Raw genomic sequence first — 138,766 nt, 5'->3', positions numbered from 1 at the left:
TGCCACAAGGCGGAGGATTAGCCTAGTGAGCCGCGGCGCCGGCGCTCCATTTTTGTTTTTTTAAAGATTTATTCTCAGATTTATTTCAAAGAGTTACAGAGAGAGGTAGAGACAGAGAGAGGGGTCATCCATCCACTGGTTCACTCCCCAGATAGCCGCAATGGCCAGAGCTGCACTGATCAGGAGCCAGAAGCGTCTTCCAGGTCTCCCACATGGGTGCAGGGGCCCAAGAACTATCCCAGGCCATAACAGAGAGCTGGATTGGAAGGGGAGCAGATGGGACTTGAACCAGCCCCCATATGGGATTCCAGAGCTTCAGGCCAGGGCTTTACCTGCTGCACCACAGCGTCGGCCCCAATTTTGTATTTTCTCATAGCTGAATTAAAAAACACAAAACTAGGCAGATACAGTTAGCTTTAATAATATATAACACTTTATTTTAACCTAAAATACAATAACAAATATGTAATCAATGTGAAAATTAACTTGGTCATTTTTATCAAAAAACATTTAAAAATTTGAATGTATATAAAAAGTACTGCATAGTTCAACTCAAACTAGCCCCGTTTCCAGTGCCCCATGGTCACATGATTCTTTTCCTCGTAAGATCTTTGTAGAGACCTCTCTGTTGAAGATGTCAGATCAGCCACTTAAAGTTCTCTGAGGAAAGGTCATTCTCATATTTGGAAGGAAGGAGAGTAATTTGGGAATCATTTTGTTATTTTTCATCAGAAAAAAGGGACAGAGTGTCGGGTAGCATGTTGATAAAAATCCACTAATGCTCTCCAACCTTATATTTTTCTCAGTTCTATAAAGCACAAAAAGGGTCAAAAGGTTATGTAAAAAATAGAAGAACACAAAGCAAAATACCAGCAAAAGGATAGTCTGGGTGGCTCTGTTTTCTGGAGACATCTGCCTGGATAGGCTGGAGCTGTGGATGTGCCGGGCTCTCCTGTGGTGTCTGTAGAGGAGCCCCACCATGTAGAGGCTGGACATGATCATCAGTGCCACAAATAGTAGATCACGAACCACCATGGAACTTACAAATGGTCCCGGATAGCGCATGTTCATCTTCTTGCTTTGACAGTATGCATTGACATATCCCTGACCAACCATAGTGAAATTCAATTTGGCTCCCATGACTCTAATGACCTGGATGTAGATCAGCATGTTGATGACCCAGAAGAAAAGGAAAGAGGGGAAAATCCAGGTGGACAGTTTAGACTTCAGCCGTGCCCATTTAGAATGACTGGGACTGATAGTGATGGCCTGAAATACACTCAGGAGAGAGGTGGTACAGATGGAAAGACCCCGGGTAACTCTGTATATGTACAAAAAAATTTGACAACCAATATTGTCCAAGAAACGTTTGACTCCAAATGATGACATGATTTCTGGCATTGAATGGAAAATAATGTTTAAAATATTGGCCATTGTCAGGTGCATGAAAATCCAGTCTATGGGCTTCTTCAGTTGAGGCTGCATGAGGAAGGTGTAAATATAGATCATGAAGAGCAGTGAGTTGGCCGTGACACTGGTGGACATCTGAGCTATGAGAAAAAAGCTATAAATTATGTCACTTGGAAACATTATCTCGATGATGTTTTCAAAGTTTTAATTAGGTAAGTTTGGTCTCTTTGGAAAAATAGATTGCACTGTGAAATTATTAAAAAATGGTGCCCTGTTGAAGGATATGATGCCTAGCAGCTCAGTTTGGGAGATGGGTGCTAAAATGTTCAAATCTTCTATGTTTCAGATACAAGGGTGGGACTTCCAGGGACTGGATTCCAGGCATCCTTTAAGTTTGGATTGTAGAGGTAGGTGATATGAAGAAGGTAAAATTCAAGTATTCACATCCTTCACTCTCTTATATTGCCACAAGGACCTGTTGGCCTCTGTGAATGAAAAATTTGCATGTGATATTTTCCTCAGAGTCCTAGAGTGCTATTAGCTCTAAAAATATGTGTATATTCACCTTTCTGAAAAATAATCCACATCTAATGCTTGAAATGCAGTGTGTGTGTATGAATTGTTTTTTTTGAATTTACACTGCAGACACAATTATTTCAAATAAGAAACATTTTTAGCATGTTATTTATACAACTTTAAAATTTCAATAATCACATGTCATGCCAATCAAAAAATAGAATCGGGGTTGGCAAAGGGATGTAGCAGGTAAAGCTGCTGTCTGTGCTTCCTGAATCCCATGTGGGTGTTAGTTCATGTCCCAGGTGCTCTACTTCCAATCTAGCTCCCTGCTAATGCACCTGAAAAGCAGCAGAAGAGGTCCAAGTTCTTGGGCCCCTGCACCTATAAGGGAGACTCAGAAGCTCCTGGCACCTGGCTTTGCACTGCCCCAGCCCTGACTATTGTGGCCATTTGTGGAATGAACCAGCAGATGGAAGATCTCTCTCTCTCTCTCTCTCTCTCTCTCTCTCTCTCTCTCTCTCTCTCAAGTGCTGGCTTCCCATATGGGTGCCACTTTGAGTCCCAGCTGCTCCACTTCTGATCCAGCTCTCTGCTGTGGCCTGGGAGAGCAGTAGAAGATGGCCCCTGCACTCACATGGGAGACCCAGAAGAAGCTCCTGGCTCCTGGCTTTATCAGCTCAGCTCTGGCCATTGAGGCCTTTGGGGAGTGAAGCAGCAGATGGAAGACCTCTCTCTCTCTCTCTCTGCCTTTACCTCTCCTTCTCTCTCTGTGTAACTCCGACTTTCAAATAAATAAATATAAATCATTTTTCAAAAGTAAAACCATCATGGTCCATCAAGAGAAAACATACATGTTGGTGCACATGCTATACTTAGAGCTTTTTTATTTCATTTTTTTCTGTATATACAAATATCTGAATGCAGATAAGGACAGGCACACATAGCAAGCAAGAAAAAAGAGAGTGACACAGAGATGAAAGTAGAACTAAAATTAAAAAATCATCCAAAATCTTCTGTATACAAAGAGAATTGAAAATGAATCCTTACATGAATGGAAGGGGAGAGGGAGCGGGAGAGGGGAGGGTTGCGGGCGGGAGGGAATTTACGGGAGGGGGGAAGCCATTGTAACCCATAAGCTGTACTTTGGAAATTTATATTCATTAAATAAAAGTTAAAAAAAAAAAAAAAAAAAAAAATCATCCAAAAATTATAAATGCAGCAGAGGATAATCATAGCCAACCTACTCAAATAATTAAAAAGTAGCTTAAAAAATAAAAAAGTAGCTTTTATCAGAAATAAAAGATGAGACATGGAAACTGATACCACAGAAATACAAAGCATTATGAAAATGTACTACAGACAAGGATATACAAGAGAAGACCATGAGCTAGAAGTAATGAATCAGTTCCTAAAACATACAACTACCTAGGCTGAATCACAAAGGAATATGAGTAGAAGTAATGAATAAATTCCTAGAAACATGCAAACTACCAACATTGAATCACGAAGAAATATTAAATCTGGAAGGGAATTTCTTTATATTCTTAGAATTGTATCTATGAACTATGTTGAAAATACTAAAAATTTATTAAAACCTTTTAAATAAAAAATATTAAATCTGAACAGAAGAAAATGCATAAGAAGATTGGCAGTCTATCACACGGGGAAAGGTACCCTTAATTAACTTCTGTTGGTGGTATGTAAGTTAGGTAAAGCCACTATGGAAGACAGTATATATACCTCAGAAACATGAATATAGGTGTACCATATGACCCAGCCATCCCACTCCTGTTAATTTACCCAAGGGCAATGAAATCAGCATATGAAAGAGCTATCAGTACCCCCATGTTTATTGCAGCTCAATTCACAATAGCAAAGACATGGAATCAACTTAGTTGCCTGTAAACTACAGACTAGATAAAGAAATTATGAGATATGTACACCATGGAAAACTACACAGCAGTTAAAATATTGAAATCCAGTCATTTGCGACAACAGGGATGAAGCTGGAAAACATCATATTTAGTGAAATGAGCCAGTCCCAAAGGGATAAAAAGTGTAAGTTCTCCCTGACCTGTGATAACTAATAGGGCACCTAAAAGGCAACCTGTAGAAGTGAAATGGACACCTTAAAAAGCAATGACTTGAGCAGCCCATACCTTCACTGTTGAGGAACAGTTTTGTTTTTGGTATTTTCGTTTTTCTCCTTTTCATTCATTTTATCTTATTTTACTTACCCTTTTTTTCTTCATACTAATTGGTGAACTCTTAACATAGAGTTAACCATATATGTATAAAGTTAATTGAATATAGATCTTAGTTGGAAATAAGAGGATAAGAGAGGGAAGTGGAAGAGGTTTCGGGAGTGTGGGTGAAAGGGTGGGCACAGAGGGAAGAATCATTGTGACCCTAAAGTTGTAATTGTGAAAAGTATGAAGTTTGTAACTGTAAAGCTGTATAGTGCTGCATACATTCCCATGGACCTACTTCTAAGGGTACAGCTTAAAAACTTGCCATGAGACCTTAAATCCCCTTAAGACCAGTGCTAAAAATACATTCTAAGTGTTATAGTGAGCATATGCATAGGATTAAGTGTTAAAGTGATCATATAAGTAGGAAAAGTGTTTGGTAATAATAATAGGCAGAATTAAAAAGGAGTACATGCTCCAACATGGGGAGCAGTCCATATAGCAGACTCATAGAATGACAATTGCCTTAAGTAGCACTCTGACCTCAGAATCAACCCTTAAGGTATTCTGGTCTAGCTGAAAAGCCCAGGGGAGCATTTCAGACATGAAAAGCTAAGACACTGTGGCAAAAACTGATCTACATGAAGGATCTCTGTGGGTGAGGCCCCAGCAGAAAAAAGCTGCCACCAAAGAAGGATGCATTTTGCTCTGAAGGGATAAGAGAGTGTCCCATTTGCCTATGGCCTTCTCAAAATATGAAGGAGTTTGTGGATCCAAAAGGCTTCCTTAGCCTAGGCAGCTCATGTCAAGAGCCTTGGGTGATCACTGACATTATAAATAATGTTGATTTTTAAATAAACAACAGGAGTCACTGTGCATTAACTTCCCATGCAGGACCTCTGTCCTCAAAGAGTTGTATTAAAGAATTATTATAAAACTTGTTCTCAAAGAATTACATCATTTTAGTGAATTAAGTAGAAGATATTCTTATGTCACACAAATTATAGTTATATCTATGTGGTCACAAAAGCTGTACCATTCTTGTGTTCCAGTTTAAAGACAATTAAGTTTTGAAAAAAAAATGAAAATTACCATCCAGATGCAGCAACTTTGAAGAGCCCTTGTCTGGACTTTTGAGGAACAGCTTTTGTTCTTGTTTTTTTATGTTTTTTGTTGTTTAGGTTTTTTTGTTTTTGTTTGGGTTATTTTTTAACTTTTTTTCCTTAATTCCTTTTTCTTTTTCTCCATTATGCAAAGTGTTGAACCCATTACCCAGAATAGTTAATCTTCTGTATATAATGTTCAATTAAAATAGATCATAATAATAAACTGGGAACTAGAGAGGAACGAGGAAAATGGGTGGGATGGTGGGTAGGGTAGAAAGAATTACTATATTACTAAAGTTTTATTTATGAAATGTATGTAAATTCAAAAAATAAAATAAATCTATAAAAATATAATATCTCCCATAAAGAAAATCCCAGAAACAGATGGCTTTACTATTGAATTCTACAAAACATTAAAAGACAAGTTAATAAATATAATTCTCAATATCTCCAAAACATGAAGACAGGGAATACTTCCTAACTCAGGTTAGAAGGACTATATTCCCTGACTTTTAAAATACAAAGGGCAGAGAAGGACACCATGAGAAAAGGAAATTACAGGCCAATATTTCTGATGAACATTGCTATCAACAAGTTTGACAAAATATGTTGACACTTAAATGCAGAATAAATGGATTTCACCATACGTAATCAGGACATCTCTGGGATGTAAGGACAGTTCTACACACACAAGCAAATGAAATGCACTACATGAGTGAATGAAAAATTAATACAATACATCATAGGTATAGAAAAAGCACTTGAAGCACTGAATATCCACTCATGACAAAAAAAGGCCTCAAAAACTAACTAGATGAATGGAACTGAATATAATTAATGCCACATATTACAAGTTCACAGTTAAAACACTCAATGATGAAAAGATGACAGCTTCCCCTGTAAGATCTGGCTCAAGCTGTGCACCATTGCCACTCCTAGCCTTAGCAATTAGACAGAAAAATGAATCATTCTAATAGCATTAAAATAGCATAATATTTACAGTGACCTGTGAGTTCAGGGCATCCCTACCCAAAACACAGAAACTGAAAAAGCTGTCCTGAATTCATGTGCAAGACAAGAGGCACTAAAAAGAAAACCTGTATTCAGTAAAAGAAACCAAGCTGGATTGTCAGATGTTCTGACAGCAATCAATCAATACACTCATTGATAGATGGAATAAAGATTCCAGAAGTAAATCCACATGTATATGGCCAACCAATCTTAGAGCAGGACTCAAAGAATACACTTGTATGTGAAATATAAATACCAAACATAGAGAAGTAGAAGACGTGGTGACTGTGAGGGGAGAGAGATGGAGAGCTGTTAGTGAAAGGGTACAAGCTTTGTTGTAAGAAGATAAATTCTGGATATGTAATTTAATATGAGATGATTATTAATAATGTATTATATAACTAATAATGTGTTGTATAACTAAAATATGCTAAAATCATATAGCTTACATCCTGTCACCAGGCACCCAAAGGTTCTGATGTAAGGTGAATACTATGCTACTTAGCCTGCCTATAGCACTCATTTCGAATGTGAATCAAAGGGCCAGCACTTACTATGGCGTAGTAGGCTAGACCTCCTCCTGGCATCAGCATCCCATTTGGACCCTGGTTTGTGTCCCAGCTGCTCCTTTTCTGATTAAGTTCTCTGCTTATGGTCTGAGAAGCAGTTGAATATAGTGCAACTGCCTGGTCTCACATACAGGAGATCCAGAAAAAGCTCCTGGGTCCTCACTTTATATTGGCCCAATTCCAACTATTTGGGGAGTGAACTGCAAATAGAAGACCTCTCTCTGTCTCTCCAACTATCTGTATTTAAAATCTTTAAATAAATACCACTTTCCAAGCATGTGCTGTCTGATACTTTCACAATGTAAATACAGAAGTACATCAGTCCACAAGTCAGTGAATGGGACCTGATATATGGAGCCAGTGTTAATCTGCAGACCTAGCGACTGTCCACATTTATATGAGAGGAACTAAATTCAAGAGGATTACAACATTTCTGCAAGACACATGTCCAATAAAGAAGAATGGCCAGGATTCAAAATAAAGAAAGATGACAAGCTACAAACTAAGCAACAGAAAGCAGGTGCATGCAAAATAATATTGGAAAAATTAACAATTAGGGGACAGATAAGCTGGATATGATGACTTCTACTTCAGTAAGAACCAAAGTTGTTAGGCTAATCCTCTGCCTTGCAGCGCCAGCACACCGGGTTCTAGTCCCAGTCGGGGCGCCAGATTCTATCCCAGTTGCCCCTCTTCCAGGCCAGCTCTCTGCTATGGCCTGGGAAGGCAGTGGAGGATGGCCCAGGTCCTTGGGCACTGCACCCGCATGGGAGACCAGGAGAAGCACCTGGCTCCTGGCTTCGGATCAGCACAATGTGCTGGCCGCAGCGGCCATTGGAGGGTGAACCAACGGCAAAAAGGAAGACCTTTCTCTCTGTCTCTCTCTCTCACTATCCACTCTGCCTGTCAAAAAAAAAAAAAGAACAAAAGCTGTTAGGTTTGTGAACACAAAACAACAGCAACATTTAGTGTGAAGACATGAAAGGATAAGAAGACCGAGGAGAAGCCACCATTGTAGTAAGAGGTGGAACCAAAGTCTTTCAGAGACTCCAGAACCACCAGAAACCGTGAGTCAGACAATGAGGAAGTTGAGCACATCAGTTCATTCTCTGCACCCACTGCCTTGCCCAACACAGGAGTCACTGACAAATGCCCGACCTCCATTCTCAGCTGTAACGTCACCATGTGATCAATGCAGCCACAGTGCTACACTGAACCCAGTGAGAACAAAGTGCAAGAATCGAATGTAACAGAACATGTATCTTAACACAATTATAATCAGTTACAACAAGGAAAGGCTATTTTACGTTAACACTCATTTCTCACTATGTTCAAAAGATAAACATATCTTAGTAAGAACAAGTGAAAAAAATCCATATGTATTGTGAAACGCATTATGGAAACATAAACTCAAAATTCAGGTTATTTCTGAAGAATAACAAAATTAATGAACTTCTAGAAGGAGGGTACCACTTCCTAAAGGGAAGACACCAATCATGCCAGACTTAAGAAAAACCATTTTCACAAAGATTTCCAACAAATGCTTCCATGGTTAGGTACAAAAAAAAAAATCAATAAACACTTCCTGAAGAGAGAAAAAGAGCATTCTGTTAATACATTATGATTAATAAATAAGGCTGAAGTAATTAATAAACAAGGTTGAAAAGCATAATAATGAGACTTCCTACTCCAAGTGTCAAATGGAAAATAACCTACACAAATTGATTGTAAATGAATTCAGTGTTCTCCAAAATGGGTGTAGCAACTGACCAGATCACCCACATATGAAGGGTAAAGTGAACAATACAATGGTTACATGTAAAATTCACCACAGTTGTAGATTAAAGGAGAAGAATGGGTTAGCACTTCAGGTGATACATAAAATACTGTGATAAATTCCATTACTATAAATGGCTAAAAATTATATGGCAAAAGAAAGCCTTAGTATTCTCTGATAAAATATCTACAGTGTTAACACTATCATATAATGGCTAAATATCACAATGTTTTTGCTTTGAGACAAATAAATAAAAATAGCTGCTATTTCTACTTCTATTCATCATGCTTTTTCAGGGGTCTATTTTGAGAAACAGAATATGGCCGGCGCCATGGCTCAACAGGCTAATCCTCCGCCTTGCGGCGCCGGCACACCGGGTTCTAGTCCCGGTCGGGGCACTGGATTCTGTCCCGGTTGCCCCTCTTCCAGGCCAGCTCTCTGCTGTGGCCAGGGACTGCAGTGGAGGATGGCCCAAGTCCTTGGGCCCTGCACCCCATGGGAGACCAGGAGAAGCACCTGGCTCCTGCCATTGGATCAGCGCGGTGCGCCGGCCACAGCGCGCCGGCCGCGGCAGCCATTGGAGAGTGAACCAACGGCAAAGGAAGACCTTTCTCTCTGTCTCTCTCTCTCTCACTGTCCACTCTGCCTGTCCAAAATAAATAAATAAATAAATAAAAATTTAAAAAAAAAAGAAACAGAATAATATCAATGTCATTACAAAGAAACAAACAGTCTTATCACTGATGGATTATATATTTTAGGAGACATTTACAGAGACATTGGCTAAATTATTTAAAGATTTGATGAATTTTCAAGGTTACCAAGAGCAAAGTCAGAATAAAACCATCTGAAGTTCTAACATAAATTGCACTGTTTAGTATATCAAAAACAAAGGGTAAATGTCATAATATGTAATAAAATCTCTAATCAGAAATGATGACATATATTGATCTAAATATGACTGCACCCTTTTTAAAGACAATGGGTATACATTAATTTGAAATAAGAAGTAATAACTAGAAATGGAATATGGAAGAAAAACAAATGAAAATAACAAAAAGTAGGAAAGGAGTTTTTAAAATGAAATTAGAGGCACATTTATTCCAGTGTCCTAAACATCCAGGTAGGCACTGAAAAGAGCAGAGCATAGGGCAAAAGCAAAGAACACTCATGGGCGAGGGCAATGAGAGATGTGGAGAGGTTCAGACAATGGGAAAAGAAAAGAATGAAGCACGAGAGAACAAATAGTGAGATGAAAGAAAAAATTGTCACCAAGAACAAGAACACGTAAGTAAAGGTCACAGAAACGTGGAGGATGAATCTGAAGACAACAAAAAGGAGTTGGTGTGAGCAGGCATAGTGGGAGTGGGCAGGTGGGAGAGGCCTCACCGCCCTCCCGCCCCAGGCTCAGGGAGCAGGGTCCTTACTAAGTGCGTCCTGGACAGGCTGTGGCTGCCCAGCACTGACTGCGGATCAGGCCTGGGCTGGCGGGACGTCTCCTCCCGGTGGACACCGGTCACCTTGTCACCTGCTATATCCACGGCCTTGTTTATCATCTTCCCTTTGATGACCACAGGAGAGCCCCAAATCAACCTCCCAGATGCACAATGAGTCTCCTGGGGGAATGTACGGGGTTTCCTCCCAGACAGCGCAATGTCAGCACTTGGGGCTGCGATTTCCCCAGGGGAGCAGTGTCAGAAAGTAAACTTCAGGAAAACACAACTCATCAGAAGTTCGTCTCCAACAGCTGGTGGTAATTATGACCTCACTATTGGCTTCTTAATTTTCTTATTCAAGACCTGGAGTTTGACTTTATTTTCCTTTAAATTTGTGATTATTTTCTATGAGTTTCTGTTTTTACCTCTCAATCTTACTAATGTCTTTTTGGGGAGTCACTTTATTATTATTATATATTTAAACATTGTTTGTTTGAAAGGCAGAATGAGAGAGAGAGAGAAAAAAAAAAGAAAGAGAATATCTTCTATCTACTGGTTCTTTCCCCAAATTGTCAAAATGACTGAGGCTGGTCCAGACTGAAGCCAGGAGCCAGGAATCCCATTTGTGAAACTGCTTGGGCCCAGGTACTGCTTTCTTAGGCACCCCATAAGGAAGCTGCTTTGACCAAGGGGCAGCTGACACTCCACAGGCAGGCTGGCTTACAAGCAGGAGGTTAACCTGCTGCCTATTGGCGGCCCCTGCTGTACTTGTCCTAGTATCATTGTTTTCTTATAAAGTGCTCATTCGATCTTCACACTTATTTACATAATGGACTTTATAGGAAGGAATTTTAATTTACTTTTTCTGTTACCTAGAAATACTATTCTTAAGGTTGAATGTATATGGATAAGGGCTATGAGTACTGTTTCCTATTCAATTATTTATTTGGGGGCTGGCATGTTGTGTAGCAGATAAAGTTGATGCCTGTGGTGTCAGCATCCTCTATGGGTGCCTGTTTGTTCCAAATGCTCCACTTCCAATCCAGCTCCCTGCCGATGTGACTGGGAAAGCAGAAGAAAATGGCTCAAGTGCTTGAGTCCCTGCACCCACTTGGGAGACATGGAAAAAGCTCCTGTCTCCTAGCTTCAGAAAGACCCATCTCTAGCAATTGGACCCATTTGGGGAGTGAACCAGCAGGTGGAAGACCTCTCTCTCTGTTCTCTCACTATCTCTGTGTAACTCTGCATTTCAAATAAATAAATATTTTTAATGATTTACTTCTAGTCTGTAGCTCATTATGACTGCACACAGACCACACGTGTCTAAATAAATTAAACTCTTGAATCCTATGGATACTCACTGTGAGTTCACTGCACAGTTGCTTCTTCCAAGTGCCTTGACTTCCGGGGAAAAAAAATAAGGATTTTTCGTAACAGTGAAAATTACTGTTCTATGTGGTGGGTCAAGGGTGTTCAATGTCTTATTCATATTTAGGTCACCCTGCTGTTGTTCTGGGTTCTGTTTATGTTAATGACTAAAGTACACTGATAAGATTCCCACTGTGGTTTGTAATATTTCCACTTTTAATCATTCCATTGATTTACCCCACTTATGAAAAATTTTAATTTGCATATAGAAATACAAAATTTATAGTAAGACAACCTCTGATGTGTGGCAGCTAATATAAATGCAAAAAAAAAATTGTGTGGGAATGAAGTGGCCACACTGGGATATGACTGTTGGTTTCAGCCCATGTTTACACTCCAGTGGAACTGTGGTCTTCTTACATTTCTTTTAAAAGATTTTATGTATTTGAAAGTTACAGCTACAGAGAGGAAGACACAGAGAGAGAGGCAGAGCTTTCAGCAGCTGGTTCCCTTCCCAAATGGCCCAGGCAGGGCTCAGGCAGCCCAAAGCAAGGAGCCTGGAGGAAATGTTGGGGATAGTTTCTCTCACCAAGGGAATTCTTGTGACTATTAGATTTCCAGTGTAAATACCTGTGTAGGATGTTTATTGTTTCCACCAAGCTGCAGAGACGACCTCACCAAACCTGGTAACAGAGAGGACTTCCTGGGCCACCTCAGCACAGGCCCAGAAGCCTCTGTACCCGGGCTCCGTCTGTGACGTCACTTCCCCGCGACCTCAGAGCGGTGCCTCCTGAGCGGCTCCGTGGCCTGAGCACCAGCCAGCAGACCTGGAATTGTGATGTCACCTCTGCGTGGCCAAGAGCCTGAGCAGGAGACCCCTCAACTCTTACAGCCCACACAGACCCAGGAGAGAGGCGCTCTTACACAGACCACCTCCGAGAGGACGCAGGCCACGGAGGAGCGCCTCATGGGGTGAACGGGCATCAGCACAAGACCAACAAGGACAGGCCATGGTGGAGACTGGGGGTGTGAGGGGCTGGGGGCAACGGCACTGTTCTGCTTCTGGATCTGGGTGCTGGTGCATGGGGGTCAACTGCGAAAATCCGTGGAGCAGGAGAAATTGCTGAGAATGTGCTGAACTTCAACATTCAACACTACTTCTGAAGGAGAGGAGAGGCGGTCACAAAACCAGAATTGGATTTGGTCATCCAAGGAAAAGACTATTTCAAACTGACTGATCAAGGAAATGAAACCATGACTAGGGCAGAGTAGAACGTGGAGAGCCGTCCAGGAGGCAGCAACATCTACTCAGGACCAGAGAAATTCCGGAGCAGAAAGAGGCAATGGTGGAGGACAGACCACAACTAAGCAATGGACCAGTTTTTATTTGAAGGTCTCTAAGGGGTATTTCTTTTTTTTTAACTTTTATTTAATGAATATAATTTCCAAAGTACACCTTATGGATTACAATGGCTCCCCCCCCCATAACTTCCCTCCCACCCCCTGCTCTCTCTCCCCTTCCATTCACATCAAGCTTCATTTTCAATTCTCTTTATATACAGAAGATCAGCCTAGTATATATTAAGATTTTAACAGTTTGCACCCACACAGAAACACAAAGTGAAAAATACTGTTTGAGTACTAGTTATAGCATTAAATCACAATGTACAGCACATTAAGGACAGAGATCCTGCATGAGGAGTAAGTGCAGAGTGACTCCTGTTGTTGACTTAATAAATTGACACTCTTGTTTATGGCATCAGTAATCACCCTAGGCTCTTGTCATGAGTTGCCAAGGCTATGGAAGCCTTTTGAGTTTGAGCACTCTGATCATATTTGGACAAGAAAATAGTTAAAGTGGAAGTTCTCTCCTCCCTTCAGAGAAAGGTACCTCCTTCTTTGATGACCTGTTCTTTCCACTGGGATCTCACTTGCGGAGATCTTTCATTTAGGTCATTTTTTTCCCAGAGTGTCTTGGCTTTCCATGCCTGAAATAATCTCATGAGCTTTTCAGCCAGATCCAAATGCCTTAAGGGCTGATTCTGAGGCCAGAGTGCTGTTTAGGACATCTGCCATTCTATGAGTCTGCTGTGTATCCCGCTTCCCATGTTGGATCCTTCTCTCTTTTTTATTCTATCAGTTAGTATTTGCAGACACTAGTCTTGTTTATGTGATCCCTTTGACGCTTAGTACTATCATTACGATCAATTGTGAACAGAAATTGATCACTTGGACTAGTGAGATGGCATTGGTATAGGCCACCTTGATGGGATTGAATTGGAATCCCCTGGTATGTTTCTAACGCTACCATTTGGGGCAAGTCTGATTGAGCATGTCCCAAATTGTACATCTCTTCCCTCTCTTATTCCCACTCTTATATTTAACAGGGATCACTTTTCAGTTAAGTTTCAACACTTAAGAATAATTGTGTATTAATTAGAGAGTTCAACCAATAGTATTAAGTAGATCAAAGAAAAAATACTAAAAGGGATGAAGTATTAAGTTGTTCATTAACAGTCAGGGCAAGGGCTGATCAAGTCACCATTTCTCACAGTGTTCATTTCACTTCAACAGGTTTTCTTTTACGTGCTCAGTTAGTTGTCACCGATCAGGGAGAACATATGATATTTGTCTCTTTGGGACTGGCTTAATTCACTCAGCATGATGTTTTCCAGATTCCTCCATTTTGTTGCAAATTACCATATTTCACTATTTTTTACTGCTGTATAGTATAGAGTACATATGCCATAATTTCTTTATCCAGTCTACTGTTGATGGGAATTTAGGTTGATTCCAGGTCTTAGCTATTGTGAATTGAGCTGCAATAAACATTAAGGTGCAGACAGCTTTTTTGTTTGCCAATTTAATTTCCTTTGGGTAAATTCCAAGGAGTGGAATAGCTGGGTTGTGTGGTAGGGTTATATTCAGGTTTCTTAGGAATCTCCAGACCGACTTCCATAGTGGCTTAACCAGTTTGCATTCCCACCAACAGTGGGTTAGTGTCCCTTTTTCCCCACATCCTCTCCAGCATCTGTTGTTGGTAGATTTCTGTGTGTCAGCCATTCTAACTGGGGTGAGGTGAAACCTCATTGTGGTTTTGATTTGCATTTCCCTGATGGCTAGTGATCTTGAACATTTTTTCATGTGCCTGTTGGCCATTTGGATCTCCTCTTTTGAAAAATGTCTATTGAGGTTCTTGACCCATTTCTCAAGTGGATTGTTTGTTTTGTTGTTGTGGAGTTTCTTGATGTCTTTGTAGATTCTGGTTATCAACCCTTTGTCTGTAGTATAGTTTGCAAATATTTTTCCCATTCTGTCGGTTGCCTCTTCACTTTCCTGACTGTTTCTTTTGCAGTACAGAAACTTCTCAATTTGATGCAATCCCAATAGTTAATTTTGGCTTTGACTGCCTGTGCCTCCCAGATCTTTTCCAAGAAGTCTTTGCCAGTGCCAATATCTTGCAGGGTTTCTCCAATGTTCTCTAATAATTTGATGGTGTCGGATCATAGATTTAGGTCTTTAATCCATATTGAGTGGATTTTTGTGTAAAGTGTAAGGTAGGGGTCTTGCTTCATGCTTCTGCACGTGGAAATCCAGTTTTCCCAGCACCATTTATTGAATAGACTGTCCTTGCTCCAGGAATTGGTTTTTTATCCTTGATCAAATATAAGTTGGCTGTAGATGTTTGGATTGATTTCTGGTGTTTCTATTCTGTTCCATTGGTCTATCCATCTGTTTCTGTACCAGTACCATGCTGTTTTGATGACAACTGCCCTGTAGTATGTCCTGAAATCTGGTATTGTGATGCCTCCGGCTTTGTTTTTGTTGTACAAGATTGCTTTAGCTATTCGAGGTCTCTTGCATCTCCATATGAATTTCAGCATCATTTTTTCTAGATCTGTAAAGAATGTCTTTGGTATTTTGATTGGTATTGCATTGAATCTATAAATTGCTTTTGGGAGAATGGACATTTTGATGATATTGATTCCTCCAATCCATGAGCATGGGAGATTTTTCCATTTTTTTGGTATCCTCTTCTATTTCTTTCTTTAAGATTTTGTAATTCTCATCGTAGAGATCTTTAACATCCTTAGTTAAGTTTATTCCAAGGTATTTGATTGTTTTGTAGCTATTGTGAATGGGATTGATCTTAGCAGTTCTTTCTCTGAAGGGTATTTCCAAATGTCACCCTGACACAGCTGGGTAAAGCACAGATTTTATGAGCTCCTGTAATGAACTGAGTTTCTTCATAGGAAGAGCCTCTTTCTGGCGTTAGATATGAGTTGGAACCACAAAAAAACGAAGAAAATGGAACTGTGAACTCCTGAAAACAGGGATCCAACCCTCGGAATCCAATGGAAATGTGAGGTGAAATCCATCAGCCTTGGGGACAACGATATGTGCTAGGATTCAAACTGCAGAACACATGTTGATGTCCCTGAGGAACAGAACGGAAAAAGTTAAGTGGGTTAGAGACTTCAAGATAGAGAATATTAAGTTTGGAAAAAATTATATTGATTAAAAATATTTTCTGAAGTAAATACACTGAAAGTCTCTACACTCCAACCACTGGGAAAGCCTCAGGCCATTGCTGGTGGGTAGTTAACTGCAGCACACAACTCCTGGACAGCACAAGGGACTGGATCCTAATAACACAGATATGAGCATGAGAAGGAGAGGGGATCTTTATGGAAGGACTTATGCACATGCTGGGAGACACCCCTACATTTCATTGTCTGTTAAACAATGAGCCTCCTAGATTTCCCATCTTCATCACCTCTGTTTTCTGAGCTCTTTACACAGGGACATCCATATTTCCTGCATCCCATTCTTCAGGAATTCCTGTATTCTGTCTCCTGAGGTCACTTGATGCACATCTCACCTCTAGCCAAGTCCCTGAAAAATGAGACCTGGGTGTCAGAATTTCATAAATGAACATGGAAGTTCTTACGAGCAGCACAGCTGATCAGATATGTGGCAAGTGCCATATATAATTTTGCATTTTCTAGTAGGTACATTAAAAGCAGAAGTAACTAGCTTTAATAATAGACAATATGTTAATTACACCAAAAGCATAACTTAAACATGTACACAGTTTGAAAGTTTATATATTGATTCAATTTAACATTTTGAAATGTGTTTTTTAAATGAGCCGAATACTTCAAGTGAGATTAGTCCCATGGTCACCTCCCTTTGTTTCCTCATAAAATCTTTATGGACTCCTCTGGGATAAATGATGTCAGATCAACCAAGGAAACACTTGGAGAAAAAGGCATTCTCAACATTAAAGGGAAGAAGTCAATTTGGGAATATTTTTGTTATTTTTCATCAGAAAAAATGGGCCGAATGTTGGGTAGCGTGATGATAAAATTCCAGTAATGCCCACCAATCTTGAGTCTTTCTCAGGTCTATAAAATGCATAAATGTCCACAAAGTTATTGCAAAAGTAAAAGAACACAAAACAAAATGCCAGCAAAAGGATAGTGTGGGTGGCTCTGTTTTCTGGAGACATCTGCCTGGAAAGGCTGGAGCTGTGGAGGTGCCGGGCTCCCCTGTGGTGTCTGTACAGGAGCCCCACCATGTAGAGGCTGGACATGATCATCAGTGCCATAAACAGGAAATCACGAGTCAGCATGACACTTACAAATGACCCTGAATGGTGATCCCCAGACTGCCTGGTTTGACAGTATGCATGAACAAATCCACGACCAATGACAGTGAAATTCCATTTGGCTCTTACAGTTTCAATGATGTGAATGTAGATCAGCATGTTGATGACCCAGAAGAAAAGGAAAGAGGGGAAAATCCAGGTGGACACTTTAAACTTCAGCCGTGCCCATTTAGAATGACTGGGACTGATAGTGATGGCTTTAAAAGCACTCAGGAGAGCAGTGGTGCAGATGGAAAGACCTCGGGCAACTCTGTAGATATAAAAAAACAGTTTGACAGGGGGCGGAGCCAAGATGGCAGAAGAGTGTGGGCGCGCACCAACAGTTTGGGAAAAGAAAGTTGAACAAAAGTGGAGTTACCATACCCTCAGGAAGAGACTCAGAAAAAAAAAAAAAAAACTGCAGAGGATACTCTTCCGGATCTAGTGGATGTGACACGGAGGACCTACGGGGAGAGCAAGGTGGCCCACTGCCGCACCGAGCTGTGCCGAGCCGTGCGAGCCACGCCTGGCAGTACCAACCCGACCCGCTCCGAGCTGCGCCGCGGACACGGGAGCCGCGAGCGTGGGGAAAACGTGAGCCCAGCCACATAAGCCCCGCAGAATTTGAGCCCCGGTGCTGGAAGGAAAGGTAACCCAAACATTGGCTGGGAAGCTTAGACCGTGGTCTGAGCTCACGCGGGAGGTGGGGGGGGGGACTACACCAGGCTGACTGGAGGAGAGGAAAAAAAAAGGGGAACCAGCAGGGACACTAGCCTCTCTCTGCAATCTCCTTACAAAGCCCAGCAAGACAAAGAGCAGCGACCGCTTTACTTATGTAAAACAAACTCCTTAGCCTAGGCAACCCTGAAGAACCAAACAAAGCTCTTTGGCCACACCTCTAAGATGCCAAACGTAGAAAGCAAGGTAACAAGATCAAGGAAGACACTATAACGCCCCCAAATGAAAAAGACACCCCAATTCAAGATTATGAAGATGATGAGATAGAAGAAATGCAAGAAGCAGATCTCAAAAAATTGGTAAGATCATTAAGAAGCTCTCAAAAACAAATTCTTGAGCTACAGAAATCCTTAATGGACAAGATAGAAAATCTCTCTCGGGAAAATGAAATATTAAGGAGGAATCAAAATGAAATGAAACAACTAGTAGAACAAGAAACTGTGATAGTGACAAGAAATCATAATGAAATGAAGAACTCAATAGATCAAATGACAAACACATTAGAGAGCCTTAAAAACAGAACAGGTGAAGCAGGAGAGAATATCGGAATTAGAAGACAGAGAACAGGAAAGGAAACAGGCAAACCAAAGAAAAGAAGAGGAAATTAGAAATCTAAAAAATATTGTCGGGAATCTACAGGATACTATTAAAAACCCGAACATTCGGGTCCTAGGAGTCCCTGAAGGCATGAAGAGGCAGAAAGGATTAGAAGGCCTTTTTAGTGAGATACTAGCAGAAAATTTCCCAGGTTTGGAGAAGGACAGAGACATCTTAGTACAGGAAGCCCATAGAACCCCTAATAAATATGACCAAAAGAGATCCTCACCACGACACATTGTAATTAAACTCACCACAGTGAAAGATAAAGATCTTAAAATGTGCAAGAGAGAAACATCAGACCACTCTCAGAGGATCCCCAATTAGACTCACAGCTGACTTCTCTTCAGAAACCCTACAAGCTAGAAGGAAATGGTGAGACATAGCCCAGGTAATAAGAGAGAAAACTGCCAGTCCAGAATATTGTATCCTGCAAAGCTCTCATTTGTGAATGAAGGTGAAATAAAGACCTTTCACAGCAAACAGAAATTGAAAGAATTTGTCGCCATGCGTCCAGCCCTGCAAAAGATGCTTAAAGATGTGATACACACAGAAACACAGAAACACGGTCACCAATATGAAAGAAGGTAAAGGAAGGAAACCTCACAGTAAAGATCACAGGAAAACCAAAAATGATAGGGCAAAGTTACTACTTATCGATAGTCACATTAAACGTTAAAGGCCTGAACAATCCAGTTAAAAGACACCGATTCGCTGATTGGGTTAAGGAACAAAACCCATCTATCTGCTGCTTACAAGAAACTCATCTTTCCAACAAAGATGCACACAGACTGAAAGTGAAAGGCTGGAAAAAGATATACCATGCCAACAGAAATGAAAAAAGAGCGGGCGTAGCCAGCTTAATATCAGATAACATAAATTTTACCACAAAAACTATTAGGAGAGACAAAGAGGGGCACAATATAATGATTAAGGGATCCATTCAACAGGAAGATATAACGATTATCAATGTATATGCACCTAATTACAGGGCACCAGCTTATTTAAAAGACTTGTTGAGGGACTTAAAGGGAGACTTAGACCCCAATACAATAGTTCTGGGGGACTTCAATACTCCACTCTCAGAGATAGACAGATCAACAGGACAGATAAACAAGGAGCCAGCAGATTTAAACGACACTATAGCTCAAATAGATCTAACAGATATCTACAGAACTTTTTATCCTATACAGAAAGAATTTACATTCTTCTCAGCAGTACATGGAACATTCTCTAGGATTGACCACATACTAGGCCATAAAGCAAGTCTCAGCAAATTCAAGAAAATTAGAACCATACCATGCAGCTTCTCAGACCACAAAGGAATGAAATTGGAAATTAGCAACTCGGGAATCCCTAGAGAATGTACAAACACATGGAGACTGAATAACATGCTCCTGAATGAACAATGGGTCATAAAAGAAATTAAAAGAGAAATCAAAAATTTTCTGGAAGTAAATGAGGATAACAGCACATCATACCAAAACCTATGGGATACAGCAAAAGCAATGTTAAGAGGAAAGTTTATAATAATAGGTGCCTACATCAAGAAATTGGAAAGGCACCAAATAGATGAGCTTTCAAGTCATCTCAAGGATCTAGAAAATCAGCAGCAAACCAGACCCAAAGTTAGTAGGAGAAGAGAAATGATTAAAATCAGAGAAGAAATCAACAGAATTGAATCCAAAAAAAATTACAAAAAATCAGCCGAACGAGGAGCTGGTTTTTTGAAAAAATAAACAAAATTGACACCCCATTAGCCCAATTAACTAAAAAAGAAAAGACTCAAATCAATACAATCAGAGATGAAAAAGGAAACATAACAACAGACACCACAGAAATAAAAAGAATCATCAGAAATTACTACAAGGACTTGTATGCCAGCAAACAGGGAAATCTATCAGAAATGGATAGATTCCTGGACACATACAACCTACCTAAATTAAACCAGGAAGACATAGAAAACCTAAACAGACCCATAACTGAGACAGAAATTGAAACAGTAATAAAGGCCCTCCCAACAAAGAAAAGCCCAGGACCAGATGGATTCACAGCTGAATTCTACCAGACATTTAAAGAAGAATTAACCCCAATTCTCCTCAAACTATTCAGGGCAATCGAAAAAGAGGGAATCCTCCCAAATTCTTTCTATGAAGCCAGCATCACCTTAATTCCTAAGCCAGAAAAAGATGCAGCATTGAAAGAGAATTACAGACCAATATCCCTGATGAACATAGATGCAAAAATCCTCAATAAAATTCTAGCCAATAGAATGCAACATCACATTAGAAAGATTATCCACTCAGACCAAGTGGGATTTATCCCTGGTATGCAGGGATGGTTCAATGTTCACAAAAAAATCAACGTGATACACCACATTAACAGACTGCAGAAGAAAAACCATATGATTCTCTCAATAGATGCAGAGAAAGCATTTGATAAAATACAACACCCTTTCATGATGAAAACCCTAAGCCAACTGGGTATGGAAGGAACATTCCTCAATACAATCAAAGCAATATATAAAAACATACGGCCAGCATCCTACTGAATGGGGAAAAGTTGGAAGCATTTCCACTGAGATCTGTACCAGACAGGGATGCCTACTCTCACCACTGCTCTTCAATATAGTTCTGGAAGTCTTAGCCAGAGCTATTAGGCAAGAAAATGAAATTAAAGGGATACAAATTGGGAAGGAAGAACTCAAACTATCCCTCTTTGCAGACGATATGATTCTTTATTTAGGGGATCCAAAGAACTCTACTAAGAGATTATTGGAACTCATAGAAGAGTTTGGCAAAGTAGCAGGGTGTAAAATCAATGCACAAAATTCATCAATAGCCTTTGTATACACAGACAATGCCGCGGCTGAGGAAGAACTTCTAAGTTCAATCCCATTCTCAATAGCTACAAAAACAATCAAATACCTTGGAATAAACTTAACCAAGGACGTTAAAGATCTCTACGATGAAAACTACAAAACCTTAAAGAAAGAAATAGAAGAGGATACCAAAAAATGGAGAAATCTTCCATGCTCCTGGATTGGAAGAATCAACATCATCAAAATGTCCATTCTCCCAAAAGCAATTTACAGATTCAATGCAATACCAATCAAGATACCAAAGACATTCTTCTCAGATCTGGAAAAAATGATGCTGAAATTCATATGGAGACACAGAAGACCTCAAATAGCCAAAGCAATCCTATACAACAAAAACAAAGCCGGAGGCATCACAATACCAGATTTCAGGACATACTACAGGGCAGTTGTCATCAAAACAGCATGGTACTGGTACAGAAACAGATGGATAGACCAATGGAACAGAATAGAAATACCAGAAATCAACCCAAACATCTACAGCCAACTTATATTTGATCGAGGATAAAAAACCAATCCCTGGAGTAAGGACAGTCTATTCAATAAATGGTGCTGGGAAAACTGGATTTCCACATGCAGAATCATGAAGCAAGACCTCTACCTTACACTTTACACAAAAATTCACTCAACATGGATCAAAAACTTAAATCTACGACCAGACACCATCAAATTATTAGAGAGCATTGGAGAAACCCTGAAAGATATATGCACAGGTAAAGACTTCTTGGAAAACACCCCAGGAGCACAGGCAGTCAAAGCCAAAATTAACTATTGGGATTGCATCAAACTGAGAAGTTTCTGTACTGCAAAAGAAACAGTCAGGAAAGTGAAGAGGCAACCGACAGAATGGGAAAAATATTTGCAAACTATGCAACAGATAAAGGGTTGATAACCAGAATCTACAAAGAAATCAAGAAACTCCACAACAACCAAACAAACAATCCACTTAAGAGATGGGCCAAAGACCTCAACAGACATCTTTCCAAAGAGGAAATCCAAATGGCCAACAGGCACATGAAAAAATGTTCAAGATCACTAGCCATCAGGGAAATGCAAATCAAAACCACAATGAGGTTTCACCTCACCCCGGTGAGAATGGCCAAATTCAGAAATCAACCAACAATAGATGCTGGAGAGGATGTGGGGAAAAAGGGACACTAACCCACTGTTGGTGGGAATGCAAACTGGTTAAGCCACTATGGAAGTCAGTCTGGAGATTCCTCAGAAACCTGAATATAACCCTACCATTCAACCCAGCCATCCCACTCCTTGGAATTTACCCAAAGGAAATTAAATTGGCAAACAAAAAAGCCATCTGCACATTAATGTTTATTGCAGCTCAATTCACAATAGCTAAGACCTGGAACCAACCCAAATGCCCATCAACAGTAGACTGGATAAAGAAACTATGGTTCATGTACTCTATGGAATCCTATACAGCCGTCAAAAACAATGAAACCCAGTCATTTGCAACAAGATGGAGCAATCTGGAAAGCATCATGCTGAGTGAATTAAGCCAGTCCCAAAGAGACAAATATCATTCGTTTTCCCTGATCGGTGACAACTAACTGAGCACCAAAGGGAAACCTGTGGAAGTGTAATGGAAACTATGAGAAATAGTGACTTGATCAGCTATGGTGTTGACTGTTGATTTACAATGTAATACTTTATCCATTTTAGTATTTTTTTGTGAACTCTGTAATTAACACACAATTATTCTTAGGTGTCTAAATCTTAACTGAAAAGTGATCCCGGTTAAATATAAGAATGAGAAAAAGAGAGGGAGGAGATGTACAATTGGGGACATGCTCAATAGGACTTGCCCCAAATGATGGAGTTAGAAAAGTGCCAGGGGATTCCAATACAATCCCATCAAGGTGGCATGTACCAATGCCATCTCACCAGTCCAGGTGATCAATTTCAGTTCAGAATTGATCACACTGATAGATCTAAGAGTCAAAGGGATCACACAAACAAGATTAATGTCTGCTAATACTGATAGAACCAAAAAAAGGGAGAGAAGGATCCAACATGGGAAGGGGCAGACACAGCAGACTCATAGAATGGCAGATGTCCTAAATAGCACTCTGGCCTCAAAATCAACCCTTAAGGCATTTGGATCTGGCTGAAGAACCTATGAGAGTATTTTGGGCATGGAAAGCCAAGACACTCTGCGAAAAAAAAGAAAAGATGAAGAAGAAGAAGACCTAAATGAAGGATCTCAGCGAGTGTGATCCCAGTGGAAAGAATGGGGCCATCAAGGTAGGAGGTACCTTTCTCTGAAGGGAGGAGAGAACTTCCACTTTGACTATGGCCCTGTCGGAATAGGATCGAAGTTGGCGAACCCTAAAGGCTTCCATAGACTTGGCAACTCATGGCTAGAGCCTAGGGAGATTACTGACGCCATAAACAAGAGTGTTAAATTGTTAAATCAACATCAGGAGTCACTGTGTATTTACGTCCCATGTGGGATCTGTCCTTAATGGTTGTCCAATGTGAAGTAATGATATAGCTAGTACTGAAACAGTATTTTTACACTTTGTGGTTATGTGAGGGTGCAAACTGATGAAATCTTTACTTAGTATATACTGAAGCAATCTTCTGTATATAAAGATAATTGAAAATGAAAAAAACAACAACAAAAAAAAACCCTTGGTGTTAAATTGGAAATTACATAGAAAAGTAATCAATATTTTTTTTAAAATATCATGCAGGATCTCTGTCATTAATGTGCTGTACACTGTGATTTAATGCTATAACTAGTACTCCAACAGTATTTTTTCACTTTGTGTTGCTATGTGAGGGCAAACTGTTGAAATCCTTATATATACTAAACTGATTTTCTGTACATAAAGAGAATTGAAAATGAATCTTGATGGGAATGGAAGGGGAGAGCGAGTGGGAAAGGGGAGGGTTGCGGGTGGGGGGGGGGAGTTGTAGGGGGGTAAGCCTTTGTAATCCATAAGCTATACTTTGGAAATTTATATTCATTAAATAAAAAAAATAAAATAAAAAAATAAAAAATAACGTCTGGGGCCGGTGCTGTTGCTCAACAGGTTAATCGTCGGCCTAGTGGCTCTGGCACACCGGGTTCTAGTCCCGGTCGGGGCGCCGGATTCTGTCCCGGTTGCCCCTCTTCCAGGCCAGCTCTCTGCTGTGGCCCAGGAGTGCAGTGGAGGATGGCGCAAGTGCTTGGGCCCTGCACCCCAAGAACTATAACAATAACGTCTGGAAAATTCGTTGGGGTAGCACTGCGGGCAGAGCAGGTACGGCCGCTGCCGGCAACACTGGCATCCCACATGGGCACTGGCTCAAGTCCCGGTAGTCTACTTCTCATCCAGCTCCCTGCAGATGCACCTGGGAAAGCAGCAGAAGATGGCCCATGTTCTTGGGCCCCTGCACCCACATGGGAGTCTTGGAGCCATGTGGGGATCAAACCAGCAGATGGAAGATCAATCTCTCTCTGCCTCTGCTTTTACTTCTCTGTAACTGACTTTCAAATAAATAATATTTTTAAAAAAAACATTTTTGAGGGAGATGATACCCAATCATGACTTCAATTTGAAAATTAAAGGAAAAGGCCGGCGCCGCGGCTCACTAGGCTAATCCTCCACCTTGCGGCGCTGGCACACCGGGTTCTAGTCCCGGTTGGGGCACCAATCCTGTCCCGGTTGCCCCTCTTCCAGGCCAGCTCTCTGCTGTGGCCAGGGAGTGCAGTGGAGGATGGCCCAAGTGCTTGGGCCCTGCACCCCATGGGAGACCAGGAGAAGCACCTGGCTCCTGCCATTGGATCAGCGCGGTGCGCCGGCCGCAGCGTGCCAACCGCGGCGGCCATTGGAGGGTGAACCAACGGCAAAAGGAAGACCTTTCTCTCTGTCTCTCTCTCACTGTCCACTCTGCCTGTCAAAAAAAAAGAAAATTAAAAGAAAAGAAAATGTCAAATTGTATTAATCACAAAATGAAATCACGATGGGGAGGAGGGCAGAGCAGGGGGTGGAGAGCTGTCCACGGGGGCATGAGGAGCAACACTTCGTGAAGGGAAACCCAACTGGGGAGGAAAGAGCCACTCAGTAATGAAGCAGTGTCTACATTGAAGGTCTCTGAGGTGTACTTCCCAAAGTCACCCTGAATGAACCATTAGGATAAAGAGGAAATTTTAAAACCTCATGGAGAAAACTGAGTTTCTGCAGGGGGAGAGCCTCCTTCTGGCATTAGATAACGTGTTTGATCCACAGAAAGCTGAAGAGAGGGGAAATGGGAGCTCTTGAAATTTTGGGTTCCAAATCTTGGAACCTTTGGACAGGCAAGGTGGAATTTCTTAGCCTTGGGAACTAAGATATGTGCAAAGATTCAAGCTACAGTCACCAGAGTGCTCTCCCTGGGGACTGGAACTGAACAATGAGGTAAGTAGGACATAGAAATTATGATGTGGAAAATGAAACTAAGAAAAAAATGTCAATGGTTTAAAAAGTTTAGCAAAATAAATATACTTTGAGCCAATGCACCATGGAGCAATGAAAAGAATCAGGCCCTTGCTGATGAGTATGTAAATGCAGAGACAATTCTCACTGACATCCCAGTGACTTGGATCCAAAAAATAAATGTCATCGTAAAAAGGGGAGGGGAGGGGCCAGTGCTGTGTCCCATTGGGTTACACCCTGGCCTGAGGCACCGGCATCCCATATGGGTGCTGGTTCGAGACCCGGCTGCTCCACTTCCAATCCAGCTCTCTGCTGGATTGGCCTGGGAAAGCAGTAGAAGATGGCCCAAGTGCTTGGACCCCTACACCTGCGTGGGAGACCCAGAAGAAGCTCCTGACTCCTGGCTTCAGATCGCACAGCTCCGGCTGTTGTGGTCAATTGGGGAGTGAACCATCAGATGGAAGACTTCTCTCTCTCTCTCTGCCTCTCCTCTCTCTGTGTAACTCTTTCAAATAAATAAATCTTTAAAAAAAAAGAGTGGGGATCAATATGGATGGATTTATGCAAATGCTGCATTTTACTAAATATTAATGATTGAATCTTCCACAATTTCCCATCCTCTTAATCAGCTCTTTTTTTTTCCTAGATTTTTTCACAAATACAACTATTTTTTCCAGCGTCACAGATAATTCTAGGGCTTTTTACTTCCTTTGTTTTATCTTTAGGTCACTGGGGCACATCTAATCTAGGTGAGTCTCCAAAATATGTGACATAGGTGGTATTTATTTAATGGATAAGAGAAGTCTTTTAACAGCACAGTTTAACAGAAATACAAGGCAAGCCCAAATGTGACTCAGTATTTTCTAGTAGCTCCATTCAAAAGGACAAAAGCAAGCAGATAAAATTACCTTAATGATATACACCACATTCATTTAACCCAAAATGTTGCTTCACTGTGTATTCTATGTGAGGATTAATACATTTTGATTCATGTTAACATTACGAAATCTGGATGTTTTTAAATGGACTACATAGTTCCACTCAAACTAGCCCCACTTCCAGTGCCCCACTGCCCGGTGGCTTCTTCTCCTCATATAAATCTTGATGGAGACTCCTCTGTTGAAGATGATGTCAGATCAGCCACTGAAAGCTCATGGACAACAGGTCATTCTCATATTTGAAAGGAAGGAAGTCAGTTTGACAATAATTTTGTTATGTTTCATCAGAAAAAAAGGGCAAAATGTCGGGTAGCATGATGCTAAAATTCCACCAATACCCTCCAATCTTGCGTTTTTCTCAGATGCATAAAATCCATAAAGTGTCAAACAGTTGTTTGACAAATAAAAGAACACAAAGCAAAACACCATCCAAAGGATTGTGTGGGTGGCTTTGTTTTCTGGAGATGTCTTGGAAGAGAGGCTGAAGTTGTGAATGCGCTGGGCCCTCCTGCGGTGTCTGTAGAGGATCCACACCATGTAGAGGCTGGACCAGATCATCAGTGCCAGGAACACTACATCATGAATCACTATCATACTTATAAATGACCTTGATTCATGGGCTACAGGCTTCCGGGTTTGACAATATACATTAACATATCCCAGACCAACCACAGTGAAATTCAATCTGGCTTTTACAGTTCTAATGATGAGGGTGTAGATCAGCATGTTGATGACCCAAAAAAAGAGTAAAGAGGGGAAAATCCACTTGGAGAGTTTAGGTTTCAGCCATGCCCATTTAGAATGACTGGGACTGACAGTGATGGCCTGAAATACACTCAGGAGAAAGGTAGTACATATGGAAAGACCTCGAATCACTCTGGATACATACAGAAATGTTTGACAACCAATATCATCAAAGAAATCTTTGATTCCAAAAGATGACATGAGTTCTGGAATTGACCGGATCATAATGGTTGACATATTGACCACTGTCAGGTGCATGAAAATCCAGTCTATGGGTTTCTTCAGATGAGGCTCAATTAGGAAGGTATATGTGTATATCATGAAGAGCAGTGAGTTTGCTATGACACCAATACAAATCTGACATATTAGGATAAAGGTATAAATCACATCACTTGTTAACATTATCTCAAGGATTTTATATATTTTTAGATGTTTTAATTAGTCTAACTTGGCATCCTCTTAAACAGATCGTATTCTGAAATTATAAAAAAATTGAGTCTGTTGAAAACTAGGATGACTAACAGCTCTCTTTGAGAGAAGTGGTGAAATGTTCAAATCTTCTATATTTCAGACCCAACTGTGATACTTCAGGGACTGGACTTTGGGCATCCTTTGAATTTCAGACTATAGTTATACACGATATGAAGCAGTGGACATCAAATGTCATATGCTACATTCCCATCTATTACCACGAGGACATGTTGGCCCCTATGAATGAAAAATATGCAGGTGATATTTTCTTCAGAGTATAGAGTACTTGTAATCTCTAAACCAATGTGTAAGTCTTCAGCTCTCTGAAGAATATTCTACTTCTAATGCATCAAGTGGGGTATGTGCACTTGAACTGCTTTATTAGAATTTACACTGCAGACAGTTCTTTCAAACAAGGAACATTTTTAACACTTCAGAGCAGTTTAAAACACTCAGGTATTATAACAATCAAAAATATAATTAAATTTTTAAATGTGAAAAGGAATAACTGGTTTTCCAAGTGAGCATTTTGCCTCTCCTCATCTAACCGCAGTGTTTGCAGCCATTTTTGTTCTCAGACGCTGCAGAGCTCCTGAAACACAGTGGGTGGAGGCTGGGAATGCAGCTCAATTTCCCACAATGCACGGGACGGCCTTCAAACATTCTGGCCTCAAAGGGCAGACACACACATGGTTGATGAACGCAGTCTAACAAAGCATCCCTGTGTATTTCTCTCTACACCACATCTAAAACTTTGGCTCAACACTTTTTGTACATTGTTATGCAGACAGAAACCGTTGGTTCACAAACAGAACAGGAACAGTATGACAGTCATTGGGACTGACTTAGTGCTTCATCTCCGTTTATTGGACTAAGGAGTTTTGCTTATGTCATTCCCTCAGAGAATGTGTCTTTGTCACCTAAGGCATCACCTTCCTTCCTACACAGATTGTTAGGGAATTACATACGTGTCTCCTCCTATCTGACCACAGTCATAGAGTATCTGAACTTCCTATATTCCATCCTCAGATTCACAAAAACTCTGTCATCTGGCATCAACTCTACTACAGTGCTGGCTTCTAATCATCTAACAAAGAAAGAAATCCTCCATGTAACAAACACCATCAATACAGAGTACTCATCTTCTGTTCTCGCATTTGTGCCTTCAAATGTCTTTGTAATTTAGGACCATGTTAGTTGGAATTACTTGAAACTGTGTCACCTAATATGGTCAACAATGTTAACTACTCTTAATTTTTAAAAAAGCATCCTGGGGGGCCAATGCTATGGGGTAGCGCGTAAAAGCCGCCATCTGCAGTGCCACATCCCATATGGGTACCAGTTCGAGACTCAGCTGCTCCACTTCCAATCCAGCTCTCTGCTATGGCCTAGGATAGCAGTGGAGGACAGCCCAAGTCTTGGGCCTCTGCACGTTCATGGGAAGACCTGGAGGAAGCTCCTGGCTCCTGGCTTTGTATTTGCACAGCTCCAGCCATTGTGGCCAACTGGATAGTGAACCAGCAGATGGAAGACCTCTGGCTCTACCTCTCCTCTCTCTGTGTAACTCTGACTTTAAAAATAAATAAATAAATAAATAAATAAATCTATCTTTTAAAAAATCCTAGGTTGTGCATTAAGAGAAATGGAAAGACTCTGGGATTCCTAAAATCTGTATCAGAGTGCCCAGGTTAGAATCCTGACTCTGCTTCTGAATCAATATTCCTGGTAATGCATATTCTAGGAGGCAGCAGAGGATGGTTTGAGGGAATTAGCCCAGGGCAGTCATATGGAAGAGATATATGAAGTCCTGATCCCTGAACATGGCCAGCTCTGACTGTTTCAGGTACATAGGAAAGGAACCACTGGGTTAGTCTGTACTTACTTGCTCACTTGATCTTTCTCTCTCCTTCTCTCCCTCCCAATCTCTGTCTCCCTTTCATAAAATAAATATATGAATTTAGTTTTTTAATGCAACCTGTCTTTAATATACAGGATGACAGTTTCTGGTTCACCTTCAGGCTCTCTGACCATCATTCCTTGTCCACTATCATACGCATGGACGTTGCCAGAGCTCCTTCTTCAGCCAAATTCTCTGCTCACTCCACTTACCCTATTTCACAATTTAAAGTCTCTCAGCATTCTATCATCAAGCTGAACTTCCAAAATTCCCTTCAGTACTTATATACTTCAGATCTCTTTCTACCAAGCATGCAAGGTCATTGCTACTTAGCTGACTCCCAACTGAACACACCCAGCATCAACTCTGCACAGCTTATGATGGGTGGTGCCATCAGACCCTTACTGTGACTCAAAAAGGGAAAAGGAAACAAACTAGGATGTCGCAGGCACTCTGTAACCTTCACAGCTCAATGTGTGGTTGCTGTTGACCTTCAATAAAACAAATACACAAAGAAATTCTGAAACACGAGTACTTGCAAAACATGACAGAGACACACCTCCCACATGCCAAAAGAAGGAACCAGGTTGTCCAGGTAGAGTCAGCATGGAGGGAATTCAAAATAGCCATGTTAATATTACATCAGTTACACTAATCAAAAACATAAGAAATGGACTCTTTATGGAAGAGGGAGTCAGAATGGACAGCAGAGCTTATGAAAAGGTGGGAGGAGCTTCAAAGTCTAGAAAGGACACCCAGGAGGACAGAGCAAGTCACCAAACACAGCTCTGTGGGGCACTCACTGGGAGGGCAGCGGGGAGCAGCTGGGAACATCCACAGGCCCTGGGTGGTTGATCAAGATTGGTCTGTACAGGGAACCTGCAGAAGTGTCAGAGTAGCTGCCAACACTGAGGAAACTGCAGCCCTGGGCACATGCATGGCCCTGGGAGCCCTGGGGGGAAGACAAGTGGAAAGCTGTAGCCCACGGGGAGCTTCTGGCCCATCACTGAGTCCGATGACTTAATATTAAAGAAGGCCTATGTTCCACTGCTACCATTCCAAACTCTATTAGGATCTCTTTTGGCTAAGTCTGCTGAATGGCTTTACAAGGAAGGGAAGAAAGAGGTTTCTGGGAAAATGTGGCTCTCAGTCTTAGGAACAAGGAAGTGTCCAACTGAGTGACTGAAGCCAAGGTCAGTCTGCTCACCTGTCAGCTCACACCTTTTTATGCTCTCTTACTTGGCATTGCTGGCAAGAGCAAAATCATACTCACAAACATTATACACAGTCATCCCTCGGAGCATGGGAAATCTGCAAAAATAACTCCACAACAGGGGGTAATACAAAATCACATGATTGCATTCCTGTGCTATCCATTCTTTTTACAATTTCTGATATCTGTAAACTAAATTCTGTTATATCTGTTTTTTAATTTAACAGATATCATGTTAGATATTAGGAGAAATGAACTATGAACTAAGTAAAATTTTATGGTATTTCATTAGTTAACACAAGGAAAGATACACTGGCAGCTCTACACATAGACCTGAGCTGGGAGACGGGGGTGAGAGATGGAGAGGTGTTAGTGACAGTGTAGAGTTACCAGATGAATAAATTCTAGATAGCTAAAGTAACATAGGTTGAATATAGTTGATAATATATGTATTACAATAATAATGCATTGTATAATTGAATTTTGCTAACATCATAGGTCTTACAAACTGTCACCATGCACACAAAGGTTTCTGTGTAGGTGAGTGTTATGTTAATTAACTTAGAGGTAGTATTCATATCAAATCATCCCAATATACTAGCTAAAAATACAAGATTACATTTGTCAATTATATCTCCATAAAGCTGAAAAAGTTAATGAAAAATGGACTAAAACCACTAAACAAATGCAGAGAATGCAAGAGTCAAAAATGTCAAATCCCAGCAATGCGCTGTCATGGCATTCACATTGTAAATACAAAAGCACATACAGTCCAAAAGTGACTGAACAGGACATGATATATGGGGTCAATATTAATCTGTAGACACACAGAGTATCCATATAAAAATGAGATGAACTGAACTTCAAGAAAAAGACAATGTCTTCTGATTTAACTGGAATTAGGAAGAAAGCGACAGTTTCAAAATAAAGAAAAGGAAGGTATAAAACTACCAACCAAGTACTAGAAAGCAGGTGCGTACAGAATAGCACTGGACAAATCCAACATTTAGGGAACAGAATAGCTGGATATCATGAAATCCACTATGGTAAAAATAAAAGATGCAAATTTGTAAACACTAAACAACAGCATCAATATTTAATGTAAAAACACAAGAAATGATTTTTTAAAAACAGGAAAATCCACCATGGTAGTAGGAGATTTAACCAAAGTCTATTAGTAACCACGAACCAGCAGACAAAAGGCCAGACTACAAAAAACTCGAGCTTGTTAATTCATCGCTGCACCTAATGCCTTGACCAACACACAAGTCACTGTCAAATGCCCGACTCCCCTTCACCACTATCACGTGCACCATGTAATCAACACAGCCACACAGCAAACACTGACGTGAATGAGAGCAAAGCTGGAGAGTTGAACTGAATAGAACAAGTTCTCTCACATAATTATGATGAATTACAAAAAGAACATTTTAACTTTTAACATTGATTTCTATGTTCAGAAGAAAAGTATTCCATAGTAAGAACAAAGTGAGAAAATCTATTGTGAAATGCACTGTGGAAAAATAATCTCAAAATGCCATTTTTCTAGAGACTAACAAAATTAACCACCCTCTAGAGAGATGGCTGAGCTTCCTAAAGAGAAGACACTAATAATGTCAGACTTCAAATGTTAAAAACACAACTAAGAACTTGCATTTTCTAAAAATGATATCGCGACTATGCTAATAAACGTGGAAGGCTGAGACACACTGGCAAATTCTCAGAAAACTTAACTCACCATAGAAACACAAGAACTGTAGAAAGTCACAAACATGCAAAGCTTCCCAGGATGAAATTGAGCATCAGGAAAAAAAAATCATTCCACAAGGAATTCCAGAGAATGCTTCAATGGTGTGGGACAAAAAACATCTATAAACACTTCCTAGGGAGAGAGAGGGAGCATTCTGTCAATAACAGTGCGGGAAAACCAAATAAACCTGGTGTGAAAAGTATGATGCTGAGGCCATCTCGTTCAGGAAGCAAGTGAGAAGCAATCCCACAATTTGTAAAAATGAATCCAGGGCTCTCCAAGCAGAGTCTAGCAGTGACCAAGAGAGTCACCCCAGGAAATGGTTAAGATTGATGTCACTCGACAGAAAGAAAGATATCTACACATCAACATTACCACATAATGGCTAAATATTGAAAGTTTTTGTGTTGAGATTGAATACAAATAAAACATCTACCATCTCCTCTTCCTCATCGTTTCGGAGGGGTCTTTTTTAAGTAAGAATAAAATTAATATAATTATAAAGGTATGAGCAGATTTTATCCTGAACTGTTGTATGTTTTAAGAAAGAAATTCATAAACAATTTGGCAAAAATTGGCAAAATTACCTAAACAGTTTGAAAAATTCTTTTTTTAAAAAAAAGATTTATTTCTCTTATTTGAAAGGTAGAGTTCCAGAAAGAGAGTGACAGAGAGAGACATAGAGAGAGGTCTTCCATCAGCTGGCTCCCTCCCCAAATGACTGCAACAGCTGGGGTTGGGCCAAGCTGAAGCCACCAGGATCTCCTACCTCGGCACAGGGTCCGGCACAGGGACCCAAGCACTTGGGCCACCTTCTGCACCAACAGGGAGCTGGACAGGGAGGGGAGCAGCTGAGACTCAAACCAGTGCCCATATGAGATGCATCACAACTCCTGCTCTGATTTGAGGAATTTTCAAGGTTGCTGAGAGCAAAGTCAGGATATAAACTGTTGGAGTTTCTAAAATAAAATTAAAGATCGATACTGTTTAACACAATCATATGATCAACATAAAAATTAATAGATGGTAAAATATCTGATTGAAATGATGACATAAGTTTATCTAAATATGACTGAATCCCTTAAAATGAAAATGTGGATCCATTCACTTGATAGGGTAGTAGCAAAATGGAATGATGCTGTAAACAACAGGCCGGAACAGAATGGGAAGTAACAAGATGGAATTCCAGGTACAGAACTTACAGTGTAATAAGGACCACTGAGGTGTTCAGAGGAAAGAGGAGCGCACAGCGGAAGAGCAAACAACACTCGGTGCACACAGGACGGCGAGCGATCCGGAGAGCTTCAGAGACCCTCGGTGTAAAGCAGGAAGAGGTGAAAACAAATACAGCGATGGACAGAGAAACAACACGGTACAGGAAGACAGTGTTAGCAGGACACATCTGGAAAAACAAAACCCAGGGAGACCCTGGAACAGACACAGAGCGGGGAGCGGGCAGGGGGAGAGGCCTCGCCGCCCTCCCGCCCCAGGCTGGGGTGCAGGGGCCTTACTGGGGGCGTCCTGCACAGGCTGGGGCCCGGCACTGACTGTGGATCAGGCCCGGGCCGGCGGACGTCTCCTCCCCCTGGACACCGGTCACCTCGTCACCGCTGCCTCCACCGCCGTGTTTATCGTCGTCACTCTGACGCCCCCGGGAGAGCCCCCAATCGCCCTCCAGACGCACAAGGAGTCTCCTGGGGGCGCACGGGGTTTCCTCAGGGGCAGCGCGGAGTCGGCGCCTGGGGCTGCGTTTTCCCCAGCTGAGCAGCGTCAGAAAGTAAACTTCAGGACGACACAGCCATCAGGAGTTCGTCCCCAACAGCTGGTGGCCATCTCCTCACCTCCACATGGCCCGGCCCTGAGCGGGGCCCAGAGCTCACACTCACTTCCCACTGCGGCCTGGGCGCCCCTGCACGAGCTGGGAGTTGTACCTCCCTCCTCGTCCCACAGTGCACTGCGCGTGCTGGGCGGGAAGCTGTAACCTCCTTATGTCCCACAGTGCACTGCGCGTGCTGGGCGGGAAGCTGTAACCTCCTTATGTCCCACAATGCACAGCGCGTGCTGGGCGGGAAGTTGTAACCTCCTTTACGTCCCACAATGCACAGCGCGCACAGTACAGGGAGCTGTAACCTCCTCGCGTCCCACAGTGCACAGCGCGTGCTGAGTGGGAAGTTGTAACCTCCTTTACGTCCCACAATGAACAGCGCGCACAGTACAGGGAGCTGTAACCTCCTCGCGTCCCACAGTGCACAGCGCGTGCTGGGTGGGAAGCTGTAACCTCCTCTACATCCCACAATGCACAGCGCGCACAGTACATGAGCTGTAACCTCCTCGCGTCCCACAGTGCACAGCGCGTGCTGGGTGGGAAGCTGTAACCTCCTCTACATCCCACAATGCACAGCGCGCACAGTACCGGGAGCTGTAACCTCCTCGCGTCCCACAATGCACAGCGTGTGCGGGGCAGGAGCTGTTTCTGTAGTCACTGCAGCAAGACTCTCTCCAGGTGCAGCAGGCGTGGTTTGCTGGGTAGCAGTGTTCTCATTAATACTTGTCATCGCAATGTACTGGTTATAATCATCAAAATGATGCAATCAAATTATCCCTGTGTCTAGATAACATGATGATGCAAAACCTAGGCTACACCAAAAGACTATTCAACCTGATAAAGAAATTCAGTAAATTTGTAGGATACCATATCAACACACAAAAATTGGAGCTGATAAGTGAAATCAGGAAAGCTTCAGGATGCAAAGTTAATTTATAGAAATCAATAGCCAATCCCATTCCTGAGGGCTACAAAAAAAATTGCAAATTTAACCAAGGAGGTGAAAGATCTCCACAATAAAACTATAAATCTGGGCCAGCCCATATGGGCGCCAGTTCAAGTCCCAGCTGCTCCACTTCCAATCCGGCTCCCTGCTAATGCATCTGGGAGAGCAGCAGAGGGTGGCCCAAGTGCTTGGGCCCTTGCACCCACGTGGGAGGCCCAGATGAATCTCCTGGTTCCTGGCTTTGTACTGGCCAGCTCTGGTCCTGGCGGCCATGTGGGGAGTGAACCAGCAGATGGAAGACCTATCTTCTTCTGTCTTTCTCTCCCTCTCTCTATGTAAATCTGCCTTTCAAATAAATATATAAATATTTTTTTAAAACTATAAATCATTGGTGAATGAAATTAAAGAAGACTCAAGTAAATGGAAAGACATCCTGTGTTCATACACTGGGAGAATAAATATCTTAAAATGTCCATCCTACCCAAAGTAGCATACAGATTCAACAAAATCCCTATCAAAATTCTAATGATACTTTTCATTAAACTGAAAAAATATGAAAGTTTGTATGAAACCACAAACAACCCTGAATAGCCCAAGAAATCTTCAACAAAAGAACAAACCTGGGGCTGGCATTGCAGTGCAGTGGGCTAAGCCTCTGCCTACAGTGCCAGCATCCCATATGCATGCCAGTTTGTGTCCTGGCTGCTCCTCTCAATCCAGCTCTCTGCTACGGCCTGGGAAAGCAATAAAAGATGGCCCAGTCCTTGGGCCCCTACACCCACATGGCAGACCCGGAAGAACCTCTTGGTTCCTGGCTACAGATCAGCTCAGCTCCAGCCATTGAAGCCATATGGGGAGTGAACCAGTGGATGGAAGACCTCTCTATCTCTCCCTCTCTCTGTCTCTAACTCTACCTCTAAAATAAATAAATAAAATCTTTTTTATTTATTTTTTTGACAGGCAGAGTGGACAGTGAGAGAGAGACAGAGAGAAAGGTCTTCCTTTACCATTGGTTCACCCTCCAATGGCCGCCACGGCCGGCGCGCTGCGGCCAGCGCACCGCGCTGATCTGAAGCCAGGAGCCAGGTGCTTCTCCTGGTCTCCCATGGGGTGCAGGGCCCAAGCACTTGGGCCATCCTCCACTGCACTCCCGGGCCACAGTAGAGAGCTGGCCTGGAAGAGGGGCAACCGGGACAGAATCCAGCACCCCGACTGGGACTAGAACCTGGTGTGCCAGCGCCGCTAGGTGGAGGATTAGCCTGTTGAGCCACGGCACTGGCCAATAAATAAAATCTTAAAAAAAAACCTGGAGGTATTATGCTACCTGACTTTAAAACATATCACAAGGCTACAGTAATTAAAATAACATGGGTGGGGGGGCAGCACTATGGCATAGCGGGTGAGGCCACCAACTGCAGTGCCGGCATCCCATGTGTGCACCGGTTCAAGTCCCAGCTGCTCCACTTCCAATCCAGTTCTGCTATGGCCCAGGAGAGCAGCAGAGGATGACCCAGGTCCTTGGGCCCCTGCACCTGCATAGGGGACCCAGAGGAGGTTCCTGACTCCTGGCTTCAGATCGGCTCCAGCCATTGCAGCCATCTGGAGAGTGAACCAGCAGATGGAGCACCTCTCTCTCTCTCTCTCTCTCTCTCTCTCTCTCTCTCTCACTGTCTGCCTCTGCCTCTCTGTAACTCTGCCTTTCAAATAAATAATCATCTTTTAAAAAACAGCATGGTATTGGCATAAAAACAGAACCACAGACCAGTGGAACAAAACAAACACCCTAGAAGTAAACCAACACATCTATATCCAACTGGTCTTTGACAAAGGTGCTAAAAGCCTGCAGTGGAAAAAGGACACACTTTTCAACAAATGGTGTTGGGACCAACCCTGTGGTGCAGCGGATTAATGCCCTGGCCTGAAGCACTGGCACCCCTTACGGGCTCCAGTTCTAGTTCCAGTTGCTCCTCTTCTGATCCAGCTCTCTTCTGTGGCCTGGGAAAGCAGTAGAGGATGGCCCAAGTCCTTGGGCCCTACACCCACATGGGAGACCCAGAAGAAGCTCCTGGCTCCTGGCTTCAGATCAGCACAGCTCCGGCCATTACGGCCATTTGGGGAGTGAACCAGCAGATGGAAGACCTCTCTCTGTCTCTGCCTCTCTCTCTAACTTTGTCTTTCAAATAAATAAACTAATTCTTTAAAAAATATTGAAAAAACGGTGCTGAGAATATCAGAGAGGCACACACAGAAGAACAAGACCACACTCCTCTGTCTCTCACCATGTACAAAAACAAACCCAAAACAGAGGCAGTAGTGATAAAATACTCAAATGCATAAATCCTCAAAAAAAAATACTAACCAAATCCTCAACTCAATACTTGGGTCTCTGGCACCCTCATGGGAGACCAGCTTTTGCTCTAAGTCACCTTGAACTTCCATTTTCTGGTTAAGCATATGAGTATACTGCTGAAACCATCTTTCCCAGCTGCACAACAAGGAAAATCTACCATTTTTCTTAGATCCATCTAAGAACTGAGGTCATAGGGCAAATCATCGCCCCTCCCCCTCTACAAGTTGGAGAGACAAACAGGCAGACACATGAATGACAACCTTGACAGACCAGAAACCACCTTGGTCAGCAGTCCCGGGAGGGAGAAATCGAATCTAGCTGATGAATTGCTGGAGCCTCAGTCTGGACACGTTTGAGAAGTTAAAAACTCCAGGTGAGGGGGCCGGCACCATGGCTCACTTCGTTAATCCTCCGCCTGTGGTGCCGGCATCCCATATGGGCACTGGGTTCTAGTCCTGGTTGCTCCTCTTCCAGTCCAGCTCTCTGCTGTGGCCCAGGAAGGCAGTGGAGGATGGCCCAAGTGCTTGGGCGCCTCCACCTGCATGGGAGATTAGGATAAGCACCTGGCTTCTGGCTTCGGATTGGCACAGTGTGGCCGTAGTGGCCATTTGGGGGGTGAACCAACGGAAGGAAGACCTTTCTCTCTGTCTCTCTCTCTCTCTCACTGTCTAACTTTGTCAAATAAAAAAAAAAAAAAAAAAAAACCTCCGGGTAAGGAGAGGCCAGTCTGAGGGGGCATTCCAAACTTTCACCTCCAGCAACTCTACACATGAATGTTCTCACAGTGGAGAGCAAGGTCCCCGCCCACCTCCATGGGGCAGGGCAGGTCACAATTTTGATGTATACTAGAGCCTTCTGTGTTTCTTAACAATCATCAGAGCCTTCAGTGGAGTGAAAATGATTTGGAGATAGCAAGGCCCTTGCCGCAGTCCACACTCCGTGGGTCCACACGGAGCGTAACTGAAAATCCTCCAGCACACACAGGCTTTTTCTTCCTGAGGAAGGAACAGAAAATAGCTTCAAGGTGTTCGCTTCATTGATGACTGGTCAGGAAATTAGATAAATGGCAGAAAAGGAAATTGAGCCCAAAGATAATATTTTTTTTTCAGCACAGCTGAGATGAACAAAGAAAAATGTTTGTCAGTTAATCTGCTGAAATACTGTTGGGACTACCACCAACTACTGAGACTCCATTGGGACTGCCACCAATACTGAGACATCAATGAACTGTCACCAACTACTGAAATACTGTTGGGATGGCCATTGACTACTGAGATCCTGTGGAATAGGATCCAGTAGATAGAAAGTTATAATAACTATTTAAGGCTAAATTGTGGCACCTGGGAGGTTTAGTTGCCTTCTTAAAAGATGTGGTCTGGGGCCAGTGCTGTGGTGCATTAGGTTAAAGCCCCAGCCTGTAGTGTCAGCACCCCCTGTGGACGCCGGTTCAAGTCCCAGCTACTCCTCTTCCTAACCAGCTCTCAGCTGTGGCCTGGGAAAGCAGTAGAAGATGACCCAAGTGCTTGGGCCCCTGCACCCATGTGAAAGACCAGAAGAAACTCCTGGCTCCTGGCTTCGGATTTGGCACAACTCCAGCCATTGTGGTCATATGGGGAGTGAACCAGCAGAATGGAAGACCTCTCTTTCTCTCTGGATCTACCTCTCTGTGTAACTCTGTCTTTCAAATAAATAAAATAATTCTTTTTTAAAAAAAAATGTGGGGCCAGCACCACAGTTCAATAGGCTAATCCTCTGCCTGCAGCACCGGCACACTGGGTTCTAGTCCTGGTCGGGGCGCCGGATTCTGTCCTGGTTGCTCCTCTTCCAGTCCAGCTCTCTGCTGTGGCCCGGGAGTGCAGTGGAGGATGGCCCAAGTGCTTGGGCCCTGCACCCCATGGGAGACCAGGAGAAGCACCTGGCTCCTGGCTTCAGATCAGCATGGTGCGCTGGCCGCAGCACGCCAGCCGCAACGGCCATTGAGGGGTGAACCAATGGAAAAGGAAGACCTTTCTCTCGGTCTCTCTCTCTCACTGTCCACTCTGCCTGTCAAAAAAAAAAAAATGTGGTCTAAGTTTTTATGAGCATCTAGGATATTGTGTTATTTTACCCAAAGCCAAAATGCATGGGCCCAAAATATAGCATAGATTTTGGAGTAACCTTTTCCAGTAACACCTCTACAATCCAGTTTCAGGAATTATGGCTTCCTCTTCCTACCACCTTGGACTTACTAAGGTTGGAGGTCTTGCTTGTTGAGGGAATCGCTTGTACCACGGAACACACGTATGTTCCATCCCTTAGCCATTTTATGCTTCTTATTCCAAGATGATAGGGCGATTGCTCTATTGGTTAAGGGAACTGATCCTATTCACCAAATGGAAATTGGCTTGCTGTTACCAATGGTAACAAGTAGTATGTTGTCTTGGAGCCAGAAGGTTCAGCGAGGAACCCTTGTCACTGCCATACCCAACATAATCAGTGCCTACCTTATTGTTGGAGCTTTAATTAAAGTTCCTACACCTCCACTAGCAGGAAAGAAGAGCCAAGAAAACAAACCGCATGCCAGCTAAGTCAGAACACAGTAGTGTTTGTGCGTATGGTATTCGTTATGTGCCATAATCTAATCGCACAGCTACCCTGCTATAATGAAGACTGAGAGAAGTCCACTGTCCCAAGCTGGCGTATTGCTAAAGAAAAATCACTGACCTCTGAAATTTCAGGTTGCAAATAGTAAGGCAGAAGGAGGAACTGGGTGATGAGCAAAGAGACGACAGGCAAAACTTTTGCTTTTCCCGGGCTGATCAATGATCCAGAATTACTCAGATCCTATCACTGCTTTGCGGCAATAGCTAAAGTACCACAGACAACAAGATGGCGCCAGTGTAATTCGCCTCTGTCACATCATTAGATTCAACTGCAGTGACATTGATAGGTGGCATAGCTGGCCATCAAGCTGGGTATTAGAAACATGACTCAAAAACATTGTTGATGAATGAATGACATATCTGTGACAGTGTAAGTTGATGGCCCAGAGGGAAAGAGGTGGAGGGAGGGAGGAAGGGAATAGCATTATTTTCTTGGAATTATATCTACAAACTGTATCAAACATGTTAAAAACTAATTTTAAAATGTTTAAATTAAAAAATGGATGGCTCAGAGCAGAAAAGCCAGTTGTTTCACGTGAGAGTGTCAACATTTCAAATCCATGTCCTTGCACCATTTCTCGTTGCTTTGTCAAGCTTAAAACTGGTCACACGCAGGTTCTGTTAATCCACCCGCTGAGTGGAGCATTCTGAGATGCAGCTTGTTCCTGATGCAAATACCCGATATCCGTCATCATCCACCATACCAGAGCTCTCCAGGACAATCTCGCTGAACTTCTTCAGTCACAGGAACTATTTTTGGTTGAATCTAACTTTCTGTCAGATGCTAGGCTTTGATTCCAAACCACAGTTTTAAATGATGCCAGGAGATAGTTTCTAAAACACAAATTCAGATACATTTCCCCACGGTTTAAGACCCATAGTTGAACTACTTGCAATAAATGGAAAAAACATAATTTTAAGATTTATTTATTTATTTGAAAGGCAGAGCAACAGAGAGAAGGAGAGAGAGAGAGAGAGAGAGAGAGAGAGAGAGAGAGTCTCCCTTCCACTGTTTCACTCCCCAAATGGCCACAACAGCCAGGTGTGGAACAGGTTGAAGGCAGGAGCCGGAAGCCCCATCCTGATCTCACATATAGGTGACAGGAGTCCAAGTACTTGAGCCAGCATCCACTGCTCTCCCAGGAGCATTAGCAGGAAGCTGGATGGGAAGCTGAACAGCCGGGACTTGAACCAGCGTTCAAGTGTGAAATGGAGCTTCACAAGTGGTGGCTTAACCTGCTACACTACAGAACTGGACCCCAGGAGAAATATCCTAATCTGGGTAGCTCTCTAGTTTGATGTGGCCTTACCCCGGGAATGGTGCCCCCTCTTCATATACACAACCATTAATAGTTCATTTATTCTTTAATAAATGGCCAAACATTTATTTAAACTTCAACATACAACAAAAGGAGTACACGTACAACTGACTCCAGAGAATGGATAAAGTTATAGATAATACAATACATCATATGTGTAGGCATACATGTTTACATACATACATACATGAAGGGGCTTCAGAAAGTTTATGAAAAAACAGAATTATAAGTTTTTTGGAAGCAAAAAATTGAAATCCATGCATATGAGAGTTCTTCAAAAAGTTCAAGGAAAATTCACATTATGGAGAAACTAAGCATAGCTTTCCAAAAATTTTTAGGCTGAAATTTTCTGGATTTGGGGGAAGTATTTATTACTTATACCCAATTAGAAAAAAACAGAGTTAAATTTTCTTTTGCTGAAGACCAAGAGTTCCCAAGTACCTCACACCCTGTAATATATTAGAATATTTGTATACTATATATATATATATATATAGTATTTGTGTTAGTATATTTGTCACAATTACTGAACAACGCCCAGATATTTTCATTTCTTCGTTTTAGATTCTGTCCATTTAAAGCCTATTTAAATATCCACTGCTTTGTGAAACATATCTTTCCTTTTGAGAAACAACTGATCGAGGCTCCTTTTGTATCGGGCCTTTTGTATCATTGCAGAAGTTGGAACAGTGGTACAGGGGTTGCCAGAGGCTGGGGAGATTGGGAAGAAAGGAGGAGTGGAGAAAGGGTGGTCCCTGGGTCCCAACGGGCAACTAGGGAAGAGAAGGAAGTCCTATTGTCCTGGTGCGTAAGAGAGTCTAGAAGAAATTATTGTCAATGCACCATAAAGACATGAGAAATGCTTGAGCATAGAGATATATCTATCCCCACTTGAAATGGCACAAAATATACAAAGCATCACATAATATCTCATAATCATATGTAATTTTATGCATAAATTACTAAATAAATGAGTTTGTATACCTCTAAGAGTCCTGGTCATATTTTCACTGCTATAATCATTTACTCAGATATGTACTTCTGCCAGTCCACTGTCTGCTTTTAAGTAGCTAAGAGGCAGTGTAGGCTCTGGGAAATATGGGGAGAAAGGAGGCTCGGCATCATCAGAAAATGTCACCTGTCTGTCAGATGACAACAGATGATGTCGATTTTTTCTTCAACAGCAAAACAGAAATGGACTTAATCTTCCATCACACAGATTTACAACATGGGCTAAAACCCACGCAACCCACCTCATTTTCAGTATTTCAATATTGTACCTGTTAATTAACTAGAACTTGGATAGAGATCTAACTTACATAAATATCAGCAGCGCCGTGTGTGCTTAATATCTTTGACCCAAATGAACTAACGAGAACTCAGCCTGTGAAACAAAACATCTGATCGGTGAATTGATGACCCAGAAGTTGATTTATGAGTATGCTGGTAAAGCTAAGATGTTTGATTTTGTTTTCCTGAATCCTCAAGCACTACTCACCCGAATACCCTGTCCCGAGCGATCCCACTGAATAACTACAATTGCACACCAGGAAGTTTGACAGGCAGAGTGCTGGAATCGCAACGATTCCCTTGAGCATGAATTACAGAATCCTGTTCTGCACGTGGCTTTTGTTAGACACTCACAAACATTAAGACTAATGACATTTCCTTGGGGAGGAAGGATGACGCAATGTTTGGTCCTGGAAATCACAAATCGTGCCGAATAAAAAACAAGGTCTGTAGAAGAGTTCAGAGAACCATAATGAGCCTTTGTCTTCAAAGCTTTTATTCTCTTTTATAATTATATATTGAGTTGACTAAGGTGTTTATAAGGCTTAACACGTAAGCTTGGCCAAGGTTATGTTAAGATGACTTTCTTTGTATTAGATGCGTTCCAAAGGCGTACTTAAGTGAAGGCTTAGAGCAATTCAGGCAGACGTACAAAAGATGTACAAAAGTTGGAAGGAAAAGAAAATACAGCACTTGACCAAAGTAAAGAAAGAACACAAGCATGATTAGCTAGACCCTTTGTAGTGGTTTGCCAAATACTACATGTTGAGGAAAGAAACAGAAAGCTCACACCACCATCCTTCAATTTCATTTCTCAACTAGCAAGCATTGTCTATTCACAGATCAAATGCCAAAACGTGACCCGTTTCTAAAATGCCACTTGGAAGTTCATGCCTGCAACTGGATGCCGTTTGGGTTATGGACGATTCCTTACAAGCAAGGAAGAACAGGCAAGTCATAAAGGCCACGTCAACACACAGCTCTTATAAAAGCAAGCCGTGCAGCTGGACCCTCTTGCCAAGCAGGAGCTAAAGAAAAGTGAGGAGCGGCTGACGTCAGGATGAAGGTTCTGCTTCTCACTCTAGCACTCCTCATCCTGAGCTGCATTGAAAGGGTTCACCTGAATAATGAGGTACAACGTGGAGACATGATTCAGCCCTGTCTGTGGTACTATCAGACTGTGTGTGTGTGTGTGTGTGTTCTGTATAGAATTCAGAGTTGTTGTCTCTGGCAAAAACCAAAGCATCAGAATTGAGAGTGAGCCCATCGCAGTAAACGGTAACCCAGTTTAAACTCTAAGTCAATAACCCATCATTCCTGGACCACGCCACAGCGTCAGAGGCCTTTGTCACCAAGTCTTGGGTTTGCTTTCTTTCATTCTGTTTTGCTTTTCATCTATAAGCATGCACAGAGCAAAGGGTTTCCTAACACTTCCCGTGTGAACATTCTTTTTAGAGGAAAACAAACCATAATACTATTTACTTGGCTGCCAACAATGAAAAAATGATAAGTGAGAATGGACCACTGAGAATTTACCTCCGTAACATTGAAGGCATGTACAATGGAGATCTCAAAATCACCTTCTACACCAGGTGGGTACTAAGTGGCAAAGGGCAAAACACTGGGTGCCTTGTTTGTTGTGGTGGTTGTTGTTGTTGTTTTGAGTTCTGCTTCACTCCTCAAATGTCCACACAGCTGAGATGGGCCAGGTTGAAGCCAGGAGCTAGGAATACAACCTGGATCTCCCATGTGGGTGAGAGGGGTCCAACTCCCTAAGCCATCACCAGCTGTCTCGCAAGATGTATATATGTTAGCAGGAAGCAGGAGTCCATAGCAGAGCCAGGCACTCCTGTGTGGGACATGGACATCCTGGGGGGCAAGGTCACCATTGTGGCCAATGCCAGCAGAAACATCTTAAAAAGCCATGAGGAGGGGCCAGTGCTGTGGCGCAGCGGGTTAATGCCCTGGCCTGAAGCACTGGCATCCCATATGGGCACGGGTTCAAGACCCGGCTGCTCCACTTCCTGTCCAGCTCTCTGCTATGGCCCGGAAAAGCAGTAGTAGATGGCCCAAGTCCCTGAGCCCCTGCATCCACATGGGAGACCGGGAAGAAGCTCCTGGCTCCTTGCTTTGGGTCGGCACAGCTCCAGCCGTTGCAGCCATCTGGGAAGTGAACCATCAGATGGAAGACCTCTCTCTCTCTCTCTCTCTCTCTCTCTCTCTCTGTCTTTCTCTCTCCCTTTCTGCCTCTCCTCTCTGTGTAATGCTGACTTTCAAATAAATAAACATTTTTTTAAAAAAAACAGGAGGAAACAAAGCCATGGAGCTATGCAGTCTGGAAATGTTCACATGGAAGATTGCTTTTGAAGTAGATTTATATTTTTCAAAGAATGAGTGCTGTGTGAGGAGCCTGTGTTAAGATGGTCAAATGGGAAATAAGGTGGCCCATCTGTGTTACGGCTCTGTCGTTCCTGATGACTGACTAGCCTTGGGAACAGGAGTTGAAAAACAGCAATTGTGATTGGAAAGCAACAAGGGAGAGTCTGAGGATAGCCCTCTAGATAGATCTCCAAGGAAGACTGGATAAGGAAAACATGGCATAGAAATACAACGGAACATTATTCAGCTGCAGAGAAGAATGAGATCTTGTCATTTCCAGCTCCAGATGAAACTGGAGGATATTATGTGATGCAAAATGAGCCTTACACTGAAAGACACATACTGCCTGCTCTCTTTCATATGTGGAAGCAGGAACATCTGGATGTGATTTCTAGAGGCTGGAAGGGTAGGTGAAGGGAATAGAGGGAGGTTGGAGAACAGGTACTAGAAGAGTTAGATGGGGGGGGGGGCTGGCGCTGTGGCTCACTTGGTTAATCCTCTTCCTGCGGTGCCGGCATCCCATGTGGGTGCCGGTTCTAGTCCCGGTTGCTCCTCTTCCAGTCCAGCTCTCTGCTGTAGCCCAGGAGGGCAGTGGAGGATGGTCCAAGTGCTTGGGCCCCTGCACCCATATGAGAGACCAGGAGGAAGCACCTGGCTCCTGGCTTCAGATCGGTGCAGTGCCGGCCATGGCGACCATTTGGGGAGTGAACCAACGGAAAGAAGACCTCTCTCTCTCTCTCTCTCTCTCTCTACTGTCTAACTCTATATGTCAAATTAAAAAAAAAAGAAGAGTTAGATAGAAGAGACCATGTTTACTGTCCCACAGCACAGTGGGGTGACTATAGTTTATAGTAACATATGCCTAAAATTTGCAATTTTTATTTCTTTGAAAGAAAGAGATCTTCCACTCACTGCTTCATTCTCCCAAACACCCACATGACAAGGGCTGTGTCAGCCCAAAGTCAGAAGACTGGAACTCAGTTCAGGTCTCCAAAATGAGTGACAGGGACCCAACGACTTGAGCCATCACAACTCCCTCCCAGGGTGCATGTTGGCAGGGAGCTTCAATCGGACACAGAGCTAAGACTCAAACCCAAGAACTCCCACATGGAATGCAGGCACCCAAAGCAGCATTTTAACCTCTGCCAAACACCTATCCCTCCAATAACACATTATATATTTTACAAAGACCTAGAAGATAGGAACAGAGGGCCTCAAAGATTAAAAAAAATGATAAGGAGATGGAAATGCTAAGTTTAATGACTTCATCAGTACATGCTGTACAAATATCTTAAAATATTAGATTGTACCCTATATATATGCACAATTATTATTTGTCCATCAAAAGTAGTAATTTACATATCAGAAACCCCTGGGAGTTACCAGACACAGGAGTGACACAGTGGGGAGATAAACAGAGACTCACTCAAATGAGAACAAGCAGAGAGTTTCCAGAGCTGAGAGTCGGCCTCCCTCGCTTGCACAGAGCAGGCAGAGGAATGAGAATGTTTTATAGCAGAAAACGGGAAGGTTTCAGACACATCCAAATAGGAGGCTGTTGGAGAGGGCAAGCCAAGTGTGGGCCAACCAGAACAGGGCATGTGGCGGTATTGACAGCTTAGCTTTCTCCATTTGATCCAAGTTGGAGGTGGAAGCAAAAATGAGGCTGGAGAAGCCAGTTGTTATCCAGTCCCAGAGACCTGAGCACCAGCTGTTACAGGGCTTGCTGCTGGCGTGTAAGACTGCTGCTAGAGACAACAGTCCGCCTCATTCTAAGCCTGACTTACAGCAGGTCCCACGCGTCTCAAGTCAGACGTGGAGGTGGCAAGGTGCCTAGTACGGTTGGTTACTGTGGATGCAAGTTTGGCTTGCTGGGTTGTTGGCTGTAGACTGTGGCTCTGAGTCACACTTGACATATCATAGTCAGGCACTGTCTATTGCTGTCCTCAGTCTCTCGACAGCAGGACCTACGATTATTCCAAACCTCCTCTAACTTTAACTTGCTGGAAGGCGAGAATTTGGAAGCTTGGCTGCCTCGCAATGTGTGATGCCAGGTTCACGGGCGTACAGGCAGCAACCGTAGGACAGACAGAAACAGTGGCAGAAAGAATTTAGAAGGAAGAATAGGCATGAAAGACCACAGGGAATGGAAATCACACCGTTATCCTTTCATTGTATTCGAGATATTTTCATCTGTGACAGCAATGAAAAACAATCTTATCCAAAAACATGTAAATCCTGTCCTGTCCCCTAGAGAGAAATTTACCAGCTTTGCTCCTCCACAATGGAAGGAAATAATTTGCCTCTATTTGTCCATTTGTTACAACATTCCTTCACTCCTTATCAATGTGTGCTTTTTTTTTTACTTCTCTTTTGAACCAGTTGTAACATTTGCCCCTTTCTCTTATTGACTGAGAATTAAATAGTCCTTAACCCGTATGTAAATGTTATCTGCAGGAATAGTTACAGCATTCTTCATAGTACCCCAAACTAGAAATAGCCCCCAAAGTATAAGAAGTTAAAATGCATGCATAAATGGTGGGGTTTTCATAGACTGGTGTATTATACAGCAATGTAAAACAGGGAGCAGAGTGTTTCACTAACCAACATGAATGAAGCTCATTTTTCAACTTTTATTTAATAAATATAAATTTCCAAATACAACTTTTGAATTATAGTGGCTTATCCCCCCATAACTCCCTCCCACCTGCAACCATCCCATCTTCCATTCCCTCTCCCATCCCATTCTTCATCATGATACATTTTCAATTTTCTTTATATACAGAAGATCAACCTAGTATATACTAAGTAAAGATTTCAACAAACTGCACCCAAAGACACACAAAGTATAGAGTACAGTTTGAATACTAGTTTTACCATTAATTTGCATAGTACAACATACTAAGAACAGAGGTCCTACATAGGGAGCAGGTGCACAGTGACTCCCGTTGTTGATTTAACAATTTACACTCTTATTTATGACATTAGTAATCACCCGAAGCTCTTGTCATGAAATACCAAAACTATGGAAGCCTCTTGAGTTCGCCAACTCCGATCTTATATAGACAAGGCCATATTCAACGTGGAAGTTCTCTCCTTCCTTCAGAAAAAGGTACTGCCTTCTTTGATGGCCCATTCTTTCCACTGGGATCTCACTCACAGAGATCTTCCATTTAGGTTATTATTTTTTTTTTGCCAGAATGTCTTGGCTTTCCATGCCTGCAAAACTCTCATGTGCTTTTTAGCCAGATCCAAATGCCTTAAGGACTGATTCTGAGGCCAGAGTGCTGTTTAGGGCATTTGCCATTCTATGAGTCTCTGTGTATCCTGCTTCCCGTGTAGGATCATTCTCTCCTTTTTAATTCTATCAATTATCCCTTTGGCACTTAATCCTATCATTTTGATCAATTATGAACTTAAACTGATCACTTTAACAAGTAAGTGGCATTGGTATATGCCTCTTTGATGGGACTGAATTGGAATTCCCTGGCATGTTTCTAGCTCTACAATTAGGAATAAGTCCGAGTGAGCATGGGCCAAACTGTACATCTACTCCCTCTCTTATTCCCACTCTTATATTTAACATGGATCATTTTTCAGTTAAATTCAAATGCCTAAGAATAATTGTGCATTAATTAAAGAGTTCAACTAATGGTATTAAGTAGAACAAAAAAATACTAAAAGGAATAAAATAGTAAGTTGTTCCTCAACAGTCAGGACAAGTGCTGATCAAGTCATAGCTTCTAATAGTGACCATTTCACTTCAACAGGTTTTCTTTTACGTGCTCAGTTAGTTGTCACCGATCAGAGAGAACATATGATATTTGTCCCTTTGGGACTGGCTTATTTCACTCAGCATGATGTTTTCCAGATTCCTCCATTTTGTTGCAAATGACCGGATTTCATTTTTTTACTGCTGTATAGTATTCTATAGAGTAGATACCCCATAATTTCTTTATGCAGTCTTCTGTTGATTTAGGTTGATTCCAGGTCTTAGCTATTGTGAATTGAATTGCAATAAACATTGAGATGCAGACAGCTCTTTTATTTGCCAATTTAATTTCCTTTGGGTAAATTCCAAGGAGTGGGATGGCTGGGTTGTATGGTAGGGTTATATTCAGGTTTTTGAGGAATATCCAAACTGACTTCCATAGCGGCTTTATCAGTTTGCATTACCACCAACAGTGGGTTAGTGTCCCTTTTTCCCCACATCCTCACCAGCATCTGTTGTTAGTTGATTTCTGTATGTGAGCCATTCTAACAGAGGTGAAGTAAAACCTCATTGTGGTTTTGATTTGCAATTCTCTGATGGCTAGTGATTTTGAACATTTTTTCATGTGTCTGTTGGCCATTTGGAATTCCTCTTTTGAAAAATGTCTATTGAGGTCCTTGGCCCATCTCTTTTTTTTCATTTATTAAACTTTTATTTAATGAATATAAATTTCCAAAGTACAGCTTATGGGTTACAATGGCTTCCCCCCTCCCATAACTTCCCTCCAACCTGCAACCCTCCCCTTTCCTGCTCCCTCTCCCCTTCCATTCATATCAAGATTCATTTTCAATTCTCTTTACATACAGAATATCAGTTTAGTATATATTAAGTAAAGATTTCAACAGTTTGCCCCCATATAGCAACACAAAGTGAAAAAATACTGTTGGAGTACTAGTTATAGCATTAAATAACAGTGTGCAGCACATTAAAGACAGAGGTCCTACATAATATTTTTTTAAAAAATTAATTAATTTTCTATGCCATTTCCAATTTAACACCAGGTTTTTTTTTCATTTCCAATTATCTTTATATACAGAAGATCGATTCTGTATATAATTAGTAAAGATTTCATCAGTTTGTACCCACGCAGAAACACAAAGTGTAAAAATACTGTTTCGGTACTAGTTATAGCATCACTGCACATTAGACAACACATTAAGGACAGATCCCACATGGGATGTAAGTACACAGTGACTCCTGTTGCTGACTTAACAATTTGACACTCTTGTTTATGGCGTCAGTAATCTTCCTAGGCTCTAGTCATGAGTTGCCAAGGCTATGGAAGCCTTTAGAGTTCGCCGACTTTGATCTTATTCCGATAGGGTCATAGTCAAAGTGGAAGTTCTCTCCTCCCTTCAGAGAAAGGCACCTCCTTCTTTGATGGCCCTGTTCTTTCCACTGGGATCTCACTTGCAGAGATCTTTCATTTAGGTCTTCTTTTTTTTCTTTTCCTTGGTGTCTTGGTTTTCCATGCTTGGCCCATCTCTTAAGTGGGTTGTTTCGTTGTTGTGGAGATTCTTGATCTCTTTGTAGATTCTGGTTATTAATCCTTTATCAGTTGCATAATTTGCAAATATTTTTTCCCATTCTGTCGGTTGCCTCTTCACTTTCCTGACTGTTTCTTTTGCAGTACAGAAACTTCTTAACTTGATGTAACCCCAGTTGTTAATTTTGGCTTTGACTGCCTGTGCCTCTGGGGTCTTTTCCAAGAAGTCTTTGCCTGTGCCTATATCTTGCAGGGTTTCTCCGAAGTTCTCTAATAATTTGATTATGTCGGGTCATAGATTTAGATCTTTAATCCATGTGGAGTGGATTTTTATGTAAGGTGTAAGGTAAGGGTCTTGCTTTATGCTTCTGCACGTGGAAATCCAGTTTTCCCAGCTGAATAGACTGGGAAATAGCTGAATAGTCTGTCCTTACTCCAGGAATTGGTTTTAGATCCCTAATCAAATATAAGTTGGCTGTAGATGTTTAGATTGATTTCTGGTGTTTCTATTCTGTTCCATTGGTCTAGCTATCTGTTTCTGTACCAGTACCATGCTTTTTTTATTATAACTGCCCTGAGGTATGTCCTGAAATCTGGTATTGTATGCCTCTGGCTTTGTTTTTGTTGTACAAGATTGCTTTAGCTATTCGACATCTCCTGTGCTTTCATATGAATTTCAGCATCATTTTTTCCAGATCTGAGAAGAATGTCTTTGGTATTTTTATTGGTATTACATTGAATCTATAAATTGCTTTTGGGAGAATGGATATTTTGATGATATTGATTCTTCCAATCCATGAGTATGCAAGATTTTTCCATTTTTTGGTATCCTCTTCTAGTTCTTTCTTTAAGATTTTGTAATTTTCATCGTAGAGATCTTTGACATCCTTGGTTAAGTTTATCCCAAGGTATTTGTTTTTGTAGCTATTGAGAATGGGATTGATCTTAGCAGTTCTTCCTCAGCTGTGGCATTGCCTTTGTATACAAAGGCTGTTGATTTTTGTGCATTGATTTTATACCCTGCTACTTTGCCAAACTCTTCGATGAGTTCCAATAGTCTCTTAGTAGAGTTCTTTGGATTTCCTAAATAAAGAATCATATCATCTGCAAAGAGGGATAGTTTTACTTCTTCCTTCCCAATTTGTATCCCTTCAATTTCTTTTTCTTGCCTGATGACCTGGCTAAAACTTCCAGAACTATATTGAATGGCAATGGTGAGAGTGGGCATCCCTGTCTGGTACCAGATCTCAGTGGAAATGCTTCCAACTTTTCCCCATTCATAGGAGGTTTTTCATAAATTGCTTTGATTATATTGAGGAATGTATTGTTCCTTCTATACCCAATTTGCTTAGAGTTTTCATCATGAAAGAGTGTTGTATTTTATCAAATGCTTTCTCTGCATCTATTGAGAGAATCATATGGATTTTCTTCTGCAGTCTGTTAAATTATGGTGTATCACATTGACTGATTTGTGAACATTGAACCATCCCTGCATACCAGGGATAAATCCCACTTGGTCTGGGTGGATGATCTTTCTGATGTGTTGTTGCATTCTATTGGCCAGAATTTTATTGAGGATTTTTGCATCTATGTTCATCAGGGAAATTGGTCTGTAATTCTCTTTCTCTGCTGTATCTTTTTTGGGTTTATGAAATATGGTAATGCTGGCTTCATAGAAAGAATTTGGGAGGATTCCCTCTTTTGATTGTTCTGAATAGTTTGAGAAGAATTGGAGTTAATTCTTCTTTAAATGTCTGGTAGAATTCATCCAGTCCTGGGCTTTTCTTTGTTGGAAGGGCCTTTATTACCGACTCAATTTCTGACTCAGTTATGGGTCTGTTTAGGTTTTCTATGTCTTCATGGTTCAATTTAGGTAGATTGCATGTGTCCAGGAATCTATCCATTTCTGATAGATTTCCCTGTTTGCTGGCATACAGCTCTTTGTAGTAATTTCTAATGACTCTTTATTTCTGTGGTGTCTGTTGTTACATTCCCTTTTTCATCTCTGATTTTATTGATTTGGGTCTTTTCTTTTTTTAGTTAGTTGGGCCAATGGCGTGTCAATTTTGTTTATTTTTTTAAAAAACAAGTTCTTCATTTTGCTGATCTTTTGTAACGTCTTTTGGATTCAATTCTGTTGATTTCTTCTCTAATTTTAATTACTTCTCTTCTCTTACTAGTTTGGGTCTGGTTAGCTGCAGTTTTCCTAAATCCTTGAGATGCATTGATAGTTCATTTGTTTGGTGCCTTTCCAATTTCTTGATGTAGGCACCTATTGCTGTAAACTTTCCTCTTAACACTGCTTTTACTGTATCCTATAAGGTTTTTTTTTGACAGGCAGAGTTAGACAGTGAAAGATCAGATACTTAGAGAAAGGTCCTCCTTCCATTGGTTCACCCCCCCAAACAGCTGCCACGGCCAGTGGGCAGCGCCGATCCGAAGCCAGGAGCCAGGTGCTTCCTCCTGGTCTCCCATGTGGGTGCAGGGACAAAGCACTTGGGCCATCCTCCACTGCACTCCTGGGCCACAGCAGAGAGCTGGACTGGGAGAGGAGCAACCAGGACAGAACTGGCACCCCGACCGGGACTAGAACTTGGAGTGCCGGTGCCACAGCGGAGGATTAGGCTAGTGAGCTGTGAAGCCAGTCCCATAAGTTTTGATATGTTGTGTTGTTATCCTCATTTACCACCAGAAATTTTTTTTCTTTTTTTTTTTTTTTTTTGACGCCCGCAGGTGTGCTCCTGAGGCCGGCCGCTGCCGCTAGCTAGCACCTGGGGTCAGTTGGCAGCACCGCCTGGGCAGCCTCCTAGAGCCAGGAGTCTAGCAGGCTCCGCGGGCAAATGGCATACCCAGAAATTTTTTTTATTTCTCTTTTGATTTATTCTATGACCCAGTGTTCATTCAGGAACATGTTGTTCAGTCTCCATGTGTTTGTACATGCTCTAGGGATTCCTGAGTTGCTCATTTCCAGCTTCATTCCATTGTGATCTGAGAAGGTGTATGATATGATTTTGATTCTTTTGAATTTGCTGAGACTTGCTTTATGGCCTAGAATGTGGTCAATCCTAGAGTAGGTTCCATGTACTGCTGAGAAGAATGTGTATTCTTTAAGTGTAGGATGAAAAGTTCTGTAGATATCTGCCAGATCCATTTGGTCCATAATATTGACCAAATCTGCTGTTTCCTTGTTGATCTTCTGTCTGGTTGATCTGTCTATTGCTGAAAGTGGAATATTGAAGTCCCCCCACACTATTGTACTGAAGACTAAGTCTCCCTTTAAGTTCCTTAACAAGTCTTTTAAATAACCTGGTGCCCTGTAATTAGGTGCATATACATTGATAATAGTTACTTCTTCCTGTTGAATGGATCCCTTAATCATTAAATAGTGCCCCTCTTTGTCTCTCTTAACAGTTTTTGTGTTAAAGTTTATTTTGTATGATATTAAGATGGCTATGCCAGCTCTTTTTTGGTTTCTGTTGGCATGGTATATCTTTCTCCAACCTTTCACTTTCAGTCTGCATGCATCTTTGTTGGAAAGATGTGTTTCTTGTAAGCAGAAAATAGATGGGTTTTGTCCCTTAACCCAATCAGTCAGTCTGTGTCTTTTAACTGGAGAGTTGAGGCCATTAACGTTCAATGTGACTATTGATAAGTAGTAACTTTGCCCTGCCATTTTTCTGAAAATATTTCTAATATATGGTTTGAGACTCCTGTGATCTTTTACTGAGAGAGTTTCTTCCTTTACCTTCTTTCATATTGGTGACCGTGTTTCTGTGTTTCTGCGTGTAACACATCTTTAAGCATCTTTTGCAGGGCTGGATGCATGGTGACAAATTCTTTCAATTTCTGTTTGCTATGAAAGGTCTTTATTTCTCCTTCATTCACAAATGAGAGCTTTGCAGGATATAATATTCTGGGCTGGCAGTTTTTCTCTCTTAGTACCTGGGCTATGTCTCGCCATTCCCTCTGAGCCTGTGGGGTTTCGGATGAGAAGTCTGCTGTGAGTCTAATTGGAGATCCCCTAAGAGTAATCTGATGTTTCTTTTTTGCACATTTTAGAATCTTTATGTTTCACTGGTGAGTTTGATTACAATGTGTCATGGTGAGGATCTCTTTTGGTCATGTTTATTAGGGGTTCTATGGGCTTCCTGTACTAAGATGTCTCTGTCCTTCTCCAAACCTGGGAAATTTTCTGCTAGTATCTCACTAAAAAGGCCTTCTAATCCTTTCTCCCTCTCCACGCCTTCAGAAACTCCTGGAATCCGAATGTTGGGTTTTTTAATAGTGTCCTGTAGATTCCCAACAATATTTTTTAGATTTCTAATTTCCTCTTCTTTTCTTTGGTTTGACTGTATACTTTCCTATGCTCTAAGTCCAATATTCTCTCTTCTGCCTCACTGATTCTGTTTTTAAGGCTCTCAAATGTGTTTTGTTGTTGTTGCTATATTGAATTCTTCATTTCATTTTGATTTCTCTTCAATATCTCAATTTCATTTTCTACTAAATTCCTCATTTCATTTTTATTCCTGCTTAAGATTTCATTTTCATGACAGAGATTTTCTGTCCTGTCCTGCATGGATTTCTGTAGTTCATGCATTTGTCTTTGATAACTTCTAAATGTTCTCATCATAAATTTTTTGAACTCTGTATCTGGTATTTCTTCTATCTCATCATTTTCATAATCTTGTATTGGAGTATCATGTTCATTTGGAAATACCATGATGTCTTCCTTGTTCTTGTTTCCTTGGTTTTTGCATTTGTTGTTTGGCATTGTGGAGATATTCTTTGGTCCCCTCCTCCTCCTCCCCCTCCTCCTCCTCCTCCTTCTCCTCTTCTTTTCGCTGTGGTGGCTTTTCTCATTGTACTATGACTCTGGATTAAGTGGACTGTCTGCTTTTGGTGAATCTCTGGAGGCTGTGGTGGGTGTGGCCTGAGAGCTCTGTTCAGTTCTTCAGGGTTACGGGTGTGCCAAAGGTGACACACCCAGGTTAGGTGTGGTAAATCTCTCCCTTTTTTTCCTTTTTTATTCAGAAGGGAAGCTGAGCTCTTCTCCTCGATGGCAATCAGTGCCTGAGCACTAGCCCCAGTGGTTATAATATTCATCTGCTCTGTCCCAAGGACCACAGGAAGGATCTTGCAGTCCTCAGTGTAAGCTCAGATTCCCCTGCAATGTCTCACCAGGTAGCCAAGGCCGCCCGAGTTTGTGGCATCTCCCATCGAGACTCCTCACGTCTCAGCCACACCCTGAGTTCTCCCGCACACCCTCAGTTTTGTTTTGTTTTGTTTTCACAGTCCCGGCTCATAAGCTCCACACACTCACTAGGTCTTAGTCTCCTGTTATTACTCCCAACCAGAGTCAGGTTTTTCTGCTTGGCTGAGGGTGGGTACAGCCCCGAGCTGACACAGCTGTTACGTATGTCCAAAATGGCACCTGCTCTACTGTCTCGCATGCCTTTGTAAGGTGTGTGGAGAGAGAATAGTGTCCATACCGTTCTTTTTATTTTTTTCTCCCTTCTAGTTAGGCTGGTGTACTTTCCCCCACGGGGCTTCAAGCCTCATTCCCTCTAGTCTCTTCCAGCTGCTTTTTCGCCAGTGTCTCGGGCTACTGCAGTTTCGCCTCACCTCTCTTTCCAGAGTTGGTGTGGAGGTGAAGACTCCCGGCAGCTGGGCTCCCGAGCCGTGGGTGCCCGTGTCCTCCACGTAGGTCCATCGTGTCCCTCTAATTCCGGAAGAGATTCCTCTGCAGTTTTTTCCCTAACTCTTCCCTGAGACTTCACTATCTCCACTTTGATTAAACTATCTTTTCCTGGACTATCAGTGAGCTCCCTCCCTATTCCACCACCTTGACACACAGACATAATACCGAATGGAGAAAGCCAGACACAAAGGCTCCTGTTCATTCTTCCATTTCCGTAAATGCCAAAAGTGGGAAAATCAAGCTTTGAGACAGAGGTTAGAATAGTGGCTACTTTGGGTGGTATTTTTTTAAGATTTATTTATTTATTTATTTGAAAGAGTTACACAGAGAGCAGAGGCAGAGAGAGAGAGAGAGAGGCCTTCCATCTGCTGGTTCACTCCCCAATTGGCCGCAATGGCTGGAGCTGCACCAATCTAAAGCCAGGAGCCAAGAGCCTCTTCTGGGTCTCCCACATGAGTACAAGGCCCCAAGCACTTGGGCCATCATCTACCGCTTTCCCAGGCCATAGCGGAGAGCTGGATGGGAAGTGGAGCTGCCAGGTCTCAAACCAGCACCCAAATGGGATGCCGGCACTTCAGGCCAGGGCGTTAACCCGCTGCGCCACAGCGCTGGCTTTTGGGTGAGTTTTTAATCAGGAGGATTCACAGGAGAGTCTCCTGAATTTCTGGCAATGTTCTCATTTTGATCTGATTGGCAGTCACGTGGGTGCCCACAAATACAAAACTTGAGCTTTCAGTATTGGTGCACTTTGATACACTTTTGCAAGCAAGAATAGCAATGGGAAAGGAGGGAGGGAGACAGACTGACGGACAGCCAGCCAGCCGTGAGTGATGGAGGGGTGGTTCCTCCCCAGAGAGCCGCTGAGGTCCCCAGCCGTCCCCCAGGTTGGCCGTGAGTGGGCAGAGGGGAGCGAGGGGTCTTCACTGAGGGTGGGCAGGAGGGGTGAGTGAAGGGCCTCTTGGGCCCAGACTGCATGGACCCCTCGTGTGGTCAGCTGACTGCTCCACCCCACCCTCCATCTGCACTTTGACTTGTTTCCTAACAGCTCTGTGCTCCTGCTTTGGTTTTAATAAATATTTTGATGATGTTAAAAAAAAAATGCTAGCCTGCTGCAAGGGCTCACGGCATAACCTAAGCCGGTCACTTCTGTGTTGTGAATGGCGTTTTCTCCATAAGCACATTTTTTTCATAGATCAAAGTTTCTTAGGAAGTATAGCAAAATAAATAGATGACTTGTTCTGGAAGATTTCCATGTGCAAATGTTCATGAAGTACTTCTTTTGATTAACGAAGTCGGTGATGGATTCTTCATTAATTCAAAATGGTCTCATTTTCAAGGACTAATTGTACTTGCCAAAAATTCACCTGCAAGGCAGTTAAAACTGAAGATATCTGGTTCAGCATGTCATGTAAGTACGTCCTGTGGGCGACAGCACTTTTATTTTTAAATGCACTCACACCTTGCATAGCAGAGTTTGTCAACAGACCATAGAGGCAATCATAAGTAAGACACAAGTGACGTCACAACCATCTTAGTTTGCATAAATGTGATTTATGAAGTCGTACCAGGACAACAGCACATTTTTCAAGGTGTATCTTCATTGTTATACAACGTGTGACTGGATGTTATTATAATTAATAATACTATGGTGATTAATACTACCATGGTGATGGCGACTGTTAAAAATAGCAGGTGTTACCGGCCGGCGCCGTGGCTCAACAGGCTAATCCTCCACCTAGCGGCGCCGGCACACCGGGTTCTAGTCCTGGTCGGGGCGCTGGATTCTGTCCTGGTTGCCCCTCTTCAGGCCAGCTCTCTGCTGTGGCCCGGGAAGGCAGTGGAGGATGGCCCAAGTCCTTGGGCCCTGTACCCCATGGGAGACCAGGATAAGTACCTGGCTCCTGGCTTCAGATCAGCGAGATGCGCCGGCCACAGCGGCCATTGGAGAGTGAACCAACGGCAAAAGGGAAGACCTTTCTCTCTCTCTCTCTCTCTCTCTCACTATCCACTCTGCCTGTCAAAAAAAAAAATAGCAGGTGTTCAGAGAAGAGTACAGTGCACCAGGGACTGTCGTGGGGTTTTGCATGTCTGACTATATTTGCTTCTCTCATAACCCAAAGAGGTGAGTTTTATTATCATCACTGTTAGAGAATAGGAAACAAGTACAAATAGGTTAAGAAAGTTTTCCCGGAAGACTACAAGGTGACAGAACAAGACTTCCACCCAGCTCACGTGGTTCCTAAGTCTTTCTCCTCCATGGCCAAGATATCCACCTTTTTTTTAAAAAAAAAGATTGTATTTATTTATTTGAGAGGCAGAGTTACAGACAGAGAGCAGGAGAGGCAGAGAGAAAGGCTTTCCATCCTCTGGTTCACTCCCCAAACGGCCACAACGGCTGGAGCTTCCCGGCTTGCCAGGCTGGAGTGACGGAGCTGAAATGGGACTCGTGGGGGTTTGTGTTTCTCTGTTGACTTGAGCAGCAGAGAGACAGAGGTCCAGGCTGGTTTTTGGTTTTTTGTTTTGTTTTGTTTTTGTTTTTACAGATAGAGTTAGACAGTGAGAGAGAGAGACAGAGAAAGGTCTTCCTTCCCTTGGTTCACCCCCCAAATGGCTGCCACGGCCAGAGCTCCACCGATCCGAAGCCCGGAGCCAGATCCTTCTGGTCTCCCATGCGGGTGCAGGGGCCCAAGCACTTGGGCCATCCTCCACTGTACTCCCGGGCCACAGCAGAGAGCTGTACTGGAAGAGGAGCAACCAGGACTAGAACCTGGGACCCATATGGGATGCCAGCGCTGCAGGCGGAGGATTAACCAAGTGAGCCAAGGCGCCGGCCCCCAGGCTGGTTTTTAACACCAGCAGCAGCCCGAGCTTGAGGGAGCCAACCCTGCTGGTCTGTGATCAATAATTCCATTTGGAAACTTTGTTGAATTAATTCATCTTCTGCATGAATACAATACAAAGATACACAGCTCACTTCGAAATCACTAATGGACCTGAGCTCATAATTTGAATTGTAAGCTATAAAATAGCATTTGTATACCAATCCATGTATGAATCTATGCATTAAGTACAAACTCACAAAACATAAATTATAAAATATCTTTCCCCAAACACTCAAGATACAGCGTTCTATAGAATGCTAGTTTGAAAAATTATGTGGTATTTGGAAATCAGACATTACTCTACTTTTCCTTAGAATTATACCATGTTCACTGTTGGTGTTTCAGAGATAAGCTGATAAGCTATCCTCTTCTCCCTGAAGTTAACATGGGAAAATCACAACAATTTGCGCCAGGCGTACCTGAGCCTGTATTCTTGTTGTTCCTTTTGCTTTATTTATTTATTTTTTTGACAGGCAGAGTTAGACAGTGAGAGTGACAGAGAGAAAGGTTTTCCTTCCATTGGTTCACCCCTCAAAATGGCTGCTATGGCCGGCGCACTGCGCTGATCCGAAGCCAGGAGCCAGGTGCTTCCTCCTGGTCTCCTATTCGGGTGCAGGGTCCAAGCACCTGGGCCATCCTCCACTGCCTTCCCGGGCCACAGCTGAGAGCTGGCCTGGAAGAGGGGCAACTGGGACAGAACTGGTGCCCCAGCCAGGACTAGAACCTGGAGTACCAGCGCCGCAGGCGGAGGATTAGCCTAGTGAGCCATGGCGCCAGCCGCTTTATTGTTTTTTAAAATATTTTTATTCATGTAAAGAGAACAGGTGCCATGCATTTCAGATACAATCATGGGAATATAAAGATGCTGTCCTCCCTCCTCTCCCTTCTCTTTCCTCTGTCTTTTTTCTTTTAATTTTTGCAATAACATAATTTCCGTTTACTTGATAGTCACAGGCTCAATATTCCACTAAATATAGTGTTCAACCAGTAAGTAGAAAGGCCACTGTTCCCCAGGAATATAGCCAAGGGCTACAAATAATCCAATCATAAGATGTCCATTTCACTCTTAGACATTCAAGATTTTTTTTTTTGGTACTGTATATATTGGCTACCACAAATCAGGGAGAATATATGCTATTTGTCTTTGGTGGTCTGGCTTATTTCACTAAGCATTAAAGTTTTACTTATTTAAAAGGCAGAACAATAGAGAGATCTTCCATCTGCTGGTTCACTCCCCAGGTGGCTGCAAATGGCACAGCCCTGGCTGAAGCCAGCAGCCAGGAACTCCAGCCTGGATGGAGGGCAGGGGATGGCAGGAGCCCGGGTACTTGGGCCACTGTTCGCTGCCCTCCCAGGGGCATTAACAGGGCGCTTCATCGGAAGTGGAGCAGCCGGGACTCGAACCAGAGCTCATATGAAGACGCAAGGCGTCACAGGCGGCATCTTAACCCCCTGCACCACCGCGATGGCCTCTCCCTTTATTTTCTGAGCCGCTGTGTCGTCCATCCGTCCCCAGCAAGCCCTGCCACACCGCAGCCAAATCTCACAACTGCGCCGCGACGGAGCTCTCCACCGGCTCACTCTGCTTTTCAATAAAAGACAGAACCGACAGATGGACCACTGCGCAGATCCTCGTCTTACTTATTTTGCTCTGTTTTCTTCCCCCGACAAAATAGGGACCCTCTGAGAGCAGGCATCTTCTCTGTCCTGTTCCCTGCAGTATTTGCTTCCGCTCACACGTGTCTGTCTGGCGTTGTCACTGCTGATGAGTGGAACGTGCAGAAGGAAGGAACCGGAACTCACTCGATGCTTGTTCGTAGCTGAAGGGAAATTCTCAACTATGAGATCGCTTTAAAGCATGGTGACACCTCTCCTCTGATAGCGCAGGAGAAACACAAGGCGATCTCTGGTCTAATTTACAATAAAAAAAAAACTCAAAGAGTTAAGATGTTTAAAGAAGCCACAGCAAGAACATTGGTCCTGGACTATCCAGCCCACACCGGCCCTCAAAAGATCCATCCACATAAAGACACTGGGAGTAGAGTAAACTCACTCCCTTCTCTCTTGGAAGTGGATTCCCCAGGGCCCCTGGAGTGCAGGGGCCGGTGGATGTTCCGGGTGTGGCCGTGGGGCCACCATGATGTCATTGCCTCTGGCTCTTTCTCTCCCTTGCAGACTGGGGGAGAAACTACCTCCATGTGACCAGAAACAAGGCAGCAATGGGCCTACTTTTCCTCATCAACGTCAGTGAAGATGGTGACGTGACGTCCGTGCTCGTGGGCACCGGTAAGTGCGTGCGCCAGGCTTCTTGTCCCCAGAGCTGCTACTGCCCAAGCTGGAGGGGGCAGGGAGCCGGGGGCTGTGCTCATCCTGTCCCAAGATCTTGGATGAGCCATCTGGAAACCATCTGCAGGGAGCCTGTGGTACAGCCCACCAGTTTTCTTGAGAGTCTAGTCTTTGGGGAGATAAACTATCCTTCCACACCTGTTGGGAATGAAACATTTGTTAATATTTTTAAAGTTTTATTTATTTGTTTTCAATGTATTTGAAAGGCAGAGAGAGTAGAGAGAATGAGAGCGCTGGTTCACTCCATAACGGCTGGGGCTGGGCCAGGCCAAAGCCGGGAGCTCCCAGATATTATCACCTAACTGGTCGGAGGTGCGACCCCACCCAAGGATGTTTTGCAAAGACCTTCAAGTGCTCCCAGTTCGGAAGCCACAGCTGCAGGAAGCAGCCACTCAGGTTGGAAGACGAAGCCGCCGCATGCTACCAGCGTGGGAGACGCTGGATCTCCAAACCATCTGAGAGCTATCCGTAGAGTGTCAGCCAGTGGGAATCATAACTGGAGAGGGCAGATAGGAATCAAGGTGGGGACAATCATATCCAAGACTGTGGGTGATTTTCCATTGGTTTCCGATGTAATTTGTTTGATAGACATGGAGTAATTGTACATACTGATGGGTACAGTGCGACATTTCTAATACACGTGTGCCGATGAGACCTGGGTGGTGGGCATATCCATCACTTCTGTTACCATTTCTTTGTGCTCAAGAGCCTCTCTGCTTGCTATTTTTTTTTAAAGATTTATTTATTTGAAAGTCAGATTTACACAGAGAGAGGAGAGGCAGAGAGAGAGAGAGAGAGAGAGAGAGAGAGAGAGAGAGAGAGAGAGGTCTTCTATCCGCTGGTTCACTCCCCAATTGCTGCAACGGCCAGAGCTGCACCGATCAGAAGTCAGGAGCCAGGAGCTTCCTCCAGGTCTCCCACGCAGGTGCAGGGGCACAAGGACTTGGGCCATCTTTTACTGCTTTCCTAGGCCATGGTAGAGAGCTGGATCGGAAGTGGAGCAGCCAGGACTCGAACCGGCACCCATATGGGATGCTGGCACTGCAGGTGGTGGCTTTACCTGCTACACCACAGCGCCAGCCCCTGCTTGCTATTTTAAAGCAAATAATGCATTCTTCCTAACCATATCCACCCACCGGAGCGTGCTCCTTCTACGGTGCTGCACCCTGTGCTGGTTAGCCATCTCCTCCCCTCGCCTCTCTCCCCTCCCCACCCTTCCCAGCCACCAGGAACCAGTATCCAACCTCTTCCTCTATAAGATCATCGTGCTTAGCATCCACATATACGTGGGAATGGGCAGGGTTTGTCTTTCCGCGCCCAAGTTCTCCCACTTAACGTAAGGTCCTCCAGGCTCTTGGTATGAATAATAGAATCTCACTCTTTTTCTGGCTGGAGGATATTCCATTGCATTCACCTCCCACATCCTCTTTACTCATCCATCCACCGTCAGGGCCACTTCTGGATCTTGGCTGTTGAGAACAGTGCAGAAATACACGTAGGAGTGCAGCTGGCTCGTGGACACAGAGACATAGCCTGGGGCTGTGCACCTGCTGGTGGGATTGCTGGATCTGCGATAGGTTTTCAAGTCTCCCAAGCACCCACAGGATGCATTAGAGTCTTTAGTGCTCCTAGGAGTAAGATACAGATTTTGGAAAAATGCAGAAGAATTGCCATGTCTGGAACTCCACCCCTTAACTGCAAAATTCCCTCGTGCAACTGCCACCGACCCCTTAAATGTGCAACTCAGCCTTTCAAGCTGAGAGCAATGACCCAAGGATCGGCCGGAAGAGGCAGGGAGGGGACGTGAGGCCCATTTTGGTGCCCGGACCCCATGCACACCCATCGGGGCATCTTTGCCCTTCCTCTGAACCTGTCGCTGAACCCCAAACCCCTAAGCAAGGGGCCCTGGCAGGTTTCCAGAAAGAGAAGGACAAAGCTGCCTTCACTGACAAGGGAAGAGAAGCCACCGGCCGGTGTGAGTCCCTCCAGCACCTGTGGCTCTCTCCACTAGGCCTGGTCTAAGCATTGCTTTTCCCTTGGGATAGCCTTTCCACGCCGACTCTCGTGAATAACCGTATGGAATTCTGTTCTGATTGCAGGCCCAGGCTCTGATCTGACTCCCGAGAACTTGGAGATTTTCAAATCAAAGTTAAGATCACTGCGCATGCCACTCAAAAATATTATTAAAGTCACCGAGACGGGTAAGCACCCTCTTTACACTGCATTGTTCACCTGGTAAGAAAATAGCTATCCAAATGGAAACTAATGCCAAGAAATGTAGCTAATACAATGCTACTTCAAATGATGCACTGCACGAAGTGTTCAGATGGGGGGAGAGTCATTATGTGGTCTCTTTTTTACAGACACCTGTCCCCGTGACTAAAGGCAGGTGATGGGTATGCCGTCGACGCAGATTCTCCCAGAATGCTACCAGTAGGTAAAGGTTGCCAGCAGCCACTTACGGACTCTCGGTCACGCGGTGCTATTGCAGTACTTCCTGCCACACAAGGAGGCTCACTCCTTAGTCAAGCCACTGAATTTGTACCATCAAGAAAAATTCTTTTGGTTCTGGAGTTTATGTGGGCCCCCAAGTTCCCATGACCGAAGCAACGTTCTTTAGTCTGTGCTGATAATACAGCAAGATTGTTGAATCATAAATCTCTAAGGATTGATGCTTCAGATAAGAAGGCTGTAATTGTTCCAATTTATTAAAGTTCACTGGAGGAGATAGAATAAAATCAAGTGAGAAAAGCAGATAAGATCATCTCTATATTTTTCCATGGCTGGGACAGGAGTTCATAAAGGAAATAGCAGTAATATTCTCTCTCTCTCTCTCTCTCTCTCTCTCTGAATATCTAGTGTCATAATTTATTACAGAAGGTATACAGATAGACAGACAGAGACAATCTATGAATCAGAGGTCATTTTTTCTAATTGATGAAGTTAAAAAGTCAGCAGATTGATGTATAGTTAGCACCTAATATTAAAATCAGAGTTAATATTAAAATCTAGACTACTACTGTCCCATAAAATTGTCTAAAATGATGAAAATATTCTCTGTACTGTCCAATATGGAAGCCATAAGCCACATGTGGCTATTGAACCCTTGATATGTGGCTAGTACAATTGAGGAATTTGAGTTTACTTTTCTTTCTAAGTGTATTTCTTTCACCTTCATTAATTTATTTTTTCTTTTTTTTTTTTTCTTGACAGGCAGAGTGGATAGTGAGAGAGAGACAGAAAGAAAGGTCTTCCTTTTTGCCTTTGGTTCACCCTCCAATGGCCGCTGCGGCCGGCGCACCACGCTGATCCGGAGGCAGGAGCCAGGTGCTTCTCCTGGTCTCCCATGGGGTGCAGGGCCCAAGCACTTGGGCCATCCTCCACTGCACTCCCTGGCCACAGCAGAGAGCTGGCCTGGAAGAGGGGCAACCGAGACAGGATCGGTGCCCTGACTGGGACTAGAACCCGGTGTGCCGGCGCCGCAAGGCGGAGGATTAGCCTATTGAGCCACGGCGCCAGCCACCTTCACTAATTTAAACTTGAATAGCCACATATGCCTAGTGGCTACCCCACTGGTCAGCACCAGTCTAGATTTATCAAATCCCCAAGTCAATGGTCTTTCTAATCTATTTCGCACATTGTTCAGGCTTTTTATATCCTACAATAACATTATTTCTTTGAGATGCTCAGTACATTGTGGGGGAAAATTAAAAGCTTTTTTTTTTTTAAGATAAAATTGGAAATAATACCTTTAACTCAGGAATAATTACGCCAGGGATTGCTAATTGTAGGGAATGTCTTGTAAACACATGGATCAATAATTTCCAGACACAAATTGGGAGGAGAGCGGACAGCAGAAATACAAGAAACAGGCCACTGCTCATTACAGCTGAAGTTAATGCTAACACGAGGCCCCGTAAGGCCCCCCAGACGCGGAGAGGAGAGCGCTGCCCCCGGGAGGCGCTGCAGCTCGCAGCCCAGCCCTCCGCTTTTGCCGGTTAGCTGCTCCGCCCAGTTCCCCTGATGATGTCAGTTTTTCTCCGTGTCTGGTCCACTGAGTGCTTTCTGTACTTGGAAAATACCAACATGTCGGCCCATCGCCTGCTTGAGACAGCATAGGGCTCATCCACATCAAGAGAAATTCGCCTTTGCTTTCAAACAGCCTCCCTATGAGTTTTTTCTCTTCCCTGTGACGCTGTCATCAAGGCCGTCTCTTTCCTCCCAGTCATGCTCTTGAATCGCCCTTGCTCTTGAACCTCGCCTTACATTTAAATTAAGTTACTTAGCTGGCATTCGAACCCAGGCTCTCTGGTGTAGGTTACGCCGGTCTCCCAAGCGGCACCTCACCTGCTCTGCCAAATGCCTGCCCCGGGAATGAAGTATTGATCCGTGCTCCGACCTAGATAAACTTTGACAACATTCCAGGTGGAAGAAGCCCGGTCCGAGGACGCTGGGTTGTCCCAGCCCCTGCACGAGTGTTCCGTGGACCACCCTGGGGGCGCCTACTCTAGGGAGCAGGTAGATATCACCGACCCCGGCTCAGCTCACCCGAGGAAGGCAGCCCTTGTCTTTTCCTTGTATCACTTCACAAAGTCCCTGCGCCCACGGCTCTGGTCCCATGAAGATCACCAGACCCCCTGGTGATTAATGTATGTATCTAAAAGGCAGAGAGAGACAGAGAAAGGTCTTCCATCTACTGATTCACTCCCCAAATGGCCACAACTGCCAGAGCTGTGCCAATCTGAAGCCAGGAGCTTCTTCCAGGTCCCCAACCTGGGTGACAGGAACCCAAGGACTTGGGCCATCTTCTGCTGCTTTCCCAGGCCACAGCAGAGAGCTGGGTCAGAAGAAGAGAGCAGCCAGGACTCGAACTGGAGACCATATGGGAAGCCAATGTCACAGGCAGCGGCGTTGCCGGCTATGCCACGGTGCCAACCCCTGCCAGTCTTTAATTATTCTAAGCTGGTACCACTGATCTCATTTGTTTTAATAAAGCAGGAGGCGCTCCCATATAATGCCCACAGGTGCCTCACTAATTCATTCTCTCAAAATGCACCAAATGATTGGGAAATGGACCACACCTGCTTGAATCTTCCTTCGTGGAGTTACTCCAACTTGACACAAGACAGACGTAATAAAACCCACACATCCTGAAAGGCAGAGGACAGAGGGTGGTTCTCTCACCCTGGGAGGGAGGCAGCAGAGGCTGGCCCAAGGACTTGAGCCTCTGCCACCCATATGGGAAACTGGCTCCCTGGCTTCGTCCTGGCCACGGTGGCCATCTGGGGAGTGAACCAGCAGATGGAAGATCTGTCTCTCGCTCGCTCTTCCTTTCAAATAAATGAATCTTTAAGAAGAAAATGTTGACAATGTGTGTGACGAAGCTCGGTGGCCATGCCCCATGGGGAAGGGACGTTGCTCCCCTACACCATCTGGGTCACCGTAAACAACCATTCTCCCTCCTCTGCCGCGGCTTCCGCCCCCTTCGGCACCGGCGACAGCAGTGCCGCCTCTGTACACACTTTAAGGCCCCACTCGTTCCATCTTCCAGCATGGTTTGTCTCTTCCATAACACAGAAGTTCCGGCTGCAGGTGCCGCCCCTCCACGGGCTGCTCCGGATTCCAGCAAGGGAGAAAGTCACCGACACCCACCGGCAGAGCCACAGCTTCCCCAGAGCCTCCCTGGGGGTCTCTAGGCCCCCCAAAGACCCCTGACCTTGGCCAGTGTGGGGGGGGGGGGTGGCACATAACCTGCTTACAAGGTTTAAGGAACAGCCAGACTTTTTTTTTCTTTTACAGACATATTTATTTAAAAGGGAGAGAGAGAGAGAGAGAGAATGAATCTTCCCTCCCCAAGTGGCCGCAACAGCCAGGGCTGGGCCAGGGGCTTGAAACTCCATCCTGGTCTCCCCGATGGGTGCAGGGCCCCGAGCACTTGGGCCACCACCTGCTGCTTTCCCAGACACCTTAACGGGAGCTGGATCGGAAGTGGGGCAGCCGGGACTCCAACCGTTGTTCCAGGGGGGATGCCCGGAGTCTCAGGAGGGCCCATCGTTGGAGGCGAGGGAAAATGTCGAAATAGATAGTTTCTGTTGCCTGGGGAGAAGAGAGAGAGACAGAGAGAGACAGAGACAGAGACAGAGACAGACAGAGAGAGGAAGGAAGGCAGGAAGGAAGACAAGAGCCATGAGAAAGTTGGAACAGAACTCAGGGTGTGCAGCCCTGACTACCTAGCAGGTGCCATCAGCACAGCTTGCCCAGGGCGTGGGACAGGAAGCACGCGTGGGGCAGGGCCATTCCGGCCATCTGGGAAGTGAACCAGAGGATGGAAGACCTCTCTCTCTCTCTCTCTTTCTCTCTCTCTCTCTCTCTGCCTCTGCCTCTCTGTAACTCGGCCTTTCACATAAATCATCTTGAAAATAATCTTGGAAAAAAAATAAAAACCTGGGTGCAACTTTGTACAGCGGACATGCCCACTGTCCACAGCTAAACCACATCCAAGTGCTGACAGCATGAACCCCACACAGCAGTTGTGTGGCATCAGACTGTCTATATATTATAACATATGTTATAATTTATTAATCTATATTAATATATAATCAATTGTATTTTATATTATATTTATATATTAATTATATTTTAATTAATTGATATATTATAACATTATATAATTATAATATAAATTAAATATATTTTTTCCAGCCATTTAAAACTGTAAAAGCATCCTCAGCTCCCAGGCAACTTTGGCATCTGGGCCATAGTTCATGAGCTCTGGCCTTAAGGAAAGAGCAAAATAATAATTATTATTATTTAAAAATAAGGGAAAAAGCAAAACAAACCCCTCACACCACAGCATCTGCTCCCCCAGGGGCGGGACAGGGCCAGGCACGGCTCTTTTTTTATCCTGATTTTGTACTTTTGTTGTTTTAAATTGAAGTTATTACTTTATCAATTTTTTTTTAAAAATTTATTCATTTATTTGAAAGGCAGAGTGACAGAGAGAGATTCCATCCGTAGGTTCAATCCCCAGATGGCCACAACGGCCAGGGCTGGACCAGGCCAAAACCAGGAGCCAGGAGCTCCACCCCGGTCTCCCACGTGGGTGCAGGGGCTCGGCCGAGGGCGGACTTTGCCCACGGCCACCGCTCTGGCACCGAGGCCACGTCCGGAGCTGCGGGCCGGCGCCTGCGCCGTGCGGACGGGGCTGCGACGTCGGGTTCTCTCTGTCCTTCGGCCGGGGGTGGAGCTCGGGAGGGGGCCTCTGCGGGACACGGGGTGGACATTCAATGACCGCTGTGGACGGAAGGAAGGATGCACGGGGGTCTTGGCGGAGCCAGCGCCTTCTCGACCCCCGAGTCCCCCGCAGGGCTCGGCCCCAAGAACCCTGCTCGAGATCCGGGCGTCCCGTCCCGAGGCGGGAGCAGGACATCGCGGGCTGGCCGCGTCCGAGGGCCAGGGCTGAGCCGTTCCCGGCGCGGCGCGGGCGCCCCCTGGCGACGGAGCCGAGTAAGGCCGCGCCGCGCCGACGCCGGTTCAGTGAAAGGGGTTGCAGGGGTGTCCCCAAACTGCAGCACTGGGGGCCGCGTCCAGTGATTCTTCCCTGCACGAGAAAGCCCTGGGCCCGGGGAGGGCGGGCGGGGCAGTGGTTAAGTCAGCTTGGGAGGTCCACGTCCCACATCAGAGCTGCGCGCATCCCAGCCCAGCTACTCCACGGTCAATCAATCCAGCGTCCTGCTAGCTCCGATGGTCGAGCCGGCACCTGCCGCCTCCCAGGGCGCGGAGGCAGAGCGGGGACTGAGACCCAGGACGCGGGATGCCTGCGTCCCGGGCGGCATCCTCTGTGCCAAACACCCGCCCGGGGACTTCCACTGAGCAGAGGTGTTGGGTTACCGTCTGCTGCAGTTTGCTGTGGGGTGAGAGCTGGGAGGGCACGGGCCGGGGGCGGGCCGGGGGCGGGCCGGGGCAGCTCATCCATCGCTCGGGGGCGCAGGCCGCAGTGGGGACGGTTTTCACCCCACAGCCCTGGCGGCACCGCGGGTCGGGATGCTCTCTCCCGAAGACCCAGTCCTTACACAATTGCCAGCTGGCCCCAGAGTGACCGCGCCGAGTTCCGGGGTCCCAGGGGACGGGTGAGGAAGGTGACATCGTATTCGTCCTCACGGGCGGCCAGCCCCCTGCATTCACACGTCCAACTTTCAGAAAAACAGCTGCAGGGCACCGCGCATGCGCAGACTGGCTTTCTTGTCCCCCCCCCCCCCCCAAACACCCCAGAACAATTATTCCCACGGCGTTGCTACTGTGCCCCGTCTATGGCACAGGCCCAGGTCCTGGCACAGCTGGTTAGGCCAGCACGCAGCGCCAGCATCTCTCATCTGAGTTCTGGTTCGAGTCCCGGCTGCTCCACTTCCCATCCAGCCCCCTGCTGATGGCTTGGGGAAGCAGCAGCAGATGACCCAAGTGCTTGGGGCCCTGCACCCACGTGGGAGACCCGGATGGAGCTCCTGGCTTTGGCCTGGCCCAGCCCTGACCGTGGTGGACATTTGGGGAGCAAGCCAGTGGATGGAAGAGCTCTGCCTCTCCGCCTTTCAAACAAAACTTTGTAAAAACTAAGAGCATGTGGGAGGGTGGTGGAGGTGTGGCGTGAACACCCCGTGCTTTACAGAAGAGACGCCCGCGGCTGCTGAGGGCCAAGGTACCCGGCGCTGTCCCAGGCCGGGGCCACCTCCCGCCAGGCTGTGACGCACTTGCTGTTCCATCCGGGGGAGGACGCTCAGCGCCATCTCCTCGGGGCGGGGTCTGCTTGGGTTTGATGCACTGAGTGTGGGCAGGGCACGGGCGAGGCGGGCAGGGCGGCCCTCCTCTGGGATCCCGGGGCTCCTCCCTCTCCCCCGCCCAGACACAGGGAGCCAGGCTTCCCACCCGCTCACATCAGGTCAGGTGACCCACTCTGACCAATGCCTGTGAAGGGGGCAGTGCACGTCCGGTGCAGGCGGAGGCTTTAGGAATCATGGAAGGAGAATGGGGGAGGTGTGTTAGTCCTCCGCCTGCGGTGGTGGCATCCCATATGGGCACCTGTTCGAGTCCCGGCTGCTCCACTTCCGGTCCAGCTCCCTGCTGTGGCCTGGGAAAGCAGCAGCAGATGGCCCAAGTGCTTGGGCCCCTGCACCCGCGTGGGAGACATGCTTGCCGCCAGGCTGTGACCTTTATTTAGGGCACAGCTCATCTGGTAGGTCCTGGGGGGCTCCTGGGGAGGGTGGGGAAGGAGGGACTTCAGCGACAGGGACCCAAGACTCCAGGAGAGGCTGGGAGACAAAGAAGAAAGCGCTGGAAACCGGGGAGCAGAGCAGGAGGCAGGGGATCAACGGGGACAGAGATGGGGACAAGATACACAAGGGACCGGAGAGCGAGCCCGGGGGACTGGGAGGCGGAAAGCAATGAAACCGGAGAGGATCAGAGACGCGCAGGAGACAGCTGGGGACGGATGGAGAGGCAGGGCCACAGGCGAGTAGACAGGCAGAGGCAGAGAAGACAGTGCGAAGAGCCGGGGGCAGGCCGGGGTCCGGGCGCCCTAGTAGTAGCACCGGGGGTCTCTGCTGGCAGAGGAGCTGGGGCCGGTGCTGGAGGCACGGCCGGTGCTGGACGCTTGGCCCTTGCCGGAGCTGAGGCCTCTGCTCCCCGAGCTCTCCTGGCCTCTGCTGGACTGCACGTAGCCAGTGGAGCCCAGGTAGCTGCTGGAGCTGGCGGGTCTAAAGGTTACGCGGCCCCGGCTTGAGGCCCGGCTGGAGCCCGGGGCCCCGCTGGCGCTGGTGCTGACCAGGGTCCCCTGCGCTGTGCTGGAGCTGCGCTCCCTAAAGGAGGCACTGCTGGACAGCTGGCCGAGGCTGGGGTCGGGGACACCGAACGTGACGCGGCTCATGGAGCTCGTGCCACGGCCTTTGCTCGTCCTCTGGCTCAGGATGGAGCCCGGCACCCCGTCCGGCTTCTTGGGGGTCCCCAGGGAGAGGCCGGAGCTGGCGCCCCGGGGGCCGGTGAAGCCCAGGCTGGGGGTGCTGTCCTCCTTCTTCACGGCCTCCGCCAGCTCCTTCTGCTGCTGCTCCTGGGCCAGCTCCCGCTGCTCCACCTGTCAAGGCAGTGAGCTGGGCCGGGGGGCGGGGCCGGGGCGGGGGCGGGGCCGGCTCCCGCTGCTCCACCTGTCAAGGCAGTGAGCTGGGCCGGGGGGCGGGGCCGGGGCGGGGCCGGCTCCCGCTGCTCCACCTGTCAAGGCAGTGAGCTGGGCCGGGGGGCGGGGCGGGGGCGGGGCCGGCTCCCGCTGCTCCACCTGTCAAGGCAGTGAGCTTGGGCCGGGGGGCGGGGCGGAGGCGGGGCCGGCTCCCGCTGCTCCACCTGTCAAGGCAGAGAGCTGGGCTGGGGCGGGGCTCTGCCGTGCCTCCCGGGGCTCCCAGGGCTCCGGCTCTCACCGACTTCACCACTTGGCTCAGCAGCTCCTCCTTACTCATCGGGTGGTCATCTTTGACCACCAGCCCTGGAGGGTCCTCCCTAGAGTGGAGAGGAGACGGAAGGGACCAGGCTCTTTACCGCAAAAAGCCGGAGACCCCAGCCCCCTTCTGAAACACCTAAGGCGCCAGCTTCCTGTGAGCCTCTTAGAGCCCCCACTTCTCTGGGTCCCTGGAGGCCCCCGCTTCCCTTCCTAACCCAGGGCCACCCCCTCCCGCCGCCGTCTGGCCCAAAGCCCCCAGACCTCGTCTCTGTCTCCAGGAAGCCCCGCCCCCACGCCCTGAGCCTCACAGGTTGTCCGGGGGCTGCAGTGGGATGACCTTCTTGGGGGGTTCCTCCAGGCTCTGGCCCAGCACCATCAGGGCTGCATCCGCCAGGGACGTGTAGCCCTGGGGAGCAGGAGCCTGGGTGAGCGGGGCCCGTGCCCGGGTCTGGCCCATCTCCACCCCACCCCGCCCCGGCCCTGCTCCGCCCCGCCCCGCCCGGCCCTGCCCCGCCTCCGCGAAGACTTGGCCCCGCCCCGCCCCAGCATCGCCCCGCCCCAGCCCCCCCCCCCCGCGCGCAGCCCTGGCCCCACCCAGGCCCCAGGCAACCCTGGCCCCGCCCCGCCCCGCCCCGCCCGGCCTTGCCCCCGCCACCCCCGCCCCGGCCCTGCCCCGCCTCCGCGCAGACTTGGCCCAGCACCGCCCCACCCCGCCCCGCCCCACCGCTCCGCCGCACCTGCGTGTCCAGGAAGGCCTGCACCGTGAGGAACTGCATCAGCCGCTTCTCGATGATGCCCAGGTAGAGGCCCAGGTCCCGGTCCCGCAGGTGCGTCTTGACGCCCAGCAGGTCGTCGATGGCGCTGCGGTCGCAGTTGGCCTTGGTGAAGAGCACCTGGATGTCTGGGATTAGCGGCGGCGGCTGTCACTGTTCCGCAGAGACCCGGCGGGACAGGCCCGAGATTGCCGGGGCAGCAGGAAGGCACCACAGGGAGGGCGACCCCCGGGGAGTGCCCACCCACGGGCCAGGCAGGGAGGGCGCTGCACGGCTCCAGGGCTGTCGTCTCCGCGTTTCCTAACACGTGACCCCAGGTGCACACGACCTGGGTTGACCTATGGGTCACTTCTCATGACCCACACGCGGCCTGCTCAGACAAGGGCACTTCAGAAAGTTCATGGGATGCACCCAGCACTGTAGAGTAGTAGGTAAAGTTGCCCCCTGCGGCGCCAGCATCCCATATGGGCGCCGGTTCGAGTCCCAGCTGCTCCACTTCCGATCCAGCTCCCTACTAATGGCCTGGAAAAAGCACCAGCAGATGGCCCAAGTCCTTGGGCCCCTGCACTCATGTGGGACCTGGATGGAGCTCCTGGCTCCTGGCTTCGGTCTGGCTTAGCCCTGGGGTTTATGCCATTTGAGGAGTAAACTGCCATTTGTAATGCTGGCATTCCACATCAGAGCACGGGTTTGAGTCCCGGCTGCTCCACTTTGAATGCTCCCTGCTGATGGGCCTGGGAAAGCAGCAGCAGATGATGGCCAAGTGCATGGGCTTCCGCCACTCACATGGGAAACCCAGCTGGAGCCCCTGGCTCCTGGCTTCAGCCTGGCTCAGCCCGAGCCACTGCTACCATTTGGGGACTGAATCAGCAGATGGAAGACACTCTCTCTCTCTCTCTCTCTCTCTCTCTCTCTCTCTCTCTCTCATTCTGTTTTTCAAATACATAAATAAATCTTTAAAAAAAAAAAAAAAAAAACAAGCTGGGGCCAGCACTGTAGGTAAAGCTGCCACCTGCAGTGCCGGCATCCCATATGGGTTCAAGACCTGGCTGCTCCACTTCTGATCCAGCTCCCAGCTAGTTCACATGAGAAAGCAGCAGAAGATGGGCCCAAGGACTGGGGCTATGTGGGAGACCCAGAAGAAGCTTCTGGCTCCTGGCTTCAGCATGGCCCAGCCCCCGTTGTTGAAGCCAATTTGGGAATGAACCAGCAGATGGAAGACTGTCTCTCCTTTCTCTTTGTGTAACTCTGCCTTTCAAATAAAATAAATAAATCCTTTAAAAAAAATGAAAGAAAGACAAAGTTGCAAACCAGCACAGCATTTCGCATTGGCAATAAAAAGAGAAAATCCAGGGCCGTCCCTGTGGCATAATGGTTAAGCTGCCACCTGCGATGCCAGCATCCTATATGGGTGCTGGTTCAAGTCCTGGCTGCTCCACTTCCTACCCAGCTCCCTGCTAATGGCCTAGGAGAAGCAGCAGAGGATGGCCCAAGTGCTTGGGTCCCTGCCACCCATGTGGGAGACCAGATGGAGTCCCAGGCTGCTGGCTTCCGCCTGGCCCAGCTATGGCCATTGCTGCCATCTGGGGAGCGAACCAGTGGATGGAAGATGTGTCTGTCTGTCTGTCTTTCTCTCTCTGTCTTTCCCTCCCTCTCTGTAACTCTGGCTTGCAAATAAATAAACAACCCTTTTAAAGAAGAAAAAGACAAAAGGTAGGCCTGGCCCCTGACTTCCTGTCTCATCATCTCTCCCTTCCACAAGTGCCCCTGCCACGATGCCGCTGCCACGCCCTTGAAGCCCCACAACTGCCAGCCAAGTAGACCTCTCTCCTTTATCAAGTACCCACCCTCAGGATCTCACTGTGGTAGCAGAAAAAGAACACACACACTGAGCTTTTCACAGAAAGGTGAAAAGGGCAAGCTTTAGTATGGGAGAAAATATCCGCCAAACGACGCCAACCCAGGACCTACAAAGAACTCCTGCAATTCAGCTGTAACAGGACAAAGAGCCCAATAGTTTCAAAAGCCCAGTGCACAAGATTGAATGGGAATGTCCCCAAGACAGCCTGTTGGCCTAGAAGGTGCGGATACCGTCAGTCCTCAGGGGCACACACGTTCACAGAGGTACCGTGCACACGTCCAGCCGCCAACATGAAGCGTCAGGGAGGGGGGGAAGCGTCTGGGGTGCCCAGACTCACTGTGGGGCTGCAGCCGGCGTGGAGCATCCAGCAGTTACCAACAGGCGCCCACACCAGGACCCAACAAGCCCACGCCAGGCACTTGTGAAAGGAAGGGTGGATAGATGGGGGTGGGGGTGGGGGAATGGGTGGGTGGGTGGAGGGGTGGCTGTGGGATGGATGGATAGATGGATGGATGGGTGGGTGGGTGGGTGGATGTCTGGGTGGGCGGCTGTAGGATGGATGGATGAATGGATGGGTGGGTGGGTGGAGGGGTGGCTGTGGGATGGATGGGTAGATGTCTGGGTGGGCGGCTGTAGGATGGATAGATGAATGGATGGGTGGGTGGGTGGAGGGGTGGCTGTGGGATGGATGGATAGATGGATGGATGGATGGGTGGGTGGATAGATGAATGGGTGGGTGGCTGTGGAGTGGATGGATGGGTGGGTGGGTGGAGGGGTGGCTGTGGGATGGATGGATGGATGGGTGGGTGGATGGGTGGGTGGGTGGAGGGGTGGCTGTGGGATGGATGGATGGATGGGTGGGTGGGTGGATAGATGAATGGGTGGGTGGCTGTGGAGTGGATGGATGGGTGGGTGGGTGGATGCCTGGGTGGGTGGAGGGGTGGCTGTGGGATGGATGGATGGGCGGGTGTGTGGAGGGGTGGCTGTGGGATGGACGGGTAGCACAATGGCCTCCCTGGAAGGCCCCCAGGGAAGAAGTCCTGGCAGGGAGAGGCCCCGCCCCCGCACTCACCGGTCTTGAGCTTCTCCAGCTGCCCGCGCAGCTCCCCGCAGCGGGCCTCGAGGTTCTCGCACTCGGAGCGCACGGCGTCCACGCGCTGCTGCAGCACCTCGCGCTCCGTCTCCTGCTGCGAGTGCCGGCTTTCCTCGCTGAGCCGCGCGTTCACCAGAGCCTCCTGCATCTGCGGGACAGGGGCGGGAGGCTGGCGCCGTGCGCGGCGGCGTGCAGGCGGGAGGGGAGGAGCGCGCTCAGCCTCACCTCCTTGATCTCGTCCTGCAGCCGCTGCAGCTCCGAGTTCTGCTCGTTGATGAAGTTGAACTCGGCGAAGTTGCGCTCCTCCACTTGGGGGCGTCGGCAAAGGCAGACAGAGCGATAAAGAACGCCAGCCGCAAAGGCAGAGAGACGGGCCACGGAGACAAGTGCGGGCAGATGGAGCAGACAGACGCGTCACGGGACAGAGGGACACAGGCGTCGGCCCGGAGGCGGGTGGGGGAGTCGGGCGTGCGGGCTCCACCCGCGACGTCCCGGTGCCGGCCTCCTGCCCCGCCCGGGCCCTACTCACTCTCCAGGTACTTCTGCACCAGCAGGTCGGGGTCGCTCTCCCCGGTGAGCTGGGACAGCTTGCTCAGGGCGTCCTCGTAGCGCAGCACCAGCTTCTCCTGGGAGGTCTTGCGGAGGCCTTCGGCCTCCTCCCGGGCTGCGGAAGACGGAGCGGCGCGGTCGGCGTCCCGGGCGGCGGCTGGCGGCGGGGCGCACGCGGGCCGCCGAGCGAGGCGCCCACTGCTCGGCCGGGCGCGGGCTCACCGCGCTGCTCGCGCTTCTCGAGGACGGCGGGGTCCGGCTGCCGCTCGTCGTGCTTGAGCTTGAGGAAGCGGTGCAGCCGCTCCAGGTGCGCGATCTGCCGCCGCAGCGCCTGCGCCTCCGTCTCGTTCTGCGCCACCTCCTTGTCGGCGCGCTCCCGCAGCATGCCCATCTTGACCTTCGCCTCCTCCCTGGGGGAGGCCAGCCGGGGTCAGGGCCATTGCGGGCCGGGTAGGGGTCGGCCTGGGGTTGTGGGGGCGGGTGGGGTCGGCCTGAAGTCACAGGGGCGGGCAGAATCGGGACTGGGAATCGCTAAGAACGAGCCCACAGGAGCTCCGAGGACTTGGAGAGAGAGAAGCCACACGAGAGGCTGGACCGGGAGCCGTGGTGGTCCGAGGGTAGATGGGCCTCGGGAAAGAAGGCCACAGCCAGGGACTGTGTGCCCACCTCGGCGTGCAACGTCCAGAACACACAAACCCGCAGGGACAGGAAGGCGCCTGGGGGCTGCGGGGCCTCAGGGAGGGGAGGGCGGGCGGGCAGTGAGTGCCAGGGTTTCCTCAGCGCCGCACCTGAGGCTCCGGTGCCAGGGACGGCAGAGGGAGAGCCGGGGCCGGTCCCTGGGAGGGAGAGCCCCAGAAACCACGCGTGGGGAGCAGGATGGGGACGGGGCTGAGGCAGCGAGAGGGGCAGAGACGGAGCCTGGAGCCCCTGAGAGCCACAGCCAGCCAGAGAAGCCCACACTGAGGGTAGCTCCGTCCTGCACAGAGCGTCCCCGCCTGAAGTGGCCGGACAGTCTCTGTCCCTTTCGGCCAGCGCCTGCTGCCGCCTGCAGGGTGCCCTGCCTCTGCCTCATCTCCCTTGGCCCTGCACTAGCCACGGGGTAAGGAAGCCTTACTTACTCCCTATGGGCCGGGAGCCACGAGCCACGGGGGCCAGTGAGGTTCATTCGCACACCCCAGGAATGGGACCTTGGCCTGCAGGCAGGTGCACCTGAATCACCAGGGCCCCGCCCCCCTGGGATGCCATGGAGGGGCCCCTACCTGATGGCGTAGGCAGAGGTGGAGGAGAAGATGAGGGTGCTGACCGTGTGCTGCAGCAGGTGCATCTCCTGCCGGGGAGGAGGACCAAAGAGAGGCCGGCTCCTTAGCTCCCCAGGCCCGCGCTGCCCCACCCACGAGGGCGACCCCTGAGCTTGGGAAGGGTGCAGCGGGAGGTCAGCAGTCAGGGGAGAGCCAGCGGAGGGGCTGGGAAAACAGCCGGGAAACGCCTGCCTGGGAATGTTCCCCAGGATGGCGTCGCTGAACCGTGGCCCTGTGGCCACACTGCTTGCCGTCCTACGTCCACATTAGTGCTGGGGCGGGGGGGGCGGGGTGGGGGCGGGTGAAGCGTTCTTGAGAATGAGTGAGAAAGGGAGGGAGAAAGGTGGGGAATTTTGTACATGCACACACACACTTCCATATAGGATTTTGAAAATAACAGCAAAATAAAGTTATCTTTTCATTCCATTTTTTTCCACACACACATGTACACATTTACTTTTGCAAACAGAAACCCAGAATGGATTACCAGAAAGTAAGGAAACAGGGGTCAGCACTGTGGCATAGCAGGTGAAGCAACCGTCTGCAGTGCCAGCATCCCATGTGGGCGCCGGTTCAAGTCCCGGCTGCTCCACTTCTGATCCAGCTCTCTGCTGTGGCCTGGGAAAGCAGTGGAAGATGGCCCAGGTCCTTGGGCCCCTGCACCCGCGTGGGAGACCTGGAAGATGCTGCTGACTCCTGGCTTCAGATCAGCCCAGCTCTGGCCATCGCGGCCATTTGAGGAGTGAACCAGCGGATGGAAGACCTCTCTCTCTCTCTCTCTCTCTCTCTCTCTCTCTCTCTCTCTCTCCCTCTCTCAGTCTGTAACTCTGCCTCTCAAGTAAATAAATAAATAAATAAATAAAAGTTAAAAAGGAGGTGATGGGGCTGGGAGAGATGGAGGAGGCTCCAGGTCTGTGTAGGGACAGCTGTGATTCGGAGCCTTGGTAACGTTCACAGAGGACAAAGGTCACTAGGTCAGCAGAGAGAGAAACGGAAACCCAGCGCAGAGGGAAGCGGGGGCCCGTGAAGGGCAGAGCTGCTGCGGGGCCAGGGCCGCGGGGCCGGCAGGGACAGGGCAGCGGGGCCAGAGCAGACCAAGCACGACCCACAGGAGCCTCCAGCCCTGAGCTCTTCCTTGCCCCAGGCTTGGGGGTGTGGAATGGGCAGAGCTGCAGCAATTCTGCACATGTTGGGTGACGGAGCCACGGTCCCCACTGTGGGAAGGAGATAGCTGAAACGGAATGTTCCAGGAAAAAAAAATATAGCGATGCTGGACTGGAATTACAGGCACTGACATAAACTCGTGGTTTTAAAATACACATGTGGGCCGGCACTGTGGTGTACCAGGTTAAGCCGCCACCTGCAGCGCCAGCCTCCGATATCGGCATCCGGTTGAGTCCTGGCCGCAATACTTCTGATCCAGCTCTCTGCTACGGCCTAGGAAAGCAGTGGAAGGTGGCCCAAGTGCCTGAGCCCCTGCCACCAACCTGGGACACCTGGATGGAGCTCCTGGCTTCATTCAGTCTGGCCCAGTGCTGGCTTTGTGGCCATTTGGGAAATGAACCAGAGGATGGAAGAGCTCTCTCTCACTGTGGGTGTCTCTCCCCCTCTCTCTGTAACTCTGACTTTTGAAATAAATAGGCCGGCGCCGTGGCTCACTAGGCTAATCCTCTGCCTGCAGCACCGGCACACCGGGTTCTAGTCCCGGTCAGGGCACCGATCCTGTCCCGGTTGCCCCTCTTCCAGGCCAGCTCTCTGCTGTGGCCAGGGAGTGCAGTGGAGGATGGCCCAAGTCCTTGGGCCCTGCACCCCATGGGAGACCAGGAGAAGCACCTGGCTCCTGCCTTTGGATCAGAGCGGTGCGCCGGCCGCAGCAGCCATTGGAGGGTGAACCAACGGCAAAGGAAGACCTTTCTCTCTGTCTCTCTCTCTCTCACTGTCCACTCTGCCTGTCAAAAAAATAAAATAAAATAAAATAAATAAATAAATAAATAAATAAATAAATGTTTTAGGTCAATAAATAAAACGTGCATGTGGTTTCTCAGGGCTCTGAGAGAAGCCAAGAGCAGTGAGGGCACCTGTGTCCTGGTTTCCTGACACCTGCTCCTCGCTGGACAGAAACCAGGAGTCCCCTGAGAACTGGGACAGCGCAGGTCCCGCCTGCCTGGCCTGTCCTCCCCGTGCCCCAGAGGAAGGAAGCGCTCACAAGAGGGACAGGGACAGTCTGAATGTCAACGTGAGTAGCCACACTCCCAGCTGCCTGTTACCGGAGACTACAGTCGGAAGGCAGGGAGGCTCCCACACACGCACACACCCCCGGGGCCAAACGAGGCGCTTTCCTTAAACAAACTGCCCTCTTCTAATAGCGGAGAAACACCAGGGTTAGGAAATCAGCCGTGCAGCAAGGCCCATGCCCGAACGCTGCAGGCCACATATTCACCAGGCTACAGGGAAGGGATCAGAGCTGCCCGCCTCGGGCACCCCCTGCCCCCGTGCCCACACTGCTGAGGCTGCCACGCAGAGTGGACAGAGCAGGGGACCCACGGGGCGAGACGCTGTCCAGCCACAGCTGCCCTGGAAGCCTCTGAAACGTCAAGGTCAGGGGACAAAGCCGCACGAAGCGGGCTGCTCCAGGTGCACCAGTGTGCTGGGGCCCTGGCCCGGAGCCTGGAGCGGCAAAGGACAGCGCTGGGACCACCGACCTTGAGACAGAGGACGCCTGGGTCACTCCCCTGCGTTCAGGTCCCACCTCGCAAGAGCTGCACGGCATCGGTGGGAAACCCGCACCGAACACGTCGAGAGCCAAACAGCTCCACAATCACAATGACAGGCTTCCTCTGGCAAAAACACGGTCACTCATACACACAGGGGGAGAGACAGAGGAAGGGCGGGAGGACGCGCTGGCTCTTCAGAGGGCCCCAGAGGCCAGGCAGGTGCCTGGAGCCTGGCTGGCGCTGCTGGCTCCGCTCTCTGCCAGTCTGCCCTGCCCTTGCAGCCCCGGGCGCACAGCCGCGGGCAGGACCTGGGGAGGAGGCCGCTGACCTTCCTCAGCCTGTGGTCCACCTCCAGGTAGCGGTTCCTCTCGATGCGCAGCAGGTCCAGCTCCTCCCGCAGGGCCGCGTTCCGCACCAGCTGGATGTCAAAGTGGCAGGTGACCTGGGGCGGGGCCGACGTGAGAGTGTGGCTGGCACCTGGCCCAGCTGGGGCCCCTGGGACTCAGCAGCTGGATTCCCGGGGCCCTCCCTCCGCGAGGCCGCCCCTCACCCTGTCCAGCTGGTCCTCCAGGATCTTGATCCGCCGCTGCAGCCTCACCTTCTGCTCCAGGACGAACCCGGGGCCCATGACATCCTTACTCTGGGTGAAGATCCGGGTCTCCCACTCCTGGATCTGGAACCAAAGAGACTGGTTCCTGTCCGTCACAGCCAGCGTGGGCGACAGGGAGTGCCCGGCCGTGGCTGCCGTCTTCCGTCCAGGTGGCCCAGCTGACAGTTCCCAGTGACCCTCTGTGCGGCTCTGGTGAGGCTAACACGCTGCCCTGACCGTGGCCAACCTCAGAGACTGGCCTGGAGATGCACACAAGCCCCGAGCTGGGCCAGCCTGCCTCCTTTCCCAATGCTTGGGGGGAAACGCCTGAGATGGGAGGTGGGGGGGTCCCAGGACACCTGCTGACGTAGCCCCTGCCACCACCACCAACAGAGAGGATCCTGGGAGGAGGAGGCTGGCAGGCACAAGTGGGTAGTGAGGCAGGGCCCAACCCCAGGAGACCCCTTGAGTCAGCTCATGCCTGAAACCAGCGTCCAACCTGCCCTTCCTCCTCCATCTTCATCTGTGGGCAGAGAGGTTTCTCGGTTCTGTCATGCTGAATGAATGGATGAATGAATGAACACTGTGTTTCGGATTTGTGCTCTGCTAAGGCTGAACTGTGTTGAAGTCCTTAGGCCCCAGCACCTCAGCATGCGGCCTCATTAGGAAACAGAGGTCACTGAGTTAAAGTGAGATCATGGGGTCGGCGCTGTAGTGCAGTGGGTAAAGCCACCGCCTGTGACACTGGCATCCCATACGGGTGCTGGTTCGAGTCCTGGCTGCTCCACTTCTGATCCAGCTCCCTGCTAACGCGCTAAGCAGTGGTGGATGGCCCATATGCTTGGGCCCCTGCCCCCAGCGTGGGAGACCCCGATGGAGTTTCTGGTCTCTGGCTTCAACCTGGTCCAGCCCAGCCGTTGTGGTCACTTGGGGAGTGAACCAGCAGATGGACTCTCTCTCTCTCTCTCTCTCTCTCTCTCTCTCTCTCTCTGTCATTCTGACTTTCAAATAAATAGATAAATCCTTAAAAAATAATACTAATAAAGTACAATGAGATCACTAGGCAGGGGCCTAACCAAATGTGACTGCTGTTTTATCACGAAGGTATTTGGGATACAGAGGTCACACAGGGAGACGGCCATGTGGAGACCAAGGCAGCGATGGAGCTGACACTTCTGCGTGGCAGGGGGCACCAGACACCAGGGGCGGGGCCTGGAGCAGACCTGCAGACGCCCTGGCCTTGCACTTCCGGCCTCCAGACGGATGCCTTTCTGTTGGACGCCCCCCCACCCCCAGTTTGACAGAGGCCTCAGTGAAATAACATAAGGAGACTTCAGAGAGTCTGGAAGTGGAATTAAAAGGTGAGTTTATTTTGATGCCAAAATTAATTCAAATCCATGTATAGCTTTTTATTAAAGATGATTGATTAATCGATTGATTGGAACGGCAGAGTTGGGGGGGGAGATTTTCCACCTGCTGGTTCACTCCCCAGATGGCCACAATGGCCAGAGATGGACCCGTCGGAAGCCAGGAGCAGTCGTCTGCCACGTGGGTGCAGGGGCCTAAGCACTTGGGCCATCCTTTGCTGCTTTTCCATTCAGAGAGTGGGATCGGAAGTGGAGCAGCTGGGACTCAAACCGGCGCCCATATGGGATGCCGGCACTGCAGGCAGCGGCTTTACCCACTACACCTCAGCACCAGCCCCATGCATAGCTTTTTTGTAACACACATTTCCATGAACTCGTGGAAGACACCAACATACCTCCAGACATCACACCAAACACCACAGGGATATTTTCGATTTTTGAGGATACTGGTTTTTGTCCAGACACCACATGAACTGCTAGCTTAGGGGCCGGCACTGTGGCACAGCGGGTTAAAGCCCAGGCCTGCAATGCCGGCATCAGTTCAAGTCCTGGCTGCTCCACTTCTGTCCCAGATCTCTTCTATGGTCTGGGAAAGCAGTAGAAGATGGCCCAAGTGCTTGGGCCCCTGCACCCACGTGGGAGACCCGGAAGAAGCTCCTGGCTCCTGGCTTCGGGTTGGCTCAGCTCTGGCCATTGCGGCCATCTGGGGAGTGAACCAGCAGATGGAAGACCTCTCTCTCTCTCTCTGGTTGGTTCTACCTCTCTCTGTAACTCTTTCAAATAAATAAAATAAATTTAAAAAAAAAAAGTCTACCATCAGATACCACTACATTCCTTTCTGTGATGTCACTTCTGTGGAACTGGGTTTTCAGTAGTTGCTGTGATAAAAATCAAATCCTCAGAGGCCGGCGCTGGAGCAGACCAGGTTAAACCTCTACAGGCCATGCTGTAGCCCACACCCGAGTGTCAGTTGCTCTATTTCCGATCCGGCTTCCTGATAATACACCTGGGAAAGCAGCAGATGGTGGCTCAATTTTTTGGGCCCCTGCCACTCATATCAGAGATTTGGATGGAGTTCCTGACTCCTGGCTTCAGCTTGGCCCAGCCGGGCTGTTGTGGGCATTTGGGGGAGTGAAGCAGTGGATGGAAGCTCTCTCTCTAAGGGAACTCTTTACTTTTTTTTTTTTTTTTTTTTTTTTTTGACAGGCAGAGTGGATAGTGAGAGAGAGAGACAGAGGGAAAGGTCTTCCTTTTTGCCGTTGGTTCACCCTCCAATAGCCGCTGCGGCCGGCGCATCTCGCTGATCCGAAGCCAGGAGCCAGGTGCTTCTCCTGGTCTCCCATGGGGTGCAGGGCCCAAGCACTTGGGCCATCCTCCACTGCCTTCCCGGGCCATAGCAGAGAGCTGGCCTGGAAGAGGGGCAACCGGGACAGAATCCGGCGCCCCAACTGGGACTAGAACCCAGTGTGCCGGCACCGCAAGGCGGAGGATTAGCCTGTTAAGCCACGGCGCCGGCCGCATTATTTTTTAATAAAAGATTTATTTTATTCAAAAGGAAAAGTTACAGGGAGAGGAGAGACAGAGATCTTTCATTTCTCACTGCTATATACTGTTGGATTACAAATACACCACATCGATGGACTCATTCAAATTCTGCTGGGTGTCCGGCTGTGTCTAGTCGGGCGGGCCAGGATGAAGATGCACCTGCTAGCATTCCGCCTCACGAAGGCCACCGGCCGGCCCGGGCAGACGCTCAGAACCGGAATTTCTCGGTGGGAGGGGTACAGCAGATCTAAACTGCGGAAGGACCACTCTGGCTTGCTGCCAGCACTGTTTCCATGGAAACACAGCGGGCTGGGGTGAATTCAGAATGTCAGCTGCGTTTCCAGGCAACGTTTATCATGCAAACAACGTGATTGGGTACGGAACACCTGCAGCCCCACTGTTAGCGGCCCGAGGAGGAGGGTGCGCTGACGCTGTCTCCCTGCCTTCTCTCCCTCTGCAGAGAGAAGTGACCTGTGCCAAGCTGTAGCCTGCCGGGCCCCACCAGTGTGCCAGGATGACCCCGAGAGCCCTTGATGGTGACCACGCAGATACGACGCAGCCCTGGTCAGAGGTGGTGGGTAGGTCTGTCTCTAGATTTAACAGACAGTGGGGGCAGGGGTGGGTGGGGAGCCAAGGGCTTTTCAGAACGTGTGTGGCCACTTACACCCCCCACCAGTGCTCCTTCACCTTGGTGCTTTCATTCACATGTTGTTTGTTTTTTCTTTTTATTTATTTATTTGAAAGACAGTTAGAGACAGAGGGAGAGAGAAATCTTCCATCCACTTATTCATTCCCCAAATGGCTGCAATGGCCAGAGCTGAGCCAGGCCAAAGCCAGGAAGGACTCCGGCCGTCCTCTACTGCTTTTCCACGCACAACAGCAGGAATGCCGGCGCTGCAGGTCATGGCTTAACCCGGTGTGCCACAGCGCCAGCCCCTGTTCTTTGCACTTTTATATAAACTTTGGAATCTGCTTGTCAATTACAGTCATCAAAAAAAAAATTTTTTTTTTTTTGCAATCACGTCAAATGCCTCAATTAGTTTGGGACAACTGACCATCTACAACTCTGACTCTGCTGATCCATGGATGTGGTACATTGCCACATTAGTGACCGTCTTTAAAATTCTCAGCAATGTTAGAATCGCAGGCCAGTGTGTGGTGCAGTGGGTTAAGTTGCCACCTTCCACACTGGCACCCATACGGGCGCCAGTTGGAGTCCTGACTGCTCCACTTCTGATCCAGCTCCCTGTTAATGCACCTGGGAAAGCAGTGGAAGATGGCCCAAGTGGTTGGGCCCCTGCACCCACGTGGGAGACATGCATGGAGTTTCAGGCTCCAGGCTCCCGGCTTCAGCCTGGCCCAGTCCCAGTTGTCGCAGCCACTTGGAGAGAGCACCAGCGAATGGAAGCCCTCCCATTCTCTCTTTTTCTTCCTCTTTCTCTGTAACTGTGCCTTTCAAATAGCTAAAATATGGCCGGTGCCGCGGCTCACTAGGCTAATCCTCTGCCTGCGGCGCCGGCACACCGGGTTCTAGTCCCGGTCGGGGCGCCGGATTCTGTCCCGGTTGCCCCTCTTCTAGGCCAGCCCTCTGCTATGGCCCGGGAGTGCAGTGGAGGATGGCCCAAGTCCTTGGGCCCTGCACCCGCACGGGAGACCAGGAGAAGCACCTGGCTCCTGGCTTCGGATCAGCGCGATGCGCCGGCCGCGGCGGCCAATGGAGGGTGAACCAATGGCAAAAGGAAGACCTTTCCCTCTGTCTCTCTCACTGTCCACTCTGCCTGTCAAAATTAAAGAAAAAAAAATAGCTAAAACAAATCTTCAGTAGATAAACAAAATGTTATAATTTAACTCCATAGAGGCCTTGCACACTCTTTATTAGATTTCCTCCTAGGGATTTCGGCTGGCCGTTATGTTTGTCTTATTTTATTTTCTCAAAGTTTCTCTGCTGATACAGGAAGCATAAGAGAGTTTGTATATGAATTTCGTAGCTAGCACACTGTTAAAGTATCTTGCTAATTATAATAAATTGGCATTAGAGTCTTCAGAATCTTCTTTGTACACAGTAGCTTCTATAAATAATCACAGTTTCACTTCTTCCTCTCTAATCTTTTAATCTTCTTTTTCCTTTCCCTCACCATACCCTACTAGGCAGGCCCTCCCTCCACTATATGCCGATAGCAACGGCGCCAGCTGGCACGCTGTCACTCTTGCTAATCTCAAAGAGAACTTGTTTCATGTTTCATTATCAAATACGATGTTTGTTGTAGATGTTTTCTAGTTGCTCTCTTTTTTAAATTTTATTTATTTGAAAGAGAGAGACAGAGGCAGAGAGAGAGAGAGCTCCCATCTGCTGCTTCCTTCCCACAAATGTCTGTAATGACCAGGGCTGGGCCAGGCCAAAGCCAGGAGCTGGGAACGCAATCCAGGTCTCCTACGTGGGCGGCAGGGACCCAACCACTTGAGCTGTCGTCGCTGCCTCCAGGGTCTGCACCGGGAGCCGGAGCCGGGTACAGAACCCAGGTCCTCTGAGGCAGGCCCTGAACCAGTGGCCCAACCCCTGCCCCCAGGCTGCTCTTCATTCCTGCTGGCCGAAAGCCTTCGCCAGGGATGGACGTCGACTGCAGCTGTGACTGGGCTGACGCCAGGGGCTGTGTGTCAGTCTCCATGCTTCACGGCCGTGAGCACACACGTGAGTCACGCACACACCAAAGCCTCCCACAGTGACAGTCAGGGGCGCGCAAGACGTTCTTTTAAAAAGCAGCCCTTCAACAGACTAGACTTCTCATTTGCCAACTGCTTGGGCCTGGGTCAGGAAAGCCTGAGGGAAGAAATTCGAGTGGCCCACACCCACGGACCCAGCACACTGCCAGGAACAGCCCGCGGCGGCCATGGGGACGTCAGAATCCGCCTTCCCAAAGCCAGCGGGGTGAGACTGGGTGCCAGACAGACTCACAAGAGGACCAAGTGGTGACAGAGTAACAGCCCCAAAAAGATGCCTACGCCCCCACCCCTGGACCTCTGGCCGGGCTGCTCCTTCAAGCCACCAGGAGAACCGTGTGGAAGGATCTCGGGATGCAGACCCCTCTGCACGGACCCGGCAGGCCCAGGGTAATCCCAGGGGCCAGAGTCGGGGAGGACGAGACGGGGCAGGCGTCCGGGTGACTCCACCGGCCACTGCTGGCTCCGGCTATGCAGGAAGGGGCCCCGAACCAGGGAGTGCAGTGGCCTCGGAGGCTGGGAAGGGCCCTGCACAGCCCGCGGGGCCCACGCCCTGACCTGACCCACCTCAGACTTCCGGCCTCCAGACCCCTAAGGTAACGGCTTTGTGTGCAGCAGGTGTAACCTTTCACGGGGAGGTAAGAAAGGAAGCAGGGCCCCCAGACAAGCTGCTGTCCAACCCCTGTCTACACCAAGGCGAGGACGTGCAGAACGCACCTGGCCTCCACAAAGCAGAAGGGAGAACCCCACCTGCAAAACGTGCGAGCCCTAAACTGCGCGCGTTCCCAGCTGCGCGCATCGGGGGTGCGTGGAGTGCGGGGTCCTGAGGCAGAGGCACGGCGCTGCCGTCATCTTCCAGGGCCGGCATGGCCACAATTCCAAAGGGCGAACCTTCCTCAAATTCACTAACCCACCCACCACCCCGGTTTCTTTTTAATGCCTAGGACCGTGCTAAGCCCCGACCACCCACATTCCCCATGAATACAGCTCCGTCAGTGGATGCCGTCAACAGCCCCACTTCTCAGATGAGGCTCAGGGACATGACCGTGACGATGCCTGGAGCCCGGCCCCAGGACCCACCTCCCTGTCCAGGGCCCTGGTCTGCGCCTGCAGCTCGTCCACCTCGGCCCGCACCCGGCCCCGGCCCCAGGACCCACCTCCCTGTCCAGGGCCCTGGTCTGCGCCTGCAGCTCGTCCACCTCGGCCCGCACCCGGCCCTGGCCCCAGGACCCACCTCCCTGTCCAGGGCCCTGGTCTGCGCCTTCAGCTCATCCACCTCGGCCTGCACCCGGCCCCGGCCCCAGGACCCACCTCCCTGTCCAGGGCCCTGGTCTGCGCCTGCAGCTCATCCACCTTGGCCCGCACCCGGCCCCGGCCCCAGGACCCACCTCCCTGTCCAGGGCCCGGCCCCAGGACCCACCTCCCTGTCCAGGGCCCTGGTCTGCGCCTGCAGCTCGTCCACCTCGGCCCGCACCCGGCCCCGGCCCCAGGACCCACCTCCCTGTCCAGGGCCCGGCCCCAGGACCCACCTCCCTGTCCAGGGCCCGGCCCCAGGACCCACCTCCTTGTCCAGGGCCCTGGCCTGCGCCTGCAGCTCATCCACCTCGGCCTGCACCCGGGCCCGGCACTTCAGCAGACGGTCCATCTGCTCCAGCCGCTCGTTGTCCTGCAGCCGCTTGACCTGGCTCTGGGCCACGCCGATCTGCATCTGGAGCTTGGCCCGCACCTCCTCCAGGTGCCGGATCTCCTCGCTGCCCAGGCCGGGGGAGGGAGGGCAGTGCAGAGCTCAGCGCTGCTGCCCCTGCCCGAACCCCCAGCCCCTTTAACCCTCTCCTCCCCGGGGCTCGGCTCACAGCTGCTTGTTGATGCGCTGGTGGACTTCCTTGCTGTAGGCCCGCCTCTCCCCCTCCATCACTTTGCACTGTCTCTGCAGGCGGCTCAGCTCCCAGTCCACTGAGGGTGGGGTCGACAGGGGACTCAACAGGGGTCTGTGCCACCAGCCCCTTCCTGCCCAGGATCTGGGAATTCTGGCCCCTCAAACTGCAACTGAACTAAAGACCAGGCCTCAACCCCCCCCCTGCTGGGACTCAGTGTCCCTCAGGCCACCTGGTCACTTCACACTCCCTGAACCCCAAGACCAGCAGGGGCTGGGACACTTATCCATTTCCCCACTAGAGGGCGCGCGAGAAAGGCTTCTCAGTGCTTTGGGGCTGAGACCCAGGACCTGGAACCTCGGGGTGCTCTGGGCCTCAGCTCCATCCTCCAGCCTCCTCGCCCTGGGCTCAGAGCTCCTCCTCTGGGCCTCAGCTCCATCCTCTCCCACCTGGACCAGCACCCCAGGATCCTCCCGGAGCGGACCCCACCCATCTGATGCCCACGGCCTCCCCAAAACACCTGCAGGGCCCTCAAGGACACAGTCCCGGCTCCTCGGCCTGGTGTACAAGGCTCCACGTCCCCATGTGACCCGACCCCTCCCATCTGTCCAGTCCCGTCCCACGGATATGTGGTGGCGTCGGGAGACATGTAGGGGAGAGGGAGGCAGAGTCTACTGGTTCCTAGACCAGGGATGTGCTACACACCCTGCCAGGCACCTAACACCCCCCCAACAACCACCCCGCCCCAAGGCTGAGAAACACAGCCCTAGCCACGTGCTGTTCCCTCTGGGGGAAATACCCCTCCTGCTCTCTCCTCTTGGCAGTGCTTGGGGCTAGCTCCACTCCAGCCGCTGCGGCCGGCAGTCCCGCCAGCCCACCCCACTCCCTGCCTGCCGGGCCCACCACTGCCCCACACGGCCTCCCGGGCCCGCAGACGGCGCTCCCCGCCGCCGCCGCCACGAGAGGGCGCCCCTGCACCGCCCCGGGCCCGCCACTCCAGGGGCGGAGGCAGGAATTACCCATGCCCTCCGGCAAGGCCTCGCTGGCGTCCTCGGAGCGGTTGCTCCCCGCAGAGTGTCCCAGCGGCATCGTGGCCTAAGAGGACGGCCCCCTCGGGCCACAGCACGGAGCGGGCCCGGGTCTCACTTCTTCCAAGGGGACGGGGCAGGGGACCTCGCTCGGGCCCGCCTCCCGCCTTCTCCGTGGACAGGGCCTCTGGGCTTTCGGCTGTTGGGTTAGCGAGGAGGGGGCGCCCCTGACGGCTGGGGGGCGCTACCTGCCGGAAAACGGGGCCGGGCCCTGACGCTGAGGCTCACTGTTGTGGTCCGGTTACCGGGGAGACCAGAGGCCAATGAGGCCCGGGGACAGCGGCCGGGGAGGGGCCGGGGCCGCGGGGCGAGGCTGGGGAGGGGGCGGAGCGGCTGCGAGCGGGAGGCCCGGGGGGCTCGGTCGGACGGGGGGCTGCGGTGTCCGCGCTGGGCGGGCAGGGCAGGCGGTGGAGGGTCTTCGCGGGGCGGGGCTCGGCGGGGTCAGTCAGGGGCCGGGCGGGGTGGGGGCACCGGAGACATCCGGGAGGCCTCCGGGTGAGGCCGAAGTCCTTGAGGCCGTCTTCAGATGCTTGATACCGCGTGAGGCTGAGGGGTCGCTAGCCGGGAGTTGAGAAATGGGGCGCCCTCGCCGCCGACGCCGGGCTTCACAGCGACTCACTGCGCCTGCGCGCCCAACGGCCTCCCCGAAAAGCCGCCAAAAAGGCTGGGCGGCTTCCCGAGTCTGCGCACTCGGCGGCGGAAGTGGGCGGCGGCCTCGGGGCGCCCGCCCCGCCCCCGCTTTCCGGCCACGCCCCCCGCGCGGCCCGCAGCTGCCCACGTGGGCCTCCCCGGGGCGGGCAGGCGAGGAGGGGGCGCCTCTCCCTGCAGGCTGGGTGTGCCCGCCGCCTGCGGTTTCCTGTGGGAGGAAGCGGCCCGCGGGTGCTCAGCTCAGCTCGGAGGCTCGGGAGGGGGAGGCCCCGCCACCGCCCTCGCGTCCCCCCTCATTCTCGGTCCTCGGAACCTCAGAGCGGGGACACCCCCCCCCGACCATCCCCAGAGCACCCAACTCAGGAACTGGAGTTCTAAGTCTCCTCTTCCCACCCCCTCCAGGACTGGGGCGGGGTCCCCCTCAGCCTGTCCATCTCAGGGACTAATGTTTGGGACCAACGTCATCCTGGGGACCCAAGAATTTGTCCCTTCCCCAGTTCCTGGACACCCTGAACGACGCCCCCCCCCCCCCCCCGGCCCCATCCACTGGGCTCCAATGCCTGCTGTAGCACACACATCACCTACTGTGCGCCAAGCACCGCCCTGTAACAGAGTTCCTGGGAAAGAGGAGTTTCCAGTAATTTGCCCCAGCAGCCTGGGTTTGAATCCAGCATCTGGAGCGCACCAGTATCCGGCTTCCAGGGCCCCCACGGACCCACGCGGTGGCCGAGCTGTCACCCCCTCGGCGAGCCTGGGTCTCCACAGCAGCATCCAATCCACCTCCCTGGCAGGTACCCAGGATCTGACTACCCCCACACACACCCTGGGCTCTCAACTCACTGAGACTCCAGACACCATCATTGTGACCCCTCGCCCTAAATCCGTACCCCAGGAGTACATTACAGCCAACATGAGGTTCCCGGCACTACAGCCCCTTTGAAATCCTCCAGCGGCTTCCTGGTACGCGGAACCCCAATGCAGACTCCTCTCCAAGGCCCCCTCTGACTGCCGTGACCACAGCTCCCTTGACTCCCAGGCTCCGGCCACACTGGCCCTTCTGTCTGCTCTCCCTCCGGACAACGGGGGTTTGTTCTCAAAACCCTCTGCACTTCCTCTCCTCCCCAGCACTCAAAGGACGACACCCGTCTTGCGCTCTTGGCTGAAACATCACCTCCTCCAAGAGGCCTTCCCGGATTATCTGGTTACAGAAAAAGTAGCCATTGGGGCCGGCGCTGTGGCATAGCGGGTAAGGCGGCCGTGTCCCACATGGGTGCCGGTTCGAGTCCTGGCTGCTCCATTTCCGATCTAGCTCTCTGCTATGGCCTGGGAAAGCAGGAGATGATGGCCCAAGTCCTTGGACCCCTGCACCTGTGTGGGGATCCCAGAAGAAGCTCCTGGCTCCTGACTTCAGATCAGTGCAGCTCCGGCCTTTGTGGCCATCTGGGGAGTGAACCAGTGGATGGAAAGACCCACCCCCCCCCCCCAAACGCCGACTCTCCTTCTCTCTGTGTAACTCTTTCAAATAAAATAAATAAATCTTTAAAAAAAAAAAAGTAGCTGTCCCCGCGTCTCATAACCCCCATGGTTCCGTCTCCTTCAAAGCGCTTAGCCACCTTCTGGAATGGACCTGCAGTGATGGGTTCCCTCTACGCCGCCTGTTTCTACTTGAGGATGAGCCCCGCGCTGTTAGCATCAACACCTGGTTTGTAGTAGATGCTCACTAAATGTTCAATGGAGGGAGGGAGGGACTCAGAATTAGTATCACGATCCTTATGAGAATCGGTGTACTGTCAGCGTTACTGTGCCCGCCACACAGCCTAGGAACCAGGCTCTGCGAGGGGAGAGAACTGAGCCAAAGTCTCCCAGCCAGGAAACCAGGGTAGCTAGCGCCCGCCTCCCGCCCTGGTTCCCATCCCATGACCCCCACTGCGGAGCCAACTCCATTCACCCCAAGCCCAGTCCAGACCACAGGAATCTGCCCTCCTCCTCTAGTCTCCAACCCCAGAAAGCAGCCGGCCACAAGCTCCACCAGAGACTGGAGACACTGCCCCCGTCCCCCCCACCCCCACACCGGGAGGACTTCTCCCTTCACCCCTGGGAAGGAGGCCCGAGAAAGATGCTTGTGTGGCGGCGGGTGGGGGCCCAGAGAATGAGGAACCGGAGCACCCGGCCCTCCCACTGGCTGCAGACCTCAGCTGGGTGCGGTGCGGGTGGGTATAAAAGGGCCGGTGTATATATTGAGAAGAGCATAGAAAGATAGGGCAGGGCCAAGGAGGCTGAGGCAGTGAGGACCAGAGAGAGAACGGGTTCCAGGATCGGGCTCAGAGGGGATTGAGAGAGAGAGAGAGAGAGGGAAGGAGGGAGGGAGCGAGGCGGCGGCGAGGGAGGCGGGGGCCCGGAGAGGGTGGAAGGAGGGAGGAGAAGGGCGGGGCCCGAGGCCCGAGCGAGGGACGAGACTCCGACCCTGACTTTTGAGCGCGGCTCTCGGTAAGTTTCCAGTCCGTTATCCGGGCTGGCATTTCTTAATTTACTTGGGAGTGCCGCGGGGCGGGAAGGACACCCCCAGGCTGGGAGCACCCCCCCGCCCCAGCTCTCGGCCCCCGGGGAAACTCTTGTAACTTAAGAAGTGACTGTTTAGCACCTGGGGTGGGGACACAGGCAGGGGTGGGGCCCGGCAAGGATTTGGGGGTCCCATCAGAGTCCACCTCCCCCCCAGCAGCATTCCCCAGGGGTGTCCACTGTCTGGGCAGGGCCACCCTGCAGGGGCACATCCCAAGTCTGGGGAGCCTCCAGGCCCCCTGTTTCGGGAGGCTGAAGGGTTGTGGGAGGCAGGCTGCTCCCAGCTGCCCCAAACACAGATCTTGTCCATTTTCCCGGGGCGATGTCCAGCAGGCTCCCGCCTGGCAGCAGGGTGGGGCGGGGACCTCGTGGACATGGCCACGGGCTGGGGTTCCCCTGGTGCTGGCAGGCAGGGGCAGGGGTAGGGGATGAGTCACAGATGACTCACGGGTCCCCCTCTTGCCTTCCCCCTCCCTGGGGAGGGCTGGGGTGAGGCAAGATGCTGGCTGTGAGGGCAGCTCCCAGGCCCCCATCAATCTGGGGGGTGTCGGTCTGAATGCTCAGGGGCAGGGCTCTACCCAGACACGGACAGGGACCACACTGCACATGCGTGCCAGACCCCAGAGTCTCCGAGGAGGCCCATCTGTGGCCCTCTCCAGGCCCCGGCCCCGCCCTCCATCAGGATCCAGATACCTGGCACCTGATCCCACCTCCTGCCACTCAGCCCCCTGCCTGCCCCTCCCCAGGCTTCCAGCGCAGCCATGTCGCTCCTCCTGCTGGTGGTGTCCGCCCTGCACATCCTCATCCTCATCTTGCTGTTCGTGGCCACTCTGGACAAGGTAAGGCATCTCGGACTCCGGCCACGCCCCTCCCGGCCCCGCCCCCTGGCCCAGCCGCCCGCCGTCTGGGTTCTACCTGCTGCCTCGCCCCGTCCGCGGTTCTGCTCCCTTCCCCCCACCCCCACCTTGCCTGGCCTCCTCGACCCCGCCCGCTCTCCTTTGCTGACCTGGGCCTGTGTCCGTGTCCGTCCCAGTCCTGGTGGACTCTCCCCGGGAAGGAGTCGCTGAACCTCTGGTACGACTGCACGTGGAACAATGACACCAGAACATGGGCCTGCAGCAACGTCAGCGAGAACGGTGAGGGCCGAGGGGCCGCCGGGGAGGGGCGAAACCCCAGGAACAGGGACTGGGGGCCCCTGAAGCTTGAGTGGGTGGGGTTGACGCAGGCCCCGGCCACCTGCATGGCAGCCATGCTCTCGCTCCTAGGAGGGTGGGCAGAGAGCCCCCTCCTTCTGATTCAAAAAGGGTGATGGCCAGGCGTTAGAGGAGTGGGCGGGGAGAAAGCTCCCTACATTCTACGGAGATGGAGCTGGCGTCCCGAGTGGGTGCACAGATTTGTCCAAGTTCAAGGGCGCAGGAGTGGCACCACGTTGAGGTTCCATGGGATGCGCGTGTGAATCCTAGAGGGATGGAGCTGCACCCCTCGGAAGCTCTGAGATGAAAGATTTGATGCTTTTGTCCGAAGGTCAAAAAGCAAGTGAGCCGCCTCCCCACTTCCATTCAGCATCGTCCTGCAGGTAGCCAATGCAACAAGGCAAGAAAAGGAAGCACAAGGCACGAAAGAACTAGCAAAAAAAAAAAAAAAAAAAAAAAAAGTGTCTATTCCCAGGAGACTGTTTATGCAGAAAATCCTTATATTAAAAAAAAAAAAAATGTGCAAAGCAGCTACTAGAACTGACAAAGGCACTCAGCAAGGTCATCTGCGTGACACTCCTGAGTGTGTGGAGACAGGAGAAGGGACAAAGCGGGCAGGCGGCGCTGGGCCCGAAGCCCCGTGACTTGCGTCTCCCTCCGCTCCCCTTGCAGGCTGGCTGAAGGCGGTGCAGGTCCTCATGGTGCTCTCCCTCATCCTCTGCTGCCTCTCCTTCATCCTGTTCATGTTCCAGCTGTACACTATGCGGCGAGGAGGGCTCTTCTACGCCACCGGCCTCTGCCAGCTTTGCACCAGTGAGCGCTGCCCCGCCGGCCCGGGAACCAGGGGCTGGGGCTGGGGGCGTGGCAGGGGGCTGGGCGGGGGTGAGAATGGACTTCAGGTGAAAGGAAAGGGTTCTCAGCACTTGGGGTGCTGAGAGAGAGAACTTTCGGGGCTCGGGAGCGATTTGGGCTGTCTTGGGAAGGGGCCGGGGTAAGTTCCTAGGGGCTCAGAAATGGGTGGAGGCTAATGAGTCCCCCAGAAGCGAGGTCTGAATCACCGTAGTCACACCGTGTCAGCGCACTGCTGTTTCCTGTGTATCTGCCCAGGATCACACACTTCAGGGAGTTTTGTTTACCTTTTGGTTTTTTGACTTCAGGTGCAAAGGGCTAAATTAACCATAGCCCTCCGATTGGGGGACATTGTCTTCCTGGGTACCCACAAAGCCCCTCTCTTGTTTTTATTAATTCACGAGTTCATATTTGGCTTGTTAAAAAAAATTGACAAGCATCCCATAGATGGATGGATGATGATGGATGGGTGGATGGATGGATGGGTGGGCGGGTGGATGATGGATGATGGGTGGATGAGTGGATGGATGATGGATAGATGTTGCTGTCCCATATTATGGACGAGCTAACGGGACCTAGAGAGATTAATGGCCCAAGACTACGTGGCTGGAGCGCGGTTGCACGGCGGTGGAGAAGAGAACTACAACTCCCAGCAGGCGGCGGTGCTGCCCGCTAACCCTTTAGCGCTTCTCTGCCCCCGTGGATTGCTGGGAAATGTAGTCTTTCGCTCACGGCGCACTGCCTGGTTCCTGTTTTCCCGCAGGCGTGGCGGTGTTTACTGGGGCCTTGATCTACGCCATTCACGCCGAGGAGATCTTGGCGAAGCACCCGCGAGGGGGCAGCTTCGGTTACTGCTTCGCCCTCGCCTGGGTGGCCTTCCCCCTCGCCCTGGTCAGCGGCATCGTCTACATCCACCTGCGGAAGCGGGAGTGAGCCGCGCCCGGCTTCCCCCAACCCGCCCGCTCCCGGCCCCTCCGTCTCACCCGGAAGCCCCCGCGCGTCCTCCAGAAAATAAAATCGTCTGGCCACGGGCACTGCCTTTCCCTCCTTTCTTCTCCTCGTCCAGGGACCCCGGCTGCGCGTCTGCTCTCTCCTGAACAGGGGAGTGCCCCACCCCGGCCGCCCGGCCTCGGAATGCGCGCCTCCCAGCCGCAGCCCACGCCTCGCTGGGACGCCCAGGAGCCTGGGTCCTCTCCTCTCGGGACGCGGAAGCCCCTGGGAGGCACGTGGGTATTGGCCTCCAGACACTTGTGGAGTGCCCGAAACTCGCATTCCTGGACGCAGAGGCATGGGGTATGCCTCTAGACTGTGGGCTTTTTTTCTTTTTCTTTGAGAGGCAGTGAGAGTTCCTATCCCCTGGTTAATTCCGCAGTTTCCCCTGATGCCCACAAGGCCCAAAGCGGAGCCTCCCAAGTGGTTAGCAGAAACCTGACCACCTGAGCCGTCACCTGCCGCCTCCCAGGGTCTGCATGAGCAAGAAGCTGGAGCCGGGAGCAGAGCAGGACTGGAGCCCACTCTGATGTGGGACTGGACAGCCTGACCACTAGGCCAAATGCCACCCGGTGGCCTCTTTAGTTTCCTGCTGACCCCAATGGGAAGAGCTTTCTTCTTCCCTCTTGGAAACTCACCTCCCTTCTTTTAGGACCCAACCTCTGCTTCCCCCCCATGCCTCCCAAAAGGCTGCCTCTGGGCACCTTAGTAAAAGTTAGGTGACAGCGCCACACCGGGACCTGGCAGGGGCTGGACAGTGAGTCTTTGTGCAATGGACAATCTACACACCTGTCCTGGCCACCCTGCCTCCCCATTCGTGAGTCCCAGGCTGGGAACCCTGGCCTGTCCCCAGCCATCAGGTTCTCCCGAGATGCTCTCCTGTGGCAGTCTGTCTCTCCAGGCACGCACGAACCCTGTCTCCCTAGAATAACGGTTTTCTCTGTTTGCCCCATCCATATGCATTCGTAACCGCCCCCACGCCCCAGAGTCCCTTAGGTCTGCGGTCCTGACGCCTGCCTGCCTTCCCAGTTCCTGCAGCCACCGTACTCATCTGGATTTATTAAACATGATTTATTCCTTTAGGACTGAGAAGGGACAGGGAGAAATTGATAGACCAATAAATACTGTTGCACGGGGCGCTCGTGGTGGGGAGATGCAGACCGAGGTAGTTTCTGTGGAAACGAAGAGGGGCTGGGGCAGGGAAGGCACCTGAGGCTGTTGGGACCGGAGTGTCCCAGACGAAGTGGGGGTCTCTGGCTCCCTGCAGACCCGTCATTCCGCCCATCCCGAAGTTCCCAGCCCCTTCGGCTCGGTCAGAGGGCCCACCCTACACAAGCAGCAGCAGTCATTAGAGATCGGGTTTCCCGGAGCGACCCTGTCGCTGGCTTCCCCGCGGCTTCCCAGGGTCGGAGGCGCCCAGCAGCTGTCGCCCGCTGCCGGCCGGGGCCCCACCTGCGTGCACGGCATGGGCACGCTGCCCGGAGCAGGCTAAGAAGGCAGTGATCTAGTGATATGTAGCCTCGGGAGGGCTGGACGGCTGTGACAGGCAGCCACCCTCGCCGCCTCCGAGCCGCGCCTGGGTATTTATGGCGGGGGTGCGGCCCGAGTGGAAAGGGAGCTGAGCCAAGGAGCTTTGATTGGCTGTACATCACAAGGGGGCGGCGCCTACCAGCTGCTGACTGCCTTGATTGGCTGCTTCGCTTAAGCATACAGCAGAGCAAAAAACAAGAAAAATCGCCTGTGAGTAATTGGAAGTCAGAGAAGGACAACCGTGTGGTAGCCATGATTGACGGCTCGTCGGGGAGGAGCAGGGTTTAGTTCCTACCCAGGTGGCCGGATGCGGCTGGGCAGGGAGGTTTCGGTCAGGGGTTGCTACTGCTGGGTGCGGCCTGGGGGAGACTCGAAGTCCCTGAGGCCAACGGCTCGAGCTTGGGGAAGCCCGGGGGAGGGTACAGCCCGATGCTCGGGGTCAGGGCTTGCAGGTGGGCCAAAGCCCGGGTTCCGTTGAAGGCCACGTCACAGCCTGACTGGGCCAGCAGCCAGTTCTCCACTTGCAACTGCAGCCACCGGGAGGTCTCTGCGGGTGGGCGAGCAGGCTGTGAGGCCAGGCTGGAGGCGCTGCGGGGCGCTGGCGGGCTTGGGGGGTAGGGCAGTGGGACAAGGCATGGGAACTCATCTGGGGACGGTGTGGGGGCTCCTGTTGGGAAGGGGGGCCTGGAGCTCCTATAGACAGGGGCAAGGGTCTCTTGTGGGGAGAGCGTGGGCTCACAGAGAGGGAGGACTGCAGGGAGAGGGGACACGCCATCCATCCAAGACCCCATGGAGGCGGAGGCCACACCAGGGACTAAGACGGGAAGCTGGGTTCGGGGGTTGGGTCTCCCGGGGCTGCGCGTCCTACCTTCGGGCGGGCCTCGTGCACCCCCCGGCCGCCGGGCCAGGAAGCTGTGCGCCAGCAGCGCCTCCTTGGTGTGCTCATCCTGTGCACGCAGGACCAGTGCGGTGAGCAGCTCCGAGTTGTTGGACGTGCTGCGGTAGTACAGCATGTGTGCCAGCTCCAGGGCCTGCGCGCTGCGCCGCTGCCCGAACATCTGCGGGGGGGATGGTGACCACGAGGCTCAGCGCACGCCACGGCTTCCCCCGGCCTCGTGGCGACCCCACCCAGGTCCCTCCTCCCTGGGCGCTGGGGCTGGAGCTGTCATTTTCATGGGCGGAAGGCTGTTTGTGTTTGTCAGAACTTCTCCACAAGGGCACACAGAGGAAGGGACTGGGGACGCTGTGGCGTGAATGGAAGTGGAGGGGCCAGGCGGGGTCCTGGCTGCTTCCTCCCCCACCCGAGGACCCCTCCTTCCCGGGACCCCTTTCTCCATCCTTGCTGTCCCCAAGGAGGGGAAGTGGGAGCCCACCCATGCCTGGGTTCAGGCTGAAAATGCATATGGGGATCCCTCCATTCACCTGCTGCCAGCACACCTGCTGCCGTAGCCATAGCCCTCCTGGCTGGGAGCCCCCAGCTAGGACGGAAGCCCCAGGGTAGCACCACCAGCTGTAAAAGGAGGGTGGTGCCAGGGAGGGCTCAGGTCGTCCCAAGCACTTGACATTCGCTGCTGCGGAGACAGCCCCAGCCCATGCTGGCGGCTGCCTAAGCCCACACGGCCCAGGAGGTCTCTGCGGGGGCCTGTTCTCAATGGCTGGCCCGTGTTCCGGCATGGGCAGAAGTCACCACGCCTGCCGTGGGGGGCAGGTGCAGGAACAGCACAGTGTGGAAAGCACGTGAGGTTTCCCGTCTGCCCTCCGAGCCTCTGGGTGGAACTCCGCAGTTCTTCTGTGGGGCCCCGAGGAGTCGGGCACCTCCCTGGACGGGGCTGCCACCTGCTACCTGGACATCCCTTCAGCACTGACCACAGTCCACTCACTCCTGCCCCCCAGGCTCAGTACCTGGGGCAGCCTCACCATCCTCTCACAGCACCCCTCCCTCACAGCCCCTCCTCTCCTGCCTGGTGCATCGCCTCCCTGGCCTCAGCTTCCCCTCTCCCGTGTGTCCCAGCACAGCTCAGAGCAGCCCCAGCCCCACCCATGGCTTCCTAGTGCCCTCTGGGATAGCCCAGGTTCACCCCGACCCCCCCCCCCCCACCGCCCTGGAAATAGCCGAGTCACGCCTGGTCAGTTCTTGGAACACACACACAGCCTGGTGCTCGAGGCTGCCCACAGTGAGCAGCCCCACGCTCATGCGTGTTTGTGGCTTCTCCCCACTGCATGGCACAACGGATGGCCGGCATGTCTCTGGCCAGTGCCCCACGGGCCTGCTGGTGCTGGGCTGGGGCACTCGGGGCAGGTCCCACAAGAGCGGGCAGCCTCTGAGCCAAGGCTGAGGCTGAGCAGGGCTTGGGAGCCCAGTGGGAGGGGAAGCCACGTCTGCGGGGAGAGCAGGTGCAGGAACCGGGCGGGAAGAGCTGGGGCAGCTGCAGCTCAGATGCGTCCCATGAGGCTGGGGCAGCAGGGTCCCCATGCCAGGCTCTGTGTCCTGTCAGGGACAGGCTGCAGGGGACCCAGCCCGGGAGGCTGGAAGACTTGGGCTAGGAAGGTAGGCTGGGGCAGGTAAGAGGCTGGCTGGGCGTGGGGCGCCGGGTCAGGGAGGGTGGCCTTGCCTCCTGCAGCGGGTCCGATCTGAGATAGGAGGGCTGCAGATGGACCTGGGCTCAGCGGGCACACGGTGCTGTGTGGAAGGCCTAGGGCACAGAGACTCGGGAGCGACTGAGGCACAGGAACACACGTGCACGGGAAGGGGGGCCCTGGTGGGGGGCCTCAGTCCAGGGCAGGGAATGACCTGGACCTTTGGGACCACGGAGGGTGTGGGACAGCTGGTCTGCTCCTCCCCTCCACCCTCCACGGCCCCTCCCCACTTCCTTGGCTCCCTGACGCCCAGGGGAGAGAGCCCAGGCCCTTTTCTGGGCATTCTTTCCCTCCCCACCCTGTGGCCCAGAAGCCAGCCCCTTCACACACGCCGCAGCTGTGCTGCCCCAGGACCACCTCCACCAGGCTCCACCCTCCTGAGCCCAGGGCCTCGCCGCCAGCCCAGCCTGGCTCTTATCTGCGGGATTTACGACCAGTTCCTGAGAGCCTGGCAGGACGGCTGGGAACACTGAAAACCAATGAGCCAGAGGGGACAACAGGGCGTGACTGACGCCTCGGGCTGCTCACCAAGCCTGGGGAGAAGCAGCGCCAGCTTGCCCCCACCCCCACCCCCACCCCCGGCCACGCATCTGTGGATGGTGAACAACCTGCACCCCTGTACCAGGCGGCCAGGCTCTCACATGGAGCGGAAGCGGGGAGCTCGTGGAAAACACAATGGCCTGGGCCCCAGTCCCAGAGCTCCAATTCCGTCCATCTGGGCCGGAGCCCAGGAGGCTGCACTGACAGACCCGCCACCGTCCCCAGTGATAATGGCACCCGGCCAGGATGGGGACTCGGGACCAGCAGCCGCATCGGTAATGACAATTGTGGTGCACTGCGCGCCAGGCTCTGCGCTCAGCCCCGATTAATCCTCCGAGTCTCCTCACCACCGTCACCGCGCAGGGCGGCCACGCGGCTGGCTGGGCTCACGCGGCTCGCGGCCCTGCCCCACGTCCCAGCGCTCCTCTCAAAGCAGACGCCCGAGGCCTGGTTGTCAGCTCGCACACGCCACCCAGGGCCCCGCACGGGTTCACGCCTGCGATCCTCCGGGTGGGGAAACTGAGGCCAGAGCCAGACTAAGGAGCCAGCCCAAGGTGTGATAAGTGAGGAGGAGGGAGGCCGGGGCGGGGCCCCGGAAGACAGGTGTGGGGCGGGGCAATGGGAGGACAGGGGGCGGGGTCACTGAGGCTGGGGTGGGGTGAGGTGGAGCCACGGGAGGGCGGGGCAGGGCCACATGGAGGCGGGGTGGGGCGGGGCCCCGGGAGGACAGGGGCGGGGCCACAGGAGGGCGGGGCAGGGTAGGGCCATGGGAGGAGGGCAGGTGCGGAGCGGGGCGGGGCGGGGCGCCTACCTTGGAGGCCCGCAGGCCCATGAAGGCGAAGAAGAGCAGCAGCAGCAGGGAGGTGGCCATCTTGAGGTCCGAAAGCACCACCATGCCCACGTTGACGAAGAAGGCCACGCCAGAGACGAGCAGCGTGAGGTTGAGCAGGGCGCGCTGCATCGTGGGCGTGCGCACCTTCAGCTCGGGCAGCAGCTGCTCCAGGCCCTCCAGCGGCGTGTCCTTGAAGCTCTTCAGCACCAGGTGCCCGCGCTTGGTCCGCGCCGCCAGCACCACCCGCTTAAAGTATCTCCTGGGGGGCGGAGGAATCAGGGCGGCCTCCCGGGCCCCTTGGCCATGGCCACACGGCCAAGCTAACAATGGGCGGGGCCGGGGATCAGCTGTCCAGCCAGCCCAGCAGTGGGGGGCCGGGGACATAACGCCATCCCTGTCACCGGCCGTCAGAGTCCTGGCTGTGCCTCCCGCTCTGAGACTCCACCCTCCTCAGTTCCCCTGGGAAAGAAAAGACAACTCCCCAGCCCCAGGCTCCCAGGCCCTGGCCTGCTGGCCCCTCCTGGACTCTAACCTGGCTCCCTTTGGCTGCGGCTGGGGAGCGAGGGCGGCCTCACCTCTCGACGGGGGGCGCCTTGGTGAAGAAGCCGCGCTTGGAGCCCACGCTGGACTTCTGGGGCATCTGCCCCACTCGCTGGCCCAGGGCCCAGAACTGCATGTAGATGTACTGGTCCAGGTTGATGGTCACCTGCACGGGGTGAAGGGGACAGGCAGCTGGACACGGCGTGGGGTGTGCAGGGCAGGACGCCCCCTCCCTGCTCCACATATGGCTGTCCACGGTGTGCACTGCACAAGGCAAGCTATCCCAGGGGCACCACTCATTCACACTGTGGGCCTCTTCATTACCATATCCTAGACTCTAAGATGCCAGTGTTTTTGTTTTTGTTTTTGTTTTCAGATTGATTTATTTATTTGAAAGGAAGCACTAGAGAGGCAGAGAGAGAGGTCTTCCATCCACTGGTTCATTCTCCAGACTGAAATGGCCACAGCTGTGCTGATCAAAGCCAGGAGCCAGGAATTTCTTCCAGGTCTCCCACGGTGGTGCAGGAGCCCACGGACTTGGGCCATCTTCCACTGCTTTCCCAGGCCACAGCAGAGAGCTGGATTGGAAGTGGAACAGCTGGGACTCGAACCGGTGCCCATATGGGATGCCGGCACTGCAGGCAGCAGCTTTTCCCTCTACACCACAGCGCCAGCCCCATGACACTGATTTTAAGATACTCAATTTTTTTACAAAGGCACTGAAAAAGAAAGAAAACACAGGGGCCAGCCTTGTGACACAGTGGGTTACGCCACCACTTGCGAATTGGGCATCCCGTATTGGAATGCTGGTTCAAGTCCCAGCTGCTCCACTTGCAATCCAGCTTCCTGTTAATGTACCTGGGAAGGCAGCCACATGGAGACCAGGATGGAGTCCCTGGATCCAGGCTCCTGGCTTCAGCCTGGCCCAGCCCTGGCTGTGAACCAGTGGGTGGAAGATCTCTCAATCTCTCTCTCTCTCTCCTTCCCTCCCCCCCCCTCCCTCCCACTCTGCCTTTCAAATAATTCCTTAAAAAAGAAAATACAGTGCCAGTTAAGCCATGTCTCACCACCCTTTGTAAGTCACATCCTAATTTCAGAGATGACAAAATATTATTTCGGAAAGAGTGTACAATCGCTAAAACGTGGAGCTTCCTAGGAATTTAGTGTTTGTTAACTTGAAGGCTGAGCCTTTGTAACACTCATGATGATGATGATGATTTTCTGGCCGATGGTAAGTCTCTAGTCCTAGGAAGACATCCTTCCAACAGCAGTGACGTGGCCTGAGGGAGTGCGACCTTTTTCTAACTCACCAAGGGGGGACGCTACGTGGCTTCTGCCCCGGCTCAGGACTACAACGCCCAGCAGCCCCTGCCCCAAAGCCTCCTGGGACTTCGGGTTCAGCTCTGCAAAACAGGCACCTGGACCTCGTCCTGAGGGTGGTGGACGGCCAGTGCGTAGGCCAGGGTGTCCTCCGACAGTGGGGAGAAGTTGGCCTGGGCCAGCAGCGGCTCCAGGGCCTGAAGCACCTCCTGCTCGTTGGACAGACGCTGGGGGTCCGTGAGCGAAGGCTGGTCCAGGGTCTCCCTGTCGGGGTTGATGGGGTCATACAAGGCCTGAGGAGAGAGGGAGAGAAGACAACGGGCAGGGGCCGCTTAGGCCAGTTCCTGTCCATCCCTTCAAGCGGTGGGCTGCCCCATCCCTGGGCTCTAGGCCCTGTCCCCTACCTCCCTGCGCTCCCCTGGCTCCCCTCTCGGCATCCTCTCTGAGCACACCATGGTCAGGGAGGGGACGGAGGACGTGGGGCTGGCCATTTGCCACCTTGCTCGGCCAGGCTTCTGCCCGCAGCCTGGGCGGAAGTGGCCGGCGCACCTTCCTCTCACTTCCTGCTGGCCTGACTTCCCCTCTCTCTGGCCTGCTCACTGTGCTGCAAATATTAACTTTGACATCTCAGAGGCCTTTCAGGCGGCTGAGAGACCTGCCCTCCCGTACCTGGCCGGTTCCAAGCGGTGGCAGGGGACCCGCATGGATGCCAGTCTCTGATGAGCAACGGAACCAGTCAGAGCCAGCCCTGCCCCTGGCCACCAGTCCCGGGAGACAGCATTGCCCTGTGGGAACCACCCCAGGGCCAGTGGCTCAGGAATGGACCACCAGAGGGGCTGCAGGCCCAAGCCCAGCCACGCCTCCCACATCTCAGCCCCACTGCCGATTCCGGCGCCCTGCTCGCCTACGGCTCTGCCTGCTACTGCCAAGCCATTCTCTACTTGGCCTCAGCCAGAGCTCATGGAGACCACCGAGACCACACACACACCCCCCCCCAGACTCCTACTGCAGCTGGAGTAACACCCAGAACATTCCATGTCTCCCGGGCTGGCTCCGCGGCTTACTAGGCTAATCCTCTGCCTGCGGCACCTGCACCCCGGGTTCTAGTCCCGGTTGGGGTGCCGGTTCTGTTCCAGTTGCTCCTCTTCCAGTCCAGCTCTCTGCTGTGGCCCAGGAAGGCAGTGGAGGATGGCCCAAGTCCTTGGGCCCTGCACCCCATGGGAGACCAGGAGGAAGCACCTGGCTCCTGGCTTCGGATCAGCGCAGCACGCCGGCCATAGTGGCCATTTGAGAGGTGAACCAACGGAAGGAAGACCTTTCTCTCTCTCTCTCTCTCACTGTCTAACTCTGCCTTTTGAAAAATAAATAAATAAATAAAATAGAAAACATTCCATGTCTCCCAGGGCCCTTGCCCTGCGGCCTCTGCCTAGCTGCCCCACCCTCCAGACCTATAGTCCCCCAGCCCCCAGCCCCTCAGAAAAGTTGCTGAGTGGATGAGAAGAGTGAGCCTCCCGTGGCCTAGCCCCTTTCGCCCGTGCAGACTTGGGCTCGGGATACCGCACAAGTTGTCCCAGCAGCAAAGCAGCCGCAGACAGAGCTCAGCGCTCCACAAACCCCGCCTCCCGTGGGCCGCGCGGAGATGGAGGAACTTTCTCGGGCCAGGTGAGACTGAGTCAGCCTGAGGAAGAGAGGGGCCGGCCTGGGCAGGGTTTGGGGTGGGAGAGCCCACGGGCTGGAAACAAGAGCACAGGGACGCAGTGGCATGGAAGGAGCCATGACAGCAGCCGAGGACGGGGCGCAGGTGCACGCTGGGGCCTGTGTCCAGACTCACGCAGTGACCTTGACAGAGCCCAAGGCCAGGGCTGAGCCGCAGTGAGAGGGAGGGGGGAACTCTGCATCCATCAGGAGTCCGCAGCGAGCCAGACTCTCCTGTGGGAGTTTCACACCCGGCCAGGGCTGTGAGCCAGGGCCCTGACCGCCGCGCGGGATGCCTGCCTGCCAGTCCTGGCCGCCGCGCCATAAACCTGCCACCGACTCCGCCTCCCGAGCACGTTGGCCCTTCCCCCCACCCCGCTCCCCATCACCTGGGTGGGCCCCACTGCCCACCTGCTCTCTCCCCAGCTGCCAGGAGGGCTCACATGACGCGGAGGACGACGACACGACGACGGGTGCCAACAGCACACGTGCCAGGCGTGCTCTGAGGCATGACTCGCACACACGTGTTTGCACCTGTTATCCTCCTGATAGAGGTGGAAACAGGCACACAGACGCGCAGGAATGGCCTCAGGAGCGCAGTCTGGAATCCACAAACTGGGCCACATCGTCTCCTGCTAAAACCCTTCTGAGGCTCCTCCTGCCCTCGGGGACCAGAACCCACTCCACGCTGCAGCCTTCCAGGCCCCTCAGGGACCGGCACCACAGCGCCCCCTGAAGGCCGCACGCGAGCCGCGCCGGCTTCAGTCCCTCTGGCCACAGGAACGTGGCAAAGGCTGTGGCTGGGAGCTTCTCCCTGCCTCTGTCCCTTTCCGCTACTGAACTCCAACTCCTGGGACATAGTCCGGCTTTGTTATCACTCTCAAAAAGGCTTCCTGGGGCAGGCGTTTAGCCTGTGGCTAAGGCGCCCACGGCCTACGGCAGAATGCCTGGGTTTACACCTGGCTCTGGCTTCCTGGCAGCGCAAACCCTGGGAGGCAAAAGTGATGGCCTGTGTACTTGGGTTCCTGTAAGCCACGGGGAAGACCGGACTGAGTTCCTGTCTCCTGGCTTCAGCCTCGCCCAGCCTTTGTGGGCATTGAAGAAGTGAACCTGCTTTTTCTTTTCTTTTCTTTTTTTTTTTTTTTTTTTTTTTTTTTGGCAAGCAGAGTTAGACAGTGAGAGAGAAAGACAGAGAAAGGTCTTCCTTCCATTGGTTCACTCCCCAAATGGCTGCTACAGCCGGCACACTGCGCTGATCCGAAACCAGGAGCCAGGTGCTTCCTCCTGGTCTCCCACGTGGGTGCAAGGCCCAAGCACTTGGGCCATCCTCCACTGCACTCCTGGGCCACAGCAGAGAGCTGAACTGGAAGAGGAGCAACCGGGACTAGAACCCGCGCCACAGGCGGAGGATTAACCTAGTGAGCCATGGCGACGGCTGAACCTGTTTTTTTTTTTAAAAAGCCTCCCAGGGGCCAGCACTGTCTATGATGCCAGCATCCCATGTGGGCACCAGTTTAAGACCCAGCTTCCCCACTTCCGATCCAGCTATCTGGTGCTATCCTCAGAAAGCAGTGGAGGATGGCCCAAGTGCTTGGGCCCCTGCACCCACGTGGGAGACCTGGAAGAAGCTCCTGGCTCCTGGCTCCGGCCTTTGCAGCCATTTGGGGAGTGAACCAGCAACCAGCAGATGGGAGATATCTCTTTCTCTCTCCCTCTTTCTCTCTCTCTATAACTCTGCTTTTCAAATCAATAAGTCTTTTTTTAAAAAATTAAAGCCTTCCTTTACCCCCCAGTCTAAACAGGGCCACCCTGGTGGTTGTACAAGCTGTGCACTGCAGAAAGGTGCCAGATACAAGGGCCACCACTGGACACACTATAAACCCCGACACTCAGAAGGAAGTAGAGGGTGCAGGGCAGAACCACTGGAGAACTTCCTGCAGGGATGGAGGCTTCCTGCACTGACCAACAAGGTCACCACTGGCCACGGGTGGCCACTGGGCACCTGCAACACAACGGCAGCTGAAACAGCTTTACTATTACTATTATCCTTTTTGTGTTTAGTCAGCCGACATTTAAAAGCCACACGAAGCCAGCGGCTGCTGCAGTGGACAGCCCAGGCTAGAGGGAGGGGCACCTCTGACACGCACATGGAACGTGCAGGCCGCCAAGGTCACCTCTGTTAGCCGACCCCACGGACCCGTGACCATGGCTGCCATGGTCTCAAACATTCACCAGGGAAAGCGGCTGATCCTGGAGCGTCCCCACCACCCGAGCCTGGTTTCTGATGCCACTGCTCACGGAGCCCTGGGCCGCCCCTGCTGGCAGATGGAGAGATCAGCGGGGTCTCCGCGGTGGTCGCTGCAGCACCCCCATCTTCCGAGGGCTTCTCTCTCCAGCCCAGACACCTCCGGCAGCAGCCTGCTGCACTGTCTATGAAGACGTCCGTCCGAGGGGCCTCCCCATGGGCAACGGCTAAGCCCAAGGGGCCCCGCCCCGCCCCCGAGTCGGCTCCTCTCACCATCGCCCCCCCCCCCCAGCAGCGGCAACGCGTCCTCCCAGGTGTGCAGGCCCAGAGGTCCCTCTCTTCCCACACATCCGACTCGTCGGCAAATCCTGCTGGCCCCACGAGATCCAGAGTCCAACCACCTCTCACCCCGAGACCCGGTACAGCAGCGGTCGGCTTGGCTGGCTGTCTGCACACAGCTGTGGCCCTGGCAAAGTCTGACTCTGGGCTGGGACTCTGCTCTGCTCTCGGGCTTCCACACACCCCGTCAGTGCCCCGTGCAGCCACCAGGGGGCGCCCGTTCCCACCTAGGGCAGCCCCGGCTCTGCACAAGGCCCTGCAGGAGCTTCTGGCCTGGGTCCCCTGTCTGCTCTCTCCCCTCGGGCCTCCATTCCGCTGCACCCGTACCCCATGCACGCAGGTGCCATGCACGCCGCAGCCTCAAGATGTCTGCACTCACCCTCTGGGCCTCTGCCCAGGGGTCACCTCCTCAGGGAGGCCGTTCCTGACCGCCTCACCTAAGACTATAGGGCATGCCCATCCTTACTTTCTTTTTTCTCCTGAATTTGCGTTGCCAGATTTAGAAGAAAAACAGATACAGGACATTCAGTTAAATCTAAACGTCACATCAGCAACACATATTTTTCCCCAGTGGCATATTAACCAGTGCACCAAGCGCCCGTGGCAGCTGATTTCAGCTGAAATACGTCCCGTGCAATCTTTGAGTCATACTTACACTAAATAAATAGATAACCTTCTGGGTTATCTGAAATTCAACTTTAACTGGGCTTGGTGGGCTGAAGACTGTCCCCTAAAAATGCACACTCTCCCCTCCAAAAAAAAAAAAAAAAAAAAAAAGAAGTGTTTTCATTCACCTGCCCTCAGAGACGCCGAGTGTGGCCTCATTTGGAAGCAGGGTCAGGAGGGAGAGGAGGCCACAGGGACAGGGCAGGCCCTAAGTCCAACACCAGTGTCCTCGTAAGGAGACGGAGACGGAAGGGGACTGGCCGCTTGCGCTATGCCCTGGCTGCTCCGCTTCTGACCCAGCTTCCTGCCAATCGCACCCTGGGGTCTAGCGGAGAATGGCTCAAGCACTGGGGACCCTGCTGCCCCCACGGGAGATCCAGATGAACCTACGGTGTTGGCCTGGCCCATTGCTGCTCATTGCTGCCCGCTACTGGGGAGCGAACCAGCAGGTGAAAGATCTTTCTCTCTCTCCCTAATTCTGCCTTTCAAGTAAATAAACCCGTAAAGATGTCTACAAATATAAGCAAACCGGGCAGGTGTTGGGCACAGCAGCTAAACCGCAGCTTGGGAGGCTGCGATCCCTTTTGGAGGACCTTGTTCACGCCCAGGCTGTTCCACCTCCCATCCAGCTCCCTGCCGATGCGCCCGGGATGCTCAAGGGCTGGGGCCCCTGCACCCACATGGGAGACCAGATGGAGCTCCTGGCTCCTGGCTCCAGCAGGCACAGCCCTAGCTGTTTCAGGTGCATGGGGAGTGAGCCCGCGGCCCTGGCCGCTGCAGGCGCGTGGGGAGTGAGCCCGCGGCCCTGGCTGCTGCAGGCGCGTGGGGAGTGAGCCCGCAGGTGGAACTTCTCCATCTGTCTCTGTCCCTCTCTTTCTCAGCCTGTCAGATAAAATGAAAAGCACTATTTTTTTTTTTTTTTAAGAGAGGAGACACCAAAGCACAGAGAGAAGGAGAAGAAAGCTAGGTGAAGATGGAGAAGGGGTGGAACGAAGCGTCTGGGAGCCAGGGACAGAGGCTGGGAGAGAGGCTGGCCGCTTCCTCCCTCGGAGCCAGCGCAGCCCGCACCTCGGTCCCGGGGACTGGGAATGAAGGCCAGCGGCTCTGGCCTTTTGCTAGGGCAGCCCTGGACGCCTGCTCCTTGGTCCCTGCGCCTTCCTGCCCAGCTACTTCCTCCTCACTGGGAGGACATCTGTCCTGCTCACGCTGCACCCGCCCGGGGACATGGAACCATTCAGGGGACACAGTAGGCGCTCGATAAATATTTACTGAGTGAATTCAATGAGCACGCTGCTAAGGGGAGGAAGGATCAGAGCAGGCGGCTGCCGCCCGCAGAGCTGGGGGCAGGAGGCCACGTCTCCAGCAAGGCTGCTCTGCTCCTTTCCCTGCCGGGCTGCTGCCTCAGGGACTCTGCTCTCACAGCCCCCGAGGGTCACCCGGGGCCTCACCCCCCACCCCACCGCCACTTCCACCTGACCCCCCCAGCCCCTCTGTTTAAATCCTTGTGCCTTGGAGATGTAAGTATATTCACTTATGTTATTTCTACATTTCTATACATATAAGCATAAGCTAGAATATAACACTTATTTGAAAAAAAAAAAAATGTTAACAGAAAACAGGGCCTGGAGTTGTGATGTAGCAGGTTAAAACATCCCCTGAAATACTAGCATCCCATACTGACTCCGGTTCGTGTCCCGGCTGCTCCACGTCCCACCCAGCTCCCTGCTAACACACCTGGGAAGGCAGTGGAAGATGGCCCAGGTGCTTGGCCCCTGCTACCTCTGTGAGCAGGATGGAGTTCCAGGCTTCGGATCTGCCCAGCCCCAGTTGTGGGGGCCACTTGGGGAGTGAACCAGGGGATAGACAACCTCTTTCTTTCTCCCTCTCCCCTCCACCTCCACCTCCACCCCACCCCGCCTTTCAAATGAATAAACCTTAGGGAAAAAAAAAAAATAGAAAAACAGAAAACCCTGTGACCAGAGCCTCGGGGCCACCTGTGAGCCGCGTGATGGGGGCCTCTACGTGCACCTGTGCAAAGCCAGCTGCAGAGTGAGGGTCAGCGCCCGGGCGGGCGGGCACTTCCAGGGCTGCCCTGGCTATTCAAAGCAAAGAAGGGGGCTGGAGGAGGGCAGTGGTGATGCGGGGAAGGGTGAACCCAGCAGGCCAGCCGTGTCCAAAGCCCGCACACTCCAGGCGAAGGAAGGCCTGGCCCGGCTGAGCCGTGGCAAGAGAGTGCTGGTTCACCAGGGGCTTGAGCCCCATGAGACACCTCCGCCAACGCCATGCTCCGTGGCCGGGGCCGCGTGGGCCAGCGGCTATGTTTGACCTCTGCGGGTTTATGAAGGTCAGAGACCATGCTCACGTGATGGACCGCCCAGGGAAAGCCCTGGACAGCAAGCTCAGGTCAGCTTCCTGCTGGCACCACAGCAGGTGACAGGACAGGCAGTGTGGCTGCTGGCTCTCCCGGGGACTCTGCCGACTTTCACCTGTGTCCTTTCAGTGTCACAAACTGTGAGCTCCATGAGTCCAAGGAAACCACTGAACCCGACAGTGGTCCTGGGGGAGCCGGGCACAGGCAGAACCCCAGGAGGAGGCAGGAGAGGCTGGTATTTGGCATGGAGTTCCGTCTCTCTCTCCCCCTCGCTGGTCCCAGTCCTCTCAGGGCTGGGTCCCTAGCGCTCTTCTCTGTCTGCACCTGCCATGGTGCGAGCGTCCCTGGCCATCCCGCTATCCTTCCAGACCGTAGCAGGTGGGCCTCTGGGAGGTGGTTGGGTCGAGGGGTGGATCACTCACAGAAGAGACCGGTGCCCCCAGAGCTGCCTCGGCCCCTTCCGCCATGGGAGGACACAGCAAGGAGGCAACATCTACGGACCAGCCGGAGCCAGGGCCGTTCCAGCCCTGGGAGCCCTGAGCAGTGAAGATCTGTGGCTCTCTGCTCCTCCTCGGGGGGTCTCCTTTTGTACCACCCAGACCTTTCCAAAGCTCGCGCAACCCAGACCCACAAACTCCATCTGTTCACCTGGAAGGTTCACTGAGTCCAAAACTGAGCTCGGGACAGTCCCCGCGGGCCTCCCCACCTCCCGCTTCTCAGCAAGGCAGCACCTCCTTCCCAACCTCCCCTTTCCACCACTGCCATGGCCGTTACTCCTGACGGAGCTCCCATGATCTCTCGCTGGACAAGGGCAACAGCCTCTTCACCAGGCCTCCTCGCCTCTGACCCCCTGCCCCCTCCGTCCACACAGCAGCTCCCGGCTCCATGGGAGTCCAACAACTACTCGTGGAGGCCCACGAGGCTCGGGGAGATCCGCGTCCACTCCCTCCGGCCCCGCCTCCCCCCTCTCTCCCCTCTTCACTCTTCCTCCAACATGCCCCACCTGTATTTACTTCTCGTCTCCCCAGGCAGGCCAGGCTGCACCAGCCTTGTCCGCGGCTGGGCCCCCAGCGCCAGGCTCCAAGCAGGCGCCCTGAGTGTTGGCTGAAGGATCCGCCTCACCTGCAGCCGGTCCAGGACATGGTGGTAGTGGAACAGGGTGCAGAAGTCCACGTGGGCCGAGAACTCCTCCAGAGCCGCCTTCTCCACCGGGCTGGAGTGGAATTCCTGTGGCCTCAGAGAGCAGAACTTCTCTTCAGAGCTCCTGCCCCCGCCGGGGGAGGGGGCTTGCCCTCACAGCACCACACAGGCAGAGCTCGGGACTTCCTAAATGGCTCGCATTTTTGTCTGGAGGGTAAGCGTTTGGCATGGTGCTTAAGACAGAGTGCTCGGGCCTGCGCCAGGGCATAGCGGGTTGAGCCGCCACCTGCAGTGCCGGCATCCCATATGGGTTCTGGTTTGAGACCTGGCTGCTCCACTTCCAATCCAGCTCTCTGCTATGGCCTGGGAAAGCAGTGGAAGATGGCCCAAGTCCTTGGGCCCCTGCACCCGCGTGGGAGACTGGGAAGAGGCTCCTGGCTCCTGGCTTCTGATCAGTGCAGCTCCAGCCGTTGCAGCCATCTGGGGAGTGAACCAGTGGATGGAAGACCTCTCTCTGTCTCTGCTCTCCTTCTCTCTCTGTGTAACTCTGACTTTCAAATAAATAAATATATTTTGTTTAATTGTTCTTTTGTTTCAGTGTGAAGAATGGGGTTTGACCAATGAAACCGAGGCCGGGGCAGGCATCTGGCCATGCGGTTGAGACACTGTCCGGACACCAACATCCCGGATCGGAGCTGGAGTCCTGACTCCACTCCTGATTCCAGCTTGCGGCTGACACACAGCCTGGGAGGCAGCAGGTGACGGCTAGAGCCCTGGATTGTGTTCCCAGCACCTGGCTTCAGCCCAGACCAGCCCCAATCACTGTCCGTCTGCCTCCCAAATAAATAGATATGGTTTAAGTTTTTAAAAAGTGCTAGACATTTTCCCTTAAAAAAAAAAAAGAAACCAAGTCAGCCCCACGTAAGGAAAAACCTGGCTGAGAGATCTGGAGGATGAGGCACTGCTTTGACGCTTGCTTGGTGACACTCACACAACATTCACGTGTGCCGGTTACCGTCAGCACGCACGGTGTCGTCCTCCAGGGGACACAAGGTTTGTGGGGCTGGCGCTGTGCCGAAACGGGTTACGCTACCACCTGCAATGCTGGCATCTCACATGGGCGCTGGTTGGAGTCCCAGCTGCTCCACTTCCAATCCAGGTCCCTGCTAATGCACCCAGGAAAGCAGCAGATGGCACAAGTGCTTGGCCCTCTGCCACCGATGCGGGGGACCCAGATGAAGCTCTGGACTCCTGGCTTCAGCCTGGCTCAGCTCCAGCCATTGCAGCCATATAGGCAGTGAATCAGCAGATGGAAGACCTCTCTCTCTAACTCTCCCTTTCAAATGAATCTTAAAAAGAGAGAGAGAGAGTTCCGTAGAATTACAACTGCCCTTTAAAAAAAAAAAAAAAGATTTATTTTATTTACTTGAAGGACAGAGTTACAGAGAGAGGTAGAGGCAGAAAGAGAGGTTTTTCCATCTGTTTGTTCACTCCCCAGATGGCTGCAACGGCCGGAGCTGCACTGATCCGAAGCCAGGAGCTTCTTCCGGATCTCCCACTTGGGCCATCTTCTACTGCCTTCCCAGGCCACAGCAGAGAGCTGGATCAGAAGCGGAGCAGCCGGGACTAGATCTGGTGTCCATAAGAGATGCCGGCACTGAAGGCCAGGGCTTTAACCCGCTGCGCCACAGCGCCGGCCCCCTACAACTGCCTATTTTCAGAGGGAGAGAGGCTTGGGGAAGTCACAGTATCGCAGGGAAGTGACTGTGACACAGGCCTGTCTGACTGCAGAGCTCACAGGAGCGCCGAGCCTCTGCTTCCTGGGCAGCGACAGAGGCTCACACTCTGCTTCTTGGAGGACTGACGGGAGGGTCGGATGTGAGCATGCATGGCCACAGGTGTACGTGGATGTCTGCATTAAGTGTAGCGCAGGATTCAGCACCTGGGGTGGGTGTTCAGTGAACAACTGCCAACTGAGGGGCCGGCACTAGGCTCAACGGGTTAACGCCCTGGCCTGAAGCACCGGCATCCCATATGGGCACCGGTTCCAATCCCGGCTGCTCCTCTTCTGATCCAGCTCTCTGCTATGGCCTGAGAAAGCAGTAGAAGATGGCCCAAGTCCTTGGGCCCCTGCACCCATGTGGGAGACCCGGAAGAAGCTCCTGCCTCCTGGCTTCAGATTGGAGCAGCTCTGGCCATTACGGCCAACTGGGAAGTGAACCAGTGGATGGAAGACCTCTCTCTCTCTCTCTCTGCCTCTCCTCTCTCTGTGTAACTCTTTCAAATAAACAAATAAATCTTAAAACAAAACAAAACAACTGCTGACTGAATGAATGCGAATCCTCATGACAGAAGGCATGGCGGGGGTCAGAGTCTGGCTCCGGACTGGGGCCGGTGAAGAAGGCACCCAAGGGGGCCAGCATTAAGAAGGCACTTGTGTAGGCTGGAACATGGGCTCACCCTGCTCCCGATCCAGCTCTGGAGTCAGACCCCTGGACTGTTACTTTCCCTCTGAATGTATTCATCACTTCTACGAAACAGAGGTGGGGGTGGAATCTCTCTCTGGGTTGTTAGGATGATGGGACAACACACGACGAAGGCTTGGTGCGATGCCAGAGTGAGAACCCAAATGGTGTGACGATAATTATGAGCCTAGCTTTGTGACACTGTATGTTAACTACTACTGGGTAGCAAAACTAGTGATGGTGAGGATTACTTGTTTTATGGGGGTGGGGGAGGGAACACAACACCATACTCCAGAAAGCTCTGTCAAGGTTCCAGAACAAGCTGGAGTCAGGAATCGAAGCCGAATCTGCAACTCAGAGGTCTGGCCCTGGCATTGCAACGCATCTCGCACACACCCACGTGGGACTAGAGGAGACCGCCCAAGGAACTACAACTCCCAGGAGGCGCCAGGGCAGCCCTCTATAGTATGTGGGCGTCCTGCCGCCGCAAAGCTTGCCGGGAGTCGTAGTCCCCAGGCCCTTGGTCCCGGGACGGTCGGTACCTGGATCAGGAGGCGGAGCAGCTGCTCCTTGGAGAATGGAATGAAGCGCTCGCGGTACTGCTGGGCCCAGTCGCGGGGCTCCGTGGGGTTCCACATCTTGCGGTACTCCCCCATCTTGGTTGCCAGGGACGAGAGGGCCCGCGGGGGCCCGAGGAGCGCGGGCAACAGGGGCCATACTCGGAACCTGGACCCGCAGACCCCCCGGGTCACATGCCACATAGCCAGGCCCTTTCCCGGGAGCCTAAACGGAGGGAAATGACAGAGGCCAAAGGTCATGTGATGGAACGCCCTCTCCACCTCCACGCCCCGCCCTGCAGGGGCCGCCGCTGCCCCGGCCAGGGCGGAGTGCGCCCGATGCCCCGGCGCCCCGCTTGCCCGTCCTCTCCCACACGCACACCTGGCCTGAGGCCTAGACAGGGGTCAGGGATCCTGGGTTCTGGGGCGCTCTGCAGGCCTAGACTCCCAGAAGCAGTACAACTGGCTTCCTCAGGGTCTAGCCGGCGAGGTGGACTTTAGGAACATAGGAGATGCTCCAAAAGGCTACTTAGGGGATGCAGGGCCGCCCTCCCCCGGCCAGGCAATCCCTTGCCTCTCCCTCACCTTAGGCAACGCTCGACTGTCATTGAGCCTCCTGCGCATGTGCAGAAGGGCGTCCTTGGCCCCCAAGGTTTGGCTTCAGCCTGTAGTAAAGCGCATGCGCAAATCCGGGTTCTTACTGCGCGATCCATTTTTTTCTCTACCACCCATTCTCAGTTGCGCATGCGCGACCTGTTAGCCTCTCCACCGCGGTCCTCATTTGGACGCGGCGCATGCGCCCAAGGGGTGTCTCCTTGTCCGCCGGCTTCAAAGGGAAGGGGCGGGGCAGGCGCGAGACTCCCTGTGGGCCTGGGGCGGGGCCGGGCTCCCGCGCGCCTCCCGCCAACGGCGAGCGGCCCAACGCCCTCTGAGGCCCCGCCCGCGCTCGTGTTCGCCCCTGAGTAGGCGGGGGAAAGAGAGGGGCGGGGCTTTGGTGCAGCCAATCAGCTGTGGAGAAGCGAAAAGGCGGGAAAAAGCGGAACCAAAAGACTGAGGGGCGCCAGGCACCAGGAGGGGGGCGCAGGCGGAAGGAAGGGCCGGCCTCCAGCCAGGTGACGCACATCAGTGCTCCAGAGCCAGGGGTGGCCCCCAGGCCTCGGCACTCACACGTCCCTAGCGGGGAGACCCCGGTTCTTAGAAGGTAGACTGGCGCCGGGGACACGGCCACCTCGTTCTGGGGGCAAGTCTCAGGTCCAGACTCCCCGCTGGAGGCAGTGCGCTTTGGGGAAAATGGCGCCGAATTCTAAGGGGAGGCCCTTAATTCTGGGGAACACCCAGATGGCAGGGACAGCCTAGAATATTCCCTGAGGTGCCCAGCGCCTCCGACAGCGATGCTGCCCCCTCCCGGCCTGAAAGGGGCCCTGACAGCCACTGCCAACCCCTGCTCTCCAAGGACACCCCCTCCCCGTGTCATCTCGTGAGAACACAGCAGCCGGTGACCTGGGCCCTCCCGGGAGGACCCCCGATGTCCCCTTGATCAGGGGCCCCCTCACCCGCCCCTGGGAGCCCCACCCCACAGCCCCCGCCCCACTCTTGACTTCTGGAATCCTGAGCAGCCCCCTTCCCAGGGCGCCCAGAAGCCCCTCCTCCCTTATTCCTGACCCCATCAGCCCCTGCCCCTGGGACTTCCATCAGCTCCTCCGCCACACCCCCTGAGCCCCAGGAGCCCTCAACCCCACTCCTGGCCCCCTAGGTCCCCCGCCCCGTGCTACCCATGACTCTGACAGCCCCCCCATCTTGTCTTGCAGCAGCCGCGCCCCAGGGTGGGCCTGGAGCACCCCGACAGCAGCACCCCGGCGGCCGCACCCAGCACCCCCGCCCCTTCCTGCCACAGCCCCAGCAGCAGAGCGGCCGCCATGCGCATCCCCGAAAGCCTCCAGGACCTGGCGGACAGTGAGGCCGTGCGGTTTCTAAGGAGGCCAAAGACCATTGTGCGGATCCTGGCAGGGGTGAGGCCCTCCTGGGGCCCCCTGGCACCCCTGGGTGGCAGAACAGGAGTCCTGGGCTCTCAGACCCAAGCAGAGAGGCAGGGGTCCGCTGGGAAAACAAAACAAGAGGGAACCGATAGCTGAAGCTGCCTCTCTCTCTCTCTCTCTCTCTCTCTCTCTCTCATTTATGTATTTGAAAGGCAGCGTGACAGGAGAGAGAAAGATCCTCCATTACTGTTCACTCCCCAAATTGCAACAGCTAGGGCTGGTCCAGGCAGAAGCCAAGGGCCCAGAATTCCATCCGAGCCTCTCACATGACCTGCGCCATCGCCCACTGCTTTCCCAGGCACATTAGCCAGGAGCTGAATGGGAAGTGGAGCAATCAGGACTCGAACCAGCGCCCATAAGGGATGCCGGTGCTGCAGGCAGCTGCTTAATCCACTGTGCCCAGTGCTGGTCCCCGAAGCTGCTTCTCCCAGAGAGCAACTGACCCTGAGAGTAGAAACAAGCTCTTCAAAGGAGGCCCTGCCCGGCCCACTTAGAGATAAGGAAACAAAGGGTCAGAAAAGTGAAGTAACTTTGTAAAGACCGTGCTGTCCAGCGTGCTTTCCGTCAGAGCAAATTAAAAAAATCTCATTCTGTTCCACAGTCACCATGGCCATGGTGCCGGTGCTCCACAGCCACGCGGGACTGGTGGCTCTCCCATTGGATGATGCCAGGACGGAACACTGGCGTCAGGCCAGAAAGTTCTATTGGCTGGGGTCTGGCTGAGGCCACGCAGCCAGAGGCAGGGCCAGAGCTCAACGTTGGGTCTGTGCGATGCCCGAGCCCCTTTTTGCAGCTCTCAGGCAGGGGCCTAGGAAGAGAGGTACGGGCAGGTGGGAAGAGAATGGCGTAGCCCAAAGTGCCAGGTGTCACCAGGCACCAGGCCAAGGGCTTTACATCACTGCCACCTCCTCGAGGAACCGGGACATCTTGGTCCGCTCCGCGCTCCTCTGCAAGGCTTTGTGCCTGAGGGGTCAGAGCCCAGGCTCTGGGCTCTGCCCTGCCCTGCTTGGCTTGCTCAGCTTTGGCAGCATTGGAAACAGACCCAGGGAGGTCAAACCCAGGTCTCTCCAAGGTTCCTCCCCCCAGCATCTCCTCCCCACCCCTTCTGGAGCCCTGTGGCCAGGGAAGGAGCCCACAGGCCTCGCTTGGAGCCCTGCGTGCTTGCCGGGGTGGGTGGCCCCGCTCTGCCTCAGCCAGCCTGGCTGCAGTGGCGGCGGTGGCACCTCCTCTCTCCCTGTCTCTCTCACAGGGCCCCGCTTTGTCCCCTAGCTCCCCTGCTCACGGGGCGTCCGCATGACCTTGAGCAAGCTGGCTTCTCTGAGCCTCTGCACCCTCATCTGTGACAAGCGGATCCCGAAGGCCCACCTACAGGAAGCAGATGAAAGGGGTGCACGCCCCCCAAACGGACTGGCAAGGGCCTGCCAAGCAGACCTTTCCCTAAGTAGTGAGCACCAGCAGGAAAAAGTCACGACTAGCGAGGCAGGAGAGAGACGCTGCCCGGGCCTCTGGCGATGGGGACTGTGTCACGTGGTCCTTCTCCCCCAGGGGCACAGGAGACCTGTGAGTGCCCTGCCCAGGTCCCTCGCTCGCACCCTGCCTAACCCACGGGGAAACTGAGGCTAGCCCAAAGACGTCCCCCAGCTGCTGAGCAAACCAGACTGGGTCTGCCCGCCGTCTCCGAGGCCTCCGACGGCGGGGCGGGTGGCCAGGGAGAAGGAGGTGCGGGGCAGGGGGAGGAAGGGGCCGCCCGAATGCGCCAGAGCGCCAGACGTTCTGGTCACGGACTTTGCCTGCCACCCTCCCCCTCCCCCCTGGCCTGGCTCCTCAGTAGGGAGTCTCTGGGCAGCTGGCGCTCTGTCCTCACTGCCGCCTGCCAGCTGGTGCCTTCACTGATGCGTCTTTGCTCCCTCCCTGAGGACAGGCCGGGGAGGGCGTGGACGGAGGTTGGGCTCCGACTGCAGAGGGCGACGGTCCGGCCGGCCCAGCCGAGCCCCCTCCGCGGGTGCAGGGCCCGAGCTGGCACTGCAGCTCCGGGTCCTCTGGGTCGGTGGACTCTGAGCCCATGGGGCTGGGAGGCCTGGGCTGTAGTGCTCCTGCCTCTGCCCGCTGACCTTAAGGCGATGCTTCCTCTCTGGGCACCTGCTAGGACCCAGTGCCCATCCCTCCCCGCTCCCCCTCTTCATAGCATAGACTGGGAAACTGAGGCTCCCAAGGCCACACTGCTGGCAGGTTCCATCAAATCTGACTGTTTCAAGTCTGCCCTAATGGCTCGATTTATCACCTGAGAGAGAGAAATTAACAGTGTCTCCTGCGTGGGGCCGGGTCAAGGTTCCAGGGAGGTGGCGCAGGTGAGCTGGAGTTGGGTTCAGACGTGATGGATGCGCTGTCCGCTCTCCACCTGGCTCCGCCTTGGGAGCCTCTAAGAGCCGCCCCCTGAGGGCGGGGGGGGGGGTCTCAGGAGCCAGTGGTGGCCGTGAGGGCTGTGGAGCGGGGCAGGACGAGGGGTTGCGTTTGCGGGTGTGCTTGCTTGTCCGTGTTGGCGTTCAGAGGCTGTGAAGCAGAGGTGAGAGGACGGAGGCGGGTCGGTCCTCTGAAGGTCACAGCCAGAGCCAGGCAGCCGAACCCGTTCACTCTTCCAACACACACTTGCTGAGGCCCGGTGAGGCGCTGGCGCCCGGTGCCGGGGCTGGAGAGGAGGCGCCCTCCGAGAGCTGGTCCCGGAGGAGCTGGGCTTCTAACGCAGAAGGTTTGGTTGTTTTTGTGTCCTGAGCTCACTCCCCCGCCAGCCCCAGCACCAGCACACCGCATCCAATCAATCACCAGGTCCAATTTCGCGTCCTAAATATTACCTGACTCCCCAGGGCTCTGGTCTCGGCGCCTCTGGCCTGGGGCCTCTTCACCAGCCCCCTGCCCCCACCCAGCCCCTCTGTCGTGTGACCCCAGAGGACGGCTCTGACCCACCCTCTGCTCAGCGCACTGCCATGCCTAAAGTTACATCCAAGGAAGAAATGGAAGCTCGGGATCTCCCACCGCTCTCTGCGCTCGGCTGGCCCAGCTCCCTCCTGTCCTTGGAGGAGCCCTGCTCCCAGCCTCTGCCATGCGGTGCGCTGTGCTGGGACGCCCTCCCTCCTCCTCCTGCCTGGTGAACGCCTCATCCTCTCTGATCTCCATCCGATCCCAGTGTTTCACCCCCCAAACCCGGCCCCACGACATCAGGTCTCACTCAGACCTCAAACCCCAGCCTCCCCCCTGCTTCCAGACTCACCCCTTCCGCCAGAGGGCTCCACCCACCCACCGTGGCCACCTGTTGCCCTCCGGACAATGTGCCCACTCCTTAGCCTTTCTCCCCCTTCACACTCATAAGCATCACCTCGTCCAGAAGCCCCCCGGACCCCCCCCCCCCATGTACACACTGGCTCCTTGTCTGGCACGGACCACGCCACCTGGGACCAAAGTTCCACCGAATTGGTCTGGCAGGAAGCCGTGGGGCCAGCAAAGAGCAGACCCAGGAGCCAGGCTGCTGGGGTTCAAGTCCCGGCTGTGCCCCCGGCAAGCTGAGGTGTTTGGCCGGCTCCCGGTCCTCTCTGTGCCCCAGTCTCACGGACATGCGTACCGCCATGTCCTGGGCTGGCCGTCGGGGCGGCCTGGGCCTGTGTCTGCAGTGCCTACGCCAACGGGCACACACAGGGGGGCAAGATTACCGAACCAGTGCTGTGCTGGGGCTCCCCTCCCCCAAGCCCCAGTGCAAAACAAACAAACAATTATTCATTCTAAGCCGCCTGCACTGGGTGTGGCATTTCTCTGTGCTTTTTTGCATATTTGGGCTATTTCACAAACTTACTTGGAAAAAATGAACAGGAGCTGGCGGGGCTGGGAGGAGAGACAAGTCACAAGCAGAGAAGGGTCGGGTGCGGAGAGCCTACGGATGCTCATGCGCCATCCCTGGCTCCTGGCTCAGCGTTTTATCTCAGTACCTGGGTCTGGCGGCAGAAGCGGGGCATGGAGTGAGGTGTGGACGCAGGGCAGGAGCTGCAATTAGAAGAGGGAGGAGAGGGGCCACCAAGTAGAGCCCACTCTGGAGGACCTGGTGGGGGCAGGGGCATGGCCCACAGATAGCCATGGAGGGGACGGGCTGAGGGGCCGCGGTTCCAGAGGACGAGGCCTTGGCCAGGCTGGAGAAGAGGGGACGAGGGGCAGGCTGATGAGGAGGGCCGGCCCTGTGGGGGACCGGGCGTGTGGGAGCACCGTCCATACCAGGGACCTCAGAGCTCCCCGCCTGGGCCCTGCAAACCCACAGGTCTTCTCCCTGGTGGTCTTTTCCTCACTGCTGACCGACGGCTACCAGAACAACATGGAATCCTCCCAGCTCCGCTGTGTCCTCAACAGTAACAGCGTGGCCTGCAGTTTCGCCGTGGGAGCCGGCTTCCTGGCCTTCCTCACGTGCGTGGCCTTCCTCGGCCTGGACGCCAACGAGGCCCGCATCACCAGCACCCACTTGAAGACAGCCTTCCAGCTCCTGGACTTGATCCTGGCTGGTGAGCTCCCAAACACCAGCCCCCAGCCTGCTCCCAGCCCTCCCGGCTCCCCAAGCACCTGCTTCAGGCCCACATCAAGGTCACGGCCCCTGTGGCCACCCCCTCCCCCCCCACCCCTGCCGGCTGATTCTAGAAACCTTTCCAATGTTTCCCTCGCGCTCATCCCGCGTCTTGAAAAGCCACCAGGTGGCAGGAAGCGGGGTTCAGAGCCCTGGCCAGAGAGAGCTGGGTTGGAAATCTCAGCCCTGGGGGCTTGCCTGAGTTGCACCTGCTCTGAGCTTCTGTAGAGGCAGGGGTGTGGCTGGGGGAGCCTTCCAGTCATCCGGGGATGACTCGAACTAAGGAGTCTGCAGTCCCTTTGCTTCCTCCTCCTCCTCCCCCTGAGCCCGTCCCAGCAGCTCAGGGCCCAGGGAGTCCTGCCAGCCACGGCAGCCACTGCGTCTGGCACCAGCCGAGGCCCCTGGGTGAGGGGAGGTGCTCTGGGCCTGTGTGCGCCAACGCAGGGGCCACCTGACCGGGAACTGAACTTCTCAACTCTGTTCAATGAACTGAAATGGAAACACACCACAGCTCCGCTGCAGGCCTCCACAGGGATTAGGGAGGAACTAGGGAGACCTCCCGCCCTGCAGCCTCCCCCTGAGCAGTCTCCCCGGCCCCTCTTCTCTCCTTACACCACAGTCCTCTGGGCAGGCGTCTGGTTCGTGGGCTTCTGCTTCCTGGCCAACCAGTGGCAGCATTCGCCACCCAAGCAGTTCCTCGTGGGCAGCGGCAGTGCCAAGGCCGCCATCACCTTCACCTTCTTCTCAGTCCTCATCTGGGTGAGGACGCCCCCCATCCCCGGGCACCCCTATGCAGGTGGGGGTGAGACAGCGAGAACATTCCTGCTCAGCTCACCTGGGAGTCAGGAGTGGGGGGCCCTCCCAGAACACCCCTTTCTCCCAACAGCCCCAGCTAGTTCAGCCACAGTGAGCAGTGAGCACACCCACCCCAGTCTGCCTTTCCCTTGTCAGCCCCAGGCCCTCTTCCCTCCTGCCCAGCCCAAGCCAACCTTGCAGCACACCCTCTTCTGCCCACAGATAGGCCAGGCCTACCTGGCCGTCCAGGACCTCCGAAGCGATGCTCCCGTCCCCTACAAGCGCTCCCTGGATGAGGGCGGTGTGGTGCTGACCACCCTGTCCCCACCCTCGGCCGCCAGCCCTGTCAACACGCCCCCCACCGGCCCCAACAGCCTGAACTACTCCAGCTCCGCCCTGTCCCCCTACGTGGCCGCCCCGAAGGCCCCCCGCCTTGCAATGATGCCTGACGACTAGACATGCTTATCCACACAAGTAAAGCCACGGTCCTCCCTCCAGGAGGGTTTCCAGAACCTCTGTCCTTCTCCCGTCTGTTCCTCTCCAGCCCCGGGTGCAGCCGGAGAGGGGGTGGCGATCCCACAGGGTCACCTGGGGGTCTCTGCAGTCTCCTCTCCGTCCACCTCCGGGGTTCCACCCCGATAGCAGCAGATTGGAGGTGACAGGCAGGACTCAGTCTGTCCAGCTGTCACCCAGCGAAGTCCCCACCCCAGCTATGGGGCGGGGGTGACACAAGACACCCCACGCAAGCTCAAGTTCAAAGACAGGAGGGGCTCCCACCTGGAGAGCGCAGGACCCAGCCTTGAGCCCTGCAGGGAGCTTGCGGTGAGGGACTGGAGGAACTGGGACTCCACCCCAGCCTTTCAAAGCCTGTCCTGGGGAAGAGGGAGGCGTCTTTATCAACAGATATGCCTGCTGCAGTGCCAGCGAGGGCCCTGTGATGGGTGTGACCCGGACAGGGCGGGGGGGGGGGGCAGCCCTAGAGCAGCGCTGGCCCACTAAAACCGGAAACAACTGACACCAATCTCAATACATTTTATTTAACCCAATATATCCAAGAGTCACATTCCCACAAGTAATCGACATCAAAACTCAGGCATTTCATATTTCTTCATACCGTGGTCAAAACCCACTGTGCACTCACGCTGACGGCGCCCCCCTCCCCCCCAGACTGTGCCTCACGCGCTCAGCGGCCCTGACGGAACTAACAGAACTAGGCGCTACTCCACTGGACAGTGCAGCTCTAACCCCCCCTCGTTTTTCTAGAACAACTGGAAATCCATTTTGTCATGAGGATTTTTTTATGATAAATACACCCCCCCCCAAAGAAAAAAAAAAAGAAAAAAAAGCCTCGCCACGGGGCACACGTGGCCGGCGAATGTTAGTTAACACCCCAGACAAAGGCACTGAGCTGTTGGGTTCCATTAGTCTCGGGCTGCTCACGTGGCCGGCCCCATGCTCCGTCCTGGCGGGACAGAAATAAGTGTGACATGGTCCCCGTGGGCCTCTGGACTGAAAGGGCAGCAGCCGAGGGACGGGAAGCAGCTGACAGGAGCCCGGCCTCGCTGGTGCAGGCTGGCCATCCTGGGTGCATCAGTACCCGGGGCCCACGCGCCCTTGCCTGCCAAACTCAAGAAGGGCATCAGATCCAGGCGGGTTTTCAGGTTGTATCCACGGAGGTGCCCAGGGCTCAGCAGACGGGGACCCCAGCTCGACCCCAGGGTCAACCCCGGCAGCCCAAAAAAGCCAGTTGGGAAAGCAGAGGCTGTGGTCAGGCCCACAGGCTCTGGAAGCCCCAGGCGCTGCAAAGGCACAGACCCCGCCCAGCACACCTCACCAGCAGCCGGCAGGGCAAGGGTGACATCAGGACGGTCTCGGCACGGAGGGAGTGCTGCAAGGCAAGGGTCAAAGGTCCAGAAGCTGACAAGAGCCAGGCAGGTGTGGTCCATGGAAGGGACTAGGCCAGGTGAGAGCTTCCTGGCCAGACAGCAGACAGAAACCCCCACCTGGGAGCCCAGGAATGAATGGCAACAGCCCCGGAGCCAAGTCCCGGGGGCCATGCCGGGAAGCTCGCAGCCCAGCCACTCAGTCCCGGCCACCTGCAGCCATCTAGAACCCAGGGCCCGGCACTGCCACACCAAGAGAAGCCAGAAACCCAGACTTCAATGGGAAATCTGGGTGTGTGGGCCGGCAGCCCTATTCCCTTCCTGTTAGCATTATTTTATAAAAACACAGAGTGGAGCCTGTGACGCACTCGTTCTCGAAGGCCCTCGGCAGCCCCAGGGCCAGGTAAGAAGAATCTTCCAGATTTCCTCCAGAACCTCTTCCCCGGCAGAGCCGCGAGGGGCCAGGGTGCAGCCGAGAGGCCGGGACAGCCCAGCTCCTCATCCTCCTACTCCGGCCCGGCCTCTGGTCACCTGCGGACAGTGGTCTTGACGGGGCAAAGGCCGGAGCAGGACCCCACACACAGCAGAGAGCGCAAGGAGGAGCAAGAGGAGAGGTACTGTTTTCCTCTGTTTATTTGAAGAGAACAAAGAATCAACCACCAGTTCTGTACAAAAACATGGCCTGAGAGCCATGACTCCTAAGGCCAGCCCCTTTCCTATCCCCCGGCCCCAATCCCCACCCCCACCCCCCAATTTGTCAGAAAAAAAAAAAAAAAAAAAAAAAAAAAGAAACCAGGATAAGATCAAAAAACCCAAACTCTGCAAAAAAATTATCATGAAAACATCAGGGAGACCATCCTGGGCCCCCACGCCCTCCCTCCCCTCCCCCAGGAATCGGGGGCCGTGGGGTAGGGGCTGTGTTGGCGGCCTCGGTGGGCAGCAGGGTGGGGGTGGCAGATTTAGCGTTTGGCAGCCAGTGGGGTTGAGGGCGGGGGAGATCTGTGACGCTGTCCCGGCCCCCAAAGGATACCCAAAAACAGTTTATAAAAACCGGGGCCAGAGCGCGGAAGAGAAAAGAGTCTTCAGGATCCAAAACTAAATAGTGGAAAGATTTTTTTTTTCTTTTCTAAAAGGCAAAAAACTACAAATATCCCAGGTCCTGAGCTCCCCAAGACTTGGGTCCTCCACCGCCCACCGCCCCCCAAAACAAACCCGGCAGGAGGGGGATGGGGAGCGGGGAGAAGCTGTTGTTAAAAATCAGCCGGATGGGAAGGCTGTTCCCGTCAGCTTCCTCCGCCGCCCGCCGCCGTCAGGGCCGGGGCTATGCCGGCAAGCTCAGCTTCTTCCCCTTCAGGACTGCGGGGAGAGAAAGGGGGCGGGCGTTAGTCCCAGAGGCCCGGACCACGCAGCTGGGGGGGGCTGGGGGACCCTGGCCTCACCCAGGGGCTGAGTCGTGGCCCCACTTCTGCACTGGCTGCTCCTGCCCCCTTGAAGAACCAAGGGTCGGTGAGGGAGGTGGGGTCAGAGGGCCTCAGCCTTAACCCCGGGAGCAGGGGGAGCGCTGGGAATTACCCCCGGGCCCTTCACCTTGTCGCCCCTCGCTCTTCACATGGCTTCTGGTTTTCAGGCCTCTGCCAAACATCACCTCCTACAGGCAGTCCCCCAGTCTCCGCAGTGACTCACAGAAGCATCTGGGGTTTCCTCGCTTCCTAGCCCTGACCCTGATCCTCACTACGGGCAGCCCCTCCCGCACTAGAACGCAAGGGGACAGGGCCTGAAAGTCCTTGTTCCCTGGAGAGGCAGGGGTTGGAGGTCTGAGCTCCTAGGAGGGCGGTGGGCATGAGCTTGGGGAAGTGGGAGAGGCAGACCCCAGGGCCCCCCACCCCTCGCCTCCCGCTACCTTTGGTGACGTAGAGGTAGAAGAAATCGCAGTAGAGAACCGTCTGGACCAGGCCGGCCACGATGGCGATGAGGTCGAAGAAGCCCTCGAAGTGGTAGCGCCAGATCCAGTTGAAGAGATAGAGCGTGCGGTAGACGCCCAGCGCGAACAGGTAGTGGCTGGTGATGGTCTCCGCCTCACCCGTCTTGCTCACCATGAACAGCTGCGGCAAGATGGCTACCGACTCCAGGTAGATGGAGAAGGTCCAGAGGATCTGTGTGGGGCAGAGAACAGGGGACGAATGGGAGGGCAGCAACACAACCCCGGCACGTACCACCGTGAGCACCCGAGGAAACAAGGCGCCGGGCAGGGGCGACGCTCGGAGACCAGGCACCACCCAGGGAGCAGCAGGGCCGGCGCTCCAGCCAAGGGCACGCGTTAGGAACCTGGGCACCCAGGCCGTCCAAGCCTCCGCCTGCCCGTCCCTGCGGTGGGCACGGCAATCTCCCCACTCCCCTCCACTCCCTGACTTGAAAGCCTCTGGTGGGGGAGGGGCAGTGTCAGGTGCAGCGTCTCCTCTCCAGGACACCAGGACGCCAAGAGTCCCACATCCGCTTCCGACTCCAGCTTCCTGCTCCTGCGCACCCCAGGAGGCAACGGGTGACGGCTCAGGTCCTTGGGTCCCTGCCACTCAACAAGGGAGACCCAGAGGGAGTTCTGGGCTCCTGGCTTTGCTGTGGCCCTGCCCTGGCTATTACACACATTTGCAGAGTGAAACAGCAAATGGAAGATCTGTCTCTTTCCCTTTCAAATAAGTTGAGGAAGGAAAAAAAAAAAAAAAAATCCCCTAGCAGCTTCTCCCTGCTGCAAACAGAATAAAAATCCAAACTCGACCTCAGCCATCAAGGTCCTGCCCAATCCCATCTTATTCCCTGCGCAGGGCCTTTGCACTCACCGCTGCTGGGACAGGGACTGTCCTGTCTGCCCTTTCCGGACCCCCACATCGCCCCATCTTATCTCCTTTCTGCGGTCCCCACCAGAACACGCACATCCTGTTCCCTCTGAGGCCCCCAGCACCTAGCACAGCTCCTGAGTGAGTGGAGGGAAACAAAGTGTCTAGAGAGGGCTAGGGCTCAGCACCTGCCGGACTGCAGAGACCCCGGGAGCCTGCACCACTGCTGGGCACCACAGGCACCACTGGACGACAGGAAGAAGAGGCTGCGCCCTGCCAGGCCCTTTTCAGGCCCCGGTTCTGAAAGTCCCACCTGGGCCACTCGTGGTCTGCGAGACGCACTGAAACCTCCCCTCCGAGAGCAAAGCAGGTGGCAGGTGTGGGCCCTGCTCAGTTGCTTTGGTTTGTGGGACACCCCCCCCCCCCGGCCCCGCCAGCACTCACGGTATCCAGGCGCCGCTCACTGGCTGAAGCCTTACCCCATGCCCCCCACCCCACCCAGGTAGCTCCTGTTATTCCCGAAATACAGAGAAACTGAGGCCCAGGGGACAGGCAACTGACCCAAGGACACGCCAGATTCCTGCTCTCATTGTCCAGAATCTTCCAGCAAAGCTCTCAGCAAGCCAGGCCGGCTGGGGCTCTCAGGAAACCCGTGACCCCCCGGGGGTGGCAGAAGCACCAGCAAAGGGGGATGTGAAAGCTCTTCTGCGTTCTACTCGATTTTGTGGTATCTGAAATTTCCTTAAAGTATTTATTTAACTTAAATTAATTACAGAGACAGCTCCTATCTGTTAGTTCACTCCTCAAATGCCGGCAGCAGGGGCCAAAGCCAGGAGGTAGAAATGCAGTCCAGGGGCTGGAACTGTGGCACAGGATGCCGGCATCCCACGTGAGCACCGGTTCGAGTCCCGGCTGCTCCACTTCCAATCTAGCTCCCTGGTAGTGCGCCTCAGAAAGCAGCAGCAGGTGGTCAAAGTACCTTGGGCCCCTGCCACCTGCGTGGGCCACCAGGATGGAGCTCCAGGCTCCTGGCTGGGCCAGGCTGTTGCAGCTACTTGGGGAATGAACCAGCAAATGAAAGACCTCTCCCTACACCCGCTCTGTGGGCATCTCCTTCTTTCCCTGCCTTTCAAGGGAGGGAAAGAGGGAAAAAGAAATGCAACCCAGGTCTCCCAGCTGGGCGGCCGGAACCCACTGCTGCCTCTCAGGATCTGCGCTGGCAGGAAGCCAGGCCAGGAGCCAGCCCTCAGGCCTGGGATGTGAGACACAGGCATCTTACCCCGGTATCCGAATGTTTAAAGAACCATACGCGCCTGAGTGAACCAGCGGATAGAAAACCTCTCTTTCTTGGCCGGCGCCACCGTAGCTCAATAAGCTAATCCTCCGCCTGCGGCGCTGGCACCCCGGGTTCTAGTCCCGGTTGGGGTGCCGGTTCTGTCCAGGTTGCTCCTCTTCCAGGCCAGCTCTCTGCTGTGGCCAGGGAGTGCAGTGGAGGATGGCCCAAGTGCTTGGGCCCTGCACCCGCATGGGAGACCAGGAGAAGCACCTGGCTCCTGCCTTCGGATCAGCGTGGTGCACCGGCCGTAGCATGCCGGCCACAGCGGCCATTGGGGGTGAACAAATGGAAAAAAAGGAAGACCTTTCTCTCTGTTTCTATCTCTCACTGTCCACTCTGTCAAAAAAAAAAAAAAGAAAGAAAAGAAAACACTCCTCTCTCCTCTCCCCTCAAAAAAAAGTATATGCTCCATCTATGCTTAAAACATGATTTTTTTCTTTTTTTTTAGCATGCACCAGTTAACAGCATGGGCTTTGGGAACAGGCTGACCTGGGTTCGAATGCTATGAGCTCGAATCACCTGTGACTGTGACCTTAGTCCTTGGAGAAATGGGGATGCAGGTGCCTGCGTCTATGGGACCAGGACATCAGACAGCATGCTTGGAAGGCCTTGCTTGGGGCTGAGCACACAGTTGGTGCCAATATTTTGCACAAATGCCCCCCAACACACATACACACACATACACACTTTGAATGAAGGGGCCTCAAAAGCTGGAGTCCAGAGGCCCAGGTTCTGGCCTGGCCTCTGCTGCCTTGAGCAAGCCCAATGCTTTCCCCAGCCACACTCAGTCTCCTCATCTGGAAAATGGGCACAGGGTGGCTTGGGTAGGTGCCCCTTGCAAGCTGCCAATGACAACACACAGGCAAAGTCCAGGACCTGCAGCCAAGCCAAGGAACCCCAAGGGCTAGAGTCACCCATTGGCTGGCTTTGAAAACTATACTTTGAATCTGTGACCGACACTTTTAAACGGGATCCTGCCTGAAGACAGAATTCTGACTTCCAGTGGAAACCTCGGCAGGTCTGGCCGCCCAGGGTTAGCTTCCTAGAGGCAGGGGGCGGGTGTGAGGGCAGGAGGGCTGCCCTGGATTTAGGATTCCTGCCAGGCCCCAGGAGACACACGATCAAGGCCTAGGTCCCTCCGGGGAGTTTGTACCGGCCCCGCCAAAACAGCGGGTGATGAGAACCATGGCAGCTAAGGTCCAGAAGCAGAAGTGCCAGGCCTGGGACTAAGCACTCCCATTTGCCGACCAACCCAGGCACGGCTCCCCCAACCTCGCACCAGGCACTGTGCTCGGGGGAGCCAAGGGGGACGAGCTGAGGCCCCCGTCTGCCAGCCCGGAAGACCCTGGCACCGAGAAGCCGCACCACTTGCCGAAGCACTGTGGCTGCAGAGTGGGCGGAGGCGGGCCTCACAACCGCACACGCTGGCTCCAGAGCCCAGCCATGTTTTACCACCAGGCCAGGCGTGAGGATCTCAGTAGCCGTTTGTCAGTTTACAAACGGGGAATCGGAGGTTCCGATGGCTCAAGTTGGGGGCCCAGTGTCACGCCAATAAAATCTGGCAGATCTGGGATCCAATTCCTCAGTCTGGTTCTTGCTGGGCCAGTGGCCCTGGACACGGTGTTTAGATTCCCTGGGCCTCAATGTTCTCACCAGTGAAATGGGACTATTAGGAGTGAAAAGCTAACACAGGTGGAATGCTCACCACGGCATCCGGCACAGCCCGCGCACCCAACAAGTGAGACAAGGCGGTTGGAGCGGACCCCACAGGAGACAGCTCTAGGGAGGGTCGGGCCCGGCTCCTCCCACCTGACCCTCACAGGGCCCGGGAAGGGTGGCCTACCTCCAGGGGGGTGAAATCATGGTTCACCAGGAACGCCAGGACGGCCGTGGGCACGACGAGGAACTCCACCCGGAAGGTGTCGTGGTTGCCGTCGTACGTGGCTTTGAACTTGCTGTAAATCATCCAGACTGTGGTGAAGGAGCAAGCTATGTAGACCACCTGATGGGGGGCAGGGGGGGCGGTGAGGAGAAGGCGCTCAGCCCGCAGGGTGGGGCCTGTGCCACCTGCAGGACACCCAGCCCCTCCCCAGCCCAGGGAGGGGGCAGAGTTATGTAGACCACCTGATGGGGGGCGGGAGGGCGGTGAGGAGAAGGCGCTCAGCCCGCAGGGTGGGGCCTGTGCCACCTGCAGGACAGCCAGCCCCCCCCAGCCCAGGGAGGGGGCAGAGCTATGTAGACCACCTGATGGGGGGTGGGGGGGCGGTGAGGAGAAGGCGCTCAGCCCGCGGGGTGGGGCCTGTGCCACCTGCAGGACAGCCAGCCCCCCCCCCCAGCCCGGGGAGGGGGCAGAGCTATGTAGACCACCTGATGGGGGGCGGGGGGCGGTGAGGAGAAGGCGCTCAGCCCGCGGGGTGGGGCCTGTGCCACCTGCAGGACACCCAGCCCCCCCCCAGCCCGGGGAGGGGGCAGAGCTATGTAGACCACCTGATGGGGGGGGGCAGTGAGAAGGCACTCAGCCCGCGGGGTGGGGCCTGTGCCACCTGCAGGACAGCCCCCCCCAGCCCGGGGAGGGCGGAGCCGTTACCTTCATGCACGTGTTGTAGAGTGAGATGTAGTTGGTGAAGAGGTCCAGGTAGCGGGCAGTGAACACCACAGCAAACAGGACCTGGCTCTTGCCGGAAATCCCTGCAGCCGCGACAGACAAGGGAGCGATGAGGCCGCCACGGACGGCCCGGGCACAGACACGGGGGCCGGGCACAGACACGGGGCCCGGGCACAGACACGGGGCCAGCCTGGAAGCAGCTCTGGAATGCAGCCGTCCCCAAGGGCCTCCCGAGCACCGGGCTCCCGGCCCTTTCCCACCGCCCACAGCCAGGGGGCAGTCCCGGCCCTGCAGCTACTCCAGCCCGAGGCTCCATCCCAGGCTAGGCCTCACAACCACCCCGGGGGCCCACGAGGGTCCTCCCCGGATCTGAGCTGTGAAGGGGCCTGAGGGAGAGGACCCTGTCTGACCTCAGCGCCCCCCCTGCCCCCGGAACCAGTCACCTCCCTCCCCGCTCCCTTCCTGGCAGCCACTGTCCACGTCACCAACTCCGGGCCACCTCCCCGCCTGCCATGGCTCCCTGCTCCCAGCCCAGGAACCTCCAGGCTGCCCAGACTGGGGCTGCGGAGGCTGAACTGGGGTCCTGGAGTTGCCGCCCACCCCACCCCCCACTAAACTGTGTGCGTCCTGCAGGCTGGAGAAGGCGGCTGACCCCCTGGTGACCCCAGACCTGGGTTCTCTCGCAAGCAGTGGGGAAGAGGACCGTGTGCTCCCAAACCCTACCCACCGAGTCCCGGGACACCCCCCTCCGGTCTCCCCGCCCCCCGCCCCAGTGGGCCTCTCACCGGCACAAGAGCGAGACTTCCAGATTTTGAGCAAAAGCAAGATGATGGCTAGGAGGTGGGAGAGGTCTCCCAGGAATCGGAAGAGATTCATGGCTGGGGGCGCTCTGGCAGGGCTGAGCTGCAGGGAGGCGGGCTGGCGGGGGGCTGCCCCCCGGGGCTGCTGCTCGGGCCGGGCGACCGGGCTGGGGGGCGGGAGAGGGACCCTCGGGTGGGCTCCGCTCGGCGGAGGGGGCCCTGGAAGGGGGAGCCAAAGCCGGAGCTGGTGGCCGAGCTGGAGCCGGGAAGAGGGAGGGAGAGCGGGAGGGGGAGGACCCCGGGCCGGGAGCCCCGCCCCCGAAGGCGGGAGCCGGTTCTCGGGCTCCCCCTGTCGCCCGCCTGCAGCCTTGCAGCGTCAGCGCCGAATGCGCCCGCAAGGCTGCCTGCCAGGAACTTCGGGGGTCTTTGGGATTCGAGACTCCCAAATCTAGCACTCGTGTCCCCAGGCAACCGTGTCTCTTCCAGGACGTAGTCCAGCCGCCCGTGCTCCGCCCTGGGTGGGAATTCAGGAGGCTGGTGCCTGAGCTTTGAAGTTCGGGACAGAGACCCCAAGGCTGGGTTGCAGGCGTCTGCCTTAGGCGGGGGTCTCCCACTCCAAACCACCCAGGAGACAGGAGGGCAGCCCCCAGCCCCTCCTCCCCCGGACCCAGGGGTCCAGCCCCAGCCCTCCTCCCTCAGACCCAGGGGTCCAGCCCCAGCCCCTCCTCCCTCAGACCCAGGGGTCCAGCCCCAGCCCCTCCTCCCTCAGACCCAGGGGTCCAGCCTCAGCCCCCCCTCCCTCAGACCCAGGGATCAAGCACCCCAGCCCCCTCCTCCCTCAGACCCAGGAGCCCAGCCCCAGCCCTCCTCCCTCAGCCCCAGGGGTCCAGCCCCAGCCCCTCCTCCCTCAGACCCAGGGATCAAGCACCCCAGCCCCCTCCTCCCTCAGACCCAGGGGTCCAGCCCCAGCCCCTCCTCCCTCAGACCCAGGAGCCCAGCCCCAGCCCTCCTCCCTCAGCCCCAGGGGTCCAGCCCCAGCCCCTCCTCCCTCAGACCCAGGAGCCCAGCCCCAGCCCTCCTCCCTCAGCCCCAGGGGTCCAGCCCCAGCCCCTCCTCCCTCAGACCCAGGGGTCCAGCCTCAGCCCCCCCTCCCTCAGACCCAAGGATCAAACACCCCAGCCCCCTCCTCCCCCAGACCCAGGGGTCCAGCCCCAGCCCCCTCCTCCCTCAGACCCAGGGGTCCAGCCCCAGCCCCTCCTCCCTCAGACCCAGGGGTCCAGCCCCAGCCTCCTCCCTCAGACCCAGGGGTCCAGCCCCAGCCCTCCTCCCTCAGACCCAGGGGTCCAGCCCCAGCCCCTCCTCCCCCAGACCCAGGGGTCCAGCCTCAGCCCCCCCTCCCTCAGACCCAGGGATCAAGCACCCCAGCCCCCTCCTCCCTCAGACCCAGGGGTCCAGCCCCAGCCCCCTCCTCCCTCAGACCCAGGAGCCCAGCCCCAGCCCTCCTCCCTCAGCCCCAGGGGTCCAGCCCCAGCCCCTCCTCCCTCAGACCCAGGAGCCCAGCCCCAGCCCTCCTCCCTCAGCCCCAGGGGTCCAGCCCCAGCCCCTCCTCCCTCAGACCCAGGGGTCCAGCCCCAGCCCCTCCTCCCTCAGACCCAGGGGTCCAGCCCCAGCCCCTCCTCCCTCAGACCCAGGAGTCCAGCCTCAGCCCCCCCCCCAGACCCAAGGATCAAACACCCCAGCCCCCTCCTCCCCCAGACCCAGGGGTCCAGCCCCAGCCCCCTCCCCCCTCAGACCCAGGGGTCCAGCCCCAGCCCCTCCTCCCTCAGACCCAGGAGCCCAGCCCCAGCCCTCCTCCCTCAGACCCAGGAGCCCAGCCCCAGCCCTCCTCCCTCAGACCCAGGGGTCCAGCCTCAGCCCCCCCTCCCTCAGACCCAAGGATCAAACACCCCAGCCCCTCCTCCCTCAGACCCAGGAGTCCAGCCCCAGCCCTCCTCCCTCAGACCCAGGGGTCCAGCCTCAGCCCCCCCTCCCTCAGACCCAGGGGTCCAGGCCCCCAACCCCCCCCCTCCCTCAGACCCAGGAGCCCAGCTGCAGCCCCTCCTCCCTCAGACCCAGGGGTCCAGGCCCCCAGCTCCTCCTCTCTCAGACCCAGGATTCCAGACCCTCCTCCCTCAGACCCATGGGTCCAGAAGTCCCTTCTCCACTGGGACCCAGGAATCTGGGGCCCCTCCTTGGAGTCCAAGTTCCTTTTTTTTTTTTTTTTTTTTTGACAGGCAGAGTGGACAGTGAGAGATAGAGACAGAGAGAAAGGTCTTCCTTTTTGCCGTTGGTTCACCCTCCAATGGCCGCTGCGGCCGGTGCACCACGCTGATCCGAAGCCAGGAGCCAGGTGCCTCTCCTGGTCTCCCATGTGGGTGCAGAGCCCAAGCACTTGGGCCATCCTCCACTGCACTCCCGGGCCACAGCAGAAGCTGGACTGGAAGAGAGGCAACCGGGACAGGATTGGTGCCCCGACCGGGACTAGATCCCGGGGTGCCGGCGCCACAGGTGGAAGATTAGCCTATTGAGCCGCGGCACCGGCCCCCAAGTTCCTTTTAAGTACTGGGCATCCTGACTTCCCAGCACAAACCATGCTTGGGGCCCCAAGGAGAAATACCTCTGTACCCCGTTTCTTGAGCAGCCTCAACCTCCATCAGGCACAGGTGCTCAAACACCCCCGGGGGAAGGCACTGTGTGCCCCCTGCAGACCACAGCCTCCTCTGGATCTGAGGGAGGAGGGCTGGGGTTGGACTCCTGGGTTGAGGAAGGAGGGTTGGGGGCCTGGATCCCTGGGGCTGGGGGAGGAAGGGCTGGGGGTTGGATCCCTGTGTCTGACGGAGGAAGACAGGGGCTGGATCCCTGGGTCTGAGGGAGGAGGGCTGGGGCTGGACCCCTGGGTCTGAGGAAGGAGGGCAGGGGCTGGATCCCTGGGTCTGAGGGAGGAGGGCAGGGGCTGGACCCATGGGTCTGAGGGAGGAGGGCTGGGGCCTGGACTCTGGGTCTGAGGGGGAAGGGCAGGGGCTGGACCCCTGGGTCTGAGGGAGGAGGGCAGGGGCTGGACCTGTGAGTCTGAGGGAGGGGAATGGGGGCTGGACCTGTGGGTCTGAGGGAGGAGGGCAGGGGCCGGACCCCTGGGTCTGAGGGAGGAGGGCAGGGGTTGGACCCGTGGGTCTGAGAGGGGAGGGCAGGGGCTGGACCCATGGGTCTGAGGGAGGCAGGCTGGGGGATGGATCCCTCCCTATATCTGAAGGAGGCAGGTGGGGGCCGGACCCCTAGGTCTGAGGGAGGAGGGCAGGGGTGGACCCGGGGGTCTGAGGGAGGAGGGCAGGGTCCGGACCCTGGGTCTGAGGGGGAAGGGCAGGGGCTGGACTGATGGGTCTGAGGGAGGGGAGCATGGGCTGGACCCGTGGGTCTGAAGGGGGAGTGCGGGGGCCGGATTCGTGGGTCTGAGGGAGGAGGCGGGGGCCGGATTCGTGGGTCTGAGGGAGGAGGCGGGGGCTGGCCTCAGTGAAGGAGACCCGATTTGCAGGCCTGGCCTTCTAGGACAACAGAAGCCAAGTGATGGCTGTAGGCAATGGACACTGAGGTCAGGGGAAAGCCCCCTGCTTCCCAAGCCTCAGCGTGGGGAGGGGGCAGCGCTCGGCCCCCCAAGCCCTGTGCCCAGGTGCAGAGCTGCTGGCTCCACACCGGGCTCTGAGTCCCCACCTGCCCTCCTCCTCCTTTTTGTTTTCAGCCCCTCACTCCCTGGTCCCAGGGGGAGGGCAGAGGCTGGGAGGGGGGGGGACAGCCCCCTCCCCCAGCCCTGGCAGGAGGAGGGGTCCCCAGGGAGGCCAGGAGGGGGGGCTGTGGGTCTCCCGGCAGGGACGGACGGCGACTGAATGTTAATCGCATCCCGAGTGAGTGTGTGTGTGTGAGAACAGCGAGTGTGCGAATCCCTCCCGCTCCGGCTCCTCCAAGCCACCGCTGCCGCCGCCGCCGCCGCCGCCGCCGCCACTGCCACCCTCCGCCCGCAGCCTCCCTCGGCCACCGGTTCCCAGCCGGGGGGTGTCGGCCTGGGAGGGTCCGCCCGGCCCCCAGGCGTCTCTCGAGCGACTGCCATCTCCCCGGTGAGGACCCGTGTGTCTGGGGCTGGCGTGCCGAGGGGGGGTGTGTCTGTGTGAGGGCTGCGGCGCAGCCGAGTCAGGGAGGGGTCTTTCTGTCTGCGCCCACCCTGAGCCCCCCCCCCCAGCCTGGATGGATGCTGTGTACCTGGGATCTGTGCCTGCTGCCTGTGTCCCGCCGGGCGTCCGGCTGCCTGCCTCCTCCCGTCTGTCCAGACAGCCCGAACCCCATCGGACCCCCTTGTGTGTGTGTGTGCGCGCGTCTCCTTCCTCTGGCTCCGGGGGTGTGCGGGGGGAATCCCAGGGAAGCGAGGCTGTGCGTGTGTGCGCCCGTGTGTGTGTGTTTCTGCTTGTGTCTGAGAGTGGGGGTGCCCGGGGTGGGGGGCCTGGGGTGGACAAGCAAGGAGGGAAAGGGGCAAGCAGCTCCCCAGAGAGGCAGGCTCCCGCCCCCCCCCCCCCAGACACACGCCAGCCACTGGCTTCAGAGGTGACCCAGACAGACAGACAGACAGACAGACGCTGGGGATGGGGGGTGCGAGTGAGCCAGGGAGAGGTGGGACCGGACACATGGGCGGGGGGAGGAGCCGGGGCTGAAGCAGCAGGGGGAGGCACCCCGGGTGGGCGGAGGGGGGATCCCCACGGGGTCGGGCCGCAAGAGGACACCCCGACAGCCTCCGCAATGTCCGGGGCCCAACTTCCAGCGCAACATGTGTAGCCGCGTCCTCGCCTAGTCCCAGTGGCCGCAACCTTGGGGGACAGACAGGGCAGGACAGGACCGAAGAAGAGGAGGGAGAGCCGGAGCCAGGGACAGGCAGGAGGTCCTCGCTGCCGCCGCCGCCGCTGCCGCCGCCGCCCCAGGGCCTGCCCCCCCACCCCCACAGCGGCTCCCTGGGCCCTCGGCGGAATCTTCGGGTCGCCGGACGCCGGGTTCCGGTCCTGGCCACCCCCGCAACCCCCCCACAGAACAGGGTCATGAAAAGGTAAGCAGGGGCAGGGGATGCAGGGGAGAGGGTGGGGGTGTGGACCCCCTCCCCAATCTAGGACAGGGAAAGTTGGCTGGGGGGGTCTCTGGGGGGAGGGGCCTGAACGGTGGCGGGGAGTCCTTCCTGCTCCCCAGCACCCTCACCCCCCATGACTTGTCCTCCAAACCCACCTTCTTCCTCTCTGAGACCCTTTATCCTGGGTTCCTGCACCCCAGGCCTCCTTAGCCCCCCATGTGCCTGCCAGCGGCCCTTCTCCCAGCCCCACACCCCTCCCTCTCCTGCTCACCACCTCTCTGCACCCCACCCCCCGCATCAGCAGCCCCTGTCTCCGGCCGGCCCGGCCCTCTCCCTCTCCGTCTCCCCTCCCATCTCAGAGCTATGAATCTGCTATTAATACTGCTGCCAAGGACCTTGAGGGCACCCTGGCCCCCAGCTGCCACCCCTTCCTCAAGGTTCTGGAACACCCTGCCAGCCTCCCTCAGCGGCAGGACTGGGCTGGGGAGAGACTGGGGCGGGGGGGGGGGGCAGGACGCCGTCTGCAGCACGACTCCGGGTGGGGGGAGCTGTTGATCACACTGGCCTCTTCTCTCTCCTTCTGTGATGATGGGGGGAACAACGGAGACGGGGACACCCCAGGAACCGCAGGCACCCTCCCCCTCCTCAACTCAGGGACAGCACCGGAGTGGGACGGCTGGGGAGGCTGCAGCGGCGGGGGGGCACCTGGCATGTGCAGGCTGGCAGAGTTTGGGGCAAGACAAGGGTCCAGGAGGGAGGGGAGGGCTGGGAACCAGGACTCCTGGGTCTTATGGGGAGAGAGGAGCCGGGGACCCGCACCCTTGTTTGCTGGGGGTGGAGGAGGCTCAGCACCCGGACCCCTGGGTGTTGGGACTCTGGGGGTCTGCGGGAGAAGTTGGGAGGACCAGGCTTCTGAGTGAAGGGAGGAGGGGCTGGGAGCTCGGTCTCCCCAGCCCCTGACAGCGCAGGGGACAAGGGTCTGGCCCTGCGGCCAACGTGTGAGCAGAAGGAAGAAACAGCAGACACGGGGCCTGAGGGTGTAGGCTCTGGCGATGGGGCCTCTAGCGCTGTCCCCAGCCCCTCCTAGGGAACAGGCTGGACACCCAACCTCCTGAGAAGGGTGGGGCTGAGGGTGCCTCCTGGGCCCCAACAGGGAAGCAGGACGCCCCCCCCACCGTGGGTCCCCAAGGGCAGAGGCCAGGTGGGGGTGGTTCTGACACAGGCAGTGTGGGAGGGGGCGGTGCTGAGGGGTGAGCAGCCCTAGGGAAGGGAGGGGAGAGCCAGAGTTAACCCCGCGGGGGCCAGGCCACAGCTGTGGGTTATTTTGGGGTGGAGGGGGGCTATTCTGAGCGCTGATTGAGCCAGCTGCTTAGGGACGGGCAACCAGGGGAGGGGCGAGGAGGAGCCGGCAGTGGGAGGGGCTCGTGCCAGGAGCCCCCACCCCGGGGGTGGGGAGACGGTGGCCAGGATCTCCGGGAAGGTGAGGTGTTGGGCGGGGCGGAGTGGGGAGAGGCCTCCAGGCAGGGGAGGGGGTGTGGGCCTTTCCCCCACCCTGGCTGGCTGTGGGGTGGACAAGCCCTTGTGCTACCATGGCAACTGGACAGGAACCTGATTGACAGCAAGAGAGAACCCTTCCCTGTCCGACCCCCGAACCCTTCAGGAAGCCCCTGGTGCCCGGTCCCAGTCTGAGAACCGGGAGTCCAGTTCCCCGGTGCCCTCCTCCCTCAGACCAGCACCCGGGAGTCTGGGCTCCCAGCCCAGCCGCCCCAGGCGGCCACCACTTGACAGGGGCACAGGAAAAGACGCTGCACTTCTAATTGACTAAATTGCTCTGGGCTGGGAGCCAGAGGACCCCCCACCCCCAACAGCTCACCACAGCTGTGCCCCCAACCCTTCCCTCCAGCCTGGCTCCCCCGACTGTCCTGAGCATGGGGAGGGGGCCAGGGACAGGAGTCAGGGGACGACTGGGGGCTGGAGGCTGTGGCCGGGGTGAGGGCCCAGGTTTTGGGGGGCCTTTCCTCTCCCTAGGACGCCCCACTAATCTTGCCTTCTCTCTCTCCCCCCCACACA

General features: G+C 52.9%; 8 protein-coding genes across 13 annotated transcripts; 2 read left to right on the top strand and 6 right to left on the bottom strand.

The window, feature by feature from the left end:
• Window positions 1–642: 642 nt before the first annotated feature.
• Window positions 643–1,545, bottom strand: LOC133748851 (vomeronasal type-1 receptor 4-like). The gene has a single exon (XM_062177897.1). The coding sequence runs from the start codon at window positions 1,543–1,545 to the stop codon at window positions 643–645; it is 903 nt and encodes a 300-aa protein (XP_062033881.1).
• Window positions 1,546–16,669: 15,124 nt separating this feature from the next.
• Window positions 16,670–17,356, bottom strand: LOC133747589 (vomeronasal type-1 receptor 4-like; the record flags this gene model as incomplete). The annotated part of the gene is made up of 1 exon (XM_062175919.1): window positions 16,670–17,356. A coding segment is annotated over one exon (687 nt), but the record flags the coding sequence as incomplete, so codon positions are not given.
• A 9,464-nt stretch (window positions 17,357–26,820) lies between these two features.
• On the bottom strand, window positions 26,821–34,531 carry LOC133747588 (vomeronasal type-1 receptor 4-like). Its single transcript, XM_062175918.1, has 3 exons — window positions 34,524–34,531; window positions 34,231–34,376; window positions 26,821–27,689 (listed from the first exon to the last, which is right to left on the bottom strand). The coding sequence occupies exons 1-3, from the start codon at window positions 34,529–34,531 to the stop codon at window positions 26,821–26,823; spliced, it is 1,023 nt and encodes a 340-aa protein (XP_062031902.1).
• Window positions 34,532–70,830: 36,299 nt separating this feature from the next.
• Window positions 70,831–89,875, bottom strand: ODAD1 (outer dynein arm docking complex subunit 1). The gene is made up of 14 exons (XM_062177094.1): window positions 89,495–89,875; window positions 88,455–88,554; window positions 88,163–88,352; window positions 80,933–81,055; window positions 80,711–80,824; window positions 77,630–77,697; window positions 76,593–76,780; window positions 76,351–76,485; window positions 76,047–76,129; window positions 75,801–75,969; window positions 72,832–72,995; window positions 72,403–72,500; window positions 72,075–72,153; window positions 70,831–71,737 (listed from the first exon to the last, which is right to left on the bottom strand). The coding sequence occupies exons 1-14, from the start codon at window positions 89,562–89,564 to the stop codon at window positions 71,186–71,188; spliced, it is 2,133 nt and encodes a 710-aa protein (XP_062033078.1). The 5' UTR covers window positions 89,565–89,875; the 3' UTR covers window positions 70,831–71,185.
• Window positions 89,876–92,277: 2,402 nt separating this feature from the next.
• Window positions 92,278–95,839, top strand: EMP3 (epithelial membrane protein 3 (MAM blood group)). 2 transcript variants are annotated; one of them, XM_062177273.1, is made up of 5 exons: window positions 92,278–92,421; window positions 93,517–93,609; window positions 93,804–93,906; window positions 94,636–94,776; window positions 95,576–95,839. In XM_062177273.1, the coding sequence occupies exons 2-5, from the start codon at window positions 93,532–93,534 to the stop codon at window positions 95,743–95,745; spliced, it is 492 nt and encodes a 163-aa protein (XP_062033257.1). In that variant the 5' UTR covers window positions 92,278–92,421; window positions 93,517–93,531; the 3' UTR covers window positions 95,746–95,839. The 2 variants fall into 2 exon arrangements, with proteins under 2 accessions (XP_062033257.1, XP_062033255.1); XM_062177271.1 differs by lacking the exon at window positions 92,278–92,421 and adding an exon at window positions 92,590–92,698.
• A 1,035-nt stretch (window positions 95,840–96,874) lies between these two features.
• Window positions 96,875–115,337, bottom strand: TMEM143 (transmembrane protein 143). 3 transcript variants are annotated; one of them, XM_062176985.1, is made up of 8 exons: window positions 115,265–115,337; window positions 114,665–114,905; window positions 111,640–111,744; window positions 103,300–103,494; window positions 101,917–102,047; window positions 101,321–101,600; window positions 98,201–98,390; window positions 96,875–97,879 (listed from the first exon to the last, which is right to left on the bottom strand). In XM_062176985.1, the coding sequence occupies exons 1-8, from the start codon at window positions 115,285–115,287 to the stop codon at window positions 97,665–97,667; spliced, it is 1,380 nt and encodes a 459-aa protein (XP_062032969.1). In that variant the 5' UTR covers window positions 115,288–115,337; the 3' UTR covers window positions 96,875–97,664. The 3 variants fall into 3 exon arrangements, with proteins under 3 accessions (XP_062032969.1, XP_062032970.1, XP_062032971.1); XM_062176986.1 differs by having other exon boundaries at window positions 103,408–103,494; XM_062176987.1 differs by lacking the exon at window positions 103,300–103,494.
• A 398-nt stretch (window positions 115,338–115,735) lies between these two features.
• On the top strand, window positions 115,736–122,974 carry SYNGR4 (synaptogyrin 4). Of its 3 annotated transcripts, none has more exons than XM_062176974.1 (5): window positions 115,736–115,791; window positions 116,488–116,688; window positions 121,013–121,250; window positions 121,929–122,068; window positions 122,327–122,974. In XM_062176974.1, the coding sequence occupies exons 2-5, from the start codon at window positions 116,596–116,598 to the stop codon at window positions 122,558–122,560; spliced, it is 705 nt and encodes a 234-aa protein (XP_062032958.1). In that variant the 5' UTR covers window positions 115,736–115,791; window positions 116,488–116,595; the 3' UTR covers window positions 122,561–122,974. The 3 variants fall into 3 exon arrangements, with proteins under 3 accessions (XP_062032958.1, XP_062032959.1, XP_062032957.1); XM_062176975.1 differs by lacking the exon at window positions 115,736–115,791 and adding an exon at window positions 115,796–115,880; XM_062176973.1 differs by lacking the exon at window positions 115,736–115,791 and adding an exon at window positions 115,803–115,880 and having other exon boundaries at window positions 116,491–116,688.
• A 1,783-nt stretch (window positions 122,975–124,757) lies between these two features.
• Window positions 124,758–131,833, bottom strand: KDELR1 (KDEL endoplasmic reticulum protein retention receptor 1). Its single transcript, XM_062177000.1, has 5 exons — window positions 131,545–131,833; window positions 130,742–130,842; window positions 129,998–130,156; window positions 125,888–126,140; window positions 124,758–125,343 (listed from the first exon to the last, which is right to left on the bottom strand). Exons 1-5 carry the CDS (start codon window positions 131,633–131,635, stop codon window positions 125,309–125,311), a joined length of 639 nt encoding a protein of 212 aa, XP_062032984.1. The 5' UTR covers window positions 131,636–131,833; the 3' UTR covers window positions 124,758–125,308.
• Window positions 131,834–138,766: the final 6,933 nt, after the last annotated feature.

This window comes from Lepus europaeus, chromosome 19 (genome assembly GCF_033115175.1).
Source record: "Lepus europaeus isolate LE1 chromosome 19, mLepTim1.pri, whole genome shotgun sequence".
Lineage (NCBI taxonomy): Eukaryota > Metazoa > Chordata > Mammalia > Lagomorpha > Leporidae > Lepus > Lepus europaeus.
Note: the sequence above shows the minus strand (reverse complement) of the source record. Positions and strands in the feature narration are given on the sequence as shown.

What these genes read in the sequence shown, in the direction of transcription:
- LOC133748851 (XM_062177897.1), bottom strand. Translation starts at nt 1,545, where the DNA reads ATGTCCACCAGTGTCACGGCCAACTCACTGCTCTTCATGATCTATATT.
- LOC133747588 (XM_062175918.1), bottom strand. An exon ending in CGGCCCGGGCCTGATCCACA is followed by an intron (nt 27,690 to 34,230) that starts GTCAGTGCCGGG and finishes TTGGTGTCATAG; the next exon opens with CAAACTCACTGCTCTTCATG.
- ODAD1 (XM_062177094.1), bottom strand. Translation starts at nt 89,564, where the DNA reads ATGCCGCTGGGACACTCTGCGGGGAGCAACCGCTCCGAGGACGCCAGC. An exon ending in ACCTCTGCCTACGCCATCAG is followed by an intron (nt 76,781 to 77,629) that starts GTAGGGGCCCCT and finishes GGCCTCCCCCAG; the next exon opens with GGAGGAGGCGAAGGTCAAGA. An exon ending in GCTGGAGAAGCTCAAGACCG is followed by an intron (nt 72,996 to 75,800) that starts GTGAGTGCGGGG and finishes CGCTAATCCCAG; the next exon opens with ACATCCAGGTGCTCTTCACC.
- EMP3 (XM_062177273.1), top strand. Translation starts at nt 93,532, where the DNA reads ATGTCGCTCCTCCTGCTGGTGGTGTCCGCCCTGCACATCCTCATCCTC. An exon ending in TCGTGGCCACTCTGGACAAG is followed by an intron (nt 93,610 to 93,803) that starts GTAAGGCATCTC and finishes TGTCCGTCCCAG; the next exon opens with TCCTGGTGGACTCTCCCCGG. An exon ending in CCTCTGCCAGCTTTGCACCA is followed by an intron (nt 94,777 to 95,575) that starts GTGAGCGCTGCC and finishes GTTTTCCCGCAG; the next exon opens with GCGTGGCGGTGTTTACTGGG.
- TMEM143 (XM_062176985.1), bottom strand. Translation starts at nt 115,287, where the DNA reads ATGACAGTCGAGCGTTGCCTAAG. An exon ending in TGCTCCGCCTCCTGATCCAG is followed by an intron (nt 111,745 to 114,664) that starts GTACCGACCGTC and finishes CTGAGGCCACAG; the next exon opens with GAATTCCACTCCAGCCCGGT. An exon ending in AAGGCGCCCCCCGTCGAGAG is followed by an intron (nt 101,601 to 101,916) that starts GTGAGGCCGCCC and finishes TCCGCCCCCCAG; the next exon opens with GAGATACTTTAAGCGGGTGG.
- SYNGR4 (XM_062176974.1), top strand. Translation starts at nt 116,596, where the DNA reads ATGCGCATCCCCGAAAGCCTCCAGGACCTGGCGGACAGTGAGGCCGTG. An exon ending in TTGTGCGGATCCTGGCAGGG is followed by an intron (nt 116,689 to 121,012) that starts GTGAGGCCCTCC and finishes GCAAACCCACAG; the next exon opens with GTCTTCTCCCTGGTGGTCTT. An exon ending in TCTTCTCAGTCCTCATCTGG is followed by an intron (nt 122,069 to 122,326) that starts GTGAGGACGCCC and finishes TTCTGCCCACAG; the next exon opens with ATAGGCCAGGCCTACCTGGC.
- KDELR1 (XM_062177000.1), bottom strand. Translation starts at nt 131,635, where the DNA reads ATGAATCTCTTCCGATTCCTGGGAGACCTCTCCCACCTCCTAGCCATC. An exon ending in GAAGTCTCGCTCTTGTGCCG is followed by an intron (nt 130,843 to 131,544) that starts GTGAGAGGCCCA and finishes TCGCGGCTGCAG; the next exon opens with GGATTTCCGGCAAGAGCCAG. An exon ending in TCTACAACACGTGCATGAAG is followed by an intron (nt 130,157 to 130,741) that starts GTAACGGCTCCG and finishes GCCCCCCATCAG; the next exon opens with GTGGTCTACATAGCTTGCTC.